The sequence below is a fragment of the Haemorhous mexicanus genome, chromosome 25 (assembly GCF_027477595.1).
Source record: "Haemorhous mexicanus isolate bHaeMex1 chromosome 25, bHaeMex1.pri, whole genome shotgun sequence".
Classification (NCBI taxonomy): domain Eukaryota; kingdom Metazoa; phylum Chordata; class Aves; order Passeriformes; family Fringillidae; genus Haemorhous; species Haemorhous mexicanus.
In genome coordinates this window covers 1,908,776-2,044,414 of record NC_082365.1, presented here as the reverse complement: position 1 = coordinate 2,044,414, position 135,639 = coordinate 1,908,776, and the positions used below count along the sequence as shown (strand labels likewise).

The 135,639-nt window shown below is 56.2% G+C and overlaps 7 protein-coding genes across 10 annotated transcripts; 2 read left to right on the top strand and 5 right to left on the bottom strand.

Annotated features, from left to right (window-relative positions):
* Positions 1-1,559: 1,559 nt before the first annotated feature.
* Positions 1,560-12,478, bottom strand: BAK1 (BCL2 antagonist/killer 1). The gene is made up of 6 exons (XM_059867600.1): positions 12,322-12,478; positions 9,252-9,357; positions 6,810-6,945; positions 6,595-6,738; positions 4,665-4,845; positions 1,560-3,668 (listed from the first exon to the last, which is right to left on the bottom strand). The coding sequence occupies exons 2-6, from the start codon at positions 9,325-9,327 to the stop codon at positions 3,564-3,566; spliced, it is 642 nt and encodes a 213-aa protein (XP_059723583.1). The 5' UTR covers positions 9,328-9,357; positions 12,322-12,478; the 3' UTR covers positions 1,560-3,563.
* A 13,572-nt stretch (positions 12,479-26,050) lies between these two features.
* ITPR3 (inositol 1,4,5-trisphosphate receptor type 3) lies at positions 26,051-63,840 on the top strand. Of its 3 annotated transcripts, XM_059868074.1 has the most exons (58): positions 26,053-26,518; positions 32,046-32,116; positions 35,084-35,205; positions 37,881-37,967; positions 38,677-38,835; positions 38,947-39,045; positions 39,130-39,213; positions 40,264-40,410; positions 40,496-40,591; positions 41,599-41,649; positions 42,094-42,236; positions 42,357-42,456; positions 42,739-42,899; positions 43,557-43,698; positions 43,905-44,066; positions 44,150-44,322; positions 44,408-44,527; positions 44,913-45,095; positions 45,179-45,430; positions 45,673-45,817; positions 45,947-46,094; positions 46,370-46,566; positions 46,695-46,824; positions 47,068-47,125; positions 47,299-47,464; positions 47,604-47,768; positions 47,951-48,019; positions 48,369-48,494; positions 48,625-48,747; positions 48,910-49,110; positions 49,503-49,754; positions 49,840-49,965; positions 50,246-50,371; positions 50,464-50,584; positions 51,214-51,398; positions 51,505-51,653; positions 51,830-51,938; positions 52,080-52,170; positions 52,368-52,537; positions 52,984-53,158; positions 53,629-53,813; positions 54,395-54,595; positions 54,932-55,042; positions 55,333-55,428; positions 55,606-55,707; positions 55,965-56,051; positions 56,629-56,739; positions 57,167-57,359; positions 58,071-58,196; positions 58,634-58,806; positions 58,899-59,063; positions 59,551-59,743; positions 60,092-60,187; positions 60,541-60,665; positions 60,871-61,036; positions 61,891-62,051; positions 62,496-62,657; positions 62,958-63,840. In XM_059868074.1, the coding sequence occupies exons 1-58, from the start codon at positions 26,430-26,432 to the stop codon at positions 63,024-63,026; spliced, it is 7,995 nt and encodes a 2,664-aa protein (XP_059724057.1). In that variant the 5' UTR covers positions 26,053-26,429; the 3' UTR covers positions 63,027-63,840. The 3 variants fall into 3 exon arrangements, 2 of the variants coding, with proteins under 2 accessions (XP_059724057.1, XP_059724058.1); XM_059868075.1 differs by lacking the exon at positions 41,599-41,649; XR_009489455.1 differs by lacking the exons at positions 58,899-59,063; positions 59,551-59,743; positions 60,092-60,187; ... (3 more) ...; positions 62,496-62,657; positions 62,958-63,840 and having other exon boundaries at positions 26,051-26,518; positions 58,102-58,196; positions 58,634-58,652.
* A 940-nt stretch (positions 63,841-64,780) lies between these two features.
* Positions 64,781-68,305, bottom strand: LOC132338472 (ubiquinol-cytochrome-c reductase complex assembly factor 2). 2 transcript variants are annotated; one of them, XM_059868077.1, is made up of 4 exons: positions 68,171-68,305; positions 66,009-66,083; positions 65,644-65,713; positions 64,781-64,959 (listed from the first exon to the last, which is right to left on the bottom strand). In XM_059868077.1, exons 1-4 carry the CDS (start codon positions 68,270-68,272, stop codon positions 64,865-64,867), a joined length of 342 nt encoding a protein of 113 aa, XP_059724060.1. In that variant the 5' UTR covers positions 68,273-68,305; the 3' UTR covers positions 64,781-64,864. The 2 variants fall into 2 exon arrangements, with proteins under 2 accessions (XP_059724060.1, XP_059724059.1); XM_059868076.1 differs by having other exon boundaries at positions 68,135-68,299.
* Positions 68,306-69,495: 1,190 nt separating this feature from the next.
* Positions 69,496-82,115, bottom strand: IP6K3 (inositol hexakisphosphate kinase 3). Its single transcript, XM_059867799.1, has 6 exons — positions 81,654-82,115; positions 78,127-78,486; positions 74,287-74,467; positions 73,069-73,241; positions 72,269-72,444; positions 69,496-70,921 (listed from the first exon to the last, which is right to left on the bottom strand). Exons 1-6 carry the CDS (start codon positions 81,748-81,750, stop codon positions 70,469-70,471), a joined length of 1,440 nt encoding a protein of 479 aa, XP_059723782.1. The 5' UTR covers positions 81,751-82,115; the 3' UTR covers positions 69,496-70,468.
* A 1,477-nt stretch (positions 82,116-83,592) lies between these two features.
* LEMD2 (LEM domain nuclear envelope protein 2) lies at positions 83,593-94,510 on the bottom strand. Its single transcript, XM_059867461.1, has 9 exons — positions 93,049-94,510; positions 91,905-91,945; positions 90,964-91,039; positions 89,688-89,764; positions 88,963-89,042; positions 87,034-87,179; positions 85,968-86,069; positions 85,784-85,886; positions 83,593-85,550 (listed from the first exon to the last, which is right to left on the bottom strand). Exons 1-9 carry the CDS (start codon positions 94,463-94,465, stop codon positions 85,400-85,402), a joined length of 2,193 nt encoding a protein of 730 aa, XP_059723444.1. The 5' UTR covers positions 94,466-94,510; the 3' UTR covers positions 83,593-85,399.
* A 4,768-nt stretch (positions 94,511-99,278) lies between these two features.
* MLN (motilin) lies at positions 99,279-104,690 on the bottom strand. Its single transcript, XM_059867463.1, has 5 exons — positions 104,610-104,690; positions 102,717-102,842; positions 101,357-101,473; positions 100,137-100,239; positions 99,279-99,384 (listed from the first exon to the last, which is right to left on the bottom strand). Exons 2-5 carry the CDS (start codon positions 102,831-102,833, stop codon positions 99,377-99,379), a joined length of 345 nt encoding a protein of 114 aa, XP_059723446.1. The 5' UTR covers positions 102,834-102,842; positions 104,610-104,690; the 3' UTR covers positions 99,279-99,376.
* Positions 104,691-114,167: 9,477 nt separating this feature from the next.
* On the top strand, positions 114,168-117,404 carry LOC132338220 (green-sensitive opsin). The gene is made up of 5 exons (XM_059867522.1): positions 114,168-114,528; positions 116,170-116,338; positions 116,608-116,773; positions 116,878-117,117; positions 117,273-117,404. The coding sequence occupies exons 1-5, from the start codon at positions 114,168-114,170 to the stop codon at positions 117,402-117,404; spliced, it is 1,068 nt and encodes a 355-aa protein (XP_059723505.1).
* Positions 117,405-135,639: the final 18,235 nt, after the last annotated feature.

Here is a 135,639-nt window from a genome sequence, read left to right as displayed (position 1 = left end):
CAGCTTATTTGAAAAATACACAAAATGCACAAAAAAGGGAAATGATAAAACACAGGAGTGTTCTCCCAGCTCCTGGCCACTCCCTTTCACTTTGTGCCCTGGGAATTACCTAGGAAAACCTTTATTCCCACGAAATATGGGGGTTTTGGAGTATGGGAAATCTTTATTCCCACAAAGTTTGGGGGTTTTGGGGTTTGGAAAACCTTTATTCCCACAAAATTTGAGGGTTTTGGAGTATGGGAAATCTTTATTCCCACAAAACTTGGGGGATTTGGGGGTTTGAAAGAGTTTTATTACCACAAAACTCAGGTATTTTGGGGTTTGAAAAACCTTTATTGTCACAAAACTGAGGGGATTTGGGGTCTGAAGAACATTTATTGTCACAAAACTGAGGGGTTTTGGGGTTTTAAAAACCTTTATTGTCACAAAAATCAGGGGTTTGGGTTTAAAAAACTTTTATTGCCACAAAACTTGGGGTTTTTGGGGTGTGACCCAGTTTTGGAGACTCTTGACTCAAATCCCAGCTCCACACCTACCTTGGCACCAGATCCTGGCTTCTCTTTGGGGTCAATCCCAACTCTGAATGGCCAAAGGCAAACCCTGCAGTGACAGGGTGCCCTTAATTATTTTTTTGGTGATTTAATTAGGAGCAGGATCTGGGTTTGGGGCAGGGCACAAAGTGGATTAGGGGAGCAGCTGCCTCTTGAATTGGGGCCATTTCTCCTCCCTTGGGGTTCACCCTGTGCTCTCCCAGAGGCAGCTCCAGGCTCTGGGAATCCTCTGGAGACCCCAGAGAGGCAGAGCTGGGGGAGGTATTGGATATTTATAACCCCCAGGGGCTGGGGAGGGGGGAAATATTCCTTTGGATTCCAATCTTTAATCTGCTCCTGGTGGGTTCTGTGGAAATGCTGAGCCCCCTGCTCCTCCTGCAGCAGTTTTGATCCCAAACTTCCCTCTCTGCTCTGCTCCCAGCACATTCCCAGGGATTAATCCTGGCAGGAATTCTGTTCCACCCTCCTGGCATCCCAAAAGCCCAGCCCAGGGACACCTGAGCAGGTAGAGCAGCTGCTCAGACATCCCCAAAATCTCCCATCTTCCATGCCCACAAGTTCCCCTCTCCACCCCAAAAATATCTCCCTTTCCATCCCCAAAATCTCCCATCTTCCATGCCCACAATCTCCCCTCTCCACCCAAAAATCTTTCCCTCCCCATCCCCACAATTTCCCCTCTCCATCCCACAAATTTCTCCCTCTCCATCCCCACATTCTCCCTTCTCCATCCCCAAATTCTCCCCTCTTCCACCCCAATTTCCCCTGTTCCATCCCCACAGTTTCCCCTCTCCCTCTCCAGGGAGGCTCTGCAGCTCGGGGATGGCACCAGAAGCTGCAGCAGCAGCAGATTTCTCTCCCTCTCAGCTCCTCACTCTGAAAAAAAAGCCAAAGGAGACCCAAAATCCCAAGGGATCCCAAAATTCAGGAGGCAGCTGAGGTTGGAGAGCTCGTGGAGTGAGGAGCAAAACTCCTGGAAGCTTCTGGAAGCAAACCCTGCACACAGCCAGGTGAGTTTGCACTCAGTGTACCATTTTTATTTTGACATAGATAGATATTTTTTATATATTACATCATTTAAAAACAGATTCTTTGTAAAAACATGCTTTTGATTTGGTTTTTTGGTTTTTTTTTTTTTTTTTTTTCAGGTCCAAGCCACCCCAGTGTGTCCCACACAGTGCAAAGAGAGGCTCCTCCCTCTGCAAATCCCCTGAGAAAAACGGAGAAAATGGAATTTTTCCTTTGTACAGCACCCATTGAAAAGTTCTCCCCTCTGTCCTGGCCTTCACCAAGGCTCAGTCCTTTCCCATCAATCTGAAAAATATCCTTCATGGCCTCACAGCTGCAAGGGGAGGCTTTAGCTGGGAAATGGGAATGAAATGAGCAGCAAAAGCTCTCCCTGATCCGCTGGAGTTCCAGGAGTGTGCCTCAAGTACCGAATTAAAGCTGATTTTTATTTTTTTCCAAGTCCTGCTGGACACAACCCAAGCAGAGAACCGACGATGATTTGTCAATTAAGGGGCTGATTAGGAGAAAAAAGGGAAATAACGGCCGGTGGCTCGTACCCATGGTGGCCAAAAGGCTCCATCTGGTGGTGTTTGCACCCAAAAAGGAGCTGGGCAGGAGGGGGAAGCACCGATTGTACTGGTTAAACTGGTTCACAGCAGAGAAATGGCTTTAAACTCGAGGTAAAACTCGAGATTAAACTTCTCCCAAGCTGGGAGAAGGGGTGGCACGATGGGAATGGGAATTTTGTGTGGAGAAATGGACCTACAAGGGGACAAAGCAGCCAGGGGGAGCCACAAAAATCTGAGTTGTGGCCACAAAACCTGAGCATGGCCAAGCTGTGCAGCCCTGCACAACCGAGCAGGAGTGGGAATAATACAGGAAATATTTTAATGCTTTTCACTTGAGCACAGCCCAGAGCGTTCCCATCAGGGAAAAGGGATCCTGCTGGAACAGCCAGGAGCAAAATGCCAAGCTCAGGTACGGAAGCAGGCTGAAAAAAGTTGGTTATTCTGTTAAAAAAAGAGGCAGGGACAGGAGAAATGGGAGAGTTAAAAAATCCCGGCTGGTCCTGCTCAGCCTGGGCAGCTGCAAGGGGAGGACAGGGAGGGATCCTTCATCTGCAGCTTGGGCAGGACAGGGAACACCCAGCTTGAATTCCCTGCTCTGCAGAAATCAGGAGGGTTTGGGATGGGAGAGAGGAGCTGGCTCCCCTCTCCACCCCAAAATCCCTCAGGCATGGTCAGGAACAGAAGCAGGACAAATCCCTGCCCAGAGGAGCCTGGTCCCTGCTCCAGGGGTGGGCTGAGCTCCAGTGGCTCCCAGTAAGAGCCAGGGAGCCCAACTGGGGCAGGAGGAGGACAGGGCCACTGCCTGTCCTTGCACCCTCAGGGTTTAGTGCTGGGGGAGCTGCTGGTGCTCCCCAGCTGTGCCCCAGGAGCTGCAGGGCTCCAGCCAGGGGGGTTCTCATGGAAAAGTGTAGGGATTGTCCATGGAAAGGCTGGGAAAGGCTCAAGTGCTGGGAAAGGCTCAAGTGCTGGGAAAGGCTCAAGTGCTGGGAAAGGCTCAGGTGCTGGGAAAGGCTCAGGTGCTGGGCTCAGGAGCAGCAGGAGGTGGAGCAGCCAGGGCTGGGATCACCCTCAGGCACCAGGGTGGAGCTGTCAGTGATGGGGAGGGGGCTCTGCTCCTGCCCCAGGGGCACAGGACCCAACAGGGGCACACACAGGCATTGTCACACCCCTCTGCTCCTCCAGAGCAGCCAGTGGGACCAGGGATGTGCCCTCCCAGAAATGCCCCATCCCAGAGATGTCCCCTCCCAGGGATGTCCCCTCCTCAGCACCATTTTGTGGCACCAAACACAACAAAGCAAACCCCCCCCACCCCACCCCAGTCCTCTCCTGGGGGTGCAGAGCCCCCAGCCCCTGCAGCAGGAGGGTCCCAGCCCAAAGCCACACTCTCTCCTGGAGGTTCCTGGGGTCCCCCCTGTGCCAGGGGTGCTCGGTGCCCCCCTCAGGGGCTGAAGAAGCGCCGCAGCACCAGGTGCCCCAGCACCACCACCGCGGCTGCCACCAGCACGTAGGTCACGTAAACGTTGTCCAGGTTCTGCACGGCCTCCTGCCAGGGAGGGGACACGGTGGGGTCAGTCCTGGCAGTGTCCTTGACCCCCAAACCTCAGCCCCTGAGCCCCAAACCCTGACTCCCCCTGCTACCCTTGACCACAAACCGGCCCTCCTGACCCCCAAACTATAATCCCCCTGCCCCAAATCCTGACCCTCTGACCCCAATCCCTGACTCCCCCCACTGCCCTGGCCCCCCTAACCCCAAACCCTGCCCCCAAAGCTGGCCCCTGCCCCCAAACCCTGCTGTCTGCCCCCAAACACACCCCCTGCCCCCAAAGCTGCCCCAAGACTGCCCCCAAAGCTGACCCAAAACCCTGCTGCCTGCCCCCAAAGCTGCCCCCTGCTTCCAAATCCTGCCCCCAAAACTGCCCCCAAAGCTGCCCCCTGCCTCAAACCTTGCCCCCTCCCCCCAAACCTGCCCCCTGCCCACAAACCTGCCCCAGAGCTGCCAAACCTGCCCCCAGAACTGCCCCCAAAACCTGCTGCCTGCCCCCAAACCTGCCCCCTGTCCCAGAACTGCCCCTGACCTGCCAAACCTGCCCCCAGAACTGCCCCCAAAACCTGCTGCCTGCCCCCAAACCTGCCCCCTGCCCCAGAACTGCCCCTGACCTGCCAAACCTGCTCCCAGAACTGCCCCAAAACCTGCCCCCTGCCCACAGAACTGCTCCCAAATCCTGCTGCATGCCCCCAAACCTGCCCCCTGCCCCAGAACTGCCCCTGACCTGCCAAACCTGCCCCCAGAACTGCCCCCGAACCTGCCCCCTGCCCCCAAACCTTGCTGCTTCCCCCCAAATCCACCCCCTGCCCCCAAACCTGCCCCGAGCTGCCCAAACCTGCCCCGAGCTGCCCAAACCTGCCCCGAGCTGCCCAAACCTGCCCCCGAGCTGCCCCCTGCCCCCAAACCTGCCCCCGAGCTGCCCCCTGCCCCCAAACCTGCCCCCGAGGTGCCCCCTGCCCCCAAACCTGCCCCGAGGTGCCCCGAGCTGCTCACCCATCCTCCCTGCTGGGCGATCCAGCGGGCGATGTGGTGCTGCAGCATGAAGTCCGCCACGTAGCGCGCGATGCGGCGCAGGAAGCCGCTGACGCCGCGCTGCCACACGTGCATGGCCATGCGGTACCCGAAGGCCAGCAGGGCGATCACCCGGCCCCAGTTGGTGCCACTCTCAAACAGGCTGCAAAAAAAACCTCAGGTGATCCTTAAATCCCTGCCCTGAGCTCCCAGCTCGGAGCTGGCGCGAGCAGCGGGGTCAGCATTGAGGAAATGGCCCCAAAATTGTAGCAGGAAAAGCTTAGGTTGGATATTATTGGAATTTTTTCCTCTGGAAGGGTTGGTCAGCCTGGGGACAGCTGCCTACACCAGGGGATCTTGAGCAGTGCAGTCAAGACTGAGGAAACAGCCCCAAAATTATACCAGGAAAAGCTGAGGTTGGATATTATAGAAAATCTTTTCATGGGAGTTGAGAGAAGTGACTCAGAAACGGGGCCAGGCTCAGAATTTTCTGTGGGAATCCAAACATTCCTGGGAAAAATGTGGCTCTGCAGCAATTTGCAAATTTACCTGAGTGTGACAAGGGTTAATTTACCTGAGTGTGACCAGGACAGGGACAGGGGTTAATTTAATTTACCTGAGTGTGACAAGGGTTAATTTACCTGAGTGTGACCAGGACAGGGACAGGGTTAATTTAATTTACCTGAGTGTGACAAGGACAGGGACAGGGTTAATTTAATTTACCTGAGTGTGACAAGGGTTAATTTACCTGAGTGTGACCAGGATAGGGACAGTGGTTAATTTAATTTACCTGAGTGTGACAGGGACAGAGGTTAATTTAATTTACCTGAGTGTGACCAGGACAGGGACAGGGGTTAATTTAATTTACCTGATTGTGACAAGGGTTAATTTACCTGAGTGTGACAAGGACAGGGACAGGGTTAATTTACCTGCGTGTGACCAGGGTTAATTTACCTGAGTGTGACAAGGACAGGGTTAATTTACCTTCGTGTGTTGCCACCTCAGCCAGCGTGGCTGCCCGGACAGGGGAGCAGGAAAAGGACAGAAAGGAAGGAGTTAAACACTGGAGAAAAGAAGGAATTAGACACAAACATTGAGCAGAGGGCACAGGGACAGGGCTGTCACAGCCAGAGGTGTTTGGAGGAGTGACAGGAGCCCAGAGACCAGGTGGACATTTCCCTGCAGACAGATCCTCTTGGTGTCTCCTCAATCCAAGCTTCCCTGGGAAGTCCTGGCAGGAAGCTTTCCAGGTCTGTGCCCTCACTCCTCACCTGTCACTGTGCTTTGGGTGGCTGTCACCTGCAGGAGGCTCTGGGTGTCACCTGCAGGAGGCTCTGGGTGTCACCTGCAGGCTCTCTGTGTCACCTGCAGGCTCTGCCAGCCCTTGGAGCAGCCCCCATACCGAGGTGTCCATGAGGACCAGGTGGGGTGGGGACTCTCAGCCACCTCATCCCGTGTGTGGCATCCTGCCCATGGCAGGGGTTGGACTGAGATGGTCTTCAAGGTCCCTCCAACCCAACCATTCCATGATTCCCTGATTTCTGTGACCATCCCACCTCCAAAGCCTGTGGCTGGGGTTGTTCCCTGGGATTTCCCAGCCTGGAGCAGGGGACAGCAAGAGCTGGGACAGGCACGGGCTGGGTGTCCCAGGGACATCCCCTGAGGGATCCCAGGTAGCCGGGCAAGGCCTGGGAGGGGACAGTGATAGGAGCAGTGCATAGGAGGAGGAGCAGACAGGCAGAAGACACAGGGATCACCCCGGGAAGCTCGCTGGGAGCTCGGCCAGGCTGGAGGGTGAAGCTCAAACCGACAGAGTGTGGGTTTAACCAACAGCACTGACCACACCCGACCTCCCCTTCCCTTCTCCTCCAGGGAAAGCCCCCAGCCCGCATCAGGAGCCCTGAGGCTTTACCTGGAGGCAATTTTGGTGAAGTGCATGTAGGCGTTCTCGCGGGTGGGCTGCAGGCTCTCCAGCATGGTGCGGAACTCGGCGTCGTAGCGCCTGTAGATGTCGTCCCCGATGATGGCCAGGCGCTGCCCCACCTGGCTCCTGGTGCTGGGGGGAGAGGGCGAGTCAGGCCAGGCTCTGGAGCACGGCCTGGCTACAGGGGAGGAGCAGGGATTTACCTCTCCAGGTCCTGCTGGATTTGCTCGATCTCGGGGTCGGGCGGCAGCTCCGCGCCGCGCTCCTGGCGCTCCTGCTGGTAGCGGTAGAAGGCGTAGCTGCGGAACACCTCCTCAGCCTCCTCTGCCACGCGGCCTTCTGCAGGGCCAGCAGGGACAGCACTCAGCCCACACGCTCTTCCCCTTCATTCTCAGGTTTGGAAGAGGCCATTCCCACAGAACCTTCTCCAGACCCACGCATGTCACCACAGAACCATCCCCCGACCCACACATTTGTCCTTGTCTCCATACAACCCTCTCCAGACCCACACATTTGTCCCTGTGCCCACATAAACATCTCCAAACCCACAGAACCTTCTCCAGACTCATGCATGTCACCACAGAACCATCCCCCGACCCACACATTTGTCCTTGTCTCCCTACAACCCTCTCCAGACCCACATAGGTGTCCCTAAACCCACAGAACCCTCTCCAGACCCACACATTTGTCCTTGTCTCCATACAACCTTCTCCAGAGCCACACGTCACCACAGAACCATCTCCAGACCCATACTCGTGTCTCTGCACTCACACAACCTTCTCCAGACCCACACATGTCCCTGTCCCCACATAAACATCTCCAGGCCCACAGAACCATCTCCAGACCCACATAAGTGTCCCTAAACCCACAGAATCCTCTCCAGACCCACACATTTCTTCTTGTCTCCATACAACCTTCTCCAGACCCACACATATGTCCCTGTCTCCACACAACCCTATCCAGACCCACACAGGTGTCCCTGCACCCACAGAACCACCTCCAGACCCACACATGTCCCTGTCCCCACACTGCTCAGGGACATGGCCAGGACCAGCCCCCCTGCAGCAGGGAGCATTTCAGCCCCACGGTGACAGATCCCTCATCACACACATTCCATGGCTCCAGGGAAAGTCCCCATGGATGTCCTGGATTAGAGCTCGGTTTCAGCTGCTCCAGAAGCACCTGGAGAGGGACAGTGGCTCCCACAGCCCCACTGAGTGGCCCCACAGGGACCAGGAACACCAAACCCTGTCCCACCATCCCAGAAATCCAGACTGGCCACGCAGCTCTCCAGAATCTGTATTCCAACCTGAGATCTTCCTGCCCAGGGCTGGGAAGTGAGGGCACAGCTGTGCTGGCAGTGCTGCCCCACAGACTCCATCCCCAAGCCCCAAATCACCCCAAATGCTCCTCACAGGCTCTTCCAGCTGGTCCCACCTCCCTGTCCTGGCTGGACCTGCCGTGCTCAGGTCACACCCGCAGAGCTGAAGGGAAAGGACGGCTCCTGTCACTTTCCAGGGGTTGTTTTCTGTTTTCAGACAGGGGTTTGTTTGGTGGCAAACAAATCTCCAGATTTCCCCTCTCCTTCACTTTCTGGGAACTGGAGTCAGTGACGTTCCAGGGAGAGCCAGAAAATGAAACCAACTGAGTCAGAGTTTCAGGGAGAGGAGGGCAAACACTCACCCAGACACCACACAAGAGGAAATCTCTGCACCAAATCAAAAATCCCTGGAGCTATTTTTAGTAACACTAGGACAGGAGGACACATGCCCCCTTCCCACAGGTGCTACCCCCACTGGGATTGTCTTGGGATGTCTCCCACCCAAGGGATCTGGATCAGGGATTGCCTGGTGGGTTCCCAGTGCAGGGGTGCCAGGGGGAGGTTTGGAGCTGCTCAGGGATCTCTGGAAGAGAGGAACTGCTCCATGTCTGCTCCGTGTCTGCTCCATGTCTGCTCAGGTGATTTCCCCTCCTCACCTGCCCAGCAGCACCAGGAGTCACCGTGTCCCACCTTTCACCTGCTGGGATGAGCTGAGGGTTTTTCCTGCCAGCCCCATTCCCAGTTTCACCCATTAACCAGGGCTGGGCTGGGCTCACATGGGGACAGTGGCCCTGCTCCCAGCTTGTCACCACTGCCCTGCCAGGGCACACGGGACCTGATGTCACCCCAAGGCCACCCAGGCTGGCTGAGATCTGTGTTTTCCTCTGTGATTCAAAGCCCAAACACCTCCCACTCTCTCATGCTCAGGGAAGGAAATACACAACACCAGGCAGCTCCCAGCACTTTATTCTCTCCATGCCTCCAATCCCACCTTGCTGCCCACCCTGACCATCCAATGCCAAGCACACAATCCTTGGTTATTTTGGATGGAAAAGAACTTCAAACCTCACCCTGTTCCACCCAGGGACACCTCCCTCTAGCCCAGGATGCTCTGAGCCCCCAGCATGTCCCAAAAGCACTGAGCACCTCCCAGTTCAATCCAGCTCCTTACAGAGCAGATCTGTTACCCCAGCCTTGCAAAAAGCCCTGGAGACAGGAAATCCCACCTTGCCAAAGGAGCACAGCAGGGGAATGAATTAAAAAACAAAGGGTTGAAGAGGAGGGGAGCTCTGGGTGCTCCCCTGAGCACCCCAGAACCCTTTACCTGAGCTGACCCTGTGCCCGTGGCTCCCCTGGCGTCCCTGCGCCCGTGGAGGGTCCCCCTCATTCCCTGAGGCCATTGCAGAGAGCTTTGGGAATGGCAGCTTCACCTGGAAGGGGGATGGAGATGGTGAGTGGCTGGAGGAGCCCTGTGGTCCCTCACAGCCCGAGGATCAGAGCCCTCAGCTTTTATCTCTGCCAGGGCTGGCTCCTCCCCTGCAGCACACTCATTCTGTACCCACAGCAGAGGTCTGAGTGCCCTGGCTCCACTCCCACCTCGCTGGGTTCCCCTTCCACAACGATCTCATTGCTGATGTCACTTTTGTCACAAAAAGAGACACATGCTGATGGACTTCCTTCCACACGTGCTGATGGACTTTCTTCCTGCTTCCAAGAGAGCTGTGGGCTGCACCACCTCCTCCTCAGCCCAGACCACAGAGCCTCATAAAAGGCTGGAACAAAAATTCCAGCACCTCTGAGGCTCCCTGGCTGTGACCACACTGAGCTGCCATGACATCTTCATGAGATGAGCCCTGATTTCCTCCAGGACTCCAATTTCCTTTAACTCCCCTTGTTCTTTACATTTCCCCTCTCAGAAAATAAAAAAATTAAATGAGAACTAAACACAAAGCCCTGAAGTTCACAGGTATCCTAAACCTGCAGTTCAGGGCTCATCAGAGCTCCTTGAGGCCACAAAGTTCCTGTCAGGATTAATGGGATCAGGGCAGCTCCTTGCTGCTGTCTGACATTCCAGAGCATATTCCCAGCCCACACTTCCACAGGGCTGAGCTGGGGGCTTGCCTGATCTGCACCAAGCCTGAACTCAGGAGTGAAACACAATTCCTGACACCCCGAAATTTAAATTGAATCCTGGACAAAAATGAAGAAGCGCTGGGTAGGGATAAAAAACCACCCATGGTTATGGGAGAAGTGCACAACGTGGTTCAAGCTCATGGAGCACACTGGAGATTGTTCAGAAGGAAAAAGAAATTGGAGACAGGAAGTACAGCCCATTTTCTGTGGGATGGGGCCTGGAAGAGCAAAGCTTGGAAATCCACGAGGTCCTGCACAGCTGCACAGGGCCCTGAGCCTGGTGACCAGGATGGAAATGCTGGTTTTTCCTACACTCTGAGGATGGGAGGACAGGATTTCCCCCTTCCTCCCCAAACTCAAACATCCCCATCCAGGGCAGAGCTGAGAAGGCAGTGAGGATCATCAGCTGGGACCAGGGGTAAATCCCTGGGGAGAGCTGCTGGCCAGCTGCAGAGCTGCCTCTCCTGGCTCTCAGAATCACAAAATTCCTTGTCCTGGGATGGTGCAGATCCCCTGGGATGTGCAGATCCCTTGGATGGTGTCCATCCCCTGGGATGGTGCAGATCCCCTGGGATGTGCAGATCCCTTGGATGGTGTCCATCCCCTGGGATGGTGCAGATCCCTTGGGATGTGCAGATCCCTTGGATGGTGTCTATCTCCTCCTCCACTGAGGAGCCTCCTGTGCTTCACCCTCCGCCATGCCAGGCCGTGGCCGAGCCCACCTGCACTGGGAGGACTCAGAGCTGTTCCCAAGCTGGGAGCAGCTCCTTGGAGCTGTGGGAACAGTGGGAATCTCCCCTGTACCCCACAGTGCTGCTGCTCAGGTGGCACAGGATGCTTAGCAGGGTGTGGGTGCACCCAGCAGAGAGCTCAGGAGCCTCTGGAGCTTTTCCAGCTTGGCCTCTGGGGCAGGGGGCTGTGCCCACAGTGACCCCGGGCTGCTCTGGGGTGACAGGGACTTTTCCTGCCTGGAATGAGTGAGTGAGGAGTGAGGACTTTCTGGAGCACGGGCTGCCTGTGCAGCACAGAGGCAGTTGGCTCATGATGTTCAACTTGAATTTCATTTTTGAAGCCCTGAAGGAACTTTTGTTTTCAGTTTCTTTTCTGGGCCCTGGCAGCGCTGTTTCCTCTGTCACACAGGATGCTGCAGCCCTGTCACTGCTGTCCCCACCCTCTGCCAGCCCCAAATGCCCATGTGGACTCCCAAAAGAGTTCACTGCCCGTCTCTGCAGGGCTCAGAGTGCCCCAGACCATTCTCTCCAGATTCCAGAGCTGCTGCCCATGCTCCTCCTGCTTCCCAGCTTCCCTGTTCCCTCTTTGTTAAAGGAACAAGGGTGTGGACGAGGAGATGACACCCAAACACCCAGAGACAGCCTGGGGCTGCAGGAAATTAAAACCCTCCAAGATCTGAGTCAGGGCTCAAGGGAGGTGTCAGGGGAGCTGCAGGGTCTCATCCACACTACGAGGGTCCTGCAGGAGGCTGCAAGGGGTTAAAAGAGCCGCAATCCCCATATCCGACCCCAGCCACGGGGCTCTGGAATCACCCCCTCACGTGTTATGAATGCCAGGAAATCGATGGAGCATCCCCTGGCACCAGCCTTTGGCCCTGATCCCTCCAGGCCAGAGATCCCGCAGGATTCCTGACCCCATCCCTGCCCCTGCCCCTGCCCCAGGGCAGCAGCATTTGGCCAGTTTGGGGCCATTTGCCCAGTTTGCGGGTTGCCCAGTTCGGGGGCTGCCCACCCAGCACGACCCCAGGGTGGGCACACGACCCCCAGCATCCACCCAGCCAAGGTCGCCCCCAAGCCGTGCCCGGGGGTCCCCGGCGGGGCCAGCACAGCCACAGGCGCCGTGCCCGTGTCCAGGTCACGGCCCGGGCGTGGCGGGACGGGTGTCACCCGTGCCCCAGCGGGGACAGCTCTGCCCACCGATGTCCCCTGCCCTGAGCCCCTCGGGCCCTGCGCGACGGATGCCGCGGGCACTGTCACCACCCGGCTGGAGAAAATTCGGTTAAACGAGGGAAAATTCCCTTTTTGGGGCAGCTAAATTCCCTCTTTGGGGCAGCGACCCGCCCAGAGCGGGACCTCCAGCCCTGGCCCGGGGGTTTCTCACACCCACCGCAAACTTTGTCGCTGTCGCCCCTCCCGCACGCCGCACTCCGCACCCCGCACTACTGGTCCATCCCGGCCGGGCCCGGAGAACGGGGATAACCCATCCCAGGAGAGTCTGAGGAGGGGGAAACGGGGGGAAACGCCACTCACCGCGTCCCGGCGGGGGGCAGCGGGTCGGGATATCCCGGGAGTTACGGCATCCCTGCCGGGATCCGCTCCATCCCTCCGGCCGCTCCCTTCCTGACTCCTGCCCGGAGCGCGGCGCGGCAAAGGAAGCGCGCGGGGCCGAGGAGGAGGAGGGAAAAGAAGAAGAGGAAAAAAAATCAAGTAGAAACCCAACCCCACTGACCATAGATAGAGGCGGGCGCAGAGCCGCGCTTTATTAAGATTTATTCAGCTCCCTCTAGAGGCACCAACCCCGGCGCGGGGCAGCGCCGAGCTCCGGCGGATTTTTTGGGGGGTTTTGGGGGCTCCTCGGGGGGCTCGGGGGAAGCTGAAGCATCTGGCGGTCCCTGCGCGGCTCGGGGGGTGCGGGGTTTGTACCGCACATCCTCTGCCACCCCCGCACCCTCCTTGCCGGGCTGTCCCGGACATCCTCGGCTTCTCCCTGGCTTCTCCAGGAGCTTTTCCTTACGGCTGCAACTTAAATTCGCCCTCGGCCAGGTTCCCCGGCTGAGATGCCGGTGAAAGTAACGATTTGAGAGTTTGTTTTTCCTGGGAGGGAACTTGTATCGATCCAGCAGAAATAAACAAAGTCCCCGGTGGCAGAGGTGGCTCCCGCCAAGCGCCTCAGGGAATTCGAAATCCGCGGAGATTTTGGGGAAATCCCAGCAGCTCGAGAGAGATTCAGCCCTGGAGGGTTCAGCAATCTGCCCCAGCTGCTTTTCCTCTCCTCGCTCCTTGGGCCGCTGCCAGGGCCGCTGCTGGGGCTGGCAAATGCCAGATAAGCAGCGGAGCTTTGGGGCTGGGCAGAGCCTGAATGCCGATTATCGCATCCCCCGGCGGGCAGGAGCGCTCCGAGGGCCCCGCGGGATCTGCTCTGCCCAGGGATTTTGGGATCCTTGCCTGGAATGGATCTCTTGGCTTTGGAATATCTGAATATGAGGATCCTCTCTCAGCCGCTCCTGAGAGAAGTTAATTCTCACACGAGGGAGGGGAGGGGACAGGGGGAGTCACTGTCCTTTTTTTTTGGGGCTTGTTTTGGTCAGGTGAAGGTGCAAGGCCCCCAAAAGCAGAGGTGTCCCAGGGAAGAGGCTCTGCAACACGAGCAGACAGCAAAGGGCTTCAGGTGAGGTGGGTGAGGGGATGGGGAGAGTGGGGGATGCTCTGAGGAGGGTCCCAGGCCTTGGAAAAGGTGTAAAGATGGAGAACCACGAGCAAAACTGTTCCCAGCTCTGCCCTGTCAGAGGCTGTGGCCCCCCAGGGGTGTCCTGGAGGTTCTTCCATCCCTCCATGGCCCTTCCCAGTTGAGGAGGGAATAACCTTGGGAGCTGCTGGTCAGCAGTGGGCAACCCTTGGCTTTTGGGACTGCTTGGCCCAGTGGTGCCAGGGCACATCTGCCCCGTGCTACGGAGCAATCCAGGAGCTCTGGGTGATGGAATGGCCCGGGGAGGGGGAAGGGTGGGAGCAGAGGGAAAGGTTCTTTCCCAGCTCAGCTGCTGGTGTAGGTTCCATCAGAAGGGAGCTGCTGGACACAGGCACTGTCAGCACTGACATCAGCTCTGCCCGGTTCTGTTTGCACTGCAGGCTTCTGTGGGATGGGAAGGGAGGAGGAGCCGCTCCTGACTGGGGCTGCAGAGAGCCCTGCACACCCCTGGGATGTGCTGCTGCTCAGGAGGCGAGCCAGGAGAGAAATTTACTGCCAGGGGCAGGGCTAGACCGGATTTTAGCAGAATTCCTCCCTGTGAGGGTGGGCAGGCTCTGGCACAGGGAGCTCAGAGAAGCTGTGGCTGCCCCTGGGAGTGACCAAGGCCAGGCTGGAGCAGCCTGGGACAGTGGAAGGTGTCCCTGCCATGGCACTGGATGGGCTTTAAGGTCCGTTCCAACACATCCGATCATTCTGTGGTTCTGAATCTCCTCGGAGCACCAGGTGGCACTCTCCGACTTCCCAGCGAGCCGAGATGAGCCGTTCTAACCCGGCTGGGAGGCGCAGACACCGCTGGCGCCGGCTCCGGGCCAGGGGACAGCAGGGACAGCAGGATGGGACAGCGAGGGACCGGCTCTGCCCGGGTCAAAGGGGTTTTCCAGGGTTTTATTTTGAGTGGGTGGATTCACCTCCTGCACCCTCAGCAATTCCCAGAACGGTAAAAACCCCACTCGGCAAACCCCTGTTGTTGGTCAGGGGACAGGGCACCTTTCCCGTGGTGACACCTGTGTCCCCACGCTGGGGTGTCACCCTGTGCTGGCTCTGGGCTCTGCAGGAGCACGGAACGAAGGAAATCGCTTTTTCCTCTCTCCCGGGCTGTCCCTGCCTGCGGGAGGAGCGTGCTGCTGGCTGAGGGCAGCCAGGCTCGGGAATTCCCCACGGAAATGGAGATTTTCCAAGGCCAGCCGGCTGATCCTGCCCAAAGTCCCCCTCAGGCTGAAACTTAGAGGCGTTCACAAGTCCGGCAGTGACCCGTGAGGTGCTTTGGAGGGGAGGATCTGCTGTGCAACCCCTCACAGAACATTCCCAGATCCCAGAGCATTCCCAGCCCTCAGAACATTCCCAGATCCCAGAACATTCCCAGGCCTGAGAGCATTCCCAGCCCTCAGAACATTCCCAGCCTTCAGACATTCCCAGCCCTCAGAGCATTCCCAGCCCTCAGACATTCCCAGCCCTCAGAACATTCCCAGATCCCAAAGTATTCCCTCCCCTCAGAACATTCCCAGCCCTCAGACATTCCCAGCCCTCAGAACATTCCCAGATCCCAAAGTATTCCCTCCCCTCAGAACATTCCCAGCCCTCAGAGCATTCCCAGCCCTCAGAGCATTCCCAGCCCTCAGACCTTCCCAGCCCTCAGAACATTCCCAGATCCCAGAGCATTCCCAGCCCTCAGAACATTCCCAGATCCCAGAACATTCCCAGCCCTCAGAACATTCCCAGATCCCAGAACATTCCCAGCCCTCAGAGCATTCCCAGCCCTCAGACATTCCCAGCCCTCAGAGCACTCCCAGCCCTCAGAGCATTCCCAGATCCCAGAACATTCCCAGCCCTCAGAGCATTCCCAGCCCTCAGAGCACTCCCAGCCCTCAGAGCACTCCCAGCCCTCAGAGCATTCCCAGATCCCAGAACATTCCCAGATCCCAGAGCATTCCCAGCCCCGAGAACATTCCCAGCCCTCAGACATTCCCAGCTCGGTCACGGGCCGCAGGAGCTGCTGGCAGCGGCTCGGGCTAATCTGGGAATTGTATGCCAGGAAGGGCACACCCAGCCGGGACAAAGGCCGCGCTCCTCGCTCCAGCGCTCCCGGGCTTCCCCCCGAGCGCCCCGGGGCTGCTCTGCTTTGGAGCCGGCCCGGCCTCGCCTGCTCCTCCCCGCACCTGCCCGAGGGTTGGGCACCTGCTCCAGGTGTGGAGACAGAGTTTGGTGACTCCGAGAGCTGCTGGATGCTTTCCCAGAAACCTCGTGTTCCTGCCCATCCCTGGGGAACGTCACAGAATGGGGATGCAGCACCCAAACTGCCCTGGCCAGCATGGAACCGGGCTGTGAGAGAGATGCACACCCTGAAATTGGGGCTGTGAGAGAGATGGATGTTCTGAAATTGGGGCTGTGAGAGAGATGCACACCCTGAAATTGGGGCTGTGAGAGAGATGGATGTCCTGAAATTGGGGCTGTGAGAGAGATGGATGTCCTGAAATTGGGGCTGTGAGAGAGATGCACACCCTGAAATTGGGGCTGTGAGAGAGATGCACATCCTGGTCAGCCTGAAATTGGGGCTGTGAGAGAGATGCACACCCTGAAATTGGGGCTGGGAGAGAGATGCCCACCCTGAAATCAGGGCTGTTAGAGAGAGGCACATCCTGAAATCAGGGCTCTGAGAGAAATGCACACCCTGGTCAGCCTGAAAGTGGGTCTGTGAGAGAAATGCCCACCCTGAAATTGGGGCTGTGAGAGAGATGCATACCCTGAAATTGAGGCTGTCAGAGATGGCCATTCTGAAATTTGTGCTGTGAGAGAGATGCCCACCCTGAAAGTGGCACTGTGAGAGAGATGCCCACCCTGTCCAGCCTGAAGTTGGGGCTGTGAGAGAGACACCTGCCCTGGTCGCCCCCAGGGTGTTCAATCTTGACCCTGACAGTGGCAAATTCAAGCAGCCGTCGTTGTTTTCCTGCTGGTGTGGTTTAGCAGAGCTGTCCTGGCAGCAGCCCCTTCCCATGATGCCTTCCCAGGTACCAAAACTCTCCGTCCTTGACACATCCTGAGGAGCCTTGAGCTCCAAATAGACTCCAGGCTGTGCAAAACCGCCCGAGATTTCCCGAGGCTGAAGAAAATGTGGGGGTTATTATTAGAGCTCAGCCTCTGCCAGGGCAAGTGTCAAACACCACGGAGGTGTCAGGAGGAAGGGTTTGACCCGGCTGAGTCATTGCAGGGCAGTTCCTGGCGGGGTTCTGGGCACCTCTGAGGGAAGCAGCTGGTGTCATCTGCTGACAGGAGCCTGGCAGGGACAGCCAGGCCTTTCCTCACTGTCACCATGCTCCTTGTCCCCAAGGGAAGCAGAGATGCTTCGGCCAGGCTGTGCTGGGTAGCTCAGATATTATAAATCAGATATTATTTTATATTATAAAATAATTTATAGAAAAAACTTACATGAATAATATGAATTACAAGCCCTATGAGGAATGTTTGAAGGAGCTGGGGGTGTTTAGCCTGGAGAAGAGAAGGCTCAGAGATGACCTTATTGCTCTCCACACCTTCCTGAAGGGAGATTGTACACAGGTGGGGTCGGTCTCTTCCACGGGGCAGCCCTGACAGAACCAGGGGACACAGTCTCCAGCTACATCAGGGAAGGTAGAGGTTGGATATTAGGGAAAAAAAATAGATTACTGGAATGCTCTTCCCAGGGAGGTGGTGGAATCACCATCCCTGGATGGGTTTAAAACAAGACTGGACATGGCACTGGGTGCTATGGTCTGGTGGAGGTGTGAGGGCACAGGTTGGCCTCGATGATCTTAGAGGTCTCTTCCAACCTCATTATTCTGTGATTCTGTGAATATATTATGAAAGAATATATTTGGCTCTCTGACGGCCATATGTATATATGTTGGCTCTCTGAGGTCACTTGTCACCCTGGCGCAGCTGCAGTGACGCTGCCACATCCTGCTGGCGGTATTTTAAGGCGGTTGTTTACAAACAGCGCCGTGCTGTGAGGGCAGGGGGAGCCTCTGCCAGCCTCCAGCACTGATGGAAAACTGGGATCCAGCACTGGAGAGCTCTCCCAGCTGGTGGGACGGCTCCATCCCCTTTCCATCGCCCTGCTCCTCGCCGCAGCCTTGCCTGAGCCATTCAGGCTTGTCCTGCTCCTGCTGCACCTCCACAAAGGCCTCCTCCATGCAGGGTTCTGCAGCAACACGGAGGCAAAGGAAGGCCTGGAATAATGTCCAGGCTGAGATTCACGGGGCTCATGAAGCTGCTGTAAAGTTGCATTACAAATGTGAGCCACTCGGATATTCCAGTGATCCGAGCTAGCAGAGGAGAATATTTTAAATGAAATATTCATGGGGATCCTCAGCCTGCAAAAGTGATAGAGCTCTGCAGCCTTCTGTGGACTCACACTAATTTATTTTTTATTGTGACCCATTTGTAGGATGATGGGGCCGGGAGGCTCCAGGCGGCCACCTCCAGCTTCAGATCCCAATTTTTATCTTTTTTTCAGGTGCTCTAAAAGCACAGAACAGCTCCACGATCTGTGCCCCAAATTCCAAACCGCTAAGGATGTAGCCTGGTATTTCTGACACACCAAACCTGGGCTCTGACACAGGCAGCAGTTCCTCCCTGCCCTGGCAGCTCAGACAGGCCACAGGGTCCCCTCTGTGCCACTGGCACTGCCCTGAGGCCACGGGGTCCCCTCTGTGCCACTGGCACTGCCCTGAGGCCACTGGCACTGCCCTGGAACCATGGGGTCCCCTCTGTGCCGCTGGCACTGCCCTGGGGCCACTGGCACTGCCCTGAGGCCACAGGGTCCTCTCTGTGCTGCTGGCACTGCCCTGGGGACATGGGGTCCCCTCTGTGCCACTGGCACTGACCTGGGCACACAGGGTCCCCTCTGTGCCGCTGGCACTGCCCTGGCTGAGGAAGGGACCAGCATCAAACCAACAAAGGGCACTCACAGCCCCGGAGCAGATGGGAGAAATATTTGCCAAACAAAGGCTCTATTTTCAAGGAAATCCTCTGACTTTCTGCCTCGAAGACAGAAATGATTCAAGCTCTGGCGCAGGCAGCCGTGGGTAGGAAATTCTCCTGTCATGGGCTCTGCTGTGGCTGCCGTGAGAGCTGGGGCTGCTTTTCCAGGCAGATATCATTCCTGCTTTACATTTGGGAATGACTTGAACCCCTCTGCAGACTCCAGATGCACCTATTTCATCCCTGGAAGTGTTCCAGGGGAGGTTGGACAGGGCTTGGAGCAAGCTGGACTGGTGGAAAGTGTCCTGGCCCATGGCAGAGGATGGAAATGGGGGATCTTTAAGGTCTGTCTAACCTGTCCTGGAATATTTCCAGGGATGGGCCATCCCCAGCTGCTTCATCCACACAGCCAGCCCTGCTCAGCACAGCAAACAGCTTTGGGGTCTGCTGGTGGGATGTGAAATACGCCGTGATGTCACCTATAATTCTTAAAGCCTCCCAAAACAAAACACTTGTGTTCCCTTTTTTCTTCCCCAGCTGTAAATTCTGCCCACCTCTGGCTCTTCCCCCTTCACCCGTGCCTGTCCTGGTTTATGGCACCGCCACAGGATGGATTTACATGCGGAGTCCCTGAAGAGTGGCTCCCACCCCGCGCTGTCCCTCGGTCCCTTGTCCCGGCTGCGGTGACTCAGCCCAACGTGACTAACTCTTCCCTCTCCGCCGAACTGGGATCGCGCCTTTGTTCAGCGCCCTGCTCCGCGCTCTGGGCGCTGCCGGAGAACCGCCCTGGCACAGCCTGACTCATCCCCAGGAGGTGATGGAGGTGATGTCCGGCTGCTCCAGCGCTGCTTCCCCGGGAGCGGGGCTGGAGCAGGGCTGGAGGGGGGCAGCCCCTCCTGCGCTCCCCCCATCGCACCCCGCATCCCCGGCATGGGGACGGGGTCGCGCCGGTGCCTTAAAATCAGATGCTAGGCTGGATATTGCCCATCCTCCCAGGGCTGTTTCCTCCCCAGCGGGGTTTGGATACGCTGGGAGGGTTTATCCACCCTGCTGGGGTTTGCACGCAGCCTGTCCTTACCCTCCAGCACGATGGGGTGTGCTTGGGAGTCAGGATTTCCCTCGCCTGGGTTTGGGAGTGAGGATTTCCCTCATTTCAGTTTGGGAGTCAGGATTCCCTGGGTATGGGAGTGAGGATTTTTCTCACATGAGTTTGGGAGTGAGAATTTCCCTCTCCTGGGTTTGGGAATGAAGATTTCCCTCTCCTGGGTTTGGGAGTCAGGATTCCCTGGGTTTGGGAGTGAGAATTTCCCTCTCCTGGGTTTCGGAATGAAGATTTCCCTCTCCTGGGTTTGGGAATGAAGATTCCCCTCACCTGAGTTTGGGAGTCAGGATTCCCTGGGTTTGGGAGTGAGGATTTCCCTCACCTGGGAGGGACAGCCACCCCCACTGAGGGTGGAAACCTGTCTGATGAGGCTTTGTTACCCCACACCCAGTCCCCAGTTTGAGGTGATGGAATATGTGCGCAGAAGGAATAATATGGAAGGAATTCCTGCCTCTGAGGGTGGGCAGGTCCAGGCACAGGGTGCCCAGAGCAGCTGTGGCTGCCCCTGGATCCCTGGCAGTGCCCAAGGCCAGGCTGGATGGGGCTTGGAGCAGCCTGGGATGGTGGAAGGTGTCCCTGCCATGGCAGGGGTGGGGTGGGATGGGATTTAAGATACCCCCAGCCCATCCATGATCCTATCCCAGCAGGGTGTGCAGGGTGCCCAGGGCACTCCTGCCATGCTGGGATGGGCACAGGTTCCCTTCCAGCTTTGCCCAGGGTATCTCAGTGCCATCCAAGCAGGAACAGCCACGCTCCAAGCTGGCACCCATTTCCTGACACTGTCACCTGGAGGAGTCCAGGCAGGCTGTGTGCACGCAGGGGAGCAGCCTCTGCCTGTCCCCCCACCCCTTGGGGACATGCCCAGTGTGACAGGCGTGGTGGCCTGGCTAACAGGGAGCCACAGGCCACGGGCCACTGGCTTCCCAGCCCGTCACTCAGCAGGAAGGAAGGCAAGGCTGTGGTTTGCTCAGCGAGGGCTGTAATTAGGCTGATTGGCACTAACTTGCCTCAAAACTCCTGGGAGGAGGGGAGAAACCACAGCTCAGCCATTTTATGTGGGATTTTACTGGGAGCAATGGAGCCAGCACAGGGCTGGCTCTGTCCCCTCTCTCTGTGACATTCTCGTGAGCCCTTTCAGAGCAGATCCACCTCCAAGATGAGCTTCACTGCTGTACCCCCTGCTTCCAACCTGCCTGGCACGGCATCCCCAAAGCCCAGCCCGGGCTGGGATGGAGCTGAGCGTGCCCTGGGGCTGGCAGGGCACCATGGGCTGCATGCCCAGAGCACATTTCCTGCCAGGCTCTGATAAGATGTGCCTTCATTCACGGCTGTGTGCTGACCACAGGCCACATGAGAGGCTCGGCGTGGCCCACTTGGGAGCAGAGGAAGCACAGCGTGGCTTGGCAACCCCTCTGTGAGGAGCTGCTGGGAGGAGAGGCTGTGCCTGGCCGTGGTGGAGCTCTTTGGGGTTCTGCAGGAGCTGGGCATGCAGTAGGGTCTGCTGGAGCTGCTTGGGAAATCTGCCCATTTGTCACAGAATCCCAGACTGGTTTGGGGTGGGAAGGACCTCAAAGCTCACCCCATTCCACCTCCTGCCACTGACACCTTCCACTCTTCCAGGCTGCTCCAAGCCCTGATAGGATCAGTCTGGTCTGATATGCAGGAGATGGCCTTGGGTGAATAAAGGAGGCTTTTCCTGGAGTATAAATTGTGTAGGGTTGAGGCAGTGAGGCTGGCAGTGATGCTCCCACACAGGCATAGCTGCAATGGGCAAAACCCCAGCGGATTTGGGGCACAGCTGAGGAGGATTATGAAGGTGGCTGCACACAGGTGACACCTGAGATGCAGGGCAGGGGTGGCTGGTCAGCCAGGAGGGCTGGGCAGTGCGAAACCTCTTGGGCAGCTGATGGAAGGGATGGGAAATGATAAAGAGGGCTCTTCCCTCTGCCATCCTGACCCGGGCTGAGGGTACAGCTGGCAGCCCCAGCCCCTGCTCCACCCCCCAATTAACCCGTGTTTGCTCATTAGGGGAGTTACAAGCCTGTGCAAACACTTCCATTTGCTTTCGATAAAGCCGAGGGAGGAGAAAACCCTGCCCGTGAGGTGTGGCCGGACCCCGCAGGCTCCTCCCAGGGGTCTGCGGCTCCCCAGGGCCACCTGCCAAGGCCGAGCATCCCTCCCTGCCGAGGTGTCACCCGCTGGCTGTCCCCAACCCCGCTGCTCCCCCACAGCCGCGGCATTTGTCCCAAACTTGGCCCGGTGTCGCCAACAGCAACTGCTAATTGTTCTCTGTACTATATTTAATTCCCCACTATTATTTTTTCCCCTTTTAATCATAAAAAGCCTAAATTTCCCTCGGGGAAGGTTATTGGCTCGAGTGTGGAAATATACCTGTGCCTTGCATGGCGCTGGGCCACCGGGGCTTTGGCTGTATTTTTAAATCCAAGTACAAAGTGTCTTCCACGCCAGCACCGTTTAACCCTTCCCAGGAGGGAGAGTGGGAGGAAAGGAGTTTGTGGGGGGTGTTCTTCCCCTTTCTTCCCTTTTTCTCAGCTCCTGCTTGGAGCAGGATGGGTTTGGATGCATGGACAGCAAGGTGGGCCATGAGAAGAGTGGGGTTTGAGGAATTTACCCCATATTCCTGGCACTGAGGAATTTGGCTGTATTTTTAAATCCAAGTACAAAGTGTCTTCCATGCCAGAACCGTTTAACCCTTCCCAGGAGAGAGAGTGGGAGGAAAGGAGTTTGTGGGGGGGATTCTTCCCTTTTTCTCAGTCTTGCTCGGAGCAGGATGGGTTTGGATGCATGGACAGCAAGGTGGGCAAGGAGAAGAGTGGGGTTTGAGGAATTTACCCCATATTCCTCTGGCAATTCCTCTGCTTTTCCCTCTCCCAGAGCCACGAGGCAGCCCCAAGCATCTCCTCCTTCCCAGCCCCCTCCTGCCCCCGCTGTGGCTGTGGGGGGGGGGCTGGGGTGCTCCGAGGTAACCCGGAGCCTCACCACCTTTGAGGATGTGGGCCAAAGTCATCCAGTCTGAGAGCTATTTCAGGGGAGCGCGGCTGCTCCCGCGGGAGCCCCGGCACAGCCGCCGCCGGAGCCGGCCGGGCACAGGTGGGACGGGCAGGAGGGAGCTGCTCCCGCCTCCTCCCTTCATGAAATCACCCGAGGGGGCTCAGCCCTTCCCCCGCAGACCTTGGGGCGCCTTTCAAGCGGCTGCTGCAGGGGGAGGTTTGGGTTTGCGGCTCAGAGCTGATTTGGGGTCTCACTCTCATCCCTGTGCGTGTTCTGCGCCAAAGGAGCGATTTTGTTCAGTGCTCTGCGCTCTGAAATGCTCGCTCAGGAGGAGAAACGGGATTGAAACAACCCTTTTTTCTGGCCTGGGGTCAGTCCTGGTTTCATCCCTGCCAGCCCCGACGCTGTTTCTCTGGGGTGGGAGGACGGGGCAGCATCTGAAAGGCTCCACACAGGCTTTGTGCTGCCTCTGGGTGCTCCTGACCCCGCTGCTGCCCCCAGAGCCACCAGACGAGGGGACAAATTCCCCCTCCTGGCCCGAGAACCCCCCTCCTCTGCCTGACCCTCAGCAGAGCCCTCTCACTGCCTGCTCTGCCCGGCACAAGGGACCGAGTGTCTCCCTCCCTTCTCCTCAAACAAAGGCAGCCACAGTTATTTTTCTCCTTCTTCTTCTTCCAAGTGGTTTCACCCTTGAGTTGCCGGCCTTGATTTGGGGTTCCCGAGGGGACCAGAAGCCAGAGGGGGCCCTGGCAGGGTGCTGGCAAGCTGGTTGGGCACCAGCACCCATCTGCCCTCCCCAGCTGCTCCATCCCCTCCTAGGGCATCTGGACAAAGCTGAGCTCCTGTGGAGCTTTGGGGGTGAGGATCCAACCCCGGGTGATCTGTTCTGGGAATCCAACCCCATCCCAGCGCAGGGAACGCTCCCTGCCAGCGTGGGAAGGGTGGGCAGGTAAGGGGAGCTCTGCCAAGGGAGCACCCCGCGGGCAGGGCGGGGGCCTGGGGCAGGGAGGGGACCCTGCAGCTCCTTCAGAGGAGCAATTTCAGCATGAGAAAGGAATGTGGCTCCCGGCCCTGCCAGGGATGGGATGGGATGGAGGTTGTGCTTAGAAATAGGGATGATTTCTGCTGGCCTGACTCACTGGCAGCCTCCTCGCAGCCGCTTCCTCTCCGGGAGGCAGAAACTCCCAGTTTTTATTTATCACACGGCTTAAAGTAGGGGTGAAGGAAGGAAATGTTCTTATTTTTAACTCCTCTGTCTCCCCGGGGCCTGGGCCAGCTCTGGCACAGCGAGGTGGCCACCAGGAGCATCCCTGTGGCCAGGGCTCCCCCTCACCTGAGCACTGCAGGCTCTTGGCAGCTCCCCATGGGCTCTGAGCCTGCACGGAGTGTCCCTGCAGGCTGGGACCATCGAGGGACCCTGTGAAGGGTGGGGACACTCAGGGTGGGCAGGGGGGTGGCTCAATGTGGGCACAGCCGTGCTGAGGGCAGCTGAGATCCAATGAGCCCCAGGGGAAATTCACTTTTCCTTCCTTGAAGCCACCTGCTTGTGCTGCTGCTCGTGTGGGGACAAACCCTGGTGACCTCCTGGGGGTCCCTCTTTGTGCCCCCCACAAGGACAGAGCTGTCACCAATCCTGAGGTGCTGGGGATCCCTCTTTGTGCCCCCCACTGTGTCCCAGAGCTGGAGGGTGGGGAGGGTTTCATCCATCCCAGCTCTACCCAGGGAGGATTTGGGGATTTGTGTCACTGTTCCCAGGGTTTCAGAGTGGGCAGGGTGACACCCCTGGAATATTTTGGGTTCCTCAGTCGAGCTGGGACATTCAGTGCCTGGCTGGGCACTGTCACCTCCCCGATGGTGCCATGGGTGGGATGGAGGCTCTGTCCCATGGTTCCCAGCTGTCCTGGGTGGCAGAAACCAGGCCAGGTGTCTGTTTGTGTAGTGCCACGGGGGTTTTTGCACTTCCAGAGGGTTTTCCTTGCCCAGCCATGCCAGGTGAGACCGGTGGCACTGGTGTGGCACAGCCACAGTGCCCCTCAGCTGGGGCACCACTCGTGTCTGTGCTCAGAGCAGCTGATCCAGGTGTGAAGTTTGGGACTTTGGTTCCTCGGGGCTTTCCTTGAGCTCCTGTTGTGAAACCTTCATTTGCTTCTAAAAGCAGAGAGTTTTTGTTGGGTTTTTTTTTTTTCTCTCATGATCTTCTCTTTTCCCCCTCTGTTGCCCTGAGATAAAGGCTTCTAAATTTGTCCTGTGCTGAAAACGCAGCTAATCCTGATGGACCTGAATTCGCATCTCCCCCCCGAGGAATTGCACTAATTTTTTTCCCTTTGTTCTGCCAGGGGACCTGTCCGTTTCCTAGTGGAAAGAAAAAAAAAAAAAATCACTATTTAGGGCAAGGTTTATATTCCCGAAACCTGTGTTTGTTTGCAAAAAAAGAGGACAGGAGGGAAATAAATGAGAAAAGCATCATGCTGTTTTTTTTTTTTTTTTCCTCTCCCAATATTGCTTTTACAGCAGGCAAGTTTTAATTAAAGGAAAAACTGGGTCGCTTGTGCTGTCCAGAAGATGCTCTGAGGACGTGGTCCTTCCCCACCAGTGTGAATTTGGGAGCCCAGAGCAGCTGGCTCAGCCTGGAGGTGTTGGGAAGGCTCCTTAAAGGACTTCAGGGACAGGGTGGGCTCTGGAGGAGGGCGTGGGGGTCTCTCCTTCCTGCCCACATCTCCTGGCGGTGATGGAGGGGTTGGATGTGGCCTTTTGGGTGCTGGGGGAGCCCTGTGCCACTCTCAGGGCCGGGATGTCACCCCGGCGGGGGACGCAGGGGGCGGGCAGGGACTGGCAGCGCTGCGGGGACAGGAGGGGACAGCACTGGTGAGAGGCAAAGCAGGTGCGAGCTGGCCCTGCAGGGAGCGCCAGGAGCCACCTGGGCTTCAGGAAGCCGCGAGTGGCAGAAAAATCCATCGAGAGCCGCCTCGGCCTCACCTGGAGCTCTCCCTGCTGCGGGACCGGGACCGGGACAGGGACAGGGAAGGGGATAGGGACCGGGACAGGGACAGGGACCTGCGGCTCCCACGGTGCCACCTGAGGAGGGGCTGCACCCAGGGGGCGGCACGGGAGGGGCCGGGGAACGAGCGGCGGCAGCACCCGCTCGCTGTCGCCGCTGGCTGCGGACGGTGCCCGGGGGGCTCCCCGCGACCCCCGAGCGCCCGGGGTCGTTCCAAGCGGGGCAGAGACCCCCGGGCTGGGGGCTCCGTGCTGGCTCTGAGCGGCCCGAGGTGGGGTCGTGCCGGGGCTCGGGGGTCGCGGAGCCGAACCGGGGCTGCCCGCGGGCACCGGGGCGCGCAGCCGCCGCCCCCCCCGGCGGGAGGCGGGTGCGGGGGTGGGGCCTCCGGTGCCCCCCCCCGTCCCGGACGGCCCCGGGTCCCCTCCCCGCTCGCTGCTGCCGGCGGGACTTCCTGATCCCGCCGCATTGGCCGCAGGTAGCGCAGCTGTGCGGGACGGGGCACGGACAGACGGACAGAGCCCATGCGGACCCTTAGCTGAGCTTCATCCCCCGCCCCCTCCTCCTCCTCCTCCTCGTCTTCCTCCTCCCTCCCTGCCCGGCTCCCTTCCTGCCCGGCACATGTAAAACTTGTGCGTGGGGCTCCGCTCCCGTCCCGCTCCCGGTGCTGCTGGCGGCAGGAGCCGGGCTGGGATCGTCCCCCGGCCGAGCAGAGACCCCTCCGCACCCCCGGAGCGGGGACCCCCCGGCTCCGCTGGCCCATGCTGGATTTCGGCCCGGGAAGGTGACTGCAGGAGGAAGCGGCGCCGCGCCGGGTCAGGGTAACCATGAATGAGATGTCGAGTTTCCTGCACATCGGGGACATCGTCTCCCTGTACGCCGAGGGCTCCGTCAATGGCTTCATCAGCACCTTGGGGTGAGCGAGGGGCTCCCGGGGCCGCCCCGCGGTGATTCCGGGGTGGACGGGACGGGACGGGCCAGCGGAGCCGGTGGAGCGCGGTGGGAAAAGGAGCCGGGAAGCTCCGGGCGCTCAGCAGGGACGGGGACAGGAGCCGGGCAGGGGGACGGGCTGTCCCCGGGCTCGTCCCCGGGCTCGCCCCCGGCTCCGGCTGCTGGCAGGGACAGGATGTGACCCTGGAGGGACCCTCAGCACCCCTTCCCCTGGCCAGAAGCGGCTTCCCCCCATTCAGGGGCTGAGGGGCTGAGATGGGTTTGAGCAGCGCGGGGTCGGTGGGGTGAGGACGGGGACATGTGGGGGTGACAGCCGGGCCAGCCGGGGCCCCTCCTGGGCACGGGGTCATTGTGCCGGAGGCAGTGGCGGCTCCCGCTGTCCCACTCAGTGTCGCACACAACCGGTGGCCAGCGGGAATCGCTGCCGGGGCACCAAGCCGGGCTGCCCGTGGGGCTGGGGGACAGGGCAGTGCCAGCTCCGGGCTGAGGCAGCTCGCTGGACGTGGCAGGACCGGCCGGGGGATCTCTGCCCAGCCCGGGGACCTGTCCCGTGTCACTCCTGCGGGCGGCTGGAGCCCCCCTGGGCACAGCCAGGCCAGCGATGCCCCTCTGCTCCCAGCGGGAATGTTTGCCCGGCGGCACCGGGACAGGGTGGGTGACAGGGAGGGCTCCGACAGGGCCGCCCCGGGGCACGGCTGGGTTTTTCCTTGCCCTGACTCAGGACCCCAAAGCGTGCCCGCAGCCCCAGGCAGGGGGCATGTGGGGCCGTGCCAGCTCCTGCCCCACGCTGCTGCGTGTAGGAGAGGCTGAGCTCAGGCAGGAATGCTGACTTGGATGGGATTCCTGGGGCAGGAGCTGCCCGGCTCTATAATCTGCACTGAATGCACTTGCTCCCACATGCCTGAGCTGCACATACCTGCGCCCACACGAGTTCCCTCAGCCACCACTGGGCACGCGTGGCACTGGGCTGCTGCCCACCGAGGCTCCCTCCACCTGGCTGCCCAGAAATGAGGTGCAGAAGTGCCCAGACTCCCCGTGTGTGCAGCCACAGTGCCGGGCAGCAGGTCCTGCAGGTGCAGCCTGTCTGTGCCAGCCCTTCCTGCATCCCCACGGGGGCTTTTGCAGAGCTCTCCTTGGAGCTGTCCCCAGGCAGGGGATGCTGAGCACTCCTCCAACCCCTTGGAAATGGGGTCTGCAGGAGGCTCTGCAGGGACCAGCGCTGGTTGTTGTCCCCAAGCACGTCCCAGTGGCTGAATTAGAAATGTGTGCGTTTTTCAGAGCTCTGATCCCTTTGCAGCTCTGGCCCTCGCATCCCTCTTTTTGCCAGGTGTTTTCCCAGACTTCCTCAGAAGCAGCAGAAGAGCAGGGCTTGCTTGGGGAGCCTCTTCTCCCTGGCCCAGCACATCCTCTTGGGCAGCCCCACTTCCCCAGGCTTCTGCATCCTGCAGGTTCATTCCCCCCTCCCTCCTAAAATCGTTTTCCCTGGTGCCCTGCGACACGGGAGACCCAACCGCACCTTAAATCACTCCTGCGATAAGGGACCAGGTGACTCACCGAGCGTCTCCTCCTGCCACAGGGACCTTCCTTAGCTCATTTGCAAGGCAAACAGCTCCACCAGCCCACGCGGCCGCCCTGCGGAAGCTTTCCTGACATCCTTCCTCGTGGAGGGGCTGGCTCTGGGCTGTGGGATCGCCTGGGGTCTGCAGAGGGATCCTCTCTTTAGGGGGGACACGGAGTGTCCCCAGGTGTTGATCACCAGTGTCACATTAAGGGTGGCTGCTGTGACATCCCTGTGGAGCCTCCGGGGGTCTCCGGGGTGTGGGGTGGAGGTGGGGGGAGCCCTGCAGCTCCCCAAATCTCTCAGTCGGGCACGAACCCTCCCTTTCACCCCCTCTTTGCTCAAGAGCAGGAAAAACATCCCGGGCCGGGCGTGGAGCTCAGGCTGGGCTCGGGGGGGCTGCCAAGATACCCAAACCAGCCCAAATGCTGGGGTCAGCCCCATGGAGCTCAGGCTGGGCTCGGGGGGGCTGCCAAGATACCCAAACCAGCCCAAATGCTGGGGTCAGCCCAAAGCAGAGCCCTGGGAAGGCAGAACCGGGCTCAGGGCTGCTCACAGTGACCCTGGTGGGGCTGGGGCACGGGATGGGCAGATTGGAGTGGCCAGAAGAGGTTTTGGGGATGTGATTTTGTGCTGCCCCATCCCTGCCAGGCTCCTTTTGTGCTGCCCCATCCCTGCCAGGCTCCTAGAACCCTTCAGGGGTTCAGGTGCTGGCAGAGGGGAAGGCTCGGTGACAAACCCAGCTGGGGGTTGGGAGGCTGTTTCAGGTGAAATCACACCTGTGCCTGTGGTTGCAGGTGGATTTCGGGGTGGAGCAGCTCGGGGAGATGCAGTTGGTTAAAGGGTAACTCCAGCTCCGCCGGGTCAGGATGATCCCGTCCCTGCCGGGGGGAGGAGGAGGAGGAACCCGAGCCCTCCTGGCAGCGGGACAGCACCAAAAAGCTGCATTTTTGTGGCTGTCCCTCTCACTTTACTCTCTCCTCCCTGGGGCAGTGCCCTGCGGGTGCCAGAGGGGCTGACCCGGCTCCGCGGCCACCAACGAGCTCTCATCACCCTCCTCTTCCTCCTCCTCCTCCTCCTCCTCATTTTCCTCACCTCAGGGTTTGCTGAGCTTTCTCTTGGGGTTCTCCTGGCTCTGTTGGGGTTTCCCTTCTCCCAGAGCTCCCTGGCATGCCCAAACCCTCCTTGGCATCATCTGTGCCACATCTGGGGAAGGTTTCTGCCCAGCCCAGCGGGCTCCAGCTGGGGGCCGACGCCGAGGAGGGCTCGGGACGGTCCGACTGCCCCGGATTTTGGACGAGCTCCTTCTCCCCTGACCTCGGGGAAGGCTCTGTCTCGCACGAGGCCAAACGCGCTGGCCCCGGGCCAGGGAATCACTTTGTGCTCCGGGTTTGGAAGCACCAGGAAGCCCCGCTGGAAGCCCGGGGCTAAGTAAGAGCCGGCCAGATGCTCGCCCGCACCTTGAGGGGCTCATCAGCGGCGGATCTCTCCCCTCCTGCTCCCGGAGGGGTGAAATTTGGAGTGGCAAAATGACCTTGCATGGGCGCATCCCGCCTCCTGCCTCGCTCAGGATCCTCCTCCCGACGCTTGGACACCGTTTCCCCATTGAAAGGTGCCCTGGCACATCCCCGCTGCTCTTTGGGGAGCTTCCCTGGCCCATCCCACCGCGGGAATGCCGGTTCTTAGCGGGAGCGTGTCCCGGCCCCAGCAGCCTCCCAGGTGACTCATGTCCACTCTGTCAGAATCCCTTTTTTTTTTTTTTTTTTTGTATTTTACAGCAAATTTTTAGCTGAGGAATGTTCGGCCAGAGTATCAGTTTAATAAAAGAACACTTCACGTTCCTGCCGAGCGTGTAATCCTGGGATTAAAGATGCTGGAACTGCCTTGAGATCGTTAACTAATTAAGACTTCCAGGCTGGCAGGTCGCTGTCTCTAATCCTGCCCGGTGGAGCAAGGGGAGCAGGGCCCAGTGGAGGGAGAGCCTCCCCTGCTTTTTTCTTCAGTGCTGAAAATAAACCTGGCAGGTCAGACACTTCCCCAGGGACCCCCAGCAATAAGAGTGGAGGATTTAGGAGTTAAAAGTGTCCAGGTGAATCGAACCTTTCTGCCTCCGTGGGAGCTGGGGATGTGCTGAGGGTCAGGGCTTCACTCCCTGAGCCCCACCCGTGGGCTGGTGTCCTCAGCCCTCAGTGCTTTTTGCTCCCAGGCACATCCCAAGGGTTTGTTCTGCCCTGGCCCCCCTCAAAAGAACAGAACAGAAACCAAAAGTGCCCCCGAGTGACACCAGGGCTGGGCTGGGGCTTTGCATGTCCCCTGTGGTGCTGCAGCTGCTCTGGTTTTTCCTCTTTCCCTCTTTCCTTCCCAAGGCTCTGCAAGAATCTGGGAATGTCCCTGGCTACTTCCCTGCTGTCCCAACCCAAGGAAAAGGTGTTTGGACAGCCCCAACCCCCCTGGTTTGCAAAGCCCAGGCAGCCCTGTCTGCCCACAGCTCCTGGGTTTGGGGTTTTTCCAACCTTCCAGGTCTTTGCTAACGGTTTTGAAGCTTCTGCTGCCACCAGGCAAATTGCTTTTCTCTCTTTCTGTGAGATGTGAGGCGCAGAAAGCAGCACAGGGGTGTCAGAGCCCAGTGCCAGCCCACGCCTCCTCACAAGGACACAGCAGCTCGGGGTCCCCGGGGTCCCCATCCATCAGCACCGAGGCCAAATTCCTCTCTGCCGAGCCAGAGGAATTCTCCCCTCCTCCAGAGAGTGGCTGGGCTGAGGGAAGGAGGCTGGAGCTGCGGGTGGGATGGATCTGCTCGGGTTTTTAGCCCTTTGCAGAGCCATCTCCAGCCATTTTCGGGTTCTTTGGGGGACACCACGAGTCCCTTGGGGGCGGTGGGGACAGCACAGGCTCTGCTTTGCCTTTGCCTCACTGCTCCAGGCTGTCCCTGCCTGCCTGTCTCAGGGACAGAGCTGTGGATTGTCCCTCCAGGGGAGCACTGCTGGCCATTCTCTCATCCTCCTGTGGATGGGGACAGGCTTCCCTCTCCCTCTCCCTGGCAGGAGCAGAGTTTCTCCTGCTGCTGCAGCTTCCCAGGGCTGGGGAAAGCGGGCGAGCAGGTACAGCCTGTCCTGCTGGAGCTCCCAGTTCCCTCCCAGCTCAGGGAGCCCCTCGGGCCATGCTCCCCCCTCTGATCCCCCTGCCTGCCAGGCTCTGCTTTGCTCTTCTCCCTAACTCTGAAAAGCAACGTGCCACCCACCCCAAAATCAGCCCCCAGCACCCAAGGCCAAGCCTGTCCCACCCACCCCAAAATCAGCCCCCAGCACCCAAGGCCAAGCCTGTCCCACCCACCCCAAAATCAGCCCCCAGCACCCAAGGCCAAGCCTGAGGGATTTTGCTCAACGCTGAGAAAACAGAGGTGGGCAGGGAGGAGACACAGAGCCTTGATCTGATGGGCACAGCCTGGAGCTCTGATCAGATAATAATTAATAACTGGGTTTGGGGGGCCCTGCCACCTCCGTGCACAGCTCTGCACCTTCTGTGTCCCCGTGGGAAGAGTTCCCAGCCAGACAGGGAGAGCTGGTGGATGGAACTGAACTCCTCCTGTTTTTGCTGGATGAAGGGTGCAATAACAGAGCTCTGTGTGCAGGGGGGAGAGCTGGGCAGGGCAGGGTCCCCTCTGGCACAGGTCACCCTGCAAAGGGCCTGCAGTGACTGCCACGAGCCCTTCCTGTCCCTCACTGCTGTACCAGCCCCGTGTGCCCGAGGCAGGGCATGGAAAACACCCAGGGAAGCAGAGGGAACCGAGGCAGGGGGGGCTTGCCTCCTGAGGAATATTTATGGGTGGGAAACAGGAGGTGCAGCTTTGGATTTGTCACTCTGGGCCACGACAACCACTCTGCACCCTCAGCCCTGCTGCTCCTGACCCTGCTCCTGCTTTTTGTCCCCTCAGGCTGGTGGATGATCGCTGCGTGGTGGAGCCGGCAGCTGGAGACCTGGACAACCCCCCCAAGAAATTCCGAGGTGAGGCTGGGGCAGCTCCAGCTCTGGGAGCAGCACTGGGGCCAGTCCTGGGCCTGAGCATCCACCTGGGATGGGATCCATGGGATGGGATCCATGGGATGGGGGCACAGCTCTGCCCTGTGCTGCACCCACCTGAGAGGTGCAGGCGTGCTGCTGACTGCCCCAAGTGCTCAGGGTGCTCCACACTCAGGAAAGGGCCCAATCCCAGCAGGATTTGAGTGCCTGGATCACACAGCCAGGGAGCAGAGAGCTAGGAAATCTCCCCAAACCTGTGACTGGGGTGTTGGATTTGGGTTGGTTTAGGGCAGCTGCTCCTTTCGTCCCCCTTGTTGTCATTTTATGTCTTCTTTTAAATAAGATTTTTAAAATATTGATTCCCCACTCTGCCTTGTGCCTCCACCTTTTTCTCAGTGGCTTTAACAGCACCCATCCCCCTGACCACAATCCTTTCCCCCCAACACCCCAAAACATCTCAAGACATCAATTCTTCCACTCTCTCAGGACCCCACCAAGCAGCGACCTGCCTCTCCACGGGATTCATTACCATTAATTTATTCATTTACCTAATTAACAACCCACCCAGCACCTCCAGCATCCCCCAGCACCTCCATCCCCAGATTCCCCCCTGGGCTGGATGCTCAGCAGCCGCCCCGTCCCCCTGCCTGGCCGTGCACGTGGCTCCAATCTCTTTTCCAGGCGCAGGTTTTTGGGTTCAGCCCTGCTCTCTGCGCTCCCTATCAGGATATCCAGCTGTTTGTTTTAATGGCCGGAAAGGTAGAGCTCTCCCTGCTCGATAGCCATCGCCTGCAGCGAGGTGGAAACAACGGCCTGGGGCTGCTCCCTGGCCCCGAGGCTGCTGCAGGGGATTTTCGTGCTCTGTCGCCGTCCCCACATCCTGTGGCCGGACCCTGCCCTATCCTGAAGCTCACACGGGTCGTGCCGGGGCTTCCCGCTGGGAAAACAGGAGCCTCCCGCCGAGCTCAGCTCCAAAAGGTCCTTTGGAAATGCCAGAACCCACCTGGGAGCTGCTCCTGCCCGGCTCTGCCTCCGAGGGACGCTCCACACCTCTCACTTATTTGTTTTTCATTCCTTGTGGTTTCTCCCCCTGCCGAGGCTCTTCCCAGCCCAGCTCAGGCACGGCAGGAAAAGCTCCCACCCTCCCAGGCAAGGGGACAGCAGGACCCTCAGCTGTGCCACTGCTGTCCCTAGCTCCCCAAGGACTCACCTGCAGATTTTGCCCTCCAAAGCCTCTCTGTGTGGAAAGTTTTGCCCCCAGCCCTCTCTGGGTTGAAGTTTTGCCCCCAAAGCTACTCTGCATTGAAATTTTGCCCCCAGAGCTTCTCTGGATGGAAGTTTTGCCCCCAAAGCCACTCTGGGTTGAAGTTTTGCCCCCAAAGCCACTCTGGGTTGAAGTTTTGCCCCCAAAAGCCACTCTAGGTAGGAGGTTTTGCCCCCCAGCCCTCTCTGGGTTGAAGTTTTGCCCCCAAAAGCCACTCTGGATGGAGGTTTTGCCCCCTCTGGCCCCTCTGGCTCCTGGCAGGTCAGCCCCACATCCCCCTCTGAGCTGCCCACTCTGGGCACTGCTGGTGCAGGAGCTTCCTTCACCTCCCCTCTTTTCCACCCCAGCCCATTTTCAGAAATCTGGCCGTGCTGTAGCCCAGGTACCCAAACCTCCTGCCCCCAGCACAAGCTGTGCCGGAGATTTTCCACACACACACAGCCGCCACCGTGCCTCAGTTTCCCTCCTTGCAAAGCTGAGCTCAGAGCTGAGCCAGGCTTAGAGCCGGGCCTTGAATTCACAGCCATTTCAGAGTCACTGGGCTGGGGTTTTTTACCTCCCCTTGGCTTCTCCTTCCCACCAGCACCTTTCACAGCAGCTCCCATTAATTACCCATTAATTACCCATTAACGGAGCCCCGTGCAGGTGCTCAGGGGGGGCTCACGGCCACTGCCCCGGCCCTGGGGGCTGCTCTGGCTGCTTGGCACGGGGCTGGCAAAGGAGAAGTGAAACCTGGCCCTGCCCCAGCCGGTGAGAGCCGCGCTCAGCGCTGCCCCAGTGGCACTCCCAGGTAAATAAACACGGGCTCGGGCCCGCCGCCAGCCAGGGAAGGGACTTTGTTTTTGTTGTTTTTTAAATTTTCTTTTTTGTGTCTGAACTTTCTGGGCTGCTATTTCAGGCATAATTAGGGCGATTCAGGCTGCAGAGCCCTTCCTGCCCTTCCAGCTCGGGAAGGGGGTTGGGAGATGTGAGGGCCGCCTTGTCTCCAGACATCTGCTCTCCTGCTTCAGTTCCCAAAGCCTGGCCCTGGGTGTCTGTGCTTCCCGCCCACCATCCTGGGGGAAAACAGGCGAACTGGGGCAATCTGCAGTGCAGGGAGGGTTTGGAGGAGCTGGGATGCCTCTTGTGCATCCTTCAGGAGCTTGAAATAGAGCTGCTGACAGCGAGGTTTCGGGAGCGGGCGCTCGCAGCATCCAGTGCTGGTGATCCAGGTCACGGAGGGATGGGCGTGTGTGTCCCAATGGCATGGCCACCACAGGCTCCTTCCACAGCTTCTGCAGGCTCAGGGTGTCCCGTGGGTGACAAGGGACATGGAGGTGGCTGGTGGTGTCCCAGCCTCCCTCCCGGATCCCTCCCGCCGGGATCCTCTCCTCATTTGGTGCAGCTGGGCTCCATCAGAGCTCCTTCTCCCCCCTGAAGTTTTCCTTCCCGACCAGCACAGCCATTTCCGATGGGAACACTTCTAATCATGAGTCCAAGCAGTGCAGTAATTCCTGGACTCATTATTTATCCTGATTTAAAGCCAACCCAGCAGCCAGCACACGGTGCCGTGACCTCCACCAGTCCTCCCTCGCTGATTGGGGGTCCATCGTCCATCCCAGGAGTGTCCCTGCCCCTCGGTGACATTGGCCCTGCTGGGGACACCCTGGTGGCTGCTGCAGCCTCATCAGGCTCTGCTCTGTTCCCAGATTGCCTCTTCAAAGTGTGTCCCATGAACCGCTACTCTGCCCAGAAGCAGTACTGGAAGGCCAAGCAAACCAAGCAGGACAAGGACAAGATCGCCGACGTGGTGCTGCTGCAGAAGCTCCAGGTGAGCAGGAGCGAGGAGCCCAGAGCTGGCAGTGCCCACCAGCTGGCTGGCTGATGGCATCCAGACCTCTGGTGATGCTGGTTTGGGATTTCCAGCTGTGTTTTTCCCCTTGTCCCCTGCCCAGCCATGGCTGTGTCACCCTCCTGGTGCTTCTTCCTGTGGCAGAGGAGCTCTGTGAGTGCAGCCCTGCACCCTGGGGCACCCCAGGGCACCCTTAAGCACCCCAGGACAGTCCTCAACACCCCAGAGCACACTTCAGCATTTCAGGACACCCAGGGCACCCCAGAGCACCTTTCAGCACCCTGGGACGCCCCTCAGCACCCCAGGACACCCCTCAACCCCTTGGGACACCCACATAGGAGGGAGCCCTGCTTCCAGGACGTGCTCCAAAGGGCTGGGGAAGGGAAAAGCTCCCGTTGGCTTCCCCCAGCTTTGGCCAGGGCCCACATCAAACATTGCACAACGGCCTCAGGCAGCTGGCGAGGCCCCGCCGATGATTCATAAAACCGAGGCTGGGGAGAGATTTCACTAAATCATCTCATCGGGCCTCCAGCCCAGCCCCAGCCCCGCCATCCCCAGCTCTGCCTCGGGCAGGGGGGGCTGAGCAGTGCCAGGACAGGGTGTTCTGCCTGGAGGTGCCAGGGCAGGGTCAGTGCCTGCTCCGTGCCCAGCCCTGCGTGGTCACTGGCACACAGAATCCCCATTTTCCTGCTCCCCTCAGCCAGGCTTGTAACGTCACAGCTGTCCTGGCCTCGAGTGGTCCCAGAGGCTCATTTCTGAGCCTGATTGATTGCACCTTGGTTAGGGCTTGTCTTAAAGAGGTTCTGCCATTTCCTGGCTCCTTTCTGCTGCTCCCGGTGTTTCCCTTCGTGGCCGGAGCTCAGCCCAGCCCTGCCGAGCTCTGCAGGCCCTGGGCTGCAGCCTGGCCCTCATCAGGGAGGTGAGAAACAGGCTGAGAACATCTCCCAGCCCACGGAGATGATTTCCTGAGGCAGGAGCAGCCAGGTCTGGAGTGGAGGAGCCCTGCCTGTGATGCCCGTGGTTGCCTTTCTAAGCTCGTGCCCCTCACTGCTGGGCTTCAGTGGGTTTAAACTCTGTTTTCTTCACACAAAACAGCTCAGACAGGCTGGGAGGGCTTTCCAGCCCCTCTGCTGATGTCCCCCAGCCCTCCCCAGTGCCCTGTGGGCATCCCTGACTGGGCTTGGGGACAGACCCTCCCCATCCAAGGGACAGTACGGGAGCATCAGCCCTGGGAACTCGAGTGCTTGGGGCAGCCAGCTGCCACTGCCAGCCCCCCGACTGCTGGCTCAGATCTGGAGGGAGATTTAGGATATCTGAGGTGCTGGATCTCCCATCAGAGCTGTGCTGCTCCCTGGGGTTGTTGATAAACTCCCAGAGCAGCATTGGTGTGGGATTTCTCGGGGTGGGTTTGTTCTGATGGCAGCAGTCACCATTGCAGGGTGACCCCAGGTGGCACCCAGAGCTCTGTGGAGATGGAGGGTGACCCCAGGTGGCACCCAGAGCTCTGTGGGGATGGAGGGTGACCCCAGGTGGCACCCAGAGCTCTGTGGGGACAGGTACCAGGCACATTCAGAGCCCTCATCTCCTTGAGCAGTCAGGACCTGCAGCCCCATCCTCCCTCCCAGTGCCAAGCCGTGATTCCAGATGTTTCCCAACTCCTCTGCCCTCAGGTGAAAGGGGTGAGAGAAGGATGGGAAAGCACAGAGGCTCTCCCAGCTCCATCCCTCGCTGTTTCCCATCTTCCCATCTCAGTTTTGGGGAGCCCTGGGCTGGAGCTGCCCGGGCCGTGCCCAGCCTGGCGCCGGGGCTGTCGGCGCTCCCTCGCCATTCCCAGATTTGCTGTGGGAGCAAATTCCTGCCTCGCTCCTCACGTGTCAACATCCCGTCACCGCTCTGAGTGCCAGAGCCAGAGTGGAAAATCTCTGTGGTTTTGGAGAGGGGCTGCTGAGCCTTCTTCACTCCTGGGGACACCTCCTGCAGCAGCAGGTCCAGGCCTGCTCCATCTCTGGGCATGGCACCGCTGGCACTCCGCCCTTGGCTGCTTGGCTTTGGTGCTGCCAAGAGCCCCCAGTGCCCACATCCCCTGTTCTGGGTGCTGCCAAGAGCCCCCAGAACCCACATCCCTTGTTCTGGGTGCTGCCAAGAGCCCCCAGTGCCCACATCCCCTGTTCTGGGTGCTGCCAAGAGCCCCCAGTGCCCACATCCCCTGTTCTGGGTGCTGCCAAGAGCCCCCAGTGCCCACATCCCCTGTTCTGGGTGCTGCCAAGAGCCCCCAGTGCCCACATCCCCTGTTCTGGGTGTTTGACCCCCATCCCCAGCCTGAGCCCAGCACCCTTGTTCGGTGTAACCCCAAAACCTGCTATCCTGGGGGAATTTTGGTGCCATTTTCGTCCCTATCCTAGTTTTTAAAGTCCTCCATGGAAAGCCCTCATGGCCTTCCCAGGGCTGGTCAAGGCCACACCTTGGCCCTGGGCTGAGCTCTTGGATGGGCCTGGGCTGTAATTCCTGGTTGAATTCATCCCTGCTGTGGCCCTGGGGACCACCCAGATCCCAGCCCATCCCAAAGCCAAGGCTGGGAGTGACCCTGCTGGGATTTGCTCCTGGGGAGGGAGGAGGGTGCTGCTCCACCCTGAGCTCTTCTCCTTTTGGAGCAGCACGCGGCCCAGATGGAGCAGAAGCAGAACGAGACGGAGAACAAGAAGGTGCACGGGGACGTGGTGAAGTACGGGAGCGTCATCCAGGTACGGGGGCAGCAGGGATCCAGCACGGATCAAACGTGGATCCAGCACGGATCAAACGTGGATCCAGCACGGATCAAACGTGGATCCAGCACGGATCAAACGTGGATCCAGCACGGATCAAACGTGGATCCAACACGGGTCAAACGTGGATCCAGCACGGATCAAACGTGGATCCAGCACGGATCAAACATGGATCCAGCACGGATCAAACGTGGATCCAGCACGGGTCAAACGTGGATCCAGCACGAATCAAACGTGGATCCAGCACGGATCAAATGTGGATCCAGCATGGATTAAACATGGATCCAGCATGGGTCCACTATGGATCAAACATGGATCCAGCACAGATCAAACATAGATCCAGCAGGGATCAAACGTGGATCCAGCACAGATTCAGCACGGGTCCATCATGGATCCAGTGCAGGTCCAGCACAGATCTATCACGGGTCCAGCCCAGATCTGGCATGGGTCCAGCAGGGATCAAACATGGATCCAGCCCAGATCTAGAATGGGTCCAGCACAGATCTAGAACAGGTCCAACATGGATCCATCACGAATCCAACATGGATCCAGCACAGATCCAGCAGAGATCCAACATGGATCCATCACGGATCCAACATGGATCCAGCACAGATCCAGCACATCTGGGAAGGCTTGGTGGTGCCTTGGGGGCTGCAATTCTCATCTCCCCCACCCTTGGCTCCTCCAGCTGCTGCACATGAAGAGCAACAAGTACCTGACGGTGAACAAGCGGCTGCCGGCGCTGCTGGAGAAAAACGCCATGCGGGTGACCCTGGATGCCACCGGCAACGAGGGCTCCTGGCTCTTCATCCAGCCCTTCTGGAAGCTCAGGAGCAACGGGGATAACGTGAGCACAGGGCCCAGCAGTCCCTGAAGGAGTGTGCAGAGAGCTCCGTGCCTGGGCTCGGCTCCACACCCAGGTCTCATCCTCCTGCCCTTTTCCCATTTTGCTCCCCAGGTAGTTGTGGGAGACAAAGTCATCCTGAACCCCGTGAACGCCGGGCAGCCGCTGCACGCCAGCAACTACGAGCTGGCTGACAATGCTGGCTGCAAGGAGGTACAGGAGGGGCTGGTTTTTTCCTTCTTTTTTCCTTTTTTTTCCTTTGTCCTGGGGTCCTGACCGTGTTCTCTTGCTCTGTAGGTGAACTCGGTCAATTGTAACACCAGCTGGAAAATCAACCTGTTCATGCAGTTCTGTGACCACATGGAGGAAGTGCTGAAGGGGGTAAGGAAGGAGGTTTGGCTGCATGGACCCGACAGGCTCTGGGGGGCAGGACGTGTGAGCAGCCACCTGGCGCTGTGACAAGGGCACAAAAGAGCTGCTGCCTTCAGGGCTGTAATTCCTGCTTGAATTCATCACCTGGAGAACAGCACAGTGAGGCGGAGCGGGATATTTTAGGATCTGCTGGCAGCAGGGAGCTGAGGGCACAAATTACCGACCTCAGGGTGTTGAATTGACTTTTGGGGACAGCCCCACGCAGTGCCAGCAGTGGCCTCTTGTGCAGGGACAATTCCAGCTGCTCAGCCATGCAGCAGGGTGGCTGTTGCCTGGGAAAGGAACTTTCCCTGCTGAGCTATTGTTCAGGGCCTGAAGTCCTCCAGGAAGCAGCTGGATGGATGTGGATTGTTGGGATCTTGCAGCCCTTCATCCCCAGGCCCTGTGCTTATCCCAGCTTCCCACATCCTCCTTCCCGGGGTGTTAATGCCTTAAACAGATCCATGAGCAGAGCCTCTGCCTGCTCCAGGGCTGGAAAGTTATGGATTCACATCCATTTATCCCCTGGGGGTGGAAGCAGAAGGTCACTGCATGGATAAGGGGAGTGATGGCAATGCAGGGTGCCTGTGCCCTGTCCTCTGGGCTCAAAGGAGCATTTGAGCTGCCTGGGGCAGGTTTTAGTAGAGCTCCAGGAGGTTGGGTGGGAAGAGGTGACAGTCCCCCTGGTCCCCAGGGTTCCACAGTCCTGCCATGCAGCTGGGAGCTGTGTCCAGGAGGAATCCTGTCCTCTTTGCAGCATGAGGGGTCACAAGAGGAGATGGCATTGCAGGAGAGTCATGGAGAAATTTCTCCACTGACTGAGTGGTTAAACATGGGAACAGGCTCCCCAGGACAGTCACCATCCCTGGGAGTGTTCCAAAATGAGCAGACAATCACTTCAGGATACGGTTTGGTGGGCATGGTGGTGAAAGATTGGATTTAATCATCTTGGAGGTCTTTTCCAACCTGAACGACTCCAGGATTCTTTGACCCTGACCCTCACCCTGTGTCCTGGTGCAGGGGGATGTGGTGAGGCTGTTCCACGCTGAGCAGGAGAAGTTCCTCACCTGTGATGAGTACAAGGGCAAGCTGCACGTCTTCCTCCGCACCACCCTGCGCCAATCTGCCACCTCGGCCACCAGCTCCAACGCCCTGTGGGAGGTGGAGGTGAGCAGGGAGGGTATGGAGGGGCTGTTTGGAGCTGTCCCAGCCCCTGCTGTGCTGTGGCTGAGCTCTCCCCTGCCTCTCCCAGGTGGTTCACCACGACCCGTGCCGAGGGGGAGCCGGGCACTGGAATGGCTTGTACCGCTTCAAGCACCTCGCCACGGGCAACTACCTGGCAGCAGAGGTAAGGGGGGGGCAGAGGGGTGCAGGAACGTGCCCTGGGGCTGTGGCACCCCTTGCAAAGGCAGTGCCCACCTCGGGCAGGGAGTGATGCCCAGCGTTTCCTCTGGTCCTCTCCAGTTTGCTCCGGGAGCCCCTGTGACTCCTCCTTGCTGGCAGGAGATGTTGACACCTGACCACCATCATCATTTACCTGGTTTAGGACCAAAGTTTCCCCCCTGAAATCCCCCAGTGAAGGGGATCACTTGCTCAGATGGCTGGGTTTGGCTCCTTTTCTGGCCCAGGGGGACAGGAGAGGGTGGCTGGGGCGTTTCTGTGCTCACCCCATGCCAAGGGACTGACTGGCACAGCCCAGTGCATCAGAAGTAGGATGTGACTCATCCTGCTGTCCTCACCTGGCAGAGGGTGGGGGCAAAATCTGAGTCTGGAAGCACCATCTGCCAGGTTTTTCTGCTCCCTTTTAAGGCCAGCTCGAGGCCTCCTGATTGAGGCACAAAGGAATCATTGCACTTGGATTCTGGGGTGTGTCTGGCACTGCCAGCACCGAGGGCTGTGCTCTGCTGCCAGGGCAGCTGGGACATCCTGGGGATGCTCCCCAGCTCCCAGGACCTTTCCATCACTGCTGGATGGAAACCAGCAGACACTGGGGCTCTGAAATGAGTGCTTTAAACCCAAAGACACTCTGTTAACACTTGAAGAGAAAAGAAGATCTCAGACTGAGCCCATCCTGGGCTGGTGCTGCTCACTGGGAGCTCAGCCTGGAGTCTCCAGGGAGTTCTTGCTGCCACACAGAGCCCAGGTTGGCTCCCCTGGGCTCCCCCATCCTCCTCCCAGGGCTGGGACACCGTGCACTGGGCGCAGGTCACATCCTCCAGCCCCACCCGGGCAGGTTTCCCTCTCTGCTGTGTTCAGGGAAGGCAGGAACAGGGATCCCACACCATCTCCAGGGGTTTGGAGGGACTGAGCAGGAGGACTGACAGCTGCTTTTCATCTCCCTCTTTAACTTTTCAGGAAAACCCAAGTTATAAAGGAGACGTGGCTGAGCCCAAAGCAGCGCCCACGGTGAGCAGAACCGCTGCTGCCGCTGCCCCAACCACGCCAGCTCTCAGCCAGGGCCTGAAAACAGGGAAATGCCCCAAAACAGAGCCCTCTGAGGGGACTATGGCCGAGTTTGTCCCACGGTGCCAGCCCAGCATCCCCTGCCCTGCACTTAGAGCAGTGTCCCCACTGTGAGAGGGCCCTGCCAAAACCTCTCAGAGGGGTCCCAGTGCATGTTGGCTCCCCAGGCCATGGGGAAATGCTTGAGAGAGCTGGATGTTCAGGGGCTTTTCTGTGCTGTTGGTGAGGTTTGGATCAGGGGTGGCCTCGTAGCTCAGGTGCATCCATGCTGCTTGTGCTCCACTCATGTGAGGCTCAGCCCCAGCAAAGCTTCTGCTGCATCCCCCCGATGCCCTGGGCACAGGGGACCCCCAAGCCGGGCTCAGAGACCCCCTCCCCACCGTGCAGGGGGGCAGCAGCCGTGCCAGCCGCAGGAACACCGGGGAGAAGATCAAGTACAGGCTGGTGGCCGTGCCCCACGGCAACGACATCGCCTCCCTCTTCGAGCTGGACCCCACCACGCTGCAGAAGACGGATTCCTTCGTCCCACGGTAGGGCAGCGGGGTCGGGGTCAGGGAGGAGGCTGAGTGCTGGGGGAGGGCAGTGCTGGCGTGTCCCCGTGGCAGGACACTCTGTGGGGGTCACTCAGCAGGACATTGTGCTGTTGGCAGGAACTCCTACGTGAGGCTGCGCCACCTCTGCACCAACACCTGGATCCAGAGCACCAACGTGCCCATCGACATCGATGAGGAGAGGCCCATCCGCCTCATGGTACAGCCCTGCTCCCTCTTCCCTCCCTGGGCTTAATCCCTGCTCCCCGAGAGCTCTTAGGGTGCTCCTTCCCTCCCAGCACCCAGGGACTGAAACACCCTGGATGATCCCAAGGGGTGGGTGGACACCGGCCTGGAGCCCACCCCAGTCATCCAGAGCCCACCCCAGCCCCTCTGATGGGGACAAACTGGATCATTGATGTCAACAGGGGTGGTGGCAGATGGTGGGGACATGCCTGGCATGGCCCTGTCTGTGTGATGCTGCTTCTCTGTTGCTTCCCAGCTGGGCACGTGCCCCACCAAAGAGGACAAAGAAGCTTTTGCCATCGTCTCCGTGCCCGTGTCTGAGATCCGGGACCTGGACTTTGCCAACGACGCCAGCTCCATGCTGGCCAACGTGGTGGAGAAGATGAACGAGGGTTTCCTCAGCCAGAACGACCGGAGGTAAAAGGCCCCTGGGAGATGGGGCCGTGCTGGGCTCCTCCAAGGGCTCCCCAGCAGGACAGGGCCCCTGCCTGGTGCTGGTGCCAGTGCTGCCCTTGCTTCCCTGCCCACAACCCCAATCCACGCCTGCTTCTCCCAGAAGCCTGGCGAGGAAACTAGATAACGGCTCAGCCCCGCTCTGGCCCCTCCTAGAAAAATATCCTAGAAAAATATCTTAGAAAAATATCTGAGGGGCTGGGAGATGGCCCCACGATAGGGGCAGCCGCCTTAGTCACTGTATTATTTTTAGGTGGGTGGGTTCTTGGTGCTTCCTGAGCAAACACTGATCCCTGTGGGACAGAGCGAGTGGCTTCCGCCCTGCCAGCCTGGCCCACGGGGGTGACCACAGGGGTGACCACAGGGGCAGAGGCATTAAATGCAGAATCCCTGGTGTAAGCCACAAGCAAAGCCCCCCTGACATTCACCTTGGCCCATATAGGAACCATAGGGGCTGCAGATCCAGCCATTGACCTCCATCAGGGAGTGCAGGATCAGCCAGCAGCTCCCCTGGCAGTTTCTGAGGCTCTTTGGTCCCCAAAACCCACCAGCATCACTGCAGGGACCTGAGTTTGGGCAGGTGAGCAGCTCCTAGCCCACTCACCCCGTGTCCCTTTGCAGGTTTGTGATCCAGCTGCTGGAGGACTTGGTGTTTTTTGTCAGTGATGTCCCCAACAATGGCCAGAACGTGCTGGACATCGTGGTGACCAAGCCCAACCGGGAGCGGCAGAAGCTGATGCGGGAGCAGAACATCCTGAAGCAGGTGGGTGGCCCTGGGGCCCTGCATCCCAGCAAGGCTGGGACATGTCCTGTGGACATGTCCTGTCCTGCTCAGGGCCACTCTGGGGGCCAGAGGGATGGAAAACACCACAGGGAAGGGTCTGGCCTTCAGCTCATGCCACAGTGTCCAGCCATGCACGGGGGGCTGGTGTGGAGCAGGACACAGCCCTGATTTCTGCTTTTGGGCAGATCTTTGGGATCCTGAAGGCCCCTTTCAAGGACAAGGGCGGGGAAGGGCCCCTGGTGAGGCTGGAAGAGCTGTCGGACCAGAAGAACGCTCCCTACCAATACATGTTCCGCCTGTGCTACCGCGTGCTCCGGCACTCCCAGGAGGATTACCGCAAGAACCAGGTGCCGGGAGGGGACTCCCCATCCCTGTGGATCCTCAGGGGCGCAGGGGGACATCGCTCACAGCCCCTCTGTGCCCACTGCAGGAGCACATTGCCAAGCAGTTCGGGATGATGCAGTCCCAGATCGGCTACGACATCCTGGCCGAGGACACCATCACGGCCCTGCTGCACAACAACCGCAAGCTGCTGGAGAAGCACATCACCAAGACCGAGGTGGAGACCTTCGTCAGCCTGGTGCGCAAGAACCGCGAGCCACGGTGCGTGGGGGGCTCTGCGGGGCAAGAGGGGAAGGGGAGCCGTGGGGAGCCCCCCTCTCATGGCAGAGCTGCCTCTCCCCGGCAGGTTTTTGGATTATCTCTCGGATCTCTGCGTGTCCAACCACATCGCCATCCCCGTCACGCAGGAGCTGATCTGCAAGTGCGTGCTGGACTCGAAGAACAGCGACATCCTCATCAAAACTGAGTGAGTGGTTGAGGGAGAGGTTTTCCACATCAGGGGTGTGTTGTGGGGTGGTTGTCAGGCACCCACCAAGGCCTCACACTCTGCAGCTGGAGAGAGGAGAGAAAATGTATCGAAGGGTTCATTGGTCAGGATAAGAACCAGGAGAAATCACTCCTCAAATACAATCACTGGCAAAACAGGCTCTAGTCAGGGATATGAATTAAGTTTATTCTTAACTAAATCAGAGCAGCATAATGAGAAGATAAATAAAACCTTTACACCTTCTCCCCACCCTACAAGAAACCCACCACAGGATGGGCCTGGTCCCACTGAAGCTCCATCACCTCCTGAGGTGCAGCCCCTCCATCCATGGGAGCATCTCCAGATTTTCCCTTTCCTGTCCCAGGCTGAGGCCAGTGAAGGAGATGTCCCAGACCCACGAGTACCTGAGCATTGAGTACTCAGAAGAGGAGGTCTGGCTCACCTGGACAGACAAGAACAACGACCACCACGAGAAAAGCATCCGGCAGCTGGCACAGGAGGCCCGGGCTGGCAATGCCCACGATGAGAACGTCCTCAGCTACTACAGGTGATGCTCCTGTGGCACCTCCTCTCCAGCTGGGGCTGTGAGGGTTGCACGGCCTCACTCCCTCTCCCCTCACCCCTGGGCAGGTACCAGCTGAAGCTCTTTGCCCGCATGTGCCTGGACCGCCAGTACCTGGCCATCAAGGAGATCTCCCAGCAGCTGGGGGTGGACCTGATCTTCCTGTGCATGGCAGATGAGATGCTGCCCTTCGACCTGCGTGCCTCCTTCTGCCACCTCATGCTGCACGTGCACGTGGACAGGGACCCCCAGGAGCTGGTGATGCCTGTGAAGTTTGCACGGCTCTGGACGGAGATCCCCACAGCCATCACCATCAAAGAGTGAGACACACCAGGGCTCGGGATGGCTCTGAGGGACAGGGCAGGGCAGTGACAGATGCTGTGGCAGGGGAGTGTTTGGGGAGTGACCTGGGTGGGTTTGAGCCCTCAGAAGGAAGTGGGCTCCATCTGTCACAGCATCACTGCTGGTCACGATGGCTCAGGAGCCACCTGGACAGCACTCCTGCCAGCTGGGTGCGAGGACACCCACTGTCCCCAGCTCACCCCGATGTGTCCCCGTGCAGCTATGACTCCAACCTCAACACCTCGCGTGATGACAAGAAGAACAAGTTTGCCAGCACCATGGAGTTCGTGGAGGACTATCTCAACAACGTGGTGAGCGAGGCCGTGCCCTTCGCCAACGAGGAGAAGAACAAGCTCACCTTCGAGGTGCGGCACCTTGCAGGGTGTGACACGGTCTGGCTGCCGCTGCCCCTGCAATGTCCCTGTCCCCCACCATGGATTCTCCTGCTCAGCACCAAGCAGGGTGAGGTCTGGAGCTGCCTTGTCCTTCCCCAGGTCGTCAGCCTTGCCCACAACCTCATCTACTTCGGCTTCTACAGCTTCAGCGAGCTGCTGCGCCTGACACGGACCCTGCTGGGCATCATCGACTGTGTCCAGAACCCTCAGCTGATGATGCAGGCTGTCTACAATGATGAGGTGACAGGTGAGTCCCTGTCCATGGCCAGGGAGGTGTTTTCCGTGGTCTGCCCAGTGTTTTCCATGGTTTGCCCAGTGCTTTCCAGTTTTGGTGGTGAGAAAACCGGACACTGGTTTGCTGATGTGGCTGGGTGTGCAGTAGGACATGGGCTGGCGAGCCCTTGGCTATGCCAAAAGAAATATTTGGTGCCTTCTGCTCATTATCTGATTAAGTTTAGAGCATTTTCCATGGTCCTCTGCCACCTCCCTCTCCACCTACACTAACTGTGGCTGCCTCTGCAGGGAAGAACGTGCGGAGGTCGATCCAGGGCGTGGGGCAGATGATGTCCACCATGGTGCTGAGCAGGAAACAGTCCATCTTCAGCCCCCCCAGCCTCAGCACCGGCTCTGCCCCGGAGCAAGTGGACAGAGGGAGGAGCATTGAGAACGAGAACATTGTGGTGATGGAGACCAAGCTGAAGATCCTGGAGATCTTGCAGGTTGGAGCCAAAGGGGTGGTGGGACCTGTGGGATGGGGGTGTGTAATGTGATTTTCTCAAGGAGGGGCACAGTTGATGTGAAGAGGGCACTCAGTCACTTCTGGTTTCTCCTTCCCTGCTACTTCCAGTTCATCCTGAACGTGCGGCTGGACTACAGGATCTCCTACCTGCTCTCTGTCTTCAAGAAGGAGTTTGTGGAGGTTTACCCCATGCAGGACAGCGCAGCTGATGGGACAGCTCCAGCCTTTGACTCCACAAGTAACTCTCCCACTTTGCTCCTGGTACACCCCCAGCTCAGCAGACCCCAGGGGCTGGGAGGACACAGGTGGCAGAGGTGACATCTCCAGCAGAAGTGACATCTCCAGCAGCTGCTGCTGGCAGGGGGCAGGGAGGGGTGGACTCTGCGTTTTGGTGGGAACAGGATCAGGGAGCTGGGTTGGTTCCTGCCAAGACACAGGGCTGGCATTGTCCACCCTTGTCACTCCCTTCCTCTCCCTGCAGCCGCAGCCATGAACCTGGACCGGATCGGCGAGCACGCCGAGGCCATGTTTGGTGTGGGGTGAGTCCCTGCCCCCCATAGCTCCCCTGGCCTCAGGGCCCTTCCCCTTCTGTCCATCCCAGCCAGGATGGGAGCTGCAGGTGATGAGCAGGATGAGGCTCTAAGGGCTCTAAAGCTGTCCCCATCAGCCCCTGAGCTCCGTGTTAATGCCCAGCCCTTCCATCCCGCCCCAGGAAGTCGAGCAGCATGTTGGAGGTGGATGACGAGGGAGGGAGGATGTTCCTGAGGGTGCTGATCCACCTGACCATGCATGACTACCCCCCACTCATCTCCGGCTCCCTGCAGCTCCTCTTCAAGCACTTCAGCCAGAGGCAGGAGGTCCTGCACACCTTCAAACAGGTGACCTGAGGGGACCTGGAGATCCCACGCCTGGCTGTGGGTGGGGGACGTGGCATGGATCTTTGCTCTTTCCTTGGGAAGGAGATCTGGGAGTGGGATTTGGGCTCCAAACTGGAAACCCCTGGGAATGTCGCTGCAGGTTCAGCTCCTGATCTCAGCCCAGGATGTGGAGAACTACAAGGTGATCAAGTCAGAGCTGGACAAACTCCGCACGATGGTGGAGAAATCAGAGCTCTGGGTGGACAAGAAGGGCAGCACCAAAGGGGACAGCACAGGGGAGGGGAACAAGAAGGAGAAGAAGGAGGTGAGAGCCCTGAGCAAGACCCTGGGATCCAGGGTGGGGAAGGAGTGGGAGGCAGGGGGGCAGCTCACCTTAATCCAACACCTGATGCCTCTGGATGGGCTCAATGGGGAGGCTCCAGAGGGTCCTGTTGGGGGTGGCTGGAGGGGCACAGTGTGACCCCAGTGCTGTTGTGTCCCCTGCAGCATGGTGCTGATGAGGAGGTCATTGCTCCAGGAGAGAAGAGCAGTGAGAACTACCAGATCGTGAAGGGGGTGAGTGAGACCAAACCCTGGTGCACCAGCGGGAAGGAAAGGGGCAAAATCCTGGGGGGGATTTCCAAGTTCTGCTGTGCTTCAGTAGAAACAAGTCCAAGCCTGGCTTGCTCCTGCCAGCTCAGCACGGGGAAAAGCTGTCACATCCTTGCACTGGGGGGACTGGAGGGGACTGGGTGGGTGACAGCTGTGAGGGCTCTGCATGGTGCTGAGGGGGGGCTGAAATTTGTGAGCAAAGCAGGGAACACCCAGGAGGGAGCACATGGAATGCAAACCAGCCCCAGTGCTGGTGGCCATCCTGAGTGGCTCCAGGCTCAGGCCCTGCCCACCATGGTCCCTCTGTCCCCAGATCCTGGAGCGGCTCAACAAGATGTGCGGGGTGGGGGAGCAGGTGCGCAAGAAGCAGCAGCGCCTGCTGAAGAACATGGACGCCCACAAGGTGATGCTGGACCTCCTGCAGATCCCCTATGAGAAGGTGGGTGGACAGAAACCAACTGGTCCTGAGTGTCCAGGGCAAAGGGGGCACATGGGGACCCCCCCTGAGTGGCCTCTTGCCACTCCCATCCCTCTCAGCTCTGCGTGTTTCTCCTCTGTCCCATCCTCAGGGGGATGCCAAGATGATGGAGATCCTCAAGTTCACCCACCAGTTCCTGCAGAAGTTTTGTGCTGGCAACCAGGAGAACCAGGCCCTGCTGCACAAACACCTCAACCTGTTCCTGACCCCGGGGGTAAGGAGAGGACACGGAGGGGCAGCAGCACAGGGAGGGAATTCTCTACCACTCCTGGGGCTGAGAGCACGGGATGGAAAAACCAGGAGGAGACAGCAGGCAGGGCAGGAGTTGGGGACAGTTCCTGCAGCCCCCTGACCTCACTCTGCCCCTCGTCCCCAGCTGCTGGAGGCAGAGACGATGCAGCACATCTTCCTCAACAACTACCAGCTGTGCTCGGAGATCAACGAGACGGTGCCGCAGCACTTCATCCACTGCGTGGCCACCCACGGCCGCCACGTCCAGTACCTCGACTTCCTGCACACCATCATCAAGGCCGAGGGCAAGTACGTCAAGAAGTGCCAGGACATGATCATGACTGAGGTGAGGACCTCTCCTGTGGGGCAGGAGGTGGGGGGGGAAGCAGGACAAGGCTCTTGGAACCCGCACCATTGGCTTCTTCCTTGAGAAGAGCCTTCCAGCCATGCTGGATCCTCCCTGGAACCAGCCAGCCCCAGTGCTGGGGACATCTTGAGTGGCCATCAACCATCTCCAGGGGCTCAATGCAAGGTCCAGGAGTCATTTTGGGAGTCCCACAATTTTTGATTGCACTGCAAATGCCTGGTTTTCCGTGTAAACACAAATCCCTGTCCCCCTTCCTGGCCACAACTGCTCATCCCCCACTGCAGAGGGGACACCATTGGCCTTGGAGGCTTCTGACCTTCCTTTTTCAGAGTGGTGACCACTGAGCACTGAGCACTGACCTTTCCCTGCAGCTCACCAACGCCGGGGACGACGTGGTGGTTTTCTACAACGACAAGGCTTCGCTGGCCACCCTGCTGGAGATGATGACAGCAGCCAGGGATGGGGTGGAGGAGAACAGCCCCCTGATGTACCACATCTCCCTGGTGGACCTGCTGGCTGCCTGCGCCGAGGGCAAGAACGTCTACACCGAGATCAAGTGCACGTCCCTGCTGCCCCTGGAGGACGTGGTGCGGGTGGTGACACACGAGGACTGCATCACAGAGGTACGGGGTGGCAGCCAGGAGGACACTGGGGCTCTGCACTGATTGTCCCTGATGGTGTCCCTGCCCCTTTCCCCCTCCCTGACAGGTGAAGATGGCCTATGTGAATTTTGTCAACCATTGCTATGTGGACACGGAGGTGGAGATGAAGGAGATCTACACCAGCAACCACATCTGGACCCTCTTTGAGAACTTCACCCTGGACATGGCCCAGGTGTGTGGGGAGGGTTGGGTGGGAAGGACACGGCAGTGGTGGCTTGGATGAGGACAGGGTGGTGTCACCAAGGCTCCCTTGAAGCCTCCTGCAGGGCATGGATACACATGTGGGACCTCATAGAGCTGCCACACTTGGGGCTGGGGAGTGGTCAGGGCTGTCTGCTCTGACCACAGGAGCTGTGTCACTGGCCACATCCCTCAGCTCAGTGTGGTCCCAGCAGCCTCTGGGCAGACACGAGCTGGCCCTGGTGCCATCAGCGTCCTCCCTGTCCTGACAGATGTGCAAGAAGAGGGAGAAGCGCCTGCCAGACGCCACCCTGGAGAAGTACGTGCTGACGGTGGTGCTGGACACCATCAACGCCTTCTTCAGCTCGCCCTTCTCAGAGAACAGCACCTCCCTGCAGGTGACAAGGGTGGGCAGGGTGGCAGGGGGAGGCTCAGCCAGACCCCCAAAGCACGGTTTGGATGTGTGTGCTGACACTCCTGTCTCCTCCAGACCCACCAGACCATCGTGGTGCAGCTCCTCCAGTCCACCATGAGGCTGCTGGAGTGTCCGTGGCTGCAGCAGCAGCACAAGAGCTCGGTGGAGTCCTGCATCCGCACGCTGGCCATGGTTGGTAAGGAGCCACTGCTGTGCCCAGGGGACAGGGACACCCTGGGCTGTCTCTGCCCAGCAGTGAGCAGGACACCCTGTCCCTCCTGTGGGGGTGGCAGGACACCACGGTGAGGGGCTGCCAGCTGGGGCATTCAGCTCAGGGGTGGGCTTTTTTAGAGCTTCATCTCAGCATTCCCAGGATAATGTGAGGATAACCAGAGCCTGGGCGCTCCCTGGTGTGTCCCTGCCCGGACACAAAGCCAACACTGACAGTGGTTTTCCCTGGCCAGGGCTTTGCCCTCGGTGTGCAGCTGCCTGACTCAGGCTGAGGGCTGTTAGCACTGAGTCACCGTGGAAAGGATTGCTGGTGGCTGAGCTCTGGGTGGGGATTTCCCTTTGGAATTCCAGGCAGGGTGCTTGCAGCCTCCCCAACCAAAAACTGGAGCTGGGGCCAGTTTCCACCCTGTGTGGGGCTGTGGGTGTTGGGATGTGTGGGAACACTCCAGGCCATACTGCCCTGGAGGAGTTCACTGGTGTATTTACCCCAAATCTCTGCTGCAAATGAGTTGAACACTGGTGATGGGGTGCCCAGACAGGGTGGTGGGACCCAGCTGGGTGGTGGCTGTGCCAACCCATCCCCGTGTCCCGCAGCCAAGAGCCGCTCCATCGCTCTGCCCATGGACCTGGACGCCCACGTGAGCTCCCTGCTCAACAGCAGCTCCACCAGCACGGTGCAGAGGAACACCTCGAGCTACAAGGCAGCCACACGCACCTTCCCCCGTGTGTCCACCACCCCCAACCAGTGGGACTACAAGAACATCATCGAGAAGCTGCAGGTACAGGACAGGGCGTGGCTGGGCTCAGGGGGCAGGAGGGTGCTGGCATGGCAGGGTCCCTCTCCCGTGTGTCCCCTGGCTCTGAAGGGGATGCTGTGACTTGCAGGACATCATCAACGCCCTGGAGGATCGGCTGAAGCCGCTGGTGGAGGCCGAGCTGTCGGTGCTGGTGGATGTCCTGCACCGGCCAGAGCTGCTCTTCATGGAGGGGACGGAGGCGTTCCAGCGCTGCGAGAGTGGGGGGTTCCTGTCCAAGTGAGGCTGGGTTGGGTCTGCCCTGGGCGAGCTGGGGGTGCTGGGAAGGGTTTGGGACCCTCACCATGGGTGGGCTGTGCATCCCTGTGTGCCTGCAGCTGGAGGGGTGATGGGGTGGTTCCCCCTGGGATGCCCAGGTCCCTCCCAGCTGTGTGACAATGGCTTTGCTGTGCCAGGCTGGTGCAGCACACCAAGGACCTCATGGAGACGGAGGAGAAGCTCTGCATCAAGGTGCTGAGGACGCTGCAGCAGATGCTGGTGAAGAGGAACAAGTATGGAGAGAGGGTGAGCAGCATGATCTGTGTCCATCCAGCCCCACTCCCAGGCTGGCAGAGCCCACCCTGGGCACCCAGGGGTGCTCAGCTGGTTCTGCTCTGGCCCCAGCCTTGGCATGGGGACACTGGTGACATTTGTTTGCCTTGGCAGGGCAACCTGCTGCGGAAAATGCTCATGAACAATTACCTGCAGAACAAGAGGTCCAGCTCCAAGGGGGAGATGGGGGATGCTGCTGGGGGAGGTGAGTGCCTCTCTCCTTCCCCTTCCCCTCAAACTCCCAGCTCCCAAACAGCGATGGGACCAGGTCTGTGGCTGGTTGCCATGTCCCAGCTCCACAGGAGCAGAGGATTTGGGGAGGTGAAGGGATGGCACTGAGAGTGGTGGAGCTGTGCTGGCTGTGCTACCACAGCATCACATCCCTCCTGTCCTCTCACACAGGCCAGGACCAGGACTGGTCAGCCATCGCTGCTGTCCAGTGCCGGCTGGACCGTGAGGGGGCCACCAAGCTGGTGGCTGACCTCATCATGAACACCAAGAACGAGAAGATCTTCCAGGAGAGCATCCTGCTGGCCATCCGCCTGCTGGATGGAGGCAACACCGAGATCCAGGTGCTGAGGGGGATTGGGCAGCCAGGAGTTGATGTGGGCAGGGTGAGGGTCCAGTGCTCAGCCCTGGGCAGTGGGTTTGGCCAAAACACCTCTTGTTTGTGCTGAAATCTTATGATTTGGGTTTCCCAGCTCCATGGCTGGATGAAAGGCTGGAGGCTGTGGGAGGGGCAGGTGGTTCCAGGTTGTTTCTGGAGTTCTGCTGATGCCCTCTGCTGGGAATTCCTAAAATGGCTCAGGGCTGCAGCGCTTGTGGGGGACCTCCAGGGTTATCCCAGACCCTCTGTCACAGGGAAGCTGAAAAATGGTGTGTGCAAAACCCAGTGGGGCTCCAGCAAAAATCGGGTTATCCTGGGCAATGCCTGCAGTGCTGAGCCTGCTGCCCAGAGGGACTGGCAGGGACACTTTGGACGCCGTGGTGGGGACCTGAACGAGTGTCCTTTCACCAGAAATCCTTTTACAACCTCATGACAAGCGACAAGAAGTCCGAGAAGTTCTTCAAGGTCCTGCACGACCGGATGAAGAAGGCGCAGCAGGAGACCAAGTCCACGGTGTCGGTGAACATGAGTGACATCGGGAACAAACCCCGCGAGGACAAGGACGAGCCAGACCCTGGCACCAAAGGTACAGGGCTGTGTCCCCTTGTCCCCTCAGGAAGGCCAGCACCAGCTTGGTGACAGCCTGAGCTGAGGAGGGGACAATTCCTATGGTGGTGTTCACAGGGGGTCTCAGGATGAGGGAAGAGATGAGAATGTTGACTCTTAAGTTTTAGAAGGTTTGATTTATCATTTTATGATATATATTATATTAAAACTACACTAAAAGAATAGAAGAAAGGATTTCATCAGAAGGCTGGCTAAGAATAGAAAAAGAATGATAACAAAATCTTGTGACTGACCAAGACAGTCTGGACAGCTGGACTGGGATTGGCCATTAATTAGAAACAACCAGATGAGACCAATCACAGATCCACCTGTTGCATTCCACAGCAGCAGATAATCATTGTTTACATTTTGTTCGTGAGGCTTCTCAGGAGAAAAAAATCCTAAGGAAAGGATTTTTCATCAAACATGTCTGTGACACATTCCCTCCAGGACGAGGAGACACCTTCCTGCTGCCCGGCACCCCGACGCGGTACCCGATGGCCGTGGGGTTCCGCAAGGGCCACGAGCCCGGGGAGCAGGGCCAGAACAACGAGATGGGGGTGACAGTGCTGATCATGGAGCCCATCCTGCGCTTCCTGCAGCTGCTCTGCGAGAACCACAACCGGGACCTGCAGGTGGGTGCTGGGGCTCTGGGGTCCTGGGGGGTCAGCTCTGGGCTTGGGCTGGGGGAAGGTTGGAAACAACACCACGTGGACACGCTGCTGTTCTCAAGGTAAAAGGGGCACTTTATTTTCTGACTCTAGCATTTAGAGATTTCCAAAAGTGACCCTGGATTGGAGGGTGACAGTGCCACCTCTCCAATGACACTGGGCAAACCAATGGTTCATCAATTTTTTCCTCCTCTATAAAAGAATGCAAAACAATAAGTTATTTACAGAAAGTGGGGGAGAAAGTTTGTTACAAGGATGTAAACATCAGAAGGCTTAAAGAATCTTAAAAAACCAGGGTGACAGTTGGGATCTGCCCCAGTTTGGCCTCAAAATTCTGTGGCACCCAGCAGCTCTGTGCCTCAGTTTCCCCATGTGCAGTGCTCCATTCATCTTGGGGTTGTGGGAGGAGTTCATGGCAGGAGTGGCTGTGGGACTGAGGTCTGTATGTTACAGGGGCAGTCCCAGCCCAAATGTCCTTCAAACTGCAGCTGGAGGGGTGTGAGGAGAGAGGGATTGGGACCCCATTGCTGGGCTCTGCTCCACAGAACTTCCTGCGGTGCCAGAACAACAAAACCAACTACAACCTGGTGTGTGAGACGCTGCAGTTCCTGGACATCATGTGTGGCAGCACCACGGGCGGGCTGGGGCTGCTCGGCCTCTACATCAACGAGTACAACGTGGCTCTCATCACCCAGACCCTGGAGACCCTGACCGAGTACTGCCAGGGGCCCTGCCACGAGAACCAGGTCTGGGGTCCTTCCCCAAACCTCGTCACAGACCGGGGGGAATGGGGGGGAAGCAGGGACAGGTTCTGGGTTCAGAGTGTGAGCAGGAGGAGAACGTGGGCAGCAGAGGTCACAGAGCTCCTGCACAGGTCACCAGCTGCTGCTTGGCTGCCAGATGGGGTGATGCAGATGGGGGGGAAATAATTCAGTGTGTGAAGGGGTCCTTTGCAGGGAGAGGGGAGGTTTGGGGGCCCCGGGCTGCAGGCAGAGCAGTGCTTCAGACCAGGGCTGTGCTGGAGGGTGGAGCTGGGAGGACTGGCAGGATCTGTGGGATAACACACTCCCCAACTCCCCCAGAGCTGCATCGTGACCCACGAGTCCAACGGGATCGACATCATCACAGCCCTGATCCTAAATGACATCAGCCCCCTCTGCAAGTACCGGATGGACCTGGTCCTGCAGCTGAAGGTGCACAGAGGCCTGGGCTGGGGTGCTGGGGATGTGTCTGTGTGTCACTGCGTGTGTCACTGCGTGTGTCACTGCAAGGACTCACTGGCAGGGTCACGGGGTGTGCTGTGGGGTGAGGTTGTCACTGTAGAGGGGACCCTGCCTGTGTCAGACCCTTGGGCAGGGCTGGGGCATCTCCACCACACTCAGATGCCCCTGGAACACGAGAGTTGGGGGGGCACGGGATATTTCTGTCCACCCTGGGCAGTGGCAGGGCACAGCTCCCCTCACCAAGGGCTTCTCCTCACCAGGACAATGCCTCCAAGCTCCTCCTGGCCCTCATGGAGAGCAGGCACGACAGCGAAAACGCCGAGCGGATCCTCATCAGCCTCCGTCCCCAGGAACTGGTGAGTGCACTGGGAATGTCCCACTGAGCCCCCAGCCCACAGCTGCCCATCCTCTGCCCTGGGTCCTGCTGCAGTTCCTGCCTCCCCTGCCCCCCTGCTGCTCCTCCTGCCCAAATCCTGGCTGGAGGAGGCAGCAGGGAGTGGGGAGGGGCTCAGTGCCCCCGTGCTGCCTTGCAGGTGGATGTGATCAAGAAGGCCTACCTGCAGGAGGAGGAGTGTGAGAACGCCGAGGTTTCCCCCCGGGAAGTTGGACACAACATTTATATCCTGGCTCTGCAGGTAGGGAGCTGTAAAAGCATCCTGCCAGGCTGTGCTCACAGGTTGCACTTTTCCCTCCCTAATTATGCACATTTCCCTCCATAATTTTGCACATTTCCTCCAGGCAGATTGGCCTCCCTGGGGAGCCAAATGTGCCTTTGGCAGTGGGGAGCAGCCATGGCTTGCTGGCCATCCTGTGCCCCGTGTCCCCCTCCCGTGTGTGCTGGTGGCTGCCTGCCATTCTGTGCTCACTGTCACCACCCCTGTCCCCCTCCCAGCTCTCCCGACACAACAAGTCTCTGCAGCAGCTCCTGAAGCCAGTGAAGCGAATCCAAGAGGAGGAGGAGGAGGGAATCTCATCCATGGTATGGAGAGGCACAGCCCCCACAATCCGCCCTGATCTGAGGCTGTAAAAAGCCCCTGCAGAGCCCACCTGGGCTTTGTTCTTCAGGATTTGATGGATTTTGGTGTTCCCCAGGGGATTAAAGAGGGAGAGACACCTAAATGCCCTTTTAGCCAGAGGTAGAAGCCCAAAGGTGCGTGTGCCCTGCTGTGGGGTGACACAGGCTGGTGGCCCTGGGGGGGTCCTGCCCTTACCCACTCCCCCCTTCCCTTCAGCAAGGAAGGGCTGAGTCCTTTGCTACCATTCCTGGCCCAGGTACCTCAGATCCCGACAAGATTCAGCAGGAATGTGATTTCCCTGGGGGTTTTGTGAGCACTGGGTTGTAATTTGTGGATTAGCAGCACTTGGATGTAATTATTGCAGGGAATCGATTGTCTGTCACCGCGGGGAGCACTCGCACCCCTCACGGAAGCTTTAATTCATTTGCCTTTCCCTGAAAACCTCATCAGCTGTGGGAGATGTTGAGGCACGTTGTGGGAACAGTCAGATCCAGCTTCTGGCTGGATCCTCATCCTCTCCCTTTCCCTCTCCCCATCCAGCTCAGCCTTAACAACAAGCAGCTGTCGCAGATGCTGAAGTCCACGGCCCCGGTGCAGGAGGAAGAGGAGGATCCGCTGGCTTATTACGAGAAGCACACGTCCCAGATTGAGGCAAGACCTCCTGGCTGTTGGCTTTCCAGCCTGCCCCTGGCCCATGAATCCCACCTGGCTCCAGATGCCTCATGTCTGATTATTTTGCACCAGGAGCTGCCCCCTCTTCCCACGGCCATGCTGGCAGGAGCATTAGCTCCAGGAACTGAGGGATGAGCAGCCCCCTGGACCCTGCCCTTCTCTCCCAGCAGCAGTGGGATGCAGCTGATCCAGCAGCCTCATCCTTGGCATGGATCCCCCATTCCCACACTCCCACTTACTCCAGCCAGGGCTGCCTCTGCTGGGGGAACTTTGGAAGCTTTTAAATGAGGGGCTGACAATATTTGGGCCCTGTGGAGCAGGGAGGAGGAGGGGGAAGGCACAGCTGGATGTGGGAAGGAGGAAAAAACCACAGCAGGGCAGGATGTGAGGGCTCTGCATCCTGCAGATCGTGCGGCTGGACCGGAGCATGGAGCAGATCATCTTCCCTGTGCCTGGGATCTGTGAGTTCCTCACCAAGGAGACCAAGTACAGGCTCTTCACCACCACGGAGCAGGACGAGCAGGGCAGCAAAGTCAGCGACTTCTTCGACCAGTCCTCCTTCCTGCACAACGAGATGGAGTGGCAGAAGAAGCTGCGCAGTAAGAGCAAGGCAGAGCCTCCCTCCCCTGGGCTGCCCCGCTGGGAATCTGGGGACATTCCTGCAGGGAAAGGGCTGCACACCTGGGAATGGCAGGGCTGGGCTGCCCGAGCTCTGCAGGGCACCTCACACCTGGCACAGTGCAGGGAGTGAGGGTTAAAATCCCACCCATGGGCTCCTCTGTGCTCCCAGGGCAGTTTCTCCACAGCCTGAGGGGCACCTTGCTCACATTCCCTGGGATTCCAGCTGAGCTGTTTTCCCTGGAAAGCCCTTTCAGTTGCCTTCCCCTAAGCCAGAGTCTTGTAGCTGCACATGGGAAATAAAACCTGTTTCTCTGCCCTCTGCAGACCTGCTCAGGGGCTTCCAGGGTGGAAATCCTGGCTGTAAATCCCAGGAACTGAGTAGTGGGTCACACTATGGGTACTGGGATGCAGCTGAGGAGTAGTGTAGGAGCTGTGAGGGAGGACAGAGCCAACCTGATTCCAGAGTGTCAGAGCAGATTTCCAGAGGGCTGGGAGACCGAGGAATGTGAGCAGAGCCATTTAGAAAGTGCACTCCTCTTCGAATGGTCTGAAGAAGGTGGGAGGCTGGGTTGGTCTGGGGGGCAGCAGCTGCAGAGCCCACAGGGGCTCCAGGAGGGCACAGGGGCTCCAGGAGGACCCGGTTGGCACGAGGCTGGCTGAGGTTTGTGTGTTGCCTCCTCTCCCCCCAGGCATGCCGCTGATGTACTGGTTCTCCCGCAGAATGACGCTCTGGGGAAGCATTTCCTTCAACTTGGCCGTCTTCATCAACATCATCATTGCTTTCTTCTACCCCTACGTGGAAGCCACTTCCATGGGTAAGTGCCCAGCACCTGCTGCTCCTCAAGGTGGAAGGAGCAGGTCCTTGGGCTGGATAAAAGCAGATCTTTGGGCTCTTACAACCCCAGCTCCTTTCTGCTGGATAAAGGATTAATCAGGATTTCAGTTTCCAGCCCTCCTACCCCTTCCTTCTCAGTGGAAACCTCTCTTCTCCTGGGCTGCCTTCCCCTATTTGTACAATGTGGGGAGCAGTGATGGGATACATTCCTGGGGTCAGGCAAAGCCTCCATCACCTACAGTGGTTCCGAGCTCTCAGATAAAAGGTGTTAGAAAATGTATCAGCAAAAACCATCTGAACCAACACAAACCCTGCAGTGCAGCATCATCATTCCTGATAAAGAGCTCATTAGTGAGGCTGGACAGCCTGGCAGCAGCAGCGCCCCTGCCTTTAGCATCCCTGTGTTCCTCTTGCCAGGAGTGCTGGATTCCCCACTGATCTCCCTGCTCTTCTGGATCCTGATCTGCTTCTCCATCATGGCCCTGTTCACCAAGCGCTACGGGGTGAGGCCGCTGCTGGTGGCCCTGATCCTGCGCTCCATCTACTACCTGGGCATCGGGCTCACCCTCAACATCCTGGGCGCTCTCAATGTGAGTTCTCCACCTGCTGGGGGATCAGGAAGCTGTCCCGCCTTCCCAGAGCACAGCAAACCCCACTCCCTCCCGTTTCTGGCTGTCCCCAGCTGACCAACAAGATCGTGTTCGTGGTGAGCTTCGTGGGCAACCGAGGCACCTTCATCCGTGGCTACAAGGCCATGATCATGGATGTGGAATTCCTCTACCACGTCGGCTACATCGTGACCAGCGTCCTGGGGCTCTTCGTGCACGAGCTCTTCTACAGCATCCTGGTATGATAAATTCAGGTGCCTGGGGGCACAGGCAGCCTGGCTGCTGCTTGAGGAGCTGGAAGGTTCCTGTGACACCTCCCAGGGGCTGATTGATAGCAGAGAGAACAATTCCCTGTGCTCTAATCTTTGCATGGGCTGAGCTTTTTGCCTCCTGACAGAATCTATTGCTGTCTCTCTCCTGGTCCTGGGCTGTATCTCTCCTTCTAATCTGCTGTGTGCTTTATCTGGGTCAGCTGGGAGGCAACGTGAGCTGGTGAGGGCAGAGCCAGGGTACATGTGGCCTATTCTTGGCTCTCCTGCTGTGTATAAGTCACTCCATTCTTCTCTGCTTCCCTTCAGTAAGCTGGGAAACTTAAAGGCTTTGTGAGAAAAGTTAGTCAAGGTCTGCTGAGCGATCCAAGATCTCAGGATAAAAGGGGATATAGATAGGCCAGGCATTATCAAGAGAAGCACCTCGCAGCATTTCTTTGCTCCTGGGTCCTTTCAGCTGTTTGACTTGATCTACCGTGAGGAGACCTTGTTTAATGTCATCAAAAGCGTGACACGGAACGGGCGCTCCATCCTGCTGACAGCCCTGCTGGCCCTCATCCTCGTCTACCTCTTCTCCATCGTGGGCTTCCTCTTCCTGAAGGATGACTTCATCCTCGAGGTGGACCGGCTGCCGGACAGCAAAGCCAAAGGTTGGGCAGTGCTGGGGGTCGTGGGACACTGTGGGACCCTCCACACACATCTCAGGGTGTGCTGGGTGGGGTTTTACACTGGGAGCACTGGTTTTGGGGTCACACAGAGGGACAGCTTTGTGCTCGTGCTGCACAGAGCAGGTTTGGGGTTAGTGGTGGCAGAGAAGGGGGCGCAGAGGGTCAGCTCTGAGGGGTCTCAACTCTGAGAAAAAGCTTCAGGGCCTAGAAAAATTAGGAGAATATGAGGCAAGCTTTTCCCGGGAAGGTTGGCATCTTCCTGGGAGCCCATGGCAGGGGTTTGCTGGGGAGAGGTGCTGCTCTCACAGAGATGGGGTCTCTTCCCTGCAGATGATCCCTTGGGGATGCAAAAGAACATGGAGACCTTCATGGAGTCGTGCAGCAGTGACAAAATCAGCTGCTCTGCTGCACCCACTGCCTTGGAAGGTAAGAGAGCCCTGTGGAAATGCCAACTCTGTGTGGCAGCGTGGATTTGCCAGCCAGCTGAGGAAAATCCCAGCTTTTCCAAGGTAGAAACTCAATCTGCTTCCTGGGACGTATTGGGCAAGAGGCCTGTGAATTTTGCACTGACCCTGGCATAAAAAATGTTGGGGTGGATTGATTTAATCAGAAAGGAGGTGGGAGCTGCAGGAGCATTTGGCTGCTGGAGGAGCTGCTGGCTGGGACATCACAGCAGCAGCAGCTGCTCCTGTGTCACTGCCACTGCAGCTGGAACCATGCCACAGCCAGGGTCTGGTGCTCTGCCTGTGCTCTGAGTCCTTGCCCTGCTCTCCTCCCAGAAGCTGACCCAGAGCAGTGGGAACGTGCCTGTGACACGCTGCTCATGTGCATCGTCACCGTCCTCAACCACGGCCTGCGCAACGGCGGCGGCGTGGGGGACATCCTGAGGAAACCCTCCAAGGACGTGAGTGGGGACAGCACCTGGGACTTCCTTCTTCTGCCAAACCCTGCTGCAATCGCTGCTGGCCCCTCTCCCTGGGAGCTGCAGCACATCCAGCTCCATCTCTCACATTCTCCTCCTCCCCTGGTGCCTCAGCCACAGCTGTGTCACAGGGCTGGCTGGAGCAGAGCTGTGCAAGGCACCCAATGCTCCCTCTCATCCCTTACAGGAGTCCCTGTTCCCTGCTCGAGTTGTCTATGACCTCCTCTTCTTCTTCATTGTCATTATCATTGTCCTCAACCTCATCTTTGGGGTCATTATTGACACCTTTGCTGATCTGAGGAGTGAGAAACAGAAGAAGGAAGAGATCCTGAAGACCACTTGTTTTATTTGTGGTGAGCATTGGGAATACAGGAATTGCCCCAAAGCTCTTCCTCCCCTCCCAGCTTGGGGGAAGGAAAAGAATTTCAGCTGGATTCTGGTTTTTATTTATCACTGCAAAACTTGAATCTGTTCATTGAGGGGTCACTGCACTGGGAGGGGTTTGAACAAGGGCACAGCTGGAGGGAAATTCTCGAGCTGTTCCTCACCCTGCTAATGAGGTGTTAAACTAAAACCACATTGTGGGATTCTTGTTGCTGTGCATCTCACTGCTGAGACCTTCCCTTGGCCAGTGGGAGAAAAAAGCAGCGTATCACTGGAGAAATAGAATAGAGAAAGTGCTCTGGAATCCTTTCAGGCAGCAGTAGGCATAAAAAAACCCAAAGAAAACCCCAGTAAATTTTTCTGCTTTTTCCTCTAAAGATCCTCTGGGTTTATTTTGCTGGGCAGAGGCAGAACCAGCAGGACATGGGAAGAAATTGTTCCCTGTGAGGGTGGGCAGGCCCTGGCACTGGGTGCCCAGAGAAGCTGTGGCTGCCTCATCCCTGGAAGTGTCCAAGGCCAGGTCAGACAGGGCTTGGAGCAGCCTGGGATAGTGGAAGGGGGTGGAAGATCCCTTCCAACCCAAACCATTCCATGATTTTCTGATTCTGTGATTTTAAACAGAAGCCTCCTGAACCCCCAGCTGGGTTGCTGCCCCCTGGTTTGGATGTTTATGTGCTAAATGCCAATTGTTGAAAGCACTTAAATGTCACCTTTGGGAGGGGATGCACTGGGCTGAATTTCCTTCCACGTGTTTGCTGCTCACTCACCTCCTCCTCTCCCCATCTCCTCCCTGTCCTTCTCCACCCTTCCCTGCCTTTCCCAGGGCTGGAAAGGGACAAGTTTGACAACAAGACCGTGTCCTTTGAGGAGCACATCAAATACGAGCACAACATGTGGAACTACCTGTACTTCATCGTGCTGGTGCGGGTGAAGAACAAGACTGACTACACGGGCCCCGAGAGCTACGTGGCACAGATGATCAAGGTACAGGTGCCCTCAGGGCAGCTCCTTGGCCATCCCAACCTGCCTGCCCTGGGAACAAGGGGCTGGCCAAGGAAAAACAGCTCTGGGAAGTCCTTTTGGAAAATACTGGCTAATGGTGCAATGCCTGAGTTTGTTCTTTGCTGGTTTTTTCCACGTGGTCTGTTTGAGGGCTTGTCCTGTGAGTTGAAGGGTTGAACCAAGCAGGGAGTGGGGTTTCAATGGGGTTTCTCGGCAAGGGAGGGAAAGGAAAGCAATGAAAGAAAAACTTCTGCCCTTGAGCCCATGAACCAACCTAGAAATGGACCATGCATGGAAAAATGGCAGATTTTTGCAAAGCGAGTTTCTTTAATCCCTAAGCACAGGGAGGCTGCCTGTTAAACCCTATCTTCCCTCCTCCTCTCTGAGCCTCACCCCAACTCCCCTTGTCCATGGTCATGTTCCCAGAACAAGAACCTGGACTGGTTCCCCCGGATGCGAGCCATGTCTCTGGTCAGCAATGAAGGGGAAGGGGAGCAGAACGAGATCCGCAATCTGCAGGACAAACTCAACACCACCATGAAGCTCGTGTCCCACCTCACCTCCCAGCTGAATGAGCTGAAGGAACAGGTATGGGAAATGGGAAATGGGAAATCCCCTGTAGGAACCCTCTGTCCTTCCCAAAATAGCCACTGAGGGCAGGGGATGGGAGAAAGGACCTGCCCAAGGCAGCACAAAGACAAGCAGAGGGCTCCTGCAGCTCTTTTTTGGGGGAATTGGGGACACTTGGGACACGTGGGTTTGGGAAGTGCCTCACCAGCTCAGAGTTTGCTGGCAGAGGCTCAAAGCAGCACAGTCAGACACTTGGGAAGCACATCCAAGAGCAGGAGGGCCTGGAATTGCCTCAGCGTGTCCTTGTTGGAATTGCAGATGACGGAGCAGCGGAAGCGCAGGCAGAGGATGGGGTTTGTGGATGTCCAGAACACCATGAACCACTGAGACACACTCCAGGGACTGCACCTGTGCCAGCTGAGAAGGCTGCTCCTCCCTGGGCTCCAGGCATGGAGTGTCACTGCCTGGGGACAATGGACCACACGGAAAGGGCTTCCCAGGCAGCATCTCCCTTAGAGCTTGTAAGCAATCCCAGGAGCAGGGACTGGCCCGAGTCCACCCCACACCTGGGCCCAGGTGTTTTTCTAACACCCTCATAGGAAGATAAACCATACAGGACTTTCATTCCTCATTGCAATAACTTTTATTTTGCAACTGTGGAGGGTTGTATCTTTATCTCCATGTGCTCCAGCCCCTCAGCTGTGGGGTAAGTAGCTCTAGGGCCGCACTATTTAACTTATTCCGAGTGCCACTTGTCCCTGTGGATATTTGCCAAGCAGCCCTCGTTATCTGCTGTGCCTGCTCCATGCTGACCCCTCTCCATTTGCAGAATGCTCTCCATCCTGTGGCGCAGTAAAGAGCAGCTGAACTCAAGGAGGTGGATTTAATTTAATTAACTTGCCAGATGAGGAGCTGAACTTGTCCTAGTGGGAACTAAAAGTCTTTTGCCTTCTGTGGACCAAGGATCTTTGGGCAGCAGTAGTGGGAGCCTGCAGGTTTACAGGAGTTCACTGTGAAGGGGTGTCCTGTGTTTTAGTTTCATCTCTGGTGTCATGTTTTACCTTTTTTTTTTGTTGTTGTTGTTGTTTTGGTTTTTTTTTTTAGTTGTTATCATTGTTACTTAAGAACTGAAGTGTAAATTGCCTTAACTAAATTAAATACAGAATCATGTTATAATAAAAACTTCAACGTGGTAAAGAAAGTCCCCTCCCTGTGCCCTTTGTGTGATGGGGCTGTCAAACAGAACCCAAGGTGCTCCCCAGCCCGCTGCTCCCAGCTCCAGGTGTTGCACATCCCCTGCCAAACGCTGCCATGAAGAGCCACCACCAGCACCAGCCTTGGTTCCTGGAGCTCTGGACCAGAGCCTGCTGCACTTTCAAATTCTTTCAGTGCCTGCCAGGAAATCACTGCTGAAACCCATAAAAAGGAGCAGCTGTTGGTGCTGTGGAGCCCTGGCACAGCTCTGCTCCAGACACTCATCCTTCCCAAGCCAGCCCCAGCTCCAAGCCCACGAACAGACACTGATGAAAGCAGTAAAGCTCTAAAAAGGAATAAAAAAAGCCCATAACAGTGAAGTTGCAGAACACTTGAAATGTGTTTATGGCTCCATCTAGCAGCATGTCATTTAATCCTGCCTTCACCCTCAGCTCTGCACTAACCCACACATCCCTCTCCTCAGGCTGGGGGGAATCTGCACAGAGCTGGCTCCTCCAGCAGCAGCAGCTCTGCAGCAGCTGATTAAAATCTCAATTAAACTCGTGCAGTGCTCCACTGTCACCATGGCAAAGTCACCCTCCGTCCTCTCTGTCTTCTCGGAAGGAAAATAAATGTGGTGATTAAAGTTCTCCCTCCCTGCACTGCCCTGGTCTCTGGGCTAACACACAAACACAAGCACAGAGAGGTTTTCACATCCTCTCTGTTCTCTTCACAAGAACATTTAAAGCTGCACCTCCTCCCTCTGGGCAGCTCCTGCTTGCTCCATTTTCTGAGATACAAAGGGCCAGATTTGACACCACAAAGTTCCCTTCCCTACATTGCTCCAGCATGGATGTGTTAAGCTCTGCCCCAGATTCTCAGCAGAAAAAAAGGAGGCACTAAATATGAAGAATGTAAAGGGTAGGGCTGAACAAAAATGCTGTTGCTAAGAGGAATAAGTGGTTTTATTCATCATGGCAACACACAGAGCTTCAGGGATATGTACAGTGGAGAAGCTGAGAGCTGGGCCCTCACTTCAAGTCCTCCTCGGGTTTCTTGGCAGAGAACTTTTCCCGCAGTCTTTTCCACGTCCCTTTTTTCCTGTCTTCCATCTGTTTCAGAATGTCTGCAAAAGGAGACGGGAGACAGAGATGGGGCCAGAAGAAGATAAGCAGGCAAGCAGAGAAATGAAACCCTCTTAAAACAGCTCTGCCTTCCATCTAATTTCCTTTCCTGACTTCTCTTCTTAATGAATTTTCATTGCAGGCCCGAGGCGAGGTTGGTTTCCCTTCCAATCAATGCAGGGAGTCTCTTATCACCAACAACTGATACTCAGTTTCCACGCACTGCAATCAAAGTTAGGAACTGGAGCAGAACAAAGCTGCTCTGGCTCCCAGCTCTGCCCTTCTTAAGGGATGTGCTGAGAGCATTTCTGCGTGGGGCACCTGCTCCTTCCCAGGGTCTGACACAGAAGGAAGATGAAGGGAATTGGAAGATGGTGAAAGAGAAGCTGAGCTCAGTGTTAGGCTCACATAGCAAATGTGTTCCTTCCACACAGATCCTGCTGTCTGACCCCCACAGAGCCTTTGCAAACCCTCTATGGTTCCTGACAGTACAAAATCCAACTGATTCTTCACCCCAAAACACAGAATTATTCCGGCATTTACTCCTCATCCAACACCTCTACAGAGTTGCAGGCAGCCCCTTGGTACCCTCCAGTTCCAGGGGCTGAGGAGGGATGCAGGGGAGCACCCCAAAAACCAGAATGTCCCTTTCCCCTGCCCTCTCAGACCAAGCCCAGCAGCAGTACCTGTGGCCAGGACTGTCCTGCAATCCTCCACTGTCACCCCGGTGAAGGTGGTCTCTTTCAGGCGTGGGTACTTCCCAGGAGAGCAGGAAAAGGAGGGAGAGAGACAAAGAATTCACTTGTGGTGCATGAAAAAGGTGCAAGTGTCACCAGCTGGCACAGTCTGAGAGCGTTTTCAGCTGGGATTCTGTTCATCCATACCAAGAACCAGGCCTGCCCTGTTCACCCAGCAGCTGCCCTGGGTGACCACAGGCACGGCTGCATCCACCCCTCAGCATTCCCAGGCATGCTGCCATTCCCAGGAATCCCGCAGCAGGTGGTGCCTCCCCCTCAAAGAGAGGGGCAGAGGCCAGTGCCTCAGCTCTCACCTTGTTTTTGTAGAAGTTGGTGTGGATCCTGACCAAGCTCTCATACATTTGGTCGCAGGCCTCAGGGTCAGGGATCTGCAGGGGACACAAGTGTCACACAAGTCTGGTTTTACACCTCCACAGCAAAAATCCTCCTTGTTCCAAGGGCCAATGGCCATGAAGGAGCAGCTCAGAATTCCCAGTGCACTGCTGGATACTGACCATCTGCTGTCCTGCTCCAGGTTTTTCCCCTCCACCTCCCACCAGCTTGGCCTGCAGGAATAACAACACCTGGGATTTCCAGAATGGATCTGAAACTCTGCACCAACAGGATCTGACAGTGAATGCAAGGCCCCAGAGAACGTTATTGGCTGGTGCTGTGAAATCTGTGACCCTTCCTGCTGCGAGGTCACTTCTGTCACCTGCCTCATTGTAAGGAATCACTCAGGACAAGGAGCCAGGACTCCCTGCAGGGGACTAAAAATTGATTAGGGGGCCTGTAATTGATTAGGGAAATCAGCACAAATGACAAGGAAGAGCTTGAAGGGTAACTGGGTTTCTATTTCAGCTGGAGGATCTGGCTCATCCTAGCCCAGCCCCTGCTCAGCTGCTTTCCCAGCCTACAATGTTTTCCCTGTTGTTTTTTTATTGTGGTACAATGAGCCCAGCTCATCCCAGAACTCAGTGTTGGTCCATGAACAGTTAAAACAGGTCAAGAGTAAAAATAACACCAAGAGAAAGGTGTCAGGATGAAGTAGGAAGAGTAAGGAAAAGGTCTCTGCAGGAGAGAGGATACAGGGACAGCCACATCCCCCTGCAGGTGATCCCCAAGGCTCCAGCAGATCCAGCCATTAAAAGAGTGGCACAAACAGCATCCCTCCTCTGTAAATCCAGCAAATCTCATTTCATTAGATGGCTAAAGAAGTCCTGTGACTCTAGCTCCCCTCTTAGAAGCTCCTTCTGCCAGCACATTCAGCCTCTCTACACACAAACTGCCACCACTGCTGCAGGCATCAATTCAGATTTCCAGGATCAGTGGCAGCTTTGGGATCTTGGAGCCAACTGGTGCAACACATTAAAGCTGTCCTGAGCATATGGAAAAGCAATAAAACCCTTCCTAAAATGCCTGCTGCAGACTATTCTGGTCACCAGTACAGGATTAGGAGCCTCTAATGGCCCCTTGAGGTCTGAAGTGCATCTCTGGAACAATGTTTTTATGCTAAGAAAGGGCACATTTGCATTCTGCAGCAACACCTCCGTGCCTGGGAAGGTCTGCAGCCAAGTCAGGCAGCAGATTCCCTAATTTATTTCAGCAGCAAAGCCTAAACTCCAACAGAATTACAGCTGGAGGCGGAATTCAATTGTACAACCGCTGCATTCCATCAGTGTCAGGCAGTGCTGCAGCATCCCATCATCCCACCCTCGAGTAAGGACATCACAGGAATTAACTGGATTCCAGCACAGCTGACACATTCCCAAAGCCCTGTACCCCACTCCCATAACCACAGGAACAGGAGCACATGGTGTAAAGGGTGCAAGAACTGGGTATAAACCAGTTATCCTGAGGATAAAACAGCTGTCCTGGGTACAAACCAGGGGTGCTGAGTATAAACCATTTGTCCAGGGCACCAACCAAGTGTCCTGGGTACAAACTGTCCTGGTCACAAATTGTCCACGGCACCAAGCAGGCGTCAGGGGTACAAACTGTTCTGGGCATAACCCATTTATCCTGGGTACAAACCATGTGAGCCCGGGTACAAACCTGGTGTCCTGGCTACCAGTCATTTGTCCCAGGTACAGCCCAGATGACCCCGGCACAGTTTGCCCCGTGGAGGCACAAACCTGTGGCCTGTATTCCAAAGCCTTCCCGGGATGTGTGTTCCAAAGGCTGCCGAGCCCGGCCCGGGAGCAGCCGGGAGCAGCAGGACTCCATCACCGCTGGAGTTCCCGTTCCCTCCCAGCTCAAGATGTCCTAACATTCCATGAAGCCCCGAGCACAGCCTCCTACAGCCCAGCGAGCCCCGGGTCAGAGCCGCGTGTGAGCCCCGAACGCCGCGCTCCGCCCCGGCCCCTCAGAGCCCCCTCAGAGCCGCTCCCCGCGCCCTCCCAGGCCGGCGCCGCGGGGCTGCCGCCCTCCCGCCCCTCACCGGCGTGTTCTCGCCCTCGCGGAAGGCCTGTGCCACCTTCTGCCGCAGGAAGGAGCCCAGGTCCCGCTGCTGCTTGGTCTCCTCCACCGGCCATTCCTCGCAGAGCCGCAGGAAGCGCCGGTACCGGCTGGCGGCCATGGCGCCGGGTCACGTGCGCCGGGTCACGTGGCGCCGCCGCCGGGTCACGTGCGGGCGCGGCAGGGCGGGAATGCCTGAGGGGGGAAGATCCTGACAGGGGCGGTCGGGTCCCGAAGGGCGCCCGGTGTCCGCCTTGTCGGCAGCCCAGAGCGCTGAGAGCCTCATCTCCAGCCATGGGGGCTCCAACACCGCCCCACGCAGCCCCTTCCAAAGCCTGACCGCCCTTTCCGTGAGGAAATTCCAACCTGAACGTCCCCTGGCTCAGCTTGAGGGCGTTTTCTCTTGTCATGTCCCTTGGGAGCAGGGGACGATCCCCTCCGGCTGTCCCCTCCTGTCAGGGAGTTGTGCAGAGCCAGAAGGTCCCCCTTGATCCCCATTTTCTCCAGGTTGAGCCCCTTTCCTGGCTCCTTCAGCTCCTCCTGGGGCTCCAGACCCTTCCCAGCTCCCTCAGCCCCTCCTGGGGCTCCAGACCCTTCCCAGCTCCCTCAGCCACTCCTCACAGGATTTACGATGGTTTGAGTTGAAGGAACCTTAAATTCCATCTCATCCCACCCCCTGCCATGGCAGGGACACCTTCCACTACCCCAGGTTGCTCCAAGCCCCATCCAGCCTGGCCTTGGACACTGCCAGGGATGGGGCAGCCACGCTGTGCAGGGGTATGAGGGGTGAAAAGGGAGATTTTTCTAATTATTCAGCCAACAAGTTGTTTTCTGTGCAGCAAGGAAGAGTGAGGGGCTGCCCAGCGAGGTGCTCTGGCCGTGGTGTCACAGCCAGACTCTTCTCATCCATCCCCTGTCCTGCTGTGCACCCTGAGAATGCTCAGGTGGCTCTGTACAAACTCATCCCCAAAGCCACAAATCTTATCACAGACTTCTGCTGTGAGCCAGGACAATCTGTGGCTCAACCCCTATTGAAACTGAGTGTTTGTGGCTTTTTTTTTACAGTTTGTGGTCAAGCAATAACCCAACACTGTGAGCAAGAGTCTTCCCAGGTGGATTCTGGGCCAAGCAAAACACACAACTGGGCCAGATGTCTTAAATTTTCCAACTGTAAATTGCAGCAGCTCCCCAGCTTTCTGCTGTAAATCCAAGTGAAGCGTCTCCCTTGGGATCTGGTGTTTAAACCCATGGCAATAACAGCTCTCTTAAAAAATGATGGGCTTAAACAAAGGATAAATGTACCTCAAGGATGCTGCAGGAGGGAAAAAAAGAGATGGACAATGGTGGGAGCTACTTCCACAATTTTATTTATATCCCCTCTCCCCAGTAGTGGAGTTCTGTAGCTCTATTCCTTGTGCAAGGACTTCTCCTTCAGATTTCCCACACCATGCAGGAAGGAATTGTGTTTGTTCCATCATGATAATAAAATCTGTCCACAAAAGCTGTAAACATTATTTTTAGAGTCTTTTGTTACTGTCTCCTTCAAACTCACACACACACACATACACACACACACACACACACAGAGAATTTGTATCAAAGAATTTCTGGGTGACCTTTGACATCCAGTCCCTGACTCAATCTCACAGTTTTTTTCTTTTTTTCTTGGTTTTTTTTTAAGCAAAAATCCCTTGATGTGAAAGTTTTTTGTGGCTGATACCGGACAGAGTCATTGCATTCCCATATTTCCAGCCCCAGTGGAGCCTCTTTCCTAGAAAATCCGTGGAAAATTCCCTGTTATAACCCCACAGGGATGTTAAAGCTTGGTGAGGTGCAGCTCTTGGTCTGAACACGTGCACAGAGAATCCTGACCAGGAGCACTGGGAATGTTGGAGGGTGTTTTTCCCTCCCACCTGAGCAGGAGCAGGAAGGGAAGCTCCAAATGGAAGCTCCATCTGTTCATTCCTGCCTCAAACCCCCTCCTCCCGCTCGGCTGCGGGGCGAGCATCTCCTGGTTTATCATTAAGACTCTTCCCAAGTAATGCTTTCTTTGGCTCACAAATAAATCAAGGACAGCAGTAAAACCAGAAAGGAAAATAAATCTTCTGATGGATGGCAGAGAGAGCAGATTCTTCCAGCTCTCTGCTTTCCACGCTTCAGTTCAGTGACGGCACACGGAAAATTTTCAGCACTTCCCGACTGATCCGTGCTCGTTCCGTGCCACATCCAGCAGCTGCAGGGTCCCACACAGCCGACCCCAGGAGGGATTTTCAGGGCTATCAGTCATTAGGAAATCCAGGCCATTTCACAGAAATTCTCACTTCCCTTCCAACAGGCTCTGAAGGATTTTGATGAGGTTCTCCAAGCCAAAAATGTAGCCGTGGTCCGGCCCATCGTACGGGGTGGGGTTGGGGTTGCTCTTGGAGCCTTTGAAGGTGGTGTGGGCAAAGTCTATCATCCTCACATCCACCCTGGAGGGGTTTGTGCTGTGAGTTTTTGGGAAGGGGAGGTGCTGATCCGCACTCTCCTTGTGCTCCTGCCCGTCATAAATGATGAGGAGGGAGCTGGAGTAGAACCTGTAGGAGCTTTGCTTCCTGATCACGGCCAGCAGGGCCTTGAGGCGCAGGATGATGGGCTCCAGCAGGTCGGTCCTCAGCTGGTTCCCGTTGCACAGGAACTGCCGCAGGGTCTGCTGGAATCCCTCCGGAGAGAGCTTCCTCCCGTAGTATTTGTCTTTGCACAGGAAATGGCCGGTGTCTGCCTGGTAAACCTGGAAGGGAACAGAGGAATAATCCATAAAATCATCCTGAGTTGTGAGGGATTCGCAAATGATGCTTTAGAGATAAAGATTTTAGCCTTTATATTTTTCAAATCCTGTGCTGCATTAGTGCCTGACTCTAAACTTCATATAACTGCTTTGGTAGTTAACACTCGACACTGACACACTTTGGTCAGACAAAACAATTCCTCTGGCTCTGGAACCCAAGGACACCCTACAGCCTCAGGCCCTGAAAAGTATAAGCAAAAGTAAATTGGGGAGGAGCAAACTGGAGGTATCTGACTTCATTACCTGAAGCTGTAATTGGAGAATTAACCCCTGACATGCAAATAAACCAAACTTATATCTGTCTGAAAAATTTGTGACCATCTTCCATCTTGGGTGTATCCTCTGGGAGGCTTTTGACTGCCCAAGGTGTATCTATTAATTTTAATAAATACCTGCTTTATTCTCTTAACTCTGTCTAGCCTCTGTTCTAGGTAGCCACTCCAAGGATCAATATGACCACTGAAGTTCAACTCTGCCCATATGAAGATGCCAGAGATCAGAAAAGGAGAGGGGTTTTGACTTTATATATTTTGCTTTATGTTCTATTCTCATTATCCTTCAGGCAGGTTTTGAAACCTGTTTGAGAATAGTGAGTGAGGGCAACGTGCGGTTTGGGTTTCCAGGAGGAAGGATGAGGATTTCCAGCAGGAGAAATTTAGTTCAAAATGAACCCCTGGCTCTCACAGCTCAGTGAAAGCACAGGTGGGGCAGTGTGGTGCTTTTGGGTTTTTGGTTTTTTGTGCAGCAGCCAGGAGCTGAGCAGGAATTTGTGTGTAAAGCAGCTTCTTAGATGGGGTAAAGGGTTCCAGCTGCTCACACTGGTGGCAGTGGCACAGAGAAAGGGTCACTCTAAATGTGCCATATTTGACAGCCTCTCTGAGGGGACACAGAGCCGAGTGGCTGTGGGAATCCTTAAAATCAGAGTTTCTTCCTGATATCTTGCTAGATATACTTTTCTGTAGCTTAGGGAGTTCTTCTAGCCAAGTGTTAATACACAGACCATTGTTCTATTTGTCCTTACTTTCTACTTCTTATATAACTTTTCTGCTGACAAATCTTAAGGCTATTGCTTAGCTCTAACAGCAGTTCTGCTGTTTCTGAGGCCTGCCTTTTGCAGCTTTCCCAAAACCCTCTGATTTTAAGGATTCCCACAAGTGGCCACTTCTTGAGGGGGAAAAGAGAATAAAACTCCTTCAATTCACACCAGCCAAGAACCCCTGGAGATTCCAGCTTGGTTCCAAGTGAGGAACCAAGGGGGGAACCAGCACTTTGAGGGGATGGAGGCTTTACCTGCATCCCACAGATGCGCACGCCCAGCGAGGCCGAGGTGCTCTGCTCACACTTCTTGATGTGCCGGGCTTTCTTCTCCTCTGAGGCGTCATCCCCGTGCTGCCGAGTGCCCATCTTCAGGTCCAGGATGCAGGGGTAGCTGTACTTGGACACCACGTTTTCCAGCAGGAGAAACTCTGAGCGTGACTTAAGGGAAACCCAACACTTTTAAATTCTAATTGAAAGAGGCCTTAAATCAAAGCAACTGCTGACACTCTCCAGAGCAGCTCACAACTGTAATGAGACTTTCTCAGCCAATTTCTCCGTCGTGTCATTGCTATGGGCCTCTCGCTGCCAATTCCAGTTAATTTACTGTACTACAGCCCTACCAATTAAAGCCCCAACAGCTCCATTCTCCAGTGACACTGTAGCCCTGGGCTGTCACTCTGACACCTTCCCTAGGTGCTGAGCTCGCTCCGGTGGGTGGGGGAAGTTGTTAAACTCTATTACTCACATGACTGCTGGGTAATGAAGTGTAATAGGAAAATAAAAGGCGAGGCAGCTGCTAATTTCTGTATAGTTGTGTTTTTAAATGTATGCCAAGGGGATCTTTGACTTCTGCTGAGAACTCTTTATGGGAAATGGGTTTTTTTTTTCTTTTTCTTTTTTTTTTTTTTTTAGAAGATAACAGAGAATATTCCTTATTTTCCCAGAGTTTGTGCAGAGGAGGGGATGCATTCCCCTTCAATAAACCCTACACTGATTCCCAGCTGTTATCTGTAGCCAGAACTGTGCTGGAGGGGACAGAGGAGAAAGGATACGATGAAGTTTGTTCTCGTTGTGCTTGGAGGACATGCGGTTCAGGTGCTGCCGGTGACAGTGCAGTCCCCAGGGGTTGTAGCTCTTCCTTTCTGCCTGCTTCCCATTTGCATCCTCCAAAAAGGAATCTGTGTGGTACTGAAGGTCTGTCCTCAAAAGCATCTTCCCAGGGCAGCTAGACAAAGCACACAAAGGAACACGTCAGGTTTATAAGCTCCAGAAGAAAATATTCCCTTCCCTGTTTTTTTTTTTCCTGTAGAGCCTCAAACTTGATAAGGTGGATTTTCAGGGACTCTCAAGGGAACCGTATTGATCATATCCAACCTGCAGAGATCCTTTGTTACTCCATAACAGTAATTTTCAGAAAGCCAGCTATTGCTGCCTGCCAATACTTTTTTTCATTATAATTTAAAGTGTGCTGGCTCCCTTGAAAAGCCATTCACAGCCCCAGCTGCCAGGGATCTCTATTTATCCACCTAATGGGCACAGCACAGGCAAATGGTCCAACAATGGGAATGATTCCCAATTTGGAAGGGCTGGCTCCAAGGAGGGGAGGGAGGGAAAGAGTGATGAGAAGATCTGTTCTCCTTGGGGGGGGTCGTTCCTTGGTCTTGCTTATCCCAACTCCACCACTCCCATCACTCCAAGGGCAGCAGGGATATTCCACCTCCAGTCCCGGGTAGCCCAGGGCTGGTCTGAACCAGTTTGGGATGAAGGATGTCCTACAGAAAACCTCTGTGAGGCAGAGGTGCTGGGAGCACTGGGTGCCTTCCTGGGAGAGCTCTCCCCTGGGATGAGATGAGATGGGATGGGATGGGATGGGATGGGATGGGATGGGATGGGATGGGATGGGATGGGATGGACTGAAGCCCCTCTGTTGCCAGCAAAGGGACATTCTGTGCTGAGTGACTGTTCTCCCATGGCCTCTCCTCTCCTGGAGCCTGCTGTGCTCCAAGGAATGGGGTTTAGAGCAGAATTTGAGGCAGATATTTGAGCATCAACATCCCAGATCCACCTCACTCTGTCCCCACACCAGGGAAGAGCAGAACCACACACACAGGGCTTGCCTCTGCTGTTCTTCACCTTGGCTGGCTCCTTTTGCCCCAAACCCACAGCTGGACCACCAAACCCATCCCAAACCATCCCAAACCATCCCAACCCCACCCCACCCAAGTGGCAGATGCCAGCCAGGAGGGCTGCAGGGAGTGACAGACCCTCACCTGTCTTTGAAGGTCTTGGTGACCTGGGTGTGGCTCCACTTGCATTTGTGCCACAAGGTGACAGCAGGGTCACCTCCGGCGCTGTCCAGGCGGCCGCAGGTGTCCGGCTGGCCCAGGCCAGGGCTCGCAATCAGGGTCAGGTTGCCCAGGCTGTCCTTCTTGAGATGCACAGACACAATGCCTGGACAGGGGGGAAAACAAACGAGACAGAGATGAGCCCGTGGGGTATCACAGAGGCCTGGCCACCACCTCGTGTTTTGGTGGCCTTTCACTGATCCCACTCTGATTTCAAGCCCAATAAAGCATCATTAGGCTGAGACCCTGGATAATACACTCAGGATTTTCAAGTGTTCCCCCTCTCAAGGCTCAGTTTGAAATCTGCTTCCTCTGAACCCCACATTCCTTTGTCCCCCACCCCTCCAAGCTCTGCTGTGCCCCAGGTGACCCAGAAAAGCCCCCCAGTCCAGATCCGGAGCTCCCAGCTTATTTATCACAAGGGATTTAAGTGCTTTTTAAAGACAGCACAAGGCTGGAAACACTTTTCATTGGCAGGAAGCAAAGGGAGGGTTGGGGACAAGGCCTTTTCCAAGGACACCCAGCATGCCAACTACTTCTTTTCGTTGGAGAGCCCCAGGAGCAGGGCATGGCCATGGGCTGGCAGTGCTGCCCACACATTGCCATGGTCGTGTCCTTCCCCCAGCACCAAGGACCAGCACCCAGATATCCCACGGGGGGCTCGAGTGTCACACGTCCCGTCTTTGTGCCCTACATGGACCAGGACTGTGACCGAGGGTTATTTTTTTCCACCCTGAGTGCTTAAAACACCATTCTGCATTTGAACATTGCAATTTTCCCTGACTCTGACAGGAATCACAGGGCTCAAATGCCAGCCAGTCCAGCACGGATTTAGCCCAACACGAGCCCATCCCTGGCACGGGGCTGGCTGTCTGCACGTCTCAAGTGACAGCGCAGGAATGGCCACGGATCGCGCCGCCGCCGGCTCTGACCTTTCTGGGAAAGGCTGATAAGGCCAGCCCGCTCCTGCAGCTCCGCCACGGCTCCCTGAGCCTCCCCACGCTCCGGGGGCATCCTTAGAGCACAGCCTTAAGCTGCACCGTGGGAAGTTTAGGTTAAACATTTTTAAAAAATAATAATTCTTCACTGAAAGAGTGATTGGGCACTGCAGTCGTCTGCCCAGGGAGGTGGTGGAGTTGCCGTGCCTGGGTGTGGCACTCAGTGCTGTGGTTAAGTTAGGTCATTGGTGATCTCAAAGGTCTTTTCCAGCCTGGTTCATTCTGTGATCTGGGGCTCAGGGAGCTGCCAGCTCCCAGAGAGGACAAGGACCAGGGACAGGGCAGTGGGACCAGCAAAAGCAGCGCTGGAAAGAGCCCAGCTGGGGACAGGAGGAGCTGGGCTGGATCCAGCTGTGCCCAGGGCATCCTCACCGGGTCTGCTGGGCATGTGGGGAGATGATCTCAGCAGCTTAACAAACAGTTCTGCTCTCCCAAGCAAGGGTGCCAAAGCAAATAAAGGTGCAAAGCCCCTTCTCTCCATTCCAAGTGTGATTCCAGTGAGCAAACACCGAGCAGAGGCTTTGCCTCCTGTGCCTGCCGGGCTCTGCTGCCTCTGGGATTTCCCCACCTGAACTGTCCCTGCAGCCACCCCCACTGGACTGGGGTGCCCATCCCTCCCTGGGACCTGCACCCCAAAACCTTGGGTTTGGATGCTTTTCCCTCCCCACTGCCATTCCTGGTCCCTTCTGCTGTGCAATCAGCACTATTGTGAACAGGGCTGACTTTACACAGAAATGGGGGGGGAAATCTACCCAGGCTGCTTTGCCAAGGGAGCTGAGGGGCTGCAAACCTTCATTAGGGGAAAAAGGAATTTTTTTAGCCCTCCCAGCCCTCTGTGCTGAGCTCAGGGAGTTCCATCTTGCTCAGGCTCCACCATTACCTTTTCCCTGAGTCCTATTCTTAAAAAAATCCATATTTCTGAGAGCAAACAAATCTCCTCTCAGCCTGGATGACTGCTTCACATTTTCAGGGGATGTAGGCATGGAAAAAAATAACAAAAGCCAGTGTGTCTTTCCCTAAATCAAAGCCTTTTTCATTTTAAAAACTCACGGGGAGGCGACCAGAGCCCTTGATTGCAAACACCATAACCTTAAAAACTGTCCCAGTTCCTGCCTGCAGTCAGCAGGGCTGTGCTCATTTGCATAGTGCTGACGGGCTGGCCCCAAAAAACTTATATATAGCGTGAAAGTAAGAGTTGTTAAATATCAGCCATTAATATGAAAATTAATGGGGAGATTTTCAAAGGCAAGAACAGAGCGTTAAATTGGAAGGGAATGTGATCCTCTCCCTCCTCCCAGCTGGAAATTCAGTCCTCAAAAAACCTATAGCTCAGCCTGGAAAGTGCTTTTTGTCTCCTGAGGGGATTCCATGGGGGTTTGCAGGTGTCCTGCCATGACCTGAGCGTGGCAGACAACCCCCAGAGCTCCTCCTCTGCTGCAGCAGGCAAACGTCTCTGCAAAGCCTTTGGGTGCCTGTCTGTGCTGGCCTTTGGTGTCAGTGACACCCCAGTGCCCCTCCTGTTGGCACCAGCCAGGAGCCAGAGGGTATTTCTGGGTGCTGTCACCACGCTGGTGGCATTCAGAGGCTCTCAGGAGGTTTCATTCTGTAACTCTGCCCTCGTGGGTTTATTTTTGTGTTTACAAGCGCATTCATCTACGGCCGAGGGCGCTGGGAACCTGAGCAGAACTGGGCTGGAAAACAAGCCCAGCATCCCCCTGTGAGCTCAACTGGGACAAGGCAGAGCCTTCAAAGGGGGTAAAAGTCGGTCCCAAGGTCACCAAAGTGCCTGATGTGGGTGAGATGAGCAGGAAAAGCCACGGGCTTGGGGGGAAGCTTGAATGATATTTGATCCCCATTGTGGAGAATGTCATCATTACACAGAATGTCACCATTGCACAGAATGTGACCATTACATAATGGTCCCAGGGCCGTTCCCACAGCCCAGAAATAGAAATGAGGTACATGGATATGTGTGGATGGGGGATGGAGCCACCAGGATCATCCCCCTCATCATCCTCACAGGAAAGCATTCCACCTCTGTAATTGCCTGGCAGCAGGGCTGGGACAGCCAGGAGAGGAATAAACCTCTGAGCCCAATGCCAGATTGGAGAATTGCTTTTTAATTACTCCTCATCATAAAATTCCCTGGGATTTGAAACAGGAGAAGACAAAAAGGTTTGAATAACCAGGGCACCCCAGGACTGGTTAAACTGGGACTGTTTAAGAGCTTTATCAGTGAGGGCCCAGTGCTGCAGCACCAAACCCCAGCTCCTGCCAGAGGAAACCGCTCCGAGGAAACTTTTCTCCCTTAAGCATCTTTTTAATATTGTCCCATAAATCTGCAGAGGCCCCTGACTTTCTGGGAAAGGGAGAGATTGGGCTGGAAGCACACTGGAGCCGTGGCTGACTGAGCTCTTTGCTGTAACGCCGAAGGACCAAGAGATATTTTAAGTTTTTACGTGACAACCGAGCTTCTCGCCTCCCCCAAAAGCCAGGGTCAGGAGCTTTATGAGCAGCACAAGTCTGGCAGTAAAAGCAGAAAATACTGAAGGAATAAGAAAGAGAAGGGAGGGAGGATGTCTTAAAAAAATGCTGGTGCTGCTCTCCCAGTGCTGCTTTCCAGGGGCTGAGAGATTCAGCTGGGAAAGGGGGTCAGGGATGGGGCAGCAAGCAGAGGGACAGGCAGGACAATCCTCTGTGCCTGGAAAGGCCTCACCTGCAGCAGCTGGGGATGCTTTTTTGGCAAAGGTGAGAGCTCTGTACTCACCTTTGTACTGAGGTGTGAACTGCCTCATGGCCAGGGGCAGGGACTCGTAGAAGCTCAGCTCCTGCGACACCAGGGGCTTGCAGATGGTGTGCTCGTCGTAGGTCAGCATGCTGGTGTGGCCTCCCACCTGGTGCACAAAGGGCTGCAGGAGCACAGCAGCTCTGGGCTCAGCAGGGCCCAGCGGGCTCTGACCCACCATGGTGCCAAGCACAGCCCAGGGGGCTGCAGACCCCTCAGCAGCAGCAGCACACGGAGCTGGGAAACACAGGCTGGCACGGGCAGGGCTGGGCCAGTTTTCACCCACTCTGGTGTTTCCCCCACGCTGGGTTTTCCTCCACGCTGGCCTTTCACTGATGGAATCTGCAAAACAGAGAGAATGAAGGAATTAGAGGAGAAGGGTCACACAGCAGCTGGGTGGGATGAGATTTGTCAGTGCCCAGGGGCTGGCAGGGAGCCCCAGCCTGACACAGAGAGTCCAGGGAAGCTCCAGTTTTGATCTGTTGGAGACAGGAGACAGCGATCAGAAGAGCTGTGAATTAAAGCAGTGACCTCATCAAGGCAGGAGGATCAGGGATTAACACTGCACTGATGCTGTGGAACACCCCCAGGTTGTCCCACAGGCCATGCTAGGATGGTGCCAGGCCTTCCCTTGGACATTCCCTGCACTGCAGAGTTGCTGCAAAGTCCCCAGGCACTCCCTTGCTCTCCAACACTGCTGGAGGGATGAGCAACAATTCTTGCAGCTTCCAAAGAAACCTGAGTTTGGGACATTCCCTGTCATGGAACACCTGAGCAGCAGCAGCAGTGTTTCCTTCCCAGGCTGGCACACACCCAGGGGGATGTGGATGTGTCTCAGCAGCACCCACAGGGCTCACACCCAGCTTTCCACCCTGCCCCCAGCAATGGATCCGTGCCTGATTCCAGAAATTCCTCCTTGATTCTGACAGCAACAAGTCTCAGCTCTAAAGCAGCAGTGTAGGAAAGCCACGGAGCACATCCATGGAGCATCCCCAGTAGCAGCAGCCACCAACCCCTGCTCCTTCTCCATTCCTCACATGGACAGCTCTTGGACATTGGGAATTGAATCCCACAGGCACCAAGGATGACAAAAAGGAGGTGATATTGGTGCTGGCTTCACACCAGAGATGGACACTCCACATCCCAGACTCACAGGGATGGGAAAAAATTATTAAAATCATTTGAGGATGGGTCCATGGCAGCACAGACCCTTTCTCCTGATTGCTCCACCTTCAGCACAACCTGGGGAGCTTTGCACCCCATTTTTGCCCACAGAACCCCAGTGCAGGGGACAAGGATGCCTTTGCAAGATCCAGCTCTGCCAGGAAAGCCTCCAGGATGTGCTGCCAGGTGAGCAGCTCCACCCCGGGCAGCCCCACGGGACAGATGTGACCCGGGCAGAGCTGTCACCCCTCCTTGTGCAGCAGCCAGGGAGCAGCAGAGGGCTGGTGGCACCTCCTGGAGCTTCCCCTGGTGGGCAGAGCTCTGCGGGAAGGGCTTTCCCTGCAGCCAGCACTGACCCAGAGCTGGATCATTCCCCATCGTGCAGGAAGGATCCAGAGCTCAGCAGCTGGATCCCTCTGGAGCATTCTGTGATGCTCAAATCTCTGCTGGGATTAACCCCCAAGGGAGAAGCACCTGGAGCAGTGGGATGGAGCGAGCTGAAGGCAGGGAAGAGCCACTCCCACCTCCGAACGCTCCTTTATCTCCCCCAGGGTGGGGTTTTTTCCCTCCCATTATCCCTCCTTGGAGAGGAATTCCTGCTCTACAATTACCTTTCCCGGAGGAACAAAGCCAGCCCCCCCAAGCCGAGCGCTTTCCAGCCGGGAAAAAATCGGCTCCTCAGAGCTTTCCTCGGCGTTAATAAACACATTTTGTTAAGTTGTAGCAATTTTTTAAGAGGATTTTCTGCCTCGGGAGCCGCAGGTTTGTTGTGGTTTGTTTTGTGTGGCTTTGCTCCCCCCGCTTCCACCCATCCTTAAAAAGAAGGAGAAAAGCCAAAAGCAAGCGGATTTGTCATAACACCTCTTTGGAGCAGGAAACAACATGACTTAAATCCTTTCTTGCTTCTGAGACAGTCCAAGGCTCAGACTCAGCTGCCACAACCCCCTGACAGCTCTGGCAACCTCAGCATTGGGAGGGGAGTTGGGGAAAAAACATCCACAATTTGATAAAGCTCCCGAATGTTTTCTCCCAAGCAAAACTCGGAGCAGGATTTGCAGTAGGAGAAGGAGGTTCTTTTCTGGGAGTTTCTGCTGGGAAGCAGCTCATCCATTCAGAGCAGATAAATGTTCCTGTGAACACTGAGCTCCCCTGAAACAAGACACTGGAAATAAATCACTTCCACTGGCTCAAGGTATCGCAAATGCCAGGAGATATTTACGTCACTAAAAATACACAGAATTGCAGATAAATCCAGACCCTCCAAGAAAAACCAGAATCCGTCAGCGATTTTTCCCCAGCTAAAGAAAAAGCAGCTCAGGTGCTGCAGGTGGAGGTGAGCCAGGAAATATCAGGGAAGGAGGATATGGAGAACATTCCTCTGCATAGAAGAGAAATATTCCATTCTCCAGGAAAGGGATGGGGCTTTGGAGAAACCATGGAAAGTGTCCCTGCTCCTGGCAGGGCTGGAACTGGATGAGTTCTGCCCCAGTGCTGGGGACAGCGCTGCTCCCCTGGCACTGTCACCTCCCACCCTGCTCCCAGGCAGGGCCAAATGTCAAAGGAGTCTCAGTGAAACAGGTTGTTTATCCCAACTCCAAACCGAGCCAAAAGGAACTGGGCAGGTTCAATTCTCTAATCTTTGAGTGACACCTACCCCATCCCATCCCAAAATCCCATCCCATCCCATCCAGGACTCGTGTGGCCCCAGGGGAATGCACAGCCAGGCCGAGCTGGGTCCTTGTGGCAGAAACAGCCAGGAATATTAAAATGCAAAATCCCTCTAAAAACCAGAGCTCTGTGCACAGGCCTGTGCTCTCAGTGTCACCTCTCATGGCCACCTCCCTGCTCCTGGAGCATCCCAGAGCTCCAAAATCGGGTTCCAAGCCCTGCACTGCACACTTTTTGCTTCATTGAAAGGCAAGAAAAGCAGGCTGAGATTTGTGTGTGCACAACTCCCAGTGCTGGAGCTCACCTGGAGCCCCAACCACCCCTGCATGCAGCCCCAGAGCTGGGACCTGGTGCCACCACAGGATCTGGTGCCACCACACTCTGCAGAAAAGGGCACAGGTTCCCTCACCCCCCTGCCCACTCTCTGCCTTCCACAGCACCTCCCTCCCCTCCTCCAGCCCAACCCTTTCCAGCCATTCCATGAGCACCATGGAGAACCGAGAGCCACCAGCTCCACGGTCACTGCAGAGATTCCCACCAGCCCCAAGTGCCGCCTGTCCCTGCTGCCCCCATCCCTTCCCACCAGCCAGAGTCTTCGTGCCAACATCTCAGGCACCTCCAAAGCCGTGCCCATCCTGCCCCATCCCTCCTGCCCGGGGATCCAGCCCGGAGCTCACCTGGGGCTGCAGGTGTCCGCCGGGGGCTGCCTGGGCCGGGCTTCTCGCTGCTTCTCGCTGCAGCTCCAGAGGGAGGAATGAGGGAACGTTTGGGCATGGCCCGACTGCGTCGGCGCTGGCAGGAGCCCGGAATGTCCAGCTGACATTCCAGGGGGCTGTGCTAGGGAGGGACAGCCTGGCTGGGACAGGGGAACAGCCGCATGCGAGGGCTCGGAACAGAACGAGAGGAGCCGGCCGTGCGCTCCGGCTGCCTTGGGAAATCGGCTCTCCAGGAAAACAACTGGGAGTTGTTTTTGTCCATCTGTTTTCCACGGAACTCCCCCCCTCAGCTCGGGTTTGTCACCTCCCTGCAGAGTGGGCTGACACTGGGAGAGGGATGGAGCTTCCCAGAGCTCCCAAACCGCCGGGAAAGAACAGCCCAGGGAGATGCAGGAGGAGAGGGACAGGGGGTGACAGGGGCTGGGGGACAACAAATCCCCTCTGTGGCAAAGGAAGGGTTTGGGCAAAAGGGGGAGAAGGCTGGGACTTGCCCAAAGCTGGGCAGGAGGTGAGTGGATCCAGAGCTCCAGCCCTGCCAAGAGGAAAAGAGACACGTCAGAGCTGGGAGCCGTGATGGGAATGGAAAAGTCCCAGGGAGCTTCCTGCCAGGGCCACACTGTCCCCTGCAGCCATCCTCAAGGACAGCCTGTCCCCCCAGGCCTTACTGTCCTGTACAGCAAGTGCCAGGGGCTCCTGCCAGCCCCTGCACCCCAAAGAAACGGGATCCAGGTGTTTTTTAGGGAATCAAAAGGAACACCCAGCCTGGGCAGCACCCAGGACCAGGAGGGGACAGTGCCCGCTCTCACCCCCAGACCCCAACAGGAATTTGGGGACTTCAGCACTGCCATGCCAAGGCCTGGGGCCCCCAGGGATGCCATGGGGGAAATGCTGGGGAGGAAAACCTCACAGATCAGGATTGGTGGGTGTGGAAATTCTCACTAACTGGAGAGGAGAAACCAGCTCAGGACGAGCAGAGCGATGAACTGATGGTGAGGGCAGAGGCTGAGATGAAAGACAAGGATGAAAGAAAGACCCAGTTTCCCAAGGCCTGGCTTCCCAGCTCCCCTGATCTTTCCAGGAGAACTGGCCCAGTGCCCTGACTCCGTGCCCATCAATAAGGTGCAGCATCAGCTGTCGTGTCAGCAGCAGGGAAAACATCCCGTGGGAAGGGCTTTAAATGGAAGCAGGAAAGGAAAAGATGAAGAGCTGGGTTCATTTCAGAGCCCTCCTTGGGCCACGTTTGCCTCCCTGACAGGGAGGGGATGCAGCAGCTCCAGTGGATGAGTTATTTATAGAAATGTGCTTAATTATAGAAATTTACTTTGCAACAAAGTGGGGAAGGGCCCTCAGCAGCTCTGCTTGGCAGTGGGGGCTGGGAGGGGAGCAGGGCAGGGGGGAAGAATCTGCTTTTCCCAGGAAAACTGCCAGAATTCCCAGTCCAGTCTGGCATGGAATGGGGCTGCTCCAGCCTGGAGGGAGGAGATGGGACACCGTGGGGGTGACAGTCATAGCTACCATCAGACAGCAACAGCCCCTGGCACATGGAATGGCTCCAAACAGCACCATTTCCTAACCTGGAACAGATTCCAGCTCTAACTTAGCAACCTCACCTGGGTGAAAGCATCCCACCAGGAATGTGGGGCCTGAGGAGAACCAGCCTTGCACTGATTCCCTCCCTTTTGTTCCCAAATCTCAGCAACAACTGCAGGCAGAGAGGAGCCACCCCCTTCCTGTGCCAGTGGAAATCCCCTTTGTCACCCAGAGCCACCAAACGTGAGTCACCCCTTTCCACAGAAGTCACACAGTGCAGAACCACTCCTGCCACACCCCAGAGCTTGGGAGAAGCTGCAAAAGCACTTGGGACAGTTTGTGATGTCTCAGCACAAATAAAAGTAGTAAATTATTGGTAATAAATTTATTTTTGATATTGATTTTTTACAGAGCTAAATGGAACATAGAAACAGCACCAAGCCATTGAAGTTTGTTCTACAAAACCAGGTTTAATACAAAAGGATGACAGCAATGCCTGACTCTGCACTTCTGGACGGTTAAAAAAGCTCACCCAAACCCCACCAAGAGTTTAAAAAGGTTTAAGAACAGAGGCACCGGTGTTTGAGAGAATTTCTCTGGCAGCATGATGATCTTGATATGTGTGGGAAGAATCAAAGTTGCCTTTATTCCCAATTTATTGCAGTGCAAGGGGCTGGTCCTTGCCTAGAAGAGCTGTGGAGTCTCCTGCCCAAACACCCACACCCAAAAATTTGGGTAAGAGCCACCTCCATGCAGGACATTCCCCATTTAATGGGAAAGATCTCCTGGTTTTGCTCCTGGAGAGCTCTGCTCCACCCACGTGGGGAGAGGTACAGACTCTGCCAGGTGAGCAGGCACAAGGAACACACCTGGAGTGGCATCACCTGCCCAGGGCTGTGCCCTCAGCCAGCCCAGAGCCCAGGACAGGAGCAATCTGAGCATCCAGCCCCAGGATGTCCTCGAGGAGAGCAACATCCAGGGGCTGCAGGGCTCAGATCACTGCTGGCTCCCCTCTGCAACTCCTCCTGCCCGAGGCCAGCAAAGGATTTGGGTCCTGCAGCCTCAGGAGCTGCTGCAGAGCCCTGGGAAGAGCAGAGCAGCAGCTCTTCTGCTGAGCCTGAACTGCCACACACTGGTGCCATTTCCTGGGAAACAAACATTCCTTCACTGGACAGAAAGAGAAGCTGAAGTAACCAAGTGATTACAGACACGAGATACGATGCAGCAGGGCTGGGACAGAGCCAGGCTGCTCCTGGGACCCACAGGGGGCTGCAGGAACAGCGACAGCCCCAGAGCTGGCACCTCCCTGCTCTGACACAAACACAGACACTGCAGCTGCCCAGCTCAAACATGAGCACTGAGCCCTCAGAGCCCTCCCAAAGCTGCTCTGGAACAGCCACGGAGCAGTCCTGGGCTGCAGCCACACAAAAACGCCTTTAGAAGCTTCCTACATCCTTTATTTTCCACCCGAATTCCCCCCCCACCCCCACCCCAAAAAATAAAAAAGCACACAGACTGCAGACTTAAAAGTGTAACAGGGTCACAAACTCTCCTCCACCACCCCCAGCCCAGCCCAAACCACCAAGGCACGTCAGGCTCCCTCCTCTCTCCAGGCCCACCTTCACCCAATTCCCCCTCTCCCCATTTTGGATGGATGAAGCCAACACAAAACATTTTCCTTGCTGGGAAGCAGCGAGTGCTTCCTCACTGTCTTTGCACTGATAAAAACAAACGCAAACAAAGAGACGCCTGCAACTGCCACCCTAATGTTTCCATGGGAAATGTTATCTTTCAGCACATTTCCTGATGGACTCTGCCACCAGTTGGCCTTTGCAGAATTGAGGTCAAATTTTGCACCCCCAGGCTCTGGCAGAGCCCCCCAGCCCTCGAGAGGGGTGTGCAGTTATTCTTTGTAGGTTGTTGTTTGCTTGCCACGGGAGCCAGGTCTCTGTGGAAGGCTCACTTTGGTGCAATCCCAGCTTCCCACCAGCTCAAGCCCATCTTCTTTCCAAGCCAGTATTGCCCTGAACGTGTGTGTTTGGAGAGTTTCAGCAGTGAGAGCAAACAGAGCCGTGCAACCCCCAAGCCCGGGCCAGGCCCTGCTCCTCCCACCACCAGCGAGGGCCCTGAGGCCTGCACAGGGTCCATGTCCCACCCTGCTGCTCCTCCTGCTGCCCTCAGTGCTCCGAGTCCGACAGGTACGAGGGCTGAGTCCATCTCCACACCAGCATGTCCTCCCCTGCCACCCTGTGCGATTCTGTCTGGATCCGGGACTCGTTGGAGGCCAGGAAATCCACGGCTCTCTCCCACACCCGCTTCATCTTTTTTCTGCAAGGAACAGCAAGAAAATAAATGAGAATCCCAAGCTGGTTGTGCTTCCGTGCCTGCAGCAACTGGGCCTGTGGATTTGGCTGCCTGCTTTGATTCTCTCCCATATCTCTCACGTCCCAACCCAAAGGCTCCAGCCTTGTCCTGCAGAGCAGCTGCAGGGATTGATTTTGGAGCTGTGCTGAATGCCATCCTGCTGCTTCCAGCCCTCCTGAGTGCCCAGAGCAGCTCACCTGCTCTGAGGAGGGATCAGGCTGTCCCGCACGTGGAAGATGCCGACGTAGGGATAACGCTCCAAATTCCGCTCCCATTCCTTGTAGTGGTCCTGGACAACAGCTGCAGGACAGGAGGACACAGCAGTGAGGGCTCTACCCTGCAGGAGCAGAGCAGGGCCCCCTGTGCTCCCACAGCTCCTACCTATGATCTTTTTCACCATCTCATACATGGCCTGTTCCTCCTCCTCCATCTTGCGCCAGCGATAGCGGAGGTAGAGCAGGATGCCCCAAAGGGTTATGAGACCTAGGAGAATAAAACCAAAGGGGATTCAGGAACTGGCAGCTGTGTGCCTGCTGGATGCAGTTTTAGTTCTCACACTGTGACCCAGGCCTGCTTCAAACTGAATGCCTGTGATTCCTTTTGTTCCCCAGAGCAGCTGCACCCCAAAAGCCCCTTGGTGCTGCCCTCCCTGCAGCACAGGAGCACCTGTGGATGTGGGATGAGGTGGTGGCAAAGCCTCAGCATGGAGCTGCCCTCAAGAAAGAAACCTCAGCACAACCACAGGGCCCCAGGTCTGCAAATCCCAGAGGAGGCTTTGCCAGAGGCCTCCCCTACAAGGATCACTCTGGAAGACTGTCAGGTTTCACTGCTCCATGGAGAGCTGCTGGATAGGGAAATAAAAGCCTGGGGCTCCAGTGGCAGCCCAAAATGCAGGAGATGTGTATGGAAGGTTTAGCACTTACAATGCCCCCAGTAGGACTTCAGTGTCTGCAATAAACAGAACTGTCCCTTGTCACCCCCTCCCTGTCAGGTTGGATTAGAAACTCCTGCAGTCACACAGCTCTCGTTATCACCTCGCTGGGTAAAACCCCTGTCTCAGCTGAGGCGTGACAGACTATTCCAATAAAACCTCCAACCCTGAAATGCTACAAGTCATTATTAAAGAGGCTGGAGGACTTGGGAGCTTAGAGCAAGAAAAAAAGAAAAACTGACTCCTTAAGGTAAGTTAACACACTTATTCTGCAGCCCATAATAATGGGCACTTGAGGAATACCCAGAGAGCTCATCAGCTGCCTGATTTAAAGCAACTTTTAAGCACTCACAGCACAAGAGGAGGGCTGTGGGTCTCCTGTGCTGCCAGAACAAAGGTTAATTAGACATTAACTCATCAGCAGATTTATTTCACCTCTGTTAGGTGTTTCCTATGGCTGAGCAATGTGTGATCACAGAGCTTCATCCCTGCAGCTGAGCCCCAAGAGCCACTTACTCCAGAAGAACAGGAACAGGTTCATGATGGCCGTGACCACGGCCCGGCGGAAGCGACAGCCCAGCCCCATCTGGGGATGGGCAGATTCCAGGCAGAACACTTCCTCCACACTGGAAACAGGCTCTGACAGGTCCCTGCCTTTCAACCTGATGGGAAGAGGAAGAAAATCTCATTGAAGAGAGCAAGCTGCAACTGCAGTCTTCAATCAAGGCCGGGAGAACAACCAGACTGCGGATGCAGCTGCTCGCAGGAAATGCCCCCACGCCCAGGCAGAGCCTCCTGCCAGAACATTTGGGGACTGGCTGCTTAGCCAGGGATGGATGAGGCTCCAGGAAGGCAGCAGGGCTGCAGCTCCCACTGGCACGCTGAGTATCCCTGCACTGCCTCTCTGACTCTCTCAGCGTGCACAAGATTGAACTCGGAATTGGATTCCCACCTCCCAGCACAGAGATGGAAACGTTCCCTGAGTCAGAGTCACTGCTCAGCCCCAGCAGTGGGAGCAGGGGGACCCAGGCTGGGAGCAGGAGCAGCTCAAAGAGTGGCAGAGAACCAGCACAGAGCCCTGCAGAGCCCTCAGCTCCCCTCCCTGCAGCACTGCTGCTCCCAAACCCAGGCTCATTCCACACTGAGCCACTCCCAGAGCACACAGGCACCAGGGGTCCAAGGGACAGCCAGCAGATCCAGGGGAACTGCAACAAAGGGCACTGTATTTTTTAAGCTCCTAATTATGAACAGTCCACTAGACAAAGAGGTTTGCTAATTTACAGGTGCTCAGCTCATGAACTGCAGAGAGCTTGGCTGGTTCTGGGTTCTGCAGGAGCTGCACACACACGGTTGTTTCCCACCCCCTGGTCTTATTTACAACCCAAATTCCACAGAAATATTTAAAACATGCAGCAGAATCACCCAGTGCAAAGCTCATTTTCAGTCCTGCCTCTCAGACTAGCAACTAAAAAATAATCTCAGGTAGCTAAAAGTGCCAGGGGCCGGGTTTTGGGGATGCTGCCACGCCAGCTCCGGGGAAGCAGAGCTGTTTGGGGACCAGCCAGCAGAGCTGCTAATTAACAAAACAAAAAGTGGGAGGATATTGTATCCCACAGCTTCTGACTGGAAATGTGCTGGAGTATAAAAATACAAAATTCGAAAACTCTGCATCCCAGCCCACCTACAAATCCAGCCCTGCCCCTAAGGAAGCCAAGCCCTGTCCTGGGAATTTGCACAGCCCAGGAATCAAAGCAGCAGATGCTGTCTGATCCGTGGATCACAGCAGCAGCTGCAGGAATATTTAAGAGCAAATGGAGCAGTGGGAATTCCAACAAGCTTGCCCACCAACCCCAACACCACAACTGCTGCAATTCACTTAATCAGAGACACATTTAGCAACGTGCAAATGTAAACAACTGTTAAGGCTTTAGCGTTAGAGCAGACTGGAGGCAGCCCACACTTCCCAGAGGAAAGTGATGATGGCTGCTGACTCTGGGAAAAGTGACCTCGTGGGCAAGTTAAGGAAGAGCTGGAGGCACAGGACCATGGGCAGGACACCAGGACCACTCCACAGGAGGCACAACACAACCACTGATGGCCACAAGCAGCCCTGACCTCCCACCTCCATCTCACCTGCAACACATCCCTGCACACAGCGTCCCAGAGACTCCTGCAGGGAGCCCAGCTCCCACCCTGCTGCAGGGCTGTACTTTTCCTTTGGAAGTTTGCCCAGCAGGCTCAGCCACAGCCAATCCCAGCCCAGCTGCTGCAGCCCAACGAGCTCTGGGAGCTGAAGGGCACCACTGACCCTGTCAAATTCCACCCCAGCCAACACCCAGATGCCCAACTTTGACACACTGGGCTCCTGCCCACCCAATTCCCAAATCCTTGGGACTGCTGGGTATCAGCAGATGCCCAACTTTGACACAGTGGGTTTCTGCTCACCAAATTCCCAAATCCTTGTTGCTGTTCAGGATCCAGTGCAGGGCAGCTTCAAACTTCTGTGAGGAACTGCCAGTTACATTCTGTGCAAAGGAAGCCATAAGAAGATTAGCCCTCCATTCGTTTAAAATACTGACCAACATGATTTCATTACAGCAGTGGGAGAATTCATTCCATAGGGGCTGAACCCAGGTTAATTCTTATCAGGATTCTGCAAACTGGAGGGAGGAGAACTAAGCCTGAAGATCTGTCTGGCCTCAAGTCTTCTGACTGGGGAGATGATGCATGAAGCACTCAGTGAAATAACACCATCCCAGACTGTTAGGGCTAACCACTAAATACAACATAATCTTACTGACAGGTTACCAGGAAAGAAATGGAATGCTGGATCAGAGCAGTCTGTCTCCTGACACTCTGCAGGAGAGAAAAATCCTTCTTCTGCCCAGCCCTCAGTCCAGGGAAATTTCTGGTTGCACAAGACTGATGGCTCCAGTGAAACAACAAACCATTAAGATTTACAGGGGGTGAAATCAGAGATGGAGGAGAAAATGATTTTCAAAAGAACTGCTGAGAACAGGACTGGCCAAAGGGGAAGTGAGAGATATGGGAGAGAATCAAAGCAGGATGAGGAAGCAAAATGGATGGTGAATTGTTTTAGTGTCTATTATTTATTGCTTTATAAGATACTAAGCACTGGGTTGTAACAATGCTGCTCAGAGCCTACTCACCAGCACATGATCCTTCACCTCACTAACCCAAATGCATTTGCTTTTTAGGTTCTCAGGGTTTCCACATTCAAAATTACCTGGTAAGAAAAGTCAAATTAAAAAATCATGTTTGTAAAAAAAGCCTTTGAACAGCTCAGAACCAGGCTTTGAATGTACACCAAGAAATGCTCTCCTTTCCAATCAGCCCCAGCTCTGAGCAAAACGATTCCAGGGTGAGATTTATACTGCAGGCAGATCAGATGACTATTAATAAAATGCTCAGCCACTGAACAGAGGTTGGATAAGGGCAATCAAACCTCTCACTTCGGAGCTGCTGCTGGATAAGGGCAATCAAAGCTGACACTTCAGAGCTGCTGAACACACAATGAGGGGGAAAGTATTGCTCCTGCCCCTTGCAGAGCACAGAACCACAGCTGCCACCAGGTATCAGGTGTGGAGCTAATGATCGGTGTTCAAAATGCCTCCAAGGAGCTGAAATCACAGCTCTGCCTCCAACCCAGGCAGAGAAATGCTGGCAAGGCACTAAATCCTCTAAATCTTCCCTCACCAAGTTGACTAAACAAATGTGCTAAGCAAATCTGGTGGAAATCTGAAGTCAGATTTAAAAAGATTTAGGAATTCTGTGCAGCTTCAGTATCCAAAGGTTTCAGCCTTGAGGTCTGAAATGCAGAAAATGGAACTGAAAACCCTTTCACTGATTACCACTGCTGTGAATCTTGCTGAACAAGTCCCTGCTCATAGAGTGGATTTGTAGCAGCCCACTCTATCCCAAAATACCAGTGATGGGCTGGATTTACTCCTGGAGTAGGGACTGTGCTGGGTCAGCTCCTCATCTCAGAGAGCCTGTCCCACTCTGCGGTGAGGAAAAGGAGAGGCACTCACGTCTGCCGCCACATTTCAGCAGAAATGACAATTTCTTAGGACACTTCATGTGTAAGAACACATCAGTTTACACTCCTGCCTCTATCCTGAAGACAATTTCCAGCTGTTGCTAGAAAAGAATAACAAACCCAACCAATCCTACCTGAAACTCCCAACACTTCAAGCACAAACAAGGCCCACTCACCCAGGCAGGGTGACAGGAGTGCATCAGCCAAGCACCACTCAGAACAAAAATAAACCCATTTTCCCCTGTTTTCCTATTCCCTGCCTGCCTCAGGAGTCCTCAAAGGGAACTGCCTGTTCCATAAACCTCTCCAGAGTGGGACAGGAGCGAGCAGGAACTGGGAGAGGCAGCTCCTGCAGGCTCAGCAGGGTGGGATGTGCTGGCACTCACCTGCCTGCACGGACAGGTAATTGTAGAGCTCGTGCAGCACGGCCATGATCACGTCCTTGTGCTTGGCCTGGCAGAACTGCAGGGCACAGACAGGGACACACATCAGCAGTGGCATGGGGACAGTGGGAGTGCAGCTCCAAACGCCAGGCAGAACCACAGCACTGCAGTGTGGCTCAGTCCTGCACCACCAGCTCCAGGCACATCTCCTGAGCAGGGGAATGTTCCAGGCACAAGTGACCCTGAGCATCTTCTGGGTGAGTTTTAAGGTCCCTTCCAGCCCAAACCAGTCTGGGATTCTGGGGTTCTGTGAAGTGCCACCAACCCACAGCCCAGCCTGCAGCACCAGCCTCAGACCCACCACAGATGGATCCATCACCTCCAGAACTTCCCAGCACACAGAACTCAGAATCCAACATGAAACCTTCTCCCTCCTAACCATGGAATGTTTGGGTTGGAAGGGACCTTTAAAGTTCACCCAGTTCCACCCCTGACACCTTCCCTTATCCCAGGTTGCTCCAAGCCCTGTCCAACCTGGCCTTGGGCACCTCCAGGGATGGGGCAGCCCCAGCTTTTCCAAAAATCCATCCTGACAGAGGGTGTGCAGGCACTCCACGGTGGAGCTCAGGGAATTAGCTGGATTAAATCTTGCACTGTTATAGCTGAAAACAGCTTTATTGCAAACCAATACCACTGCTGGTACAACTGTTAAAAAAGAAATTGATTCACGTAATTGGGAATTTAAATTTTTATCTTTCAGAGTCTCATACACACTCCTAACTTCATCTGGCCCATTAATTTCAACTCATCAAGTCCCAATTTTTCTGTAAAACGACAGAATAAATCATTTTACAGTGATACTGTTATGGGTGGAATAGACTACCTGGAATAATCACTGTTCTGTGAGAGCTCACAAGATTGAGAATAAATAAATAAATGCTTACATCATCCGTTCTTTTGTCACAATCCACAGGCAAGAGATTAACTAGGAGAGAGAAGAGGGTGAGTTAGCTGGCTGCAAACAAGAGCTTTGATCAAGAAAATAATTATCTTTTTAAAAGTGGGCTCAACTTAAAGCCTGGTTCTGTTATTGTTCATCTCCCCCTGGCAGCACCTGGAGATGGAGAGCCCCTCCAGGAGCTGCTTTGGGAGCAGCCCTGAGGAAAAACACACCAGTGATGGAGCTGAGGCATGTGTTCAGCTGGGGAGTGAAAACTGGGGCTGGATGTTTTAACAGCTCCTGTTTGAGAAGCTTCATGCTGATCTTTACACTCCAGTGCTGCCTCTTGCTGCCCACCAGGGTCACCTGAAATATCCCAGCGCAGCCAGGGAGGGAAATGAACCCTCTGGAGGGCTGATTGCAGCTCTGGGCTCTGCAGGGCTTGAACAGCTCCTGGCACCTGTGGCACAACTCAAACCCGGCACCATTCCTGCCTCCAGAGCTCCTGTCACAGCTGGAACAGGACAATCCAGTGACAATGGGCAGCTTTATCCTGCCTTTGGGAATGCAGCAGCCTTCCCAGCCCACACAAAGGGCACAGTGTGCCCAGACTCAGGACCAGCACCTTCCCAAAACAGCCCCCAGACCCTTCTTTGTTCAGTTCAAAGCCTGAAGTATCCCCACTTCCAACTGTTCCAGCTGGGGAACTCTGCCTTAAAAACAGAAGAGAGAGACACACTCTGCCACACCTGAAGTGCTGAATTTATCTGCTGCACTTCCCTCTTGGACAGAATAAAGGCTGGGAAGGGCCATGCTGGCAGGAACATCAAAAACACACCCCAGGTACGACACAGCCCTCGTGTCACACCATAAAATCCATCCTTGGCCCAGCAGGAATGGCACTCCACATAAACCCCATGGTTCTGAGGGACTGAAGGCCAAACTCATTTGGAAAAAGCAAACTTTTTGATTTGTTTCCCATGACTAACAAGGTTCCCCAAAGGAAAGGGGAGATGGGAAAAGGGACAGAAACAGAGATGTCAGGTTATGGCAATGAGAGTGACGTGATGGAGATGGAAGCAGTAAAGGGAAAGCAGGAAGACAGGTGAGGAATAAAGTTTAAATGAGAATTAAACCAGTGCACGTACAGCTCTCCTCTCTCCCGTCCAGCCAGCCTGACCCAGCCATCTTCACCACGAGGATGCCCAGAAAAATCAGCAGCAGCACCAAGCTGGCGAGGCAGAGGAACTGGGACAGGTAATACTCCAGGCCTTTCCCCTTTCCCTCGGGCTGCTGCCTGGGCGCTGAGCGCAGCAGGGCGGTGCGCGGGGTCACTCCGTGCCCCCCATCGCTGGCTGCCCGCCACGGGAAGCGCCGGATCAGCCCCCCAGCCCTGCTGCCCGTATCCCGCTCTGCCCCCTTCCCAATGCTGGAAGCCAGGTCCTCCTTCCCTCTCCTGAACAGGCTGCTGAACCTCCCGGGGGCCGCCGAGGAGCCCCACTGGGTGCTGGGGGTCACCTCGCTCTCCCGTCTCCACCAGCTGTTGGAGGAGAGCCCCCTCCTCTCCCCCGCCGTGTCCCAGGCAGCCCGGGAGCTCTGCGCCCCAATGCCCCCTCCCGATGTCCCCCAATGGCTCCTGGATTTCTCCTCGCTGGGAAGGGGTTTGGAGCCTGCCGAGGAGCCCCAGTAGGGTGTGGAGCTCAGCCCTCCAACCCCATCCAGCCCCGAGCCCGCCCGGCTGCCGAGCCCCCCGCTCCTCTCTGCCGAGGGGCTCCACTGGGATGTGGAGTTTGAGCCCCGGAACTTGTCCAGGGTGGGTCTCAGGCCACTGCTGAGCCCCCCACTCCTCTCTGAGGCGCCCCACTGCAGTGAGGAGCCCCGAAACCCATCCAGGGTGGCCCCCAGCCCCTGGCTGAGCCCCCGGCCGTGCTCTGTGACATCTCTGGATGTCTCCCAGTGGGACGCAGAGCTCAGAGCCCCGACCCTGTCCGCCCCAAGGCCCCCGAGTCCCCCGCTCCTCTCTATGGACGTGTCCCACTGCGAGGGGGAACTGAAGCCCCCATGCCCAGACAGGGATGCCCCCAGCCCACCGCCACCTCTCTCCACTGTCGTCCCCCACTGCTCCGAAGGGCTCAGCCTCCCCAGGCTGTCCCGGGAGGGGCCGCCCTCAACCCTGATGCCTCCGGCCCGGCCCGGCGGGGACCCCCGGGGGTCCCCCCAGGACTGCCCGGCGCTCTCCCCCGACGTCCCCCAGCGGGACGCGGGCGGCCGCCCCACTTCCTCCTCCTCTTCCTCCTCCTCCTCGTCCTCCTCCTCACTCTCACGGGCGGCCGCGCCGGTGAAGCCGGAGCGCTGCCGCGAGGGCGAGGCCTGCGGCGCCCCTGCGGAGGAGCGGCCCGGGCTGGGCGGCGCGGTGCGGCCGCTGCGCCGGGCCGCGGCCACCTCGGCCCGTAGGCAGCCCAGCTTCTTGATGTAGACCTTGCGGGTGGTGGCGGTGATGGGCCCAGGGCGATAGCCGAGCGCCAGCAGCTCCTTGCGGAGCTCCGCGTCCGTCAGCTCCGCCATGGCCGCGCCAGGCCCCGCCGGAAGCGCCCCGCAGGCGGGAAGCGACGCCGCCATCTTGGGAGGGGCTCCGCGCGCCCCTGGCGCCGCCATCTTGGGAAGGGCATGGGGCGTGTGAGGAAAGGGCGCGGGGGCGGGCGCCATGTTGAGAAGGTCAAGGGGGTGCGGGCTCCGTGTCCTGAGGGAGCAGCATCTCCTGCTTCGCTCTGCTCCCTCAGGACTGGGGAAAAGCGGGAGAAATGGGGAAAGCATAAGGCGAAAGCTGCCTCATCTGCGCGACGAGCCGGTGTTGATGATGGGTTGTCCTTCATCACTGTGTAGGGCAGCTCCCGCCCCACTCACCCTGATGTTCTGACATTTTTAGGGCCATTCTTCCAAAAATGTCTCTTTCCCAGCCACCTGCCACCCCCACATGCGTTTCCATCATCGCTGCCCAGTTGCTGAGCTCTGCCAGAATCTCAGGCAGGACCAGGATCCACATCCATGAAATATTTCCCAGGAAGGGGGGGCTCCCTCCACACCCCACACCTAAAACAGCAAATCCAAGCGTTGACTTGTAAATTTATTTTGGCACAGCTGTGATGAACAGTAATTGCTTTTTCCTGCTGCCGCCGCTAAAGAAAGCGATGAAAGCGGCTGAAATACGGTGGCGTCATGTCGGAATTTAATTAAAGGTAATGGAGCAGTGGTGCTGAAGGTGCTGAGGGCTGGCTGCGTGCCACGGCAGGTGATGGATGTGTGACACTGGGGTGGGGGACACGCCGTGGTCCCTCAGGAATGGCACCTGTGGGGAGAAGGAGGTTTCCAGAGGAGCACGAAGCTGAAAGAGCTGAGCTGTGTCTTCCTGACATGAATCACAGAATCCCAGAGTCAGTGAGGCTGGAAAATCCTTCCAACGCCATCAAGTCCAAGCTGTGAGCAATCCTAACCTGAGTGCCATGTCCAGATTTCCTCGGACATCCCAAGGCTGGGGACTCCAAACCTCCCTGAGCAGCCCTTGCAAAGCTAACGACCCTTTCCATGGAGAAATTCCTCCTGATGTCCAACCTGACCCTCCCCTGGCACAGCATGAGGATATATCCTCTTGTCCTGTCACTAATCCTTCTTTCAGGCACCCTCTTCCTTAGCAGGTCCCCAAAGCTCACCTCACTCTTCCCAATTTATCCAAGAAAGCAGCAGCAAGATGCTGAGATTTGTTTGTCAGGTTGGCAACAGCAAATACATCCTCAGCAGAGGCCAGGGAGCCCATTAAAAGAGCAAACTCAGCTGTGCTGGGAAGTGTGAACGCGCTAAGCTGAGCTTCCTCAGTGCTCCTCTGCCAGCTCATGATGTGGAGAGGGGTCTAATGTAAATAAAAAATTCCAATTTGCTCCTATCACACAGATCCTGTGAGCTCACAGCTCTCACTTTGCCTGGGCATGCAGCTGCGTGCTGGCTGAGCTGGTGCAAACCTGGGAATTAAATAACTCACCTTTTTCTGGAGAAAACAGCAACAAAAGCCCAAATCCATCCTGTCAACTTGTGATTCTGCCCATCATGGGAATTACCCCAGGCCCAGCAGCCTCATTGCACAATCTTTGGAGGGGAAGACACGGGATTGCTGTTGGACTGCTGGAGGATGGGGGAAAAGCTGTGATTCCTCCTCAGAAGGAGGTTGGCAGCACCAAAGCTCAGCAGGATCAGGTGCCTATTCTTTGTGGAGAGAAATCCACGACCCCTTTCCCTTCCTCCCCATGGGAGAATCCCTGCCTCCTCTGGAAGGCATTTGGCCCCCACAGGGAAGGCAGCAGGAACAGACGTGTCAGACCCTATATCCCCATGGGCAATCTTTATTCCCATCCTCTGCCCACAGTGCCAATACTGAATTTGACAGTGGATTTTCTATTTTTGCAGCCCCTCCATCATCCTCATAGCTCTGGGAGCACCAAACGGTGCCGAGGCTGCAGATGGGCTCGGCAAAAAGCGTTTCTTGGCTGGAAACAGCCGGAGCTGGCTGTGGGAAGCTGGGACAGCATGGAGGGACAGCCTCCACCTTCCCTGCGAGCCCAGAAGCTGCCTCAGAGCTGCTGGCAGCGGCTCCCATGCCAGAGGAGCAGACGCGCCGCGCCGACTGCTCCAGTTCTGGCAGCCTGGGACAGGGCTGGTGTGAGCAGAGCCCTGGGAATGGATCCGTGCTGGAGCAAGGAATGGCTGCACCCCAAACCCCGCAGCTGAACCCTTCACTGCTGACTGATGGGCTGCTGCATCCCCACCCACCTCCTTCTCCGTGCCTTTTGGGTGCCAGCACTGCACATGGCACCCGAGGAAGTGTCAGGGCTTTCTTGGGAGCCGACTGTGCCCGTTTGTCACCCTGTCACTCACAGCCACAGCACAGGTGTGACCCAAGAGCCCTCTGCCTTCCTGGGCCTGCTCAGTTCCTTAGGAAGTCAGGGGTGACTCCTTTCCCTTCCCTCCTCTTTCCCCAGATATTGGGCTGCTCATCCCACCAAGAAATTCTTGTTTGGTTTCTGGAGCAGCAGATTCTTCCCGCCTATCTGCAGGTGTGACCTGGGTGCTGCTGGCTGCCAAAGCACCTTCCAGGGCAGAGGAAAATGGAGATCTGTCCTGAAACCTGGAGAACACTTCCTTTCTACCCAGAGCCAGAGCCCTGAAAGCCTGGAGGGGGCTGGTTGGGGTCCCTCCATCTCTTTCCAGTGGAAATGTTCCTGCTTCTCCTGCTCAGGCCCCTGAGAGTAGAAGGAATTTACTCCCAAAAGCTGAAGATGTACTTTGGTGCCTGTTTGGACACCACAGTTGGTGCTGCGGGACAGGACAGGGGTTCCTGTGGTCTCTGTCACAACCAGCCATCACATGCTGAGCTCATTTATAACTGAGACAAATGGGATGAGCCACTGGCAGAATCCATGGCCAGGGTCAAAGCTGGCCCTTGCTGATGCAGCTTGTCTGGGCCCAAGGGTAAGAGCGGAGTCCTGCTGGTGGATCTCCCTCTGGAATTTTCCACAGCGTCAGCCCCACCATCACCCCAGTGGGAAATGGTCCAGGAAGCAAATCCAAGAGGCTCATGTTCACTTTCTTTCTTTCCATCACTGGAAAACTTTCCTTCCTGCATGGCACAGGGGAGGTGCTAGCCTGGAAAACGATGGGAGTGAAGGAGCTGTGAAAAGGGCACACTGGGGGACAGCTCTGACCCACAGTGGAGCTTATGGAGGGGGTTTGGGGGCAGTTTACCCTTCAAGGGGGAATTCTCCTTTGTTTTCATGTGGCAAAATTAATTCTGGAGTAAAGGTTTGGGTGTCTCTGAAGTAACAAGGCAAGAGGTGCCCTCTGAAGCCAACAAGACTCTGACTTTGCTGCACACTGGTGTAACTGTGGCACAGCTCCTCCTGTGATTGCCCTGCCAGCTCTTCCATGGATATCACCCCTCTGCAGATGGAGCTCCTGCAGCCCAGACTGCTCTCACTCCCAGCCTAATGGAATGTGTTATTTCCCATCTCCCTCCCACTCAGAGTCATTACAGAGCTTCCACAGCTCACACTGCCTCAGCATTACTGGGAGCTTCCTGGAGCTGATCAGTCCCTGGACAAGGAGCGTGCCTTTGGATCAAACATTAGAGCTGTAATCCACTGCACGCTGCCTGTTCCATTACCCATTGGGAGCTTTCTCCTCTCTCCAGGGCTGCTTACAGCAGAGTGCTCCGAGGGGTGTTGTTCCAGCACAAACAGAGCTCTTGGAATGAGCTCAGTGAGAACAGAACTCCTGTTAGGTTGGGAGGATAAAATTGGATTGGAATTGGATATATTCACGTACATACCATTGATCTCATCCATCCGTACTTTACATATGTTGGATTTCCTGCTGCCAGCAGAGAGGAGTAGCTCTCAGACAAGCCAAAGGTATGGAAATGGAGAGCAGAATGTTCAAGTGGAATTAGGAGTTCACCTTGGGGTGTGTTTGAGAGGCAGGAAAAAGGGCAGAGTGCAGTTCCCTCACACTGTGCCTGGCACAGCTGCTCCTCTCTATGCTGGTGGATTTACAGCACCAGGCTGACAGGAGGGGTTTGGGCACAGGGAGGGGCTGCCCATCAGGGCTCCTGCATTCTCCAGCAGTGTGGGAATGTTCCAGAGCACTCTCCTGGAGCAGGGAACTGAGTTAGGGACACACAGGTCTCCCCTTTGTGTCACCAGTTTGGCCAGGAGGTCTGGTAAAGGTTTGCCTTGGTTTCCCTCATTGCTAAAAGGGAGGGATAAGACTTAATACTCCTCAAAGATTGATTCCTCTGGCTCTGACACACACTTTCACAGAATCCCAGAATCCTCGAGGTGATAAAATCCCTCCGGGATCTTTGAGTCCAACCTGTGCCCACCCTGAGTACTGAATGCCACCTCCAGGTGACACCTCCAGGGATGGGCACTCCAAACCCCCCTGGGCAGCCCCTTCCAGCCCTTTCCATGAGGAAATTCCTGCTGATGTCCAACCTGAGCCTCCCCAGCCCAGCCTGAGCCCGTTCCCTCTCCTCCTGTCCCTGTTCCCTGGGAGAAGATCCCAAATCCCCCCGGCTGTCCCCTCCTGGCAGGGAGTTGTGCAGAGCCAGAAATTCCCCCTGAGCCTCCTTTGCTCCAGGCTCAGCCCCTTCCCAGCTCCCTCAGCTCCTCAAAGGACTCTGTGGGAAAACACAGGAAAACAGGGATGTTCTCCAAAACCTGGAGCCTTTTCTCTCTCGTCTTTCCCACATTGGGCACTCCCCATCTGTTTGAGAGGCTTGCAGGACAGAAGACACAAATCCTCCTTTTAATTACGCTGCACATTTATTATCTCACCTCAGATTTTGTTAATCTCTCTCACAATTTTCATTTACATAAGTGGAGTCTTTCAGCTTGAGCAGCTCCAGCGCTTTCTCTTCTGATCCTGCAGATATCAGTCAGCTAAATAGAAGAGAGAGAAAAGCACAAGTGTCCTTAAAGCTCTGGAAAGACTGAATGAATGCCAGATTTATGTGTTGTTTCCTCCTCCTCAGCTCCCCAGCTGAAAGCTCAGAGGCAAACTGGGATGAGCACAGACAAAGCAGAGCAATCCCACAGGGAAAGCTGGTCCCCTTTCCTGGGCTTAAACATCCCAGAAAAGGCAAAGGCTCAGGGACAGCCCCATCCCACCATCCCTGAACCTGCAGGCAGGAAGAGCTGCACAACAGCCTGCCCCTGGATATTTGCTGCTGCAATTCCCACACACGATTTCCCAAAGGAAGGGAGGATTTGCAGCAAATTGCAGTGTAATTAAGTGTCAGTGTTAAGCCCCCCGTGCAGGCAGCGAGGTGTTCCAAGCTGGCTGCACATGCTGAGCTGCCTCACAGGTACAGTTGCTTTTATAAGCTCTGCTGGAAATTGTTCCCTGGAGACTGAGGACTTTTTGGGAGGAGGAGCAGGGAAGTGGCAAACAGAGCTGCTGGGAAGGGTTGTGCTGCTGCTTCCAGTCAATATCAGCTCTGGGCAGCACCTTTGGAGGGAATAACCTTCCCAGAAGGGTGCACACGGGAATGGTTGGGATCTGAAAGCTCCACAAAGTGAGCAAACACGACACAAAAACCCTTCTGGGGAATATAAATATCTCTGTGCTGATGAGCTGGTGAGAAGAAGGAAAGGCAGAATTCCCAAGGCAGAAATCAACCCTCTGACAGTACCATCTGGGGTGTCCTGTAACAGCTCTGCCAGCAGTTTCTCCAGGACATCTTGGTATTTTTCCAGCTGCCTTCGGGTGAGCCAAGCTCTGGCAGGAAGGGCCTGCTGTGGAGGAAACCAGAGAAGTCAGAACAAAAAGGTGAGGGGAGCAGAGGGAGGGAGCTTGGGGTGCTTTGACCCCACTTGGATCGAGTTAGTGAAGGGTTTAGGATTTGGAGGGAAGAAGATGAGCCTCATATGGGGAAAAGCAACATTTTGAAGGCAGCACACTCTTGAGTTGTTCAGAGTGCTGTTGCATAACCCGTGGGCTGGCTCAGAAATCCAGATAAAGGCACCTCCTGGCAGCAGGGATGCAAAGAAAATAATTTCTGAACCTTCTAATCCTCCACTGTGTGGCACATCGACCCTTGCAGCCTGAGCCTGCAGAGCTCCTGCCCTAGCAACAGCTGAGGACGAGCTGTGGTCCTGCTCCAGCCTGCTGGACTTGGAGCCAGCTGTGCCTGAAGCAAAGAGCTCTGTTCTGGTGCTGGCCAGCTGAGGGGATGTGCTGGGGATTGCACACTTTGAACTGGGCATTTTGCTGTTTAAATCCTGTTACCAAGAGCTGGTGCATCACGAGTGCAGGAGGAGTTGCACATTAAGCTGTGCCTTGGCCAAATTCCAGCCTGGCTGGTCCTGCTGTCTGTCCCACTGGGTCTGTCCCTGTTTGGGGGGAGCTGCACCCTCCTTTTGCTGGCAGAGAATGGCCGAGCTCCCTGCAGGAGTGGCTGTCCACACAGGAAAAAGTTCCCTGTGCTCAAGTGGCAAAGCACAGTTTTCAGACTTGCCTTTGAGGGCTTAGCCTGGCACTTCAATCCCTAAAATTGCTCATTTTCTGCTCTGTGTACAGATTTGGAGCCCAAGTTTTTAAATAAGGCCTCTCCAGTGCAGAGAACTGTGGGGTCAGAGGTGACTGAGCAGGAGCTGAAGCAGAACTGGGAGCTCTTGCCTTGCACCTGGCTGGGCTTCATTGCCTAGCAGAGACCTCGAGCTGTTCTCATCTTCCTCAGGGAGAAGCTGTTGGGTCTCAGGGGTGACCTGGCTGCTGAACCACCAAGATAATTTGGGGTGGAGCTAAAACTTCTCTCTGATTTAAGCAGGCAGGCTGGCAGAGGACATCTCTTGGACTCCTTGTCCCCTGCATGTCCTCGTGGGCTTCTCAGAGTCAAATGGCTCCACATACCTGGAGGGTCTTGGCTGCATTGACATCTACACGAGATTGCTCAGAGAAACCTTCCTCCTCCAGCTGCTGCAGCGAGCTCAGGGATTTCTTCTGCCCTGCCTTGCTCCTCTCCTTTTCCTGCAGTTTTGGGGCAGAGAGCAGAGGGGACAACTGGTGATGCTGGGAGCAGCAGCAAACCCACTCTGTGCTGTCCCAACAGCCAGGAATCCACAGTGCTGGGCACAGAACCAGTGGGATGGTGGAAGGGCCCATCAGCTGTGGCCTGAGTGGCCTTTGGGGACTGAAATCCAGCAGTGCTGGGGGCGAGGTCAGGTTACGGGGCAGGATGTGAAGGTCTGCAGTAAACAGGAGCCACGTGTGGTGGGGGAACCCTGTCAGCAGGACATGGGAGCTGACAGCACTGGGACCTTTCCATGGGAGCTGACACCACTGGGACCTTCCCCAGCTGTCCCACAGAACCCGACCTGGGTCTGTGCTGGAGCACTGCAAGGAAATTGAACCCAGCCCTGCATGTGCAGAGGTCACGTTTTCCCAGCCTTTCTGCAGGTCTGTAATGTCAGCCCATCCCCATTTATTTAGTTGCCTTCAGGACCCTCTGGAAAAAGCCAGAGGTGCTTTGGAATATGACAAGACACAGCAGGACACATCAAACAGGCCTCAGTGTCCAGCATGTGAGGAACAGGGACAGCCTTTGGGGGACAGATTTCCCCTTTGCTCATCCAGAAACCCCCAGTCCCTGGCAGACACGGAGCTACAAGGGCTGTGGGGTACAAACACAGCCCATGTGGGTCCCCATCCTCCCCAAGGACTTTGAAGAATGCCTGTGCTCCCCACAAAAATCAATTGTTATCCAGGGGGAGGTGTTGGGAATGGGATTTCTCCCGGTATCCAGGGGCTCGGCAGTGCGGGGGAAGCTGGCTGGGGCTGTGTTTCAGAAGCTGCCGTCTCCGAGCCTGCCTGACACCTTTCAACGGTATTTGTTTCACTTCAAAAGGAAAAACGTTCTCTCGGCACGTCCCAGAGGTGACAACCAGCCGGGGGATGGTTAATTATTTGTTACAACAAAAGAGCCATCACCGAGCTGATGGGAGGCTGCAGCTGCTCTGGAAGAATTCCAGCACCGAGGGAAGGGAAAGGACCCGCAGGGTCTGCAGGTGACACCCCCACAGGTGTGGCTGACCTTTGGTAGGGGGACCAGGCTCTTCCTTTCTATCTCACAACTTAAAAATCCCCTCTGCCTCCCCCCAAAGCCGTGGATTTTGGGAGGAGGATATCACAGTGTCTCCTGCTGATGGCGTGCACTGCAGTTTGGGGAATGAGGGCAGGAGAAACTCCTGGTTTTTCATTCCAGAGGGTTTACCTGCATTTTCTGGAAGTCACTCTGGGTGAAAAAGGGCATGAAGCCTTGGGTCTGCTCAGCCAGCAGGGACAGCAGGGACACCAGCAGCAAACTGGCCACCACCTTCCTCGAAACCATGCTGAGAGCCTGGACAACACAGGAAAGGAGACACCAGGGCAGGAGTGGAGAGGGAGGTGGGACAAGAAACGCCTTTGGCCCTGCACCAGCAGCAGCCCAGCTCAGCCCCAGCCCACCTGAGGGATGTTTACTCTCCCAGTTGCTCCTGAGCTGAGAATAGAAGTGCCTTGACTGACAATTCTCTTCTCAAAGCTGTTTGTGTAAACAGATTTGTTCTTGAGCAATATCTCCAGGGATTTCAAGCCCAGTCCTTCAGGACTGCTCCAGCCTACCTGAGTTCTGGAGCCTCAGCCCTGCAGCTGTGTTGGTTTAAGACCTGAACACATCCAGAGCAAACCCATCAATCCCAGCACCAGCACAGCAGACAGAGATGCTGCAAAGAGAAAATCCTTCAAACAGCTGTTTTATTAATTTTTATTTTGATTTTCCTCACCACTGGAAACCTTCCTGGGTGGACTGGATCTCTTAAGAAGTCTCACTGAGTCCAAGGGAAATGGGAAAGGCATTTTCCAGCCCAGCTCTGAGCCTGGAATAAAGGGCTTTAAAAACCACCTCTGAAGTGATCTAACTGTGACTTCACGTCAGGAAAGGACTTATGTAAACATTGAATGTTCTCTTTAAATATTAAAATATTCTCTCTGGACAGACTTAATGAAGTCTGGTCCTACAGCTTAACTTCTCCACCTGATTGGAGCCTGATCCTTAATTAGTTTCAGCAACCTCTTGGTTTGGACATTATTGAGAAGACATTGTTAAGTTAGATTTGACTCCTGAATTAGATTTCCCACAAATATCAGCTGGCATTGAACCAAAGGCCAGTGGAAGTTAATAAATATTCCCTTTCCATAACACCTGTCAGTCACATCCTCTCCCTTCCCTGGGCACTGCACCAGTGCCATCTCCCCCTGCCCACCCAGACTGGGCCACCAGAGCCACCTCCTGCCCTAGGACATCCCAGGGTGTCCCAGCTCTGTTTCCTGCAGGGATCCAGGCAGGAATTCTCCGGCTCTGCCCTTGCAATGCAACCTCAGCAGCATCAATCTTTGGTGCTTTTTCATTTTTTCTATCACTGCAGTAAATATATAAATAAATAAAATACTGCTGAATACAAAGAAAATACACCCAGTCACTTCCTTCATCTCTTCTTGGCTTATCCCTTTGGGAATCGATTCTCTCCCTCTTCTCCCAGAAAAACACCCACACAGACCTCTCCACTCAGAAACAGCCCTGCTGAAAGCCCTCCCTTGCTTGGCAAGCAGGACCTGTATTCCAGCCCCGAGATCTCCAGCACCTCTCCAAGCAGAGATCACTTGGTGGATTTGCTTCCCAGCTCCAAAGGGAAAAGAAAAAAGCAGGAGGATCCCAGTTCAGCATCAGCACTGCGAGCACACAGGGCTGGGACAGCTCTGCTCACCCCCCAAACCCAGTCAAGTGCCAGCATGAGGGCAGGAGGGGTGGGCAGCTGGCACAGTGACAGGACGGGACATTCACTACTGAGCTGTCTCCTAAAAACTCCAGCCCTTCCTGGCTCTAGGACCTGTCTGAGGGTCATTTTCTGCCTGCTCAGAGCAGCTCCCCAGGCTCAGAGGGCATCGGGGCTCCCCACAGCTCTGTGGCAGTGCCCAGTGCCCACAGGAGGCAGGAGCTGCTGGAATTGGTGCTCCCAAGATGGGGATGAGGGAAAAGCGCCTTCCCCCTTGTTTCAGCCTCAATTTTGTTCCTTCCTCCCCCTCCTCTGAGCTGCCTCTGCTGTGGCCAAGAGGTGCCAAGACCTACCTGGGAGTGCAGCCACGGGGCACTGGAGGTCAGAGCTCTTCTCCCTCCTGTCCCACCTGGATGCTCCTGCTGGTTCTCCTCCGTTTATAAACCCATCCAGGCACTGCAGGCACTCACCTGTGATCCTGTCCAGCTGCCTGGCCTGCATGGAAACACCTTTCCCAGGCAGGGAATGTTATCTGCACTGGAGTTTTCTGAGTTTCTCGTTTCCAGGCAGATCCCCTCTGCTCCCTGCCCAGGTTCTTCAGCTGTTCCTGGTGCCTCAGTTCCTCCATCTCTAATTTAGAGATTAATTTCTGTCTCCTGGCTTGTGTTTCTAGACACTGAGAGTGCAGGACAAGCTTTTTAGGATGTGAATGCCCCAGCACTACAATGACACCTGTGTCAATTATATTTCTACTGTAACTGCAAATCACAATAATATCAAAATTACCACTTTGAGTCTTCAAGTGGCTCCTTCTCCCATCCTCGCTGAACCTGGCACACTGATCCCCCTCGGGAACACAAATCCTGCACTGTCATCCCTCTCCAGACAAACGAGGTGCTGAGAGAGGGAGGGAATTGTGCAAGAACTCATCCATGCTCTCCCAGGACCATCAGCCAGCAGCTGATGCCAGAGGGTTTGGGATCAGGCCAGGCACATCCTGGTGCTGCTCCTGAGGGAGTCTGGGAGCAGCCAGGCGAGGAGCAGGAGGGAAAAACGAGCTGGGAAGCCATGAAATCCTCCTGCATCCAGGGGCTCCATGGGCTGGGAGAGCAGGGAGCAGCAGCATTCCTGCCTGCCCGGGGAGGGATATTGGGAACAGCCATTGCCCAGGCCCGGGAATGCCATTTGTCACCTGGGAATGGCATTTGTCACCTGGGAATGGCATTTGTCACCTGGCCCCATCGAAGCCAGTCAATAGGACACGAGCACACCAGGTGTCACCAGGGACCTGCTGCTGTCACAGCTGTCAATAACGCTCGATTTGGGACAGAGCCCTCCTGAAAAACCTCGTGTCCAGCACTCAGGTGCTTCCCGGATCCCTGGGCATCCTCCCCAGCTTATCACCCCCTCTGGGCAGTGGAAAGCTCCCAGAGACTCCAGCACAGCTTTGCTCCCTGGAAACCTCTCTGGGAATGTGGCTGGGGGTGATGGAAAGGATGTCACCCACCCAGTGTGGGGTGACCCCTCCCTTCCCTAAACAATTTGCACAAACCCCATCCGATTCCCATTTTAATTGACTTTTCCAGTCCTTTTCTTCACGTGGTTGTGATGGATGCAGCTGACGAGTCAGCAGATGGTGCTGGGAAGTGACAAATGAGTTACCAAGAAAGGTCACTTTTCCAAAGCACTGAACTTTCCCGTGTCTTGTTCCACTGTCCCTCCAAGACGCGTCCCGCTGGCAGCTTTCCATCCATCTGGGATGGAGCCTTCTGCCTGGGGAAGGACAACCTTCCAAATCAAACAGAGGGATGAAAATTAATCATATCTGTATTAGCTGCATGCAGCCTGCCAGCTTCACCTCTTAATTATGCAAGAGTGCTCCGACAGGAAGGAATGGTGGAGCTGAAAATAAAGGATCTGACTCCAGGTCTGGAAGTGCCAGGGCAGGTGGGAGCAACAGGCACCTCCTGGCTCTGGCTTGGCCCAGCCCATAAATGCAGCTTTTGGCACGTCCTGGCTGCAAAACAAGGATAAATGAAAATAAAAAATCCCAGCTGGAGCTCTCCCTGCCAGTGCTGTAATTCCACAATTCCATCCTGCTGCATCCCTGGCACAGTTTGCAACCTGCAGCCCCTGAAACTCCCCTTTGGGCTGTGGTGCCAAGTGGCAGCAGAGGTTAGAGGCTCAACAGAAACATGATGTGCAGGATGGGTTTGAGTGCAGTGCTGCTTGTTCTGAAAGTGAAATGTTTGGCAAAACTGGGAGTCGTTTTCCCAGGAAACTGGCAGTGGAGTGCAGCCCATTGGGCCTGGCAGCAGTGGCAGTGCCAGGGAACAAGGGGCAGAACGAGCTGCCCGTGCCAGCAGCACACCCAGGCCTCTCTGGAAACCAGCTCTGAGGTGATCTGTGCACCCCAAAACTGGGGAAATTCTGCCTGTTGCCTCAGTTTTACATGAAAGAATAAAAGAGAGGGAAAATGGTTTTTTGGACAGAGCCTGGGTGGATTTGGCTTCTCTACAAGGGCTGGAGGGGACAGGCACTGACCAAAACATCCTATCCCATTACAATCCTCTTTCACTGGGATTAAAAAAAAAATGTTTTTTAAAATCCCTTTTTCTAATAAAATAAATGTCTGGTCTTATAAAAACTTTCCTCTCAAATAAGGAAAGAAATAAACAGGAGAGAAATGTTTCATTGCCTGGTTTCTCTACATTTTTGGTCACTCCTTTGCCACCCTCTCCCCGATGTGGAAGGAGTGAAGAGAGAAGGGAGAGGAGGTGAGAAAACACGATGGCTGCAGCTCAGCTGTTCCCATTTTGGTTTTCAAATCTGAGCCACCAGGTTTTCACTTGAGGGCTCAGGAATATTTTTAGGAATGGTACAAAATGCAGCCTCACACCCAGGGAGGGGATGTGACTGGTTTGTCCCGTGGGGCTGGGTTGTGTCCCTGGGCAGCCCACTCTTCATTTGGGGTGCTGTGACCCCAGGCAGGCGATGGGAGAGCCCAGCCAAGCCCTGGGATGAGCTCAGAGGCAGGGAAATCACTCAGATTTCAGCCAAAGAGATCCCTGCCCTGCTCACAGGGGATATTTATTCACTTTGGTGAGGAGGAATTCAGCTTTTCCACACTCCAGGCATCCTCTGACCTTTCATTGCTTCATTCCCTCCTTCCCCTGCCCTGTTCCCATGTCCAACAGCAGTGAATCAGGTTGAGCCCTGCAAGCACCACTACCAAGGCACCAGAAGAAGCCCCAGGTGGTTTTTGGGGGGGCTTTTGAGGGGAAAAGGGGCAGGGAAAACAACTGGGGGTGGAGAAAATGAGAGAGAGAAAGAGGAGGAGGGAAAGAAGGACAGGAAAAACAATTGGCGGGGGGGAAAAAAGGAGGGGGGAAAAGAGGGAAAGAAGGGCAGGGAAAAGAAGCAGGGGGAGGATAAAAGGAGGGAAAGAAACAAAGAAGAGGTGGGGAAAGAAGGGCAGGGAGAACAAGCAGAAGGAAGAAGAGGAGGAAGAGAAAGAAAAGAGGAGGGAAAGAAGGGCAGGGAAAACAAATGTGGGGAAAGAAGAGGAGGGGAAAAAAGAGGGAAAGAAGAGCAGGGAAAACAGTTGGGGGAGAGAATAAAAGGAGGGAAAGAAAGAACAGGGGAGGGGGACAGAAGGGGTCCAGCGTCATTGTGCTCAGCAGTGCCAGCTGCCAGCAGATTTCCCAAGACTGGATGATGCCAGATTCCCAGGATTTATTGGTGCTCTCACTGGAGTCTCCCTGTTCATCCCAACACCTCTCAGCAATCAGTGGCCATTTATCTGCCACAGAGGAGAAGGGTTCTGGCTCTCAAGGCACCAATTCATCCTGGGAGGAACAAGGAGGCCGAGCTGGATGGCTTGGGGTGAAAAAGAGACTCATGTGGCAGGTCAGTGAGCTCCCGGGTGAGGAATCCCAGGAGAGGCTGGGAGAGGAACAGCGGCACATCCATCCCAGCTGGGATGTGGGAAAAACAGAATGGAAAATTGTGACAGCAGCAGAAGGATCTGCAGAGCCTCGGGGCCTGTGCAGCCAGGCCTGATCCCAGCACAGGGCTCACTTTTGATAAAATGCCCATTTAATCCGTGGATATTTTGCTTAGGTGTGGAATAGCAGCCTCAGCAAAAGCCTCTCAACCACAAAGGCTTTAGAGGGCTAAACAGCAAAGATTTGGAATTAAGGAGAATAAATATTAATGAAAGGGGTGGGAAAATGCATCCTTTCTCCAGACAGCCCTGCCTGTGCTCCCCTGCACGGGGCTGTTGGGTTTATTGTTCTCTGGAGCAGGAGCTGCTCGGAGGGATCATGCTGGGATGGAGCCACACAGAGCCTGGAGAGAGCCTGGAGAGGGAAAAGGGAGCAGATTGCCCCCAAAAAGGGCCAATATGGGATTCAAAGTGCAGCAAACCCTGCACTGCTCTCAGTGGCTGTGGGTCAAGCCCAGAGCAGCACAGCCAGAGCCAGAGCTGTTACATAAAGGGATGGGGAGCAGCCCGGCCTGGGCTGGATGGAGGAAATGAATCCAATTACAGGATGAAGGGCACAGGGAGAGGATGGACACATTTGGTCTGGAGCAAATCCCTAAAAGGCTTTAAAGCAGGGACAGCAAGAATGAATCATGGTGCAGGACACACAGCCACCACGGAGAGGAGTTGGGGCCTTGGAATGGGGCAGGAGGCAGGAACAGGGCTCTGCACCTGGCTGAGGGACAAACACTGCCAGGATGTGGTTCTTCTGGGGGCTGGGACACCAGTTTGGCTGTTCCTGGGGGTGTTGGAGCCAGGAGCCAGCCCAGCCAGGCAGCAGGGAACAGCCCTGCTGGAAAGAGGAAACAAGCAGGCAACCCCCAAATTTCCTCCGTGCTGATTCCCATAAGATTATAACCCAGCTGCCCGTGTCACAGCAGGCTCCAGACTTCCACTGAGAAAACTAAGGGCTTGTATTAGAAAGAAAAAAAAATAAATTGACCCAGTTATGACAGAACGAAGCAGCACGTTCACAGCATCGCTGTGGAAAGCCATGAGCAGCCACAACAAGGCCCTCGGGAGTAACAGGATTCCACTTCAAATGAGATTTACAAATTAAACATAAAAGAGCTGGATTCGTTCTGTGTGCCTGAACCCCCTTTCCTGGCTGCTCAGCCAGCCTCAAGTGGACACGGCAGGGCAGGGGGGTGCCATGCACATGCATCCCTTGGAAATTTGGGAAAATCCTTTCCTTTGCCTCTCTGACTTGGCAGTCAAGCACCTGCCCCATGTCAGGCAAAGGAGGAGAGCTGGACACAGATCTCTGGTAACTCCCACTGGTAACTCCTGTCCAACTCCTCAGAGAACCCAAAAACCAGACCAAAATCCTGACTGGTTCCAGTTTGCCAGGCAGGGAGATCAGAGCAGCGTTTTTGCCGTTGCTCTTGGCAGAGCACGACTCGCTCCGGGTGCAGCCTCGGGAGCACTGCTGGAGCTGCTGGAGCTGCCAGGATCTGCCAGGATCTGCCAGGATCTGCCAGGGTCTGCTGGGATCTGATGGAGCCACCAGGATCTGCCAGGATCTGCTGGGATCTGATGGAGCCACCAGGATCTGCCAGGATCTGCCGGGATCTGATGGAGCCACCAGGATCTGCCAGGATCTGCCAGGATCTGATGGAGCCACCAGGATCTGCCAGGATCTGCCAGGATCTGCCGGCTGTGCTGGCTGCTCCTCGCTGCGGGGCCTGGGGGAATGTCTTGCACACCTGCCCACTCTGCCACAGCCCTGGGTTGTCACCGAGGGAGAAGTGTTGACAGCACCACAAGGAGCAGAGCAGGTTTGCAGCTGAGCCGGGATTGCTCAGCTCCTTGGCAGGGAAATGACAGGGCCCAAAGAGTGCCTGTCTCTCCAAGGAAATCCTGCAGCGCTTGGAGAGACATTACCTGGATCAGCAGCAGGAGGAAAAGGCTGGGAGCTGCCAGAGCGTGCAAATACCAGGACACGAGGCTGGCCTGGGGGAGCTCTCCCCACATCCCAGCTGCTTTATGGCTTGGGGGGAGAGCCTGAGCAGGATGGAGATGGAGAACTTACATGAGAAATGAGAGCTGAGGTCCCTCCTGCTCAAATTTTGTGCATGAAAGACAAAAGACAGCCTGCTGTACACTCTTATTTTTTGGGACAAAAGCAAAGTTACCTCCCTGTCCACACCCAGCCCCTGCCCTTGGTGGGTGCCCAGGGCACGGCCACAGAGCCACAGAGCCACCAGCCATGGCCAGGTAATCCCTGCTGGGGGAGGGCCAGCCCAGAGAACCCAACTGTAAATACATCAGTGTCCTCCTTCTCCCTGCCACACGTTTAAATCTATTTGATCCACTCTAATGGATTGATCTACAAGTTTGTGCACACACATCCTGCTTTGGACAGGCGGCTGGCAGCGCCTCGCCCATCACGGCCTGTCAGCTCCACTCAGCCTCACCTCGAGCGCTGAGCGAATCCAATTACAGGATAAAGGGTTTTCTTCCCCTCCATATGGTCTCTATAACGCTGTGGCTTTATCTTGCCTTAACCCCTTTCCTGGCGAGGGAGCTCACAAGCCCGGCCTAAGCAGCTCAGCGCCGTGGCCCTGGGTGGCTGCTATGTGATACGGGAAATGGGGTCTTCCCAGGGCACCCAGAGGCACATTCCTCCCTTTTTTCCTGCCCACTGGGGAGGAATGAGCCCTCACAAGAGAGAGATTCAGGGCAGCACTGGTTATAAAACCAGCCAGAAGCACAGGAGTGAGCCCAGCCGTGCAGTCAGAGCTGTGCTCGCAGCCGGGGTTCACGGGGCTGTGCGCCAGCCCAGCACCAGGAGCTCAGCACAGATGTTCCCTTCATGACTGATTTGTTGTGCTCTTGCATTTCCCTCCACCTTGCTCTGCCAGGTGTTCCCTGGGTGCCCCTGGGCAAGTGGCTCCTGTGGCAGGGCTGGGGATGGGCACCACGAAGGGCTTCAGGAGCCCTCCTCCCCCGTGTGAGCTCTGCCTGTCGCTGATCCCTGTGAACCAGGCGTGTCGGCTCTGTGCAAGCCGGTTATTTGATGATAATTATCATCCCTTGCTTTACACAGCACATGAAAGCCCAGAGCAGCTCAGGGCCCCGTCACGCCGCGCGCCAACAAACAATGAGCGAGAGACAATCCCAGCTCAAAGCAGGAAAACCTGCAAGGGGCAGGAAAAGCCTTTTCTTGAGGACAAACACAGAGCAGCAAAGCTCTCCTCCCGCATTAGGCAGGGCCTGGAATTTGCTGCTGTTGTAGAGTCAGCACAGAAAACAACCGGGAGCTCTCCTGGAGAGAGAGCAGCTCATAAACTTTCCCTGCTAAGAGACAGCAAATTAAAGCCATCTCTGTGACAGGGCTGCAGCAGGAGCTGAGGTTGCATTCAGGACACGTCCTGGAGGGACCAGGCACTCTCAGCGGTGTCATTTCCCTGCTCTGGGTTTACTCGAGGCCTTGGCCATTGCTCCGGCTGTGCTGACCTGCCCAGAGCTCTAAATCCACCAGCCTTGGGGCAGTGACCCCAGGGGACACATCCATGAGGACGGCTGGGAGGGGACAGCCCTCTTGAAAGCACAGGTGGATCAGGCTTACCTGCTCCACAGGCAGCTCCCAAAAAAGGAGGGGCCAGGTTGGTTGAAACCCTCTCAGCCCAGCTGTCCCTTTCAAAGGTGTCTGGGAACCACCCATGAATCCAAATCTCCTCCACACTCAGCTGCCAGGGTGAGTGGAGAGGATCTGCTGAGCCAGGAAAGGGCCCTCTCCCAAAAAGTGCAGCTGAGTATTCCCCCAGCACCCAGACTTGGTGTCCCTCTTCCCCCCACAGCTTCCTTTGCACCACTCTTGACTTTAGAAGAGGGCAGGACACCCCAAAGGGGTGCCAGGAAGAAATGGGAGGTGACAATTAACTTTCCCGTGGGGTACCCGTGTCCAGATGCAAAACCTTGGAGAAGCACCAGAACTCTGGGGTGCTGCTGGCACTGGCAGTGAGACCCAAGTGTTTTTGAAGTGAAATCTTGGAGCTGAAGATTTACTTTCTCTTTTGAAGGGGGGCCACCAGAGTGAAATATTGGAGCTGAAGGGAGTTGCTTTCTCCCATGGGAGCTGGGAGGTGCATACTGGAATTGAGATGGGTGCATACTGGAATTGAGATGGGTGCATACTGGAATTGAGATGGGTGCTGTTTTTGTGGATTAGAATTTCTGGGATCTCCTTTGATGTTCACCTCATTCTGCAACAATGTGCCAAATTTTTGTACATCTGGAGCCTGACTATGGCCAGGAGAGGCAGGAAATTCCTCCAAGGAAAGCTCTGTGAGAAGCAGGGCCATGGGACTCCTCCACTTTCCCCTCATCCCCTCAAGGAAGACCTGGACCAGGAATTTGGTGCATGGTGGTTTCACAGTGAGACAATTCCAAGAGGAATCCATCCCATGGGGAGCCCTCATCCCAGGGCACCTGAGGCTGGCCTGACCCACTTCCCTGCACCACGTCCTACTTCTGCACCCACTGGGTCAGGAATTAGGGCAGCATCCATCCCAACATCCCCTTAGCCTTCCGCTCCCAGCCTCCAGCTCGGAGACGCCCCGGGTGTGCAGGAGACCTCATTCATCCCACGGGACAACGGTGACTTTTTCCATGGGCTGTGCCTTGAGGAGGAGGAGTCCCAGCTTACCTCGTTATCCGATCAGCTCCCTTAACGCCCCACATCCCCAGGATTAATGGAAGAGCTTCCCTAAGGCGCCTTAGGCAGGTCCCCTGGAGAAGGAGCCCCCATGACCCAGAAGGAAGAAATGAGGAAGAAGAACTTGGATGAGATGGAGCGTTGGCACTGGCCCTGCTGCCTCATGTGTGCTGGGATGGGGATCCCACACTCTGTGCTGGGAGCCTGGGAAAAGCTCCCTTCCATCCCTCTGGCTCTCCCAGGCTGTGCTGGTCTCTCCACACTCTCTGCAGGGAGTTCAGGACATCTTTGCTCTCCTTTGCCCCATGGCACAACCAGGGGTGTGATCAGGGTCACACAGCCAAGACCTCTGCCCCAAAATGCTACATTTACCAAAAAACTACCAACTGCATTACCTTTGGGGTGGGAAGTGACTGCCCCTCCTAACTTTGCCCAGCTCCAGCCCCTTGGCTGTGTCAGCAGAGCCTGGATTTGGGATGCAGGCCCACATTGAGCCAGGCACCTGAAACAGAGCCCAGCCAACAGCTCAGACCCACAAAGCTCCGTCCAGTCTTCCCCCAGTGACCTCCCCAAGGTCAGTGGGGCAGAGCTGGCCACTCCCCAGTCCCCAGGTGGTCTCACAGGGTCCTTCAGCCGCCCAGGGACACCCCAAACCTGTGACACACTGTGGACCCCAGAGCAGCCCATTTTCACATCAGCCACTCCCAAACTCCCCACTGCTCCTCCCACCTTTGCCCCTCTTCCCAAGCGCTCCCCATCCCATCCCTTCCTGCCCCCAACACCTTAAACAACATTAAACACTTAATGGCAATTAATACGCTTTAATGCAGGTTTTGGGGCCAACTGGCTGCTTAGAGGGTGCTTAAACCATCAACCCCTCTCAATCCCGTTGCCCTTGTCATACAAAGTTAGCCGAGCCCCTCGTCAGCCTCCCCCCTCCCTGGAGGAGGCCGGAGGGTATAAAACCACCCCGGGGCGCGGCACCGCCAGCCCCCGGCGCGGCGCAGGGCAGGGCACCACCTCCATCCCCTCAACTCCTGCTGCTCCTCGTAACTCATTCCTTTTTGGGGCTGGAGGGGAACCCTCTCACTGCGCACTTTCCGCGCTGGGAGGGGGTGGGGCTTCCCTTTTTTTATTAATCAGGGTCAGAACACAATTCATTGCAGAAAACCCCTCTGGCAGAGCAGCTCCCATAGCCAGGGCAGCATGAACGGGACGGAGGGGATCAATTTTTACGTGCCTATGTCCAACAAGACCGGGGTGGTGCGGAGCCCCTTCGAGTACCCGCAGTACTACCTGGCCGAGCCCTGGAAATACCGCCTCGTGTGCTGCTACATCTTCTTCCTCATCTCCACCGGCTTCCCCATCAACTTCCTCACCCTCCTGGTCACCTTCAAGCACAAGAAGCTTCGGCAGCCTCTCAACTACATCCTGGTCAACCTGGCGGTGGCTGACCTGTGCATGGCCTGCTTTGGTTTCACCGTCACCTTCTACACCGCCTGGAACGGCTACTTCGTGTTCGGCCCCATTGGCTGTGCTGTGGAGGGATTCTTTGCCACGCTGGGAGGTAAGGGATGGAAATGGGGGCTTGGGGCTTCCTTCTCCAGGGCTTTGGGAGTCCGGTTCCATCCCTTCATGGCACTGTTGGGATGTGCAGCGTCGTTCCTCTGCGTGTGGGTCTCGCCCTGCGCTTAAAATGGGGGAGGAAAAGAGATTTCTGTGTGTTTGACCTTGATAGCAAGGAGTCTCCGTGGCGTGGTGGCAGGGAAAGGAAGCCTGGGAAGGGATCCTTGTTTGCAGGATCCAGCTTGGGGTCGCCTGGCCCTGCTGGTCACTGGGGGTGCCACACCAAGGTGGTTACCAGAGACCTGCCAGGAATGACCACAGCGTGTTCAACGACAAGCAGCTTGGACCAAGAACAGGCTTGGACTTGATCACCTTAGGGTCTTTTCCCAACCTTCATGATTCCCTGATTATTCATTTACCCAAAGGCTTCCCTTTTGGGGAAATGGAGGGTTTAGAAGGGGAAGAGAAATCCCTCAGGAAGGGAAACCCACAGAAGAGCTAGAGGTGTGGAGAGATGAGAGGGCTCAGAGCTTATCCAGGGGCAAAAGGAAGGTGAGGAGGATCCAGGGCAGTTCCCAGGCTCCTCAAGGATGGCTCAGCTCTGTCCTAGCTGCACCAGATTTGGGTGTCCTTGGGATTTTCCTTGAGGCATTTCTCAGGGACACACACGAGTGCTGCCAACACTTTGCCCTGCAGAAAAACAGGGAGAATTCACTCGGCAGCCGGAGCCCACGCAGCCAGCCCTGCCCACGCCACACCTCGTGATGGATCTGACAGCCACCAGTCCTTGTTGGAGAGACCCAGAGCCACCACAGGGACTTTGCTTTCCTTCCCTAAACGGTGCCATTTCCCACAATGATGCTGCTCTGGAAATACACATTTAAAAAATACAGATATTCTGCCAAAGGCGCAGCTGAACGTCCTGATCCAGGCCAAGGAACAAGGAAAGGCTTGGTTTGGGGGTCTGAAGATCCCAAATCTGCTCCATCCCTGCTCAGTGAGCCTTAGGCAGCTTTATTTCGCCTTTCCAATGTTTGTACCTCTCAGAGGAGGAGGAGGAGGAGGAGGAGGAGGCTCCTGTTCCCAGGGAAGGAAGTTGGCTGGGAAGCAGCGGGCTGTGCGAGCAGCAGGTCCCCAGCGAATCCCAGCACAGGGTGTCGTTATCAGCAGCTTATCACAGCTGGGGGCATTAGCAGGCTTACAGCACCGACTAAACGCTCCCAAATCCCCTGAAGTTTAATTATCCCTCATAAATACATGGGCACGTTTCCCACCCACACAGTCCCCCCCTCCCTGCACCTCCCCCGATCCAACGCCAGCAGAAGGCTCATGAAATGCACAATTTAAAGGAATCAACAGGTTCGGAGGCATCTGGCAGCATTGCCAGGAATTGTGCTTCCCCACGCCCAGGTGGGATTCACTCCCTTGATTCTTAATTTCTTCAAACCCCTCCACCCCCAGCATCCCCTCAGCTCCCAGAGCTTCTGCACGTTGTGGGTGGAGGATGCCCAGTTTCCTAGCAGGATGCTGCTTATCCTACGCTGATCCCCAGCTCCCCCTGCTCTCCTCTGGAAGCACCAAGGGAAGGTGGAGCCCAGAGGGGCTCTGACCACTCCGTGGGCTCTCCCTCTCCTCCCTGCAGGCCAGGTCGCCCTGTGGTCCCTGGTTGTCCTGGCCATCGAGCGCTACATTGTCATCTGCAAGCCCATGGGCAACTTCCGCTTCTCCGCCAGCCACGCCATGATGGGCATCGCTTTCACCTGGGTCATGGCCATTTCCTGCGCCGCCCCGCCGCTCTTCGGCTGGTCCAGGTGAGCCCCAGGATCCCCAGCAGCTCCCAGATCCCTCCATCCCTGCAGGGAGAGCAGGTGGCTCCCAGCAGGGAAGTGCTTGGCCTTGGAGGAGGGAAATGAATGTCCCGTTCCCGTGGGAGGGAGGGAGGGAGTGTCACAGCAAGCTGACACTGCATGCACCCAAACCACCTGTACCACCCTCCCAGCATCCCCCATCCTCAGGGAATTCCATCCCTGTTGCCCCCAGTGAGGGTCCCGGAGCAGATTCCGACCTTTCTCCCTGCCAGGTACATCCCGGAGGGGATGCAGTGCTCCTGCGGGCCCGACTACTACACCCACAACCCCGACTTCCACAACGAGTCCTACGTGCTCTACATGTTTGTCATCCACTTCATCATCCCCGTCGTCATCATCTTCTTCTCCTACGGGCGCCTCGTCTGCAAAGTCCGCGAGGTAACGGCCGGAGGGGGCTGAGGGACAGGGGGGTGGCTCGAGCAGGACTGGGGGATGTGGGTTGGGGGTGCAGAGCTGCCCCTCACCACCCTCTGTGTGCACAGGCAGCTGCCCAGCAGCAGGAATCAGCCACGACCCAGAAGGCGGAGAAGGAGGTGACGCGGATGGTGATCCTCATGGTGCTGGGCTTCATGCTGGCCTGGACGCCCTACGCCGTGGTGGCATTCTGGATCTTCACCAACAAGGGCGCCGACTTCACGGCCACGCTGATGGCAGTGCCTGCCTTCTTCTCCAAGAGCTCCTCCCTCTACAACCCCATCATCTACGTGCTCATGAACAAACAGGTGAGACGCCCCGGGGGCTGGGCAGCACGTCCCGGGGCTCCACGGGCACCTTGCTCCTTCCCAGAAGGATCTCAGTCCATCCAGAGACTCCTGGTCCTGTAGCACTTCCCTAGTGGCCCCCAGTGCCACCATTGTCATTTCTCTCCCCTCCCCAGTTCCGTAACTGCATGATCACCACAATCTGCTGCGGCAAGAACCCCTTTGGGGATGAAGAAACCTCCTCCACCGTATCCCAGAGCAAGACCGAGGTCTCCTCCGTCTCCTCCAGCCAAGTATCACCTGCATAGAGCATGGACAGTGTGAACTGGGGTGACCTGCTGAGCTCAGGGACCCACACAGACGCCCCACAGCCATTCCCTCGTGCCCCGGCCCCCTCCCCTGCAGGGGAATTTAGCTGTGCCCGTCCTGCCATAGCTGTGCAGACCCCACCCCACACATCCACGTGGCACTCTGAGCTCTGCCACTCCGATCCCGGGGAGCCCAGGGCTGTGGCCCAGCTCCCAGGAGCACGTCACCTCTGGGGGACTGTCCCCACCTGTCCCCATCGAGTTCAAACAGCAGCAGATGACCCCAAACCTTTTCCTGCCTGAATCCCACTCCCCTCCAGCATCGCCCTTCCCTGGGCTCCAGGAGCATCACAGGAGCACCCAGGCCTCTTTTGCAAAAATCTAAATATCCTGGCAAAGCCCCAGGAGCAGGACCCTGTGGCTGGGGTGGCCCCACCTGCCCCTCACCAGGGCCTGAGCCCGGGGCTCTCTGGAGCCACGCTCCCGCTGGGATTCCCACCAGGAATCGATTCCTGCAGCCTCTATAAATCAACATAACAAACGGAGCCACGAGCGGGCTCTGCCTCCAGCCCAGCTCCCTCTATCCCCAAGACAGCACTGTAGATACATTTTTTTTTTCTTGGAACCTGTAAATATTTGCTCATGTCCTTTGAAATCTCTATCCCTCTCAGCCCTTTCCTTTCCCCACTCTGAAGCAGAGAAATTCCCCTTCCACCTCTGCTCTGGCTGGACAGGCACAGCCAACTTTGGAGGGTGGGGCCGGGACCCGAGTGCTTTCCTGTACATATTTTATAAATAAATAATCTCATGTCAGCACAAGGACGTCTGCAGTCAAGGAGTAGGGGTTTAAAATAATCAGAAATAAACAGAAGCAGCACAGAGAAAAACACAGATGCTCACTCCTTGTCCTTTCTCTTGGGCTGTGGGGACAAGATGCTGGTGGCCAGCTGGGGGAACACGATGCTGCTCTTGGAGACACAAGCCTGCAGCTGTCCCAAAAGCCATGGGAAGGGAGATCTGTGGGTGACACCATCCCCACAAGGTGACAGCCCCATTAGCTGGAGCACCAAAGGTGTTGAGAGGCAAAAAGAGACACACAGGGCACAGCCCTCGCTGCCCAGCCAGGGGTTTTTGTACTTTAATATTTAAGATTTCCCCATGTAGCCTTAAATAAAGCTTCAGCTGAGAGCTCCTTGCAGAGTTCAAGTTCTCCTTCCTCTGGGGCCCTTCCAGGCAGCACTGTGTGACAGAATTGGCAGAATCAGGGAAAAATTGTTCCCTGTGTCAGTGAATTCATTCAGGATCGGCTGGAGAGCAACCCTGGGGCCAGAACCTCGCCCTCCTCCCCTCCCTGCTCAACTCTCACCTCCCCTCTCTGGTGTTTTTCCTCCTTTTTGGGTCCAAAGCCACCAAAACCAGTGGGAAGTCCCAGGCTCACCCCTGGCATGGGAAGGCAGAGATAGGAAACATTTTTGCCCCAAAACACCAGGCCTGGGAGGGGAAGAGTGCAGCCCCAGCCCCGCTCTCCAGGCACCCTCCTGTCTCTGCACCCACTCAAATTCGGGGCTCCTGGCCAGGATTGCCCTGGAACAGCTCCCACACCCCTCCTGCTGTGCTGGATGATTCATGGCCACTCTGCCCATCCCAGGAACCTTTTTTTCTTCCCTACAAAGCCCCAAACCGAGCCCATATCCAAGCTCAGAACTGATTTCTTCAAACCCTGGGGGCAGGGGAAGAGCAGCCACCAGACAACCAAAACCCCAAACCTCACCCAGCCCAACAGACCCAACCCTTCCCTGGCAGAAAGCATCTCAATCAAAGGTTCCTCTTGAAAAATCACCCAGGAGTTCTTTCCTTCCACTTTTCCATAAATACATGGATTTATCCAGGCACTGCATTTGCAACCAGCAGGGACCATCCTGGCATCACCCACTCAGAGCAGGCACCAGCAGCTGCTCCAGTGCTGCTGGCCTGGCACTGCTGCCACCTAAATTCAGATGCAAACTGAGGAAAGCAGCCAGACTCATCCAGGGAACAGAGACAGCTGGAATCTCGGGCCCAAAGGGCATTTCAGTGTCTGACTCCCATCCTTCTGCAGCTGGGACTGTTCCTCCTCAGCCCAGCACTGCTGTCAGCTGGTTTAGGAAAACTGCAGTAATTGGCTCAATTCATTTTAAATCAGTTCTCATTTGTGCAAGCAGCACTCAGGGAAAAGCAGCTTGGAGTTTATAACGTCCTGATTTGGAGCATCCACAGGGATGAGGGGGAAACCTCTCAGTGAGGTGTTCTTGGTCTTTGCCCCACAGCCCTGGGCACAGACAGAACCCAAAAGAAGGGACAAACCATCCTGCCCAGGGCTGATCTCTCCAGGCTGGAATGGCACTGCCTGGATTTCTCCCAGGACATTTTTATCCCATCAGTGCAGAAGGAGCAGCTCTGTGCCAGAGGGTCTGGCTCTGCTCATTTGTCTCTGCCAAAGGAAAAACATCTCCTTGTCCAGCCACTCCAGCAGCTCTGGGAACAAGATTAAAACCCTCAAACACTCCCCCCTTCCCTCTGTGCCATCACACACAGGGCTGGGGAGGCAGATCCCTCTCTGGGGTGCCCAGACCCTGCTACCAGGGGGGAAAGCTGCTCCTTAAGGGAAAAACTGCTGGAATTAGAGCTTGGGAGAAGCCAGGATTGCCCCTGACAGTGCCAGGGGAACCTTGCACAGCCCCAGCAGCCCAGGGAGACCCAGGCAGTGTTTGCCTCCCACCCAGGAGGGTTCAGGAGTCCCCACATTTGTGTCACTTCCCAGCAGGGCCACGTTTGTGTCACATCCCCAGCCCGAATCCATCACGGCTCCCCGTGTCACGTTAGCAGCAATAAAAGGATTCAAACAGCAATTCCTTACTTTTATGAACAAATGGCCCTGGCTGGATGATTCAGGCAGCATTCAATTCCCAACCAGAAAGTGTCAGCAAAATCCCAGCCTCTCACATGTAGGTGGATAACTGCAAATGAAAGGAGGGAATTATTAGCACTTAATACTCGCTGGGTTTGCACTCCCCAGTGCTCCTCTCCAGGAGATGCCAAATGCTCCAGTGCTCCAGCAGCTGGGAGGGCCCTGCCAAGGGGGCTGCAGGGGTTGGGGTGATGGCTTTGGACACTGGGATCGACCTCACCCCACTGCCAGGGTGCTGGTCCAGTCCAGCCCCACTAGAACCCCTGGTCTGTCCCTTCCACAGCCCTTTTCTCCTCCAATCCATCCTCTCCAGAAATCCTTTTCTCCTCCAGACTTTCCCTTCCAGAGCCCTTTTCTCCCCCATCCCATCCCATCCCATCCCATCCCATCCCATCCCATCCCATCCCATCCCATCCCATCCCAAGTCCTTTTTCTCTTCCAGCCTGTCCTTTTCAGAACCCCTTTCTCACCTCCATCCCATCCTCTCCAGAATCTCTTTTCTCCTCCAGCCCATCCCATCCTGAACTCCCTTTTCCCTCCAGCCCATCCTCTCTAGAACCCCTTTGCTCCTCCAGCCTGACCCCTCCAGAGCCCCCTTTCTGCCCTCCATCCCATCCTCTCCAGAATCCCTTTTCTCCTCCAGCCCATCCCATCCTGAACCCCCTTTTTCCCTCCAGCCCATCCCCTCCAGAGCCCTTTTCTCCTCCCCACACCCCCTCTCCCACCTCCCCTCCCCACCCAGGGAGCCTCAGGGACCCCAGGCCCTTGGTGGCACAAATCCCCCAGCTCCAGAGGGATCCAGGGAGGCTCCCCCAGCCCCTGGGGCTGCTCCTGGCCGTGCAGGACTGTGCTCCACACTCTCCATTTCTCCTTCACCCAGCCTGCCCGTATTTTTCTTGTTCATCAGACTGACAAATGGGCAGAAAACAGACTCCTGGTGATTTCCTGCACAGGCTGCCCACTCCTCCTCTCCCCTTGGCGATGACTGAGAGCTGAAAAAGCAGGAATAGCATATAAATTTCCTCCCTGCTTTAATAAATACCTCTATTACCTTGTGCTTTCCCCCGGCTCACTGTGCAGCTCCTGCTGCCTGCCAGGCAGACGTGATAAACCAAAATTCACATTTCTGTGGGGAATCAGCAGCAGGGCTCAGGCAGGCTGGCAGCAGCATGGGAGGGGTGAGCCTCCCACCTCGGGGGTCTGGCTGCAGCTTCACATCATCCCTCGGGGAGATAAATTAATTCATGTATTACCAAAAGGGAGCTGGGGTTTGTCTGGTCCCTCTGTGGACCCCCTGTCCTGCTCCCAGGGGGAGGAGGGGTCCCACCATTCCCAGGGCTTGTCCCAGACACATCTGTGCCCCTCGGGGTGATCCTGGGGTTTCCTGAAGGGTGGGAATAAAGACAAAGCCTGCTAAAATCTCAGCCAGAGGGTGCAGGGGGAGCAGAAGGGTTTGGTGGTGGAGGAAAAGCTGTCACAGCTGGGATCTGGGCTGGATTCCTCCTCCCTGGGCCTCATCCAAATCCTTGCCTGGGGCTCTCAGGACACCCAGGACGGGATGTGTCACTGTCCCTTGGCCAGAAGACCCCTGAGCAGTGCAGGACCAGCCCGAGCATCCCAGTGGGATGCAGAGACCTCGCTCCATCCCCAGCCCACACCCTCTGAAGGCAAAAGCCACCGGCTGCCAGCAGCTCCCGGAGCACCACTGTCCCCTCTGCCACCCCCAGCACAGCCTGATCCAAGCGGGCAGTGCCACTGTCCCCATCCCCCGGGCACAGCGCCGCAGCCTCGGCTCCTCCTTCCCCCAGAGCCGGATTGATGGCGGTGTTTGCAAAGCCGGGGGAAAAAAACACCTTCAAAAGGAGCATTAGGAGGTGGCAGCCACCCAATTTCCCCCTTAGCCAGCGATTGCTGTGTCTCATCCCCTTCCCGGAGTCTATTTAACTCCTGCATTTAACAAGCTCCTAAACAAGGAGCAGCAGCAAGTGGCAGCGCCCGTTCCCTCCCTGCGAGGGGCACTGGGGGCCCAGCCGGGAATGGGAAATTCCTCCAAAGTCTCTTTGATTTATGGCTCTCGTTAATTCTCCAGGAGGGCCCCGAGCTGCCCCGAGCGCACCGAACCTGCGAGGGATGAATAATTCACCAGCTGGTTAAATATTCTTTAAGGGCTGGAGAACGTCGGTGGGAGAGGGGATTTCGGAGGGGGAGGGACACAAAACTGCAAATTGAGCCCAAAAAGTGGGAGGGGATGCCCTGGGGCAGGCAAGGGAAGGACAGGGATGTCGCAGGAGGGAGGGACCAGGATGTCCCAGGAGGGAAGGGCAGGGATGTCCCAGGAGGGAAGGACAGGGATGTCCCAGGAGGGAAGGGCAGGGATGTCCCAGGAGGGAAGGGCAGGGATGTTGCAGGAGGGAGGGACAGGGATGTCCCAGGAGGGAGGGACAGGGATGTCCCAGGAGGGAGGGACAGGGATGTCCCAGGAAGGAAGGGACAGGGATGTCGCAGGAGGGAAGGACAGGGATGTCCCAGGAGGGAGGGACAGGGATGTCCCAGGAGGGAAGGACCAGGATGTCGCAGGAGGGAGGGACAGGGATGTCCCAGGAGGGAGGGACAGGGATGTCCCAGGAGGGAAGGACAGGGATGTCCCAGGAGGGAGGGACAGGGATGTCCCAAGAGGGAAGGGCAGGGATGTCCCAGGAGGGAAGGACAGGGATGTCCCAGGAGGGAGGGACAGGGATGTCCCAGGAGGGAGGGACAGGGATGTCGCAGGAGGGAGGGACCAGGATGTCCCAGGAAGGGAAGGACCAGGACATGCCAGCCCTGCTGCAGTGGGATCAGCACAGCCAGGGGGTTTGGGGGAATATCCCATGCAGATGTGCCCTGCCAGCTGTTCTGTACAGATGTGCAGGGCTGCCTGCCCCTCCAAGGGGGAGGATGACCCCGGGAGCAGGGAGGGAAGGGAGGAAGGCTCCTTCCTTCGAGCACAGGCTGCTCTCCCAGGATGCTGGTGCTGCCCCACGCCGGCACTGCCTGCTGCCCTGTCCCGAGCTGCAGGGACACCAAGTTTTGGCAGCAGAACCTCGATGAAATGTGATGCCAAGGGGATTTTCCACCTCCTTCCCTCCTCCTCCCCAGGGATCAGCGTGCCATTCCCAGCGAGGAATCCCCGGGCTGATGCTGGAGGGAGAGCACGGAGCAGAGGTTGGAGAGGAGAGCCCAGGTGCTCCTGCTGGCAGCCCCCAGCACCTTCCAGCCTCGGCTCGGGATGTTTTGGGCTCCCCAGAGCCCCCCCGGCCCCGCAGCCCCGCGGATGTGGTGGAGGTAGAGGGCAGCAGAGCCTGCTCCTTGCGGCAGCCGGGATGTGCCAGGTCCTGGCTGCTGGAACCGTGGGAGGAATCAATGGAATAAAGCTGCTCCAGGGCAGAGGAACAGCCAGGCTGCTGGGGCAGCGTCAGGCACGGGGAACGAGCTGCACATCCCAGCGGCAATGTGGGATGGAACTCCTGTGCTGGAGGCAGGATGGGTCCTGCAGGCTCTGGGACACCCCTCTGCAGTGGGGCTGGGGACAGCAGGGCCACAGGACGGGTTCCCAGGTGTCCCAAGCCATGGCCACGTGTCCTGCTGGTGCCACAATCCTGGACAGTCTCCAGACACTGGAATTTGCTCTGACACAGACACAGGATTTCCATGGGGTGACACCAACGCTGGCAATGTCACCCCTCATCATTTCCAAGGAGTCTGGAGGGCTGTGGGGATAAATCAATATAAAAACCTGTTTGTAACCTCCACATCCCGTTCCCAACAGCTCTGGGGCTTTAGCTGGGATCTCAGGAAGGAGGAGCTCAGGCCAGGTGCCCCCATCCTTTTTCCTCTCCTGTTTTCATCCCCACTCCTTGTCCCAGTCCCCCACACCCCGCAGTGATGGAGGCTGGGGCTGAAACAGGAGCTGGAGCTGGGATGGATCCCGGCTGTCCAGCCCCAAAAAGGAGGCAGGGAAGATCAAATAACCTGTCCTGAAACACGGGAAGAGGAGCTGGGACTGCAGCAGGAGGGACCCCAGACCCAGGGATTGAGCCCCCTCCTCACTGAGGGCTCTGCTGGGGAGGGCCTGGTGGATTTAGGGCTGGACTGGAGCCTGTTGCACTCCCCAGGGTTGAGCTGGATCCACACCCAAGTGCCAGAGAAAAGAGAGACCCCTGGGGCCGAGCTGGGACAAAACTCCTGAGCTTTACTGAGCCCGGCTTGTTTAAAGGAACAAAAAAAGGAGTTTTTTTCCTAATTCCCACCCCAAGCACCTGCAGAGAAGTGAGGGAGGTGTCTCATTCTGCCCCTGCCCGGAGCTCTGGGGAGTCCTGGAGCTCCTGAATCCTGGAGGTCCCGAGCAGGGGCAGTGGGGGCTGGATAGATCCATGCCATGGGCACAGGGAGGGACCAAGGGCCACTGCCACATGGCCAGAGCAGGACTGTGATGCTCTTTTCTTTTTCTTTTTTGGAGGGCAGCAGCCACCACCTCCTTTTCCCGTTTTTTTCCCTGGTTTTCCTCCTTTTCCTGGTTCTCCTCCTCCCCCTCCGGGGCTGCTGCCTCCCGCCTGCGGTGCAGATGGCCCAGCATATGGGCAGCCTCCCCTCGTGCTCGCACCTTGTAAGCAGATTCTGTCAGGTTTAAAGAGGAAAAGCTTAATTAAGCAGTTGTGTGTGTACAATTATGTCCTTAATTATCTCGGCGTTTGGCTCCTTTGTTGCTCCCTGTTTGTGAGAAGTTTGGGAACAACCGCAGGCGTCCTGCAGGAGCTTTTTCCTTCCCTGCTTTCTCTTTTCTCTCTCCTCCTGCCCCATTTCAGGGATTTTCTGGCTGAAGGGAGCTGCAGGACGAGTCCCCCCGGCCCCTGGGATTCACGGACCCCAGCTGGGTTCCCAAAGCAGAGCAGTTGCCAGCGGCTCTGCCCACACAAAGTGCAACTTCAGCTGCTCAAAAGCTGCTCCAGCCCAATTTATCACCTCCCACATTTGTGCTCCAGTGGCCCAGCCCTGCCCCAGCACCCTCGGGAATAAACAGACCCCGTGAGAGCATCAGCAGGGTGATGCTACATTGCTCCCATACCCCAGCAATGCCAGCCAAGGGCCCCTGGCTAATTAATTCCCCTAATTACCCATCCCCCCCATTTCCCAGCATGGCCAGCAAGCCTGACACATCTCAGGGTGATCCCGGGGTGCTCTGGTCCCCTCCCCTCTCTCAGTCGGGGTCTGGAGCCACCTGCAGGGATCAGGGACAAGAGGTGGCACAAACAACTGGCTAATTTGTGGTGGTGCTTTTATTTTATGCTCAGAGCACTAAACAGCCATAAACATCCCGAGCTTGGTGGAGCTGGGGGTGGTTTTATTGTCTGTAAGTCCTTGAAGTTTAGCCATGAACCTTTTATTAAAAATAACCCCAAACTCTCGTTTCTCTAATTGAGTTTATTTCAGAGCCCACACTCTTGCATTTGTACCCAGGTATGTTTATATCACCACCAGTTAATTTTTATTTACCTTCCAGAGGAACTCATCTCCCTCCTTAATTCCCAGGCCTGCGTTTGCTTTCAAATCAGAACTGGACCCAACAATCAGCCGTGAATTTAAGGTGCCATTAAATCCTCACAGCTTCCAAACCGAAGCACAGCAGTGACCTCCCCCTCCTTTTGCAGACATCCCGGCAGGGAAAATGAATCTTCATCCAGCCGAGAGGTGCCAAGTGCCGGGAATGAGCCCGGGGAGAGCGGCAGGAGTGATGGGGGCTGCAAAGGAGGGCTGGGGGAGACTGGAGGGAAGGAGGAGAGGAAGAATCCATGCCCTGAGGTCGGGGATGGGGAGAAGGGAAGCTCTGTGGAGGGTTCAGCCTGGAGGGGACAGACTGGGGAGCTTCAGGAGCTGGCAAAGCTCAACCTCATCGCATCCCTCCCCCCCTGCTCGTTCCCGTTCCCAGGAAAGGCTTTGTCCGACCTGCGAACAGGGCTGGGGAATTCACCCACCCCTTCCCCCCCGGCCTAGGCCAGCAGGAGGGGCTGGGCACTGCCTGGGCTTCCCTGGTCCCCAATTTCCACAAAAATCTGCCCGTTCAGAGGGGCAGCAGGGAGCTCCCTCCTCTCCGGTGGTGTGGCTGTCCGTCTGTCTGTCTGGCCCTGAGCTGGCCCCGGGGCAGAGCAAAACGTGTCCAAGTGGGGCTGGGGCAGCTCCTCCCTCAATTCCCTTTTTCACTCCTCAATTCCCCTCCCTGCTCCCAAATTCCTCTCTCCGCACCTCAATTCTCTTCTCTCCCCAATTCCCCGTTCTGCTCCCCAATTCCCTGCCCTGCTCCCAAATTCCTCTCTCCGCACCCCAATTCCCCTCCCTGCTCCCCAATTCCCTTTTCTGTTCCCCAATTCCCCTCTGCACTCTCCAGTTCCCTGTTCTGCTCCCCAGTTTTCCACTCCCCAATTCCCCTCCCTGCTCCCCAATTCCCCTCTCCACTCCCCAATTCTCTTCTCCACTCCCCAGTTCCCCTTTCGGCTCCCCAGTTCTCTTCTCTCCCCAATTCCCCTCCCTGCTCCCCAATTCCCCTCCCTGCTCCCAAACTCCTCTCTCTGCACCCCAATTCTCTTCTCTCCCCAATTCCCCTCTCCACTCCCCAATTCCCCTCCCTGCTCCCAAATTCCTCTCTCCACACCCCAATTCTTTTCTCTCCCCAATTCCCCTCCCTGCTCCCCAATTCCCCTCTCCCCTCTCCAGTTCCCTGTTCTGCTCCCCAGTTTTCCACTCCCCAGTTCCCCTCTCTGCCCCCCAGTTCCCTGCTCCGGCGCGGGGCAGCTGAGGACAGGACAGGGGCGGCTCGCAGGCGGTAATTAACACCCGGCACTAATTAACACCCGGGAGCAGGGCTCTGATTCCTTTCATCCCTCTGCCACAGCCGGGGGCTGCGGGAAGGCACCGGAGCCCGGGGGCTTTGGAGATGTCTCAGCCCAGCCTGGGGTGGATTTGGGGCGCAGTAAGGAGAGGATTTGGCACCATCCACAGCCAAGTCCCCGCTGCTCCTGCCCAGCCCCAGCATCCCCATCAAGGCAGTTTGGGATGGAACACGGGGCAGGGAAATCCCCTGCAGCCCAAAGCCCATCCCCGAGGGTGCTGAGGAGGCAGCTTCGGGGATCCCAGCGCTCTCCTGGCCCCCCTCTCTCTCCCTGTTATTCCCACTTCCCGCAGAAATTATTCCTGTCCAGCAGGAATTTTACACCCTGCAGGAATTTTACACCCTGCAGGAATTCCACCAGGCAGCCCAAAGCAAACACAATATTTTCAAGTCCTTCCCAGCCTAACCATCCCCAGCGCTATTAATAACACTTGTAAGGAGTTGTTCTTGAATAGATATGATTTTTATCTTGACAGCGTCTCCCTAAATCATTTTTATCCCCACGAAGTTTGCGAGGAGCAGATTTTCTGAGGGCCATTTATCTCGGCAAATATCCCCACCCCTGTTTATTGCTCACTCCCTCTTCAGTCACGGTTTGGGCTGTTCCCCACCCTCAGCCTCAGCTCCCAAACCCCTCCGTCCCCTCCCTCCTCGTGTGTTTTACTGGTGGCAGCGAAATGAACTCAAATCCTGCAATCTCTGTGGCTGAGGAGCTGTTGGGAGGTGGGACGGGGGTGTGAGCTCGCTGCCAAACATCCCTCTGTCCTCCCTCCCCCCGCGCCTTCAGCCACAATTCCGCTTCGTCAAAAGGCTCAGAACTGCCCTGAATTATCCGAATTTTCAGTTTTTCCCGGCAGAAAAGCGGCCGCAGCCCCCTCGTTGTGGCAGATGGACAAAGGCACGGGAAAAGCTCGAGGCAGGGGTGGCAGTGGGGCCATTCCGGCTGTCACATCCATCACCGGCTGGGGAATAAAGACTTTTTTTAAAGAGGAGAACTGCGGGGAAAGGAGCAGATTCTCCGATCCAGCTTGGGAAACACCGATTCTGCTGGCAGATGGCCCGGGCTGCTCCTCCTGGGGGGGATGAACCCGTCCCGGGGCGGCTGAGCTCACCCCAAAGGGGCTGGATTTACCCCAAAAGGGCTGAATTTACCCCAAAGAAGCTGAGCTCACCCCAAATATGCTGAGCTCACTCTGGGAATGCTGAACTCACCCCAAAGGGGCTGAATTTACCCCAAACATGTTGAACTCACCCCAAAGGGGCTGAATTTACCCCAAAGGGACTGAATTTACCCCAAACAGGTTGAACTCACCTCAAAGGGGCTGAGCTCACTCTGGGAATGCTGAACTCACCCCAAAGGGACTGAATTTACCCCAAACATGTTGAACTCACCCCAAAGGGGCTGAATTTACCCCAAAGATGCTGAATTTACCCCAAACATGTTGAACTCACCCCAAAGGGGCTGAGCTCACTCTGGGAATGCTGAACTCACCCCAAAGGGGCTGAATTTACCCCAGAGGTGCTGAACTCATTCCAAAGGTGTTTGTGGATCAGTTTTCCAAACACAGGACCCCCTCAGGAGGTGAATTCAGCGATCTGAGCTCAGCTCCCGGCCCGTGGAGGAGCAGAGGGACGAGCCGGGCTCTGCCCACCAGCCCCACTGGACTGGGAATTGGGGAATTCGGGCTCTTGCTGGAGGAGGTTTCTCCTCCCCAGGTGTGGGCAGGAGGCTCCTCCCGGCTGTCAGCAGCGCTGCGGGGCTGGCAGTGGGTAATTAAACCTTTTATTCCCTGCCTGGAGGCGCGAAGGCATCGCGGGCTCTTATCAAAGCAGGAACCCAGTGCAGAGGGGAGGGACAGATGCCAAAGGTGCCTGCCAGAAAGTTTGGGCTTCATCCTCCTCTCGCAGCTCTTTGAACCCGCCCTGGGAACAGCGGATCCACATCCAGAGCCCTGCCGGGCTCAGCTGGGCAGGGCTGGACCCTCCTGTCCCTCCCCTCCATTCCCAGCTCGGAGATGCCATGGCCCCAAGCGATCAAGGAATGAGGAATCAAGGATGAGGAATTTCCCTCCCTCTCCCCACACACCGCCCTGTGCTTGAGATGTGACCCGGGGGCTCCTCCACCAGCTCTGCTGTGACACCTGGGGACACTCACAGTGGGCAGGAGGGGACACAGAACACCCCAAAGTGCTGCAGAGGTGCTGGCTGCAGCCCTGCCCCACGCACAGCTCTGTCAGGGACAGGGGACAGGTCCTGCCTCCAGACCCTCCCTGTGCCCCCAGCAGCAGGGCAGAGCTCCCTCCCCGTGTTTTGGGGGGCAGCAGCAGCACAGAGGGGCTGTGACAACAGCTCCAAGGTGGAGAGGATTTCCCAGCTCTGGGATACAAGAAGCAGAACATCATTTGTCATCTTTAAAGATGCGCAGAGTTGGTGAGAGAATGAATTCTTCTTCATAAGCCAGTTCCCAGGATATTTTTACTGTGCATCATAAATTATAATACCTTTTTATTTTTGCTTTATGGCCTGTCCCCCGCCAATTCTGGTGATCTACACCCTCACCCCCCCCAGTGCTTTAGGAACAATCCCTGCCTGGCTCTCTCCTCCTCCTATCAGCTCCACAGCCTCTCTCCTTCCACCAGCAGCTTTTCCCCCTCGTCCACCCTCGGGAGTCACCGGGAGGGGACAGTGACACCTCTGAGCCTCAGGCAGGGGTAGCCACGGCCACAGCTCTGAGCCACAGCCCTGGCAGCTGCAGGGAGGGCACCTCCAGCTCCTGGCAGGGCTGGAGCAGCCCAGCAGCTCTCTGAGGCCTCCCCGGGTGGGTGAGCCAGCCCTGAGCACCCCCTGCCCCTCCCACCTGGGCACAGCCCAGCCCCAGGTGCTCCTGAGGTGGGGACAGGGCTGAGCTTGGCACCTCCATCAGCACCCGGGGCTGTCCCTGAGCACGGCCAGCTTGGGGGTCCCAAACTGAGATGGGGCATAGGAGGGCACAGAAAACAGCTCTGTGCAGCCCCCAGGGCGTTTCCAAGCAGGAGGAGGCAGAGCAGGGCCGAGAATGTGGGGACACATCAGCCCTGGGGCCACCAGGAGCCCTGCGGGGAGAGCGGGCTGGGAACAGGGCAGCAGTGACAAATGAGTTTAATTCCTGGGCAGACACCGGTGGGAGGGGGGTGATTAATGAGCCCAGCTCCTCATCCCGGCCTCAGGAGCTCGGGGAGATGTTTTGGCAGAGGGTGGAGGCGGCAGGCTGGGAACTGAGAGCAGGCAGGAGGTGACAGCCACTCCCAGAGTCCCTGTCCCGCCTGCCCAATGTCCCTGTGACCATCTCCGGGTCTGGGTCCTCCCAGAGGTCCATGGCTGGGATCAAAGTCCCTCCATCATTTCTCCTGTCCTCTTCTCTCCCTTTTATCCCATCAAACACAGAGCCTGGTGCTCCAGGGGGCTCCTTCCCTGAGCTGCAGTGCCAGCCCTGGCCCCTGGCCCTTCCCTGCCTGCAGGAGCAGGGTGGAACTGGTTAAACTGGGAGCTGGGCTCCTCTCCTGCAGCCTCTGGGAGGATCTGCCTTCCCAGAGGCAGAGATGCCACAAGGAGCAGCAGTGTCTGTGTCAGCTGGGACACACCTGGACACGTGTGTCACTTCCAACAGAGCCCAGGGAAGGACAGGGACACACCTGGAGTCCCCAGGGAAGGACAGGGACACACCTGGAGTCCCCAGGGGAGCACAGGGACACACCTGGAGTCCCCAGGGGAGCACAGGGACACACCTGGAGTCCCCAGGGAAGGACAGGGACACACCTGGAGTCCTCAGAGGAGCACAGGGACACACCTGGAGTCCTCAGGGGAGCACAGGGACACACCTGGAGTCCCCAGGGGAGCACAGGGACACACCTGGAGTCCCCAGGGAAGGACAGGGACACACCTGGAGTCCTCAGAGGAGCACAGGGACACACCTGGAGTCCTCAGGGGAGCACAGGGACACACCTGGAGTCCCCAGGGAAGGACAGGGACACACCTGGAGTCCCCAGGGAAGGACAGGGACACACTTGGAGTCCCCAGGGAAGGACAGGGACACACCTGGAGTCCTCAGAGGAGCACAGGGACACACCTGGAGTCCTCAGGGGAGCACAGGGACACACCTGGAGTCCCCAGGGAAGGACAGGGACACACCTGGAGTCCCCAGGGAAGGACAGGGACACACCTGGAGTCCTCAGAGGAGCACAGGGACACACCTGGAATCCCCAGGGGAGGACATGGACACACCTGGAGTCCTCAGAGGAGCACAGGGACACACCTGGAGTCCTGAGGGGAGGACAGGGACACACCTGGAGTCCCCAGCAAAGGACAGGGACACACCTCGAGTCCCCAGGGAAGGACAGGGACACACCTGGAGTCCTGAGGGGAGCACAGGGACACACCTGGAATCCCCAGGGAAGGACAGGGACACACCTCGAGTCCCCAGGGAAGGACAGGGACACACCTGGAGTCCCCACAGATCTCAGAGCAGCCTCCCCACCCAGCCCAGCCTCCCCTCATTAATATCCACGACTGAATTATTTATTACAAGCAGATGTGAGAGTTTAAAGAGCGCTAAGAGGATCTCCTCAGCTAATCAATTGATTTTTAACTGGTTGATGAGTTTATTACTGGCAGAATTTGGATGTCAGCTGCCGTTTGGAATTCTCCTGGTTCATCACCGTGTGCTGCTGGGATCCCTGTGCTGGGCCCTTGGGGACCACGAGAGAGCCAAAAATCTGCTGGTTCCTGGCCAGGCACTGGCTTTGCTTATTCCCTCCTTTCCACACTGTGAAAAATGGGTATTTTAGGATTGGCTTTTCACAAATATTCCAATGAATATGCCATGTGTTGTGTTAGAAAGTGATGCTGGGTTAATTCTCTTCAGGAGTGTGGTAAATGTAGTTTGAGGTTATAACAAAATGTTAAAATAGAAAGTCTGCTATGTAAGATACTTTCTCTAAAGAAAGGACTCACAGTGAGACAGCAGCCACAGGACACCCAAATCTTTCAGAGAAAGAGAATTTATTGTTCCATTATCAGAAGAAATGAACTTCTTCCTGCCCCCTCAGCCCTGGAGACGCCGTCAGGATCCAGAGGAAGAATTTGACACTGAGCAAACAGAATCCTGTGTTGGAATGGAATTGATGCACCATGGATGAGGTGTGTGAATGTGCAACAGGCTGTTGCTTTTAAGGGTTAATCCTCTCTTAACGTGGGGCCTTTTTGGGCTTGTGCTACCCAGAAAAGCTCCCTGGACCTTCTCTAACTCTCTGTTTCTGTTGTCTCATTTTGTCCTAATCCAAATTGTCCAAATCATTATTACTCTAATTATAATACTATTTTAATAACCATTTTATTACTGTTAAACTTTAAAAATTTTAAAAAACAAGTGATTGACGTTTTTCACGCACACCCTGCATAAAATCCAGGCTCTGAGCTGGAGCTCCCCAAAAATGAGCTGGGCTGGGAGAGTTGGGGAATGTCCTGGGGAAGGTGAGGAGGGGGATGCTGGGGACAGGTAAAGCGGGGTTGCCACTCGGGAGGCAGACCCAGAGAACAGCAGAAAAACCTCACACCTTAACTCACCTGTCCACCCCGGCCCTGGGGGCACACCCAGGTGGCTGCAGGAGATTAATGACCTTGGCAAAATGTAATTACAGCCCGGGCCCGCGCCGTTAATGAGCGCGTATTCTCCCTGTCAATGCGCCCTAATTGAAAATGAGTGGGCGACTCGCCTGGCAGCGGAGCTGGCTGCGAAGGCTCGTTGCTGTATTAATTGTAGTAATTAGCAGTCACTTTAGGCTGGAGCCGGCTATAAATAGGGGGTCCGTTCGTTTAGCGGAGAGCGTGATTTAAAATGCGAATAAAATGGGGGTAAATCGCGGCTCTGCTCTCCCCCAGCCCCCCAAAGCTGCGGGGATGCTCTGCGGAGTTTGGCTTCCCAAGGGAAGTGATCCTCGTGTTTGCCAGCTCGGGATGGTGGCAGCGGCCCGGGGACAGCCTGGCACGGAGGTTTGGTGCTGCCAGGGTGATGGGCAGCCCCCAAATCAGCCCCATCCCACACCCAGGGCTTGGAATGTGCTGGAAAAACCCCAAAATCAGCTCTGTCCCACATTCAAGACTTGGAATGTGCTGGGAAAATCCCAAAATCAGCCCCAGTCCACATTCAAGGCTTGGAATGTGCTGGAAAAACCCCAAAATGGGCTGATGGTGATGGGCAGCACCCAAATCAGCCCCAGTCCACATTCAAGGCTTGGAATGTGCTGGAAAAACCCCAAAATGGCTGAGGGTGATGGGCAGCCCCCAAATCAGCCCCAGTCCACATTCAAGGCTTGGAATGTGCTGGGAAAACCCCAAAATGGGCTGAGGGTGATGGACAGCCCCAAAATCAGCCCCATCCCACATTCAAGGCTTGGAATGTGCTGTGAAAATCCCAAAATAGGCTGAGGGTGATGGGCAGCCCCCAAATCAGCCCCATGCCACACCCAGGGCTTGGAATGTGCTGGAAAAACCCCAAAATGGACTGAGGGTGATGGGCAGCCCCAAAATCAGCCCCATGCCACACCCAGGGCTTGGAATGTGCTGGGAAAACCCCAAATCCACACGGAGCAGAGCAGATCAGGAAGCCAAGTGCTCCATCTGTGTCCTGGAGCACTGGGGATGCTGCAGGGACTTTTTTTTTAGGGGAAAACCCACCCAAGGATTGTGAGGATCCAGGAGAAGGGAATGAAGGCCCAGCCAGAGCAGGAGCAGTGCCAGGGTGGGTCCCACAGCCCCAGGCACGCTCTGGAGCTCTCAGGCCCTTCCTGACACGCTCCATTTATTTGATTATCACCCAAGGAAGGACAAGTGAGAGAGGAAGGAGGAGGAATGATCTCTTATTAATGCAGAACTGCTAAATTGCAGCCTGAACAAGCAGGGACAAAGTAAGGCCTAAAATAAAATCCTGGCTCTGAAAGATCCCCAAAGCAGAGCCATGAAAAATTAAAACACAAACACAAGAAATGCCTTTTAACTGCTGGGCAGGCCTTGATTTAACAGGGACCATCCAACCCCCTGCCTGCTGCTGGGCTCTGCAGGTGTGGGGAGCTCCTGAGCGAGGAACAAGGGTTTTAGGGAATTAAAGAGCTGATAAAAGAGAGTGGGGGAGGAATGAGCAGCTCCTTGGTCAGGTTTGTGAGGAGTTCCTGCTGATTATGGCCGCAGCTTGGAGCACATTCCCCCTGTGGCACGGGGGACACTGGCAGTCAGGCCAGCCCAGGACGTGTCCCCTGGCCACAGGAGATGCCACCATGTCACTCTTGGGTTTTGTGTTGCTGAAATGGCCCCCAAGGTACTAAAAAGTCTTTTTCCCCAGCCCCACCACCAAAGAAGTCGAGATTCCTCAGCTCTGCTGTCCAAGGCTGTTTATTTTCCCCTTTCCATCACGTTCTGTCTCTGCCCTGCTGAGCTCTGTCCAGCAGGTCGGGCTGGGGCACAGCCCTGCCCTGGGGCTGCTCTTGGCTTTTTATACCAAGAAATAAGTGTACTTTATTTACAATAATCTTCCAATACCTGTCACCTGTGTCAGAGTCTGTCTCTGCTCTAAACCAGCCCAGAAGTGTCACCATCACAGCAGAAGGTGGAGAGGGAGAAGAAGGAGAAGAAGAAAAAGAAGAAGACGAAGACAAAGATGAAGATGAAGAAGAAGAAAAAGAAGAAGAAGATGAAGAAGAAGAAGATCAAAAAGAAGAAGAAGAAGAAAAAGAAGAAGAAGATGAAGAAGAAGAAGAAGATGAAGAAGAAGAAAAAGAAGATGATGAAGAAGAAGAAGAGGAAAGAAGAAGAAGGAGAAGAAGAAGAAGATGGAGAAGCAGAAGAAGAAGCAGCAGAAGAAGAAGAAGATTATTAAGAAGAAGAAGAAGATTAAGAAGAAGAAGAAAGAAGATTAAGAAGAAGAAGAGAGAGGAGAAGAAGGACAGGACACACACAGATTTCTCCATCTTGCCTCCTGAACCCCCATTCTAAAAACCCCAAAATTCTGCTTTTTCACCCCATGACAAATTCACTGTCATTCTACTCACACCCTTGTGGTCTGTAACTCCTCACACAAAGTTGGGAATTGTTTCCATGGCTAAAATCAAAGGCACAGGTGGTTTTGACTCTGTGCCAAGCTTTCTGAGCCCCCTGGCAGGGTCTGGAGTCCTCCAGGGCAGCCAGAGGGATGTGCTGGGTTCTGACACCCCAGGATCCAGCTCTGGGCTCCAGCACCTCCTCCCCTGCCAGGGCCTGGCAATGCTCTGAGCACAAACCCTCAGGCACTCAGAGCCTCTCCAGCCCCAGGCTCCCAAAAAGACCTTCAGAGTGAGCAGCAC

Excerpts from the sequence above, each read along its gene's own strand:
- BAK1 (XM_059867600.1), bottom strand. The coding sequence starts at position 9,327 with ATGGCCTCAGGGAATGAGGGGGACCCTCCACGGGCGCAGGGACGCCAG. Across the intron at positions 6,946-9,251 it reads CGGGCACAGGGTCAGCTCAG|AAGGCCGCGTGGCAGAGGAG; the intron begins GTAAAGGGTTCT and ends CTGGCCCTGCAG. Across the intron at positions 6,739-6,809 it reads ATCCAGCAGGACCTGGAGAG|CACCAGGAGCCAGGTGGGGC; the intron begins GTAAATCCCTGC and ends CTCTCCCCCCAG.
- ITPR3 (XM_059868074.1), top strand. The coding sequence starts at position 26,430 with ATGAATGAGATGTCGAGTTTCCTGCACATCGGGGACATCGTCTCCCTG. Across the intron at positions 54,596-54,931 it reads GGCCCTGCCACGAGAACCAG|AGCTGCATCGTGACCCACGA; the intron begins GTCTGGGGTCCT and ends CAACTCCCCCAG. Across the intron at positions 62,052-62,495 it reads ACGTGGCACAGATGATCAAG|AACAAGAACCTGGACTGGTT; the intron begins GTACAGGTGCCC and ends TCATGTTCCCAG.
- LOC132338472 (XM_059868076.1), bottom strand. The coding sequence starts at position 68,272 with ATGGCCGCCAGCCGGTACCGGCGCTTCCTGCGGCTCTGCGAGGAATGG. Across the intron at positions 65,714-66,008 it reads CCAACTTCTACAAAAACAAG|TACCCACGCCTGAAAGAGAC; the intron begins GTGAGAGCTGAG and ends TCTCCTGGGAAG. Across the intron at positions 64,960-65,643 it reads CAGGACAGTCCTGGCCACAG|ACATTCTGAAACAGATGGAA; the intron begins GTACTGCTGCTG and ends CTCCTTTTGCAG.
- IP6K3 (XM_059867799.1), bottom strand. The coding sequence starts at position 81,750 with ATGCCCAAACGTTCCCTCATTCCTCCCTCTGGAGCTGCAGCGAGAAGC. Across the intron at positions 74,468-78,126 it reads GTTCACACCTCAGTACAAAG|GCATTGTGTCTGTGCATCTC; the intron begins GTGAGTACAGAG and ends CCCCCTGTCCAG. Across the intron at positions 73,242-74,286 it reads ACCAAGACCTTCAAAGACAG|CTGCCCTGGGAAGATGCTTT; the intron begins GTGAGGGTCTGT and ends TGCTTTGTCTAG.
- LEMD2 (XM_059867461.1), bottom strand. The coding sequence starts at position 94,465 with ATGGCGGAGCTGACGGACGCGGAGCTCCGCAAGGAGCTGCTGGCGCTC. Across the intron at positions 87,180-88,962 it reads AACAAGGATTTGGGAATTTG|GTTGAAAGGCAGGGACCTGT; the intron begins GTGAGCAGAAAC and ends TCTTCCCATCAG. Across the intron at positions 86,070-87,033 it reads CCTGTTCCTGTTCTTCTGGA|GTCTCATAACCCTTTGGGGC; the intron begins GTAAGTGGCTCT and ends TTATTCTCCTAG.
- MLN (XM_059867463.1), bottom strand. The coding sequence starts at position 102,833 with ATGGTTTCGAGGAAGGTGGTGGCCAGTTTGCTGCTGGTGTCCCTGCTG. Across the intron at positions 101,474-102,716 it reads GTGACTTCCAGAAAATGCAG|GAAAAGGAGAGGAGCAAGGC; the intron begins GTAAACCCTCTG and ends CCAAAACTGCAG. Across the intron at positions 100,240-101,356 it reads ATGCAGCCAAGACCCTCCAG|CAGGCCCTTCCTGCCAGAGC; the intron begins GTATGTGGAGCC and ends TTTCCTCCACAG.
- LOC132338220 (XM_059867522.1), top strand. The coding sequence starts at position 114,168 with ATGAACGGGACGGAGGGGATCAATTTTTACGTGCCTATGTCCAACAAG. Across the intron at positions 114,529-116,169 it reads ATTCTTTGCCACGCTGGGAG|GCCAGGTCGCCCTGTGGTCC; the intron begins GTAAGGGATGGA and ends TCCTCCCTGCAG. Across the intron at positions 116,774-116,877 it reads TCGTCTGCAAAGTCCGCGAG|GCAGCTGCCCAGCAGCAGGA; the intron begins GTAACGGCCGGA and ends CTGTGTGCACAG.